At 38.1% G+C, this 144,179-nt stretch overlaps 4 protein-coding genes across 6 annotated transcripts; 3 read left to right on the top strand and 1 right to left on the bottom strand.

Annotated features, from left to right (window-relative positions):
* The first annotated feature begins 38,774 nt into the window (after positions 1-38,774).
* heatr3 (HEAT repeat containing 3) lies at positions 38,775-55,121 on the top strand. Its single transcript, XM_026267617.1, has 15 exons — positions 38,775-39,038; positions 39,414-39,586; positions 39,955-40,042; positions 40,705-40,808; positions 42,917-43,026; positions 43,515-43,655; positions 44,301-44,611; positions 45,271-45,361; positions 45,522-45,676; positions 46,633-46,715; positions 46,787-46,923; positions 53,223-53,311; positions 53,416-53,559; positions 53,970-54,146; positions 54,586-55,121. Exons 1-15 carry the CDS (start codon positions 38,907-38,909, stop codon positions 54,697-54,699), a joined length of 2,049 nt encoding a protein of 682 aa, XP_026123402.1. The 5' UTR covers positions 38,775-38,906; the 3' UTR covers positions 54,700-55,121.
* Positions 55,122-57,006: 1,885 nt separating this feature from the next.
* tent4b (terminal nucleotidyltransferase 4B) lies at positions 57,007-79,482 on the top strand. Its single transcript, XM_026267616.1, has 12 exons — positions 57,007-57,810; positions 71,300-71,423; positions 73,393-73,439; positions 74,199-74,319; positions 74,413-74,520; positions 74,765-74,893; positions 75,295-75,508; positions 75,614-75,740; positions 75,941-76,050; positions 76,131-76,324; positions 76,506-76,652; positions 76,980-79,482. Exons 1-12 carry the CDS (start codon positions 57,311-57,313, stop codon positions 77,118-77,120), a joined length of 1,962 nt encoding a protein of 653 aa, XP_026123401.1. The 5' UTR covers positions 57,007-57,310; the 3' UTR covers positions 77,121-79,482.
* Positions 79,483-80,302: 820 nt separating this feature from the next.
* adcy7 (adenylate cyclase 7) lies at positions 80,303-129,372 on the top strand. Of its 3 annotated transcripts, none has more exons than XM_026267611.1 (27): positions 80,303-80,506; positions 105,134-105,649; positions 107,619-107,825; positions 109,862-110,035; positions 110,180-110,329; positions 112,640-112,797; positions 113,676-113,787; positions 114,336-114,463; positions 114,600-114,758; positions 114,844-114,976; positions 115,091-115,273; positions 115,842-115,882; positions 116,040-116,099; positions 116,816-116,896; positions 117,020-117,089; positions 117,233-117,330; positions 117,441-117,525; positions 118,878-119,015; positions 119,120-119,212; positions 119,519-119,697; positions 120,040-120,151; positions 120,246-120,404; positions 123,248-123,394; positions 123,971-124,075; positions 125,093-125,207; positions 127,853-127,977; positions 128,086-129,372. In XM_026267611.1, the coding sequence occupies exons 2-27, from the start codon at positions 105,485-105,487 to the stop codon at positions 128,230-128,232; spliced, it is 3,324 nt and encodes a 1,107-aa protein (XP_026123396.1). In that variant the 5' UTR covers positions 80,303-80,506; positions 105,134-105,484; the 3' UTR covers positions 128,233-129,372. The 3 variants fall into 3 exon arrangements, with proteins under 3 accessions (XP_026123396.1, XP_026123398.1, XP_026123397.1); XM_026267612.1 differs by lacking the exon at positions 80,303-80,506 and adding an exon at positions 90,866-91,067; XM_026267613.1 differs by lacking the exon at positions 116,040-116,099 and having other exon boundaries at positions 80,304-80,506.
* Positions 129,373-129,818: 446 nt separating this feature from the next.
* LOC113106061 (bromodomain-containing protein 7-like) lies at positions 129,819-138,677 on the bottom strand. Its single transcript, XM_026267614.1, has 17 exons — positions 138,529-138,677; positions 137,570-137,757; positions 137,352-137,475; positions 137,177-137,234; positions 136,314-136,458; positions 136,015-136,125; positions 135,579-135,763; positions 134,312-134,423; positions 134,081-134,156; positions 133,892-133,999; positions 133,295-133,430; positions 133,005-133,116; positions 132,793-132,849; positions 131,461-131,557; positions 131,018-131,161; positions 130,620-130,763; positions 129,819-130,492 (listed from the first exon to the last, which is right to left on the bottom strand). Exons 1-17 carry the CDS (start codon positions 138,578-138,580, stop codon positions 130,455-130,457), a joined length of 1,887 nt encoding a protein of 628 aa, XP_026123399.1. The 5' UTR covers positions 138,581-138,677; the 3' UTR covers positions 129,819-130,454.
* Positions 138,678-144,179: the final 5,502 nt, after the last annotated feature.

Below are 144,179 nucleotides of genomic sequence, written 5' to 3'. Positions count from 1 at the left end.
TTTTGCACATCTGAAACTGGAAGCTTGTGCTGATTCTTCAAAATTGTTATATGGTTATACAACTTTGGTTTAATCAAATATAATGCAGTTTTTGTAAAAACAACTGCAAAAAAAGAATTAAAGTAATAAATATTCACATAAATTCTAAAATAAGTTCACATATGTTCAATGATCTTTTATTTTAGCTGAACTTGCTTATTTGATAGTATATACTATTTTATGCTATTTTCTATCTATAGCGTTAGTTCAGAATTATTGAATCTCAATGGCACCCAGTCACCTCATTAGTAAGAAATTTCATACCAATTTACACACATTTATAATATATGTGTGAGTATTTCAATAAAGGGTGTGCTATGAGAAGTACCTTCTTGACCTATGTATATTTGCTGCCACTTTAGTAAAAATAAAATATTACAATGTCATGTTCCCTTTCAGTCGGTCACTCTCGATGCCACGTCGGTGACCGACGAATATGGGATATCGTTCCTCTCAGAGGGCAGAGTGTTCGCATTCTCAACTACTTAGATGATTGGCTGATACTATCACAGTCTCGAGATCAGTTGTGCGAGCACAGGGATGTGGTGCTTCGGCACCTGAGCCTGTTGGGCCTTCAGGTCAGCTGGGAAAAGAGCAAACTCTCGCTGTGGCATAGGATCTCTTTTCTCGGTATGGAGTTGGATTCGGTCTAACAGACAGCACACCTCACAGAGGAACATGCGCGGTAGGTGCTAGCCTGCTTGAATACGTTCAAGAGCAGGACATCGGTCGCACTGAAATTCTTCCTGTCGCCAAACCCTCACTCTGTGGTCAGATGTTTCATTTCTCTGGGCAGGGGTTTACACGGATGCCTCCACCACCAGCTGGGGAGCTACATACAATAGGCATGCAGTCTCAGGGGTTTGGACGGCCCCGCAGCTGCAGTGGCACATCAATTGCCTAGAGTTGTTAGCAGCGCACCTTGCCTTGAACCGTCTCGAAGGTCTCTTACGAGGCAAGCATGTGCTGGTCCGAATGGACAACACTGCGATTGTTGCGTACATCAACCAACAAGGTGGTCTGCGCTCTCGTCGCATCTTGCAACTCGCCCGCCACCTCCTCCTTTGGAGGTTCTGAGGTCACTTCGTTCACATTCCTGGCCTGCTCAGTCGTACAGCCCACGAGCTGTCTCAAGCAATGCTCCCAGGAGAATGGTGACTCCATCCCCTGACGGTCCAGCTGAATTGGAGGTGGTTCAGAGCCGCTCAGGTAGACCTGTTTGCTGCTCCAGAAACCTCTCACTGCCAGTTTTTCTACTCCCTGCCCGAAGGAACTCTCGGCATGGACGTACTGGAACACAGCTGGCCGCGGGACCTACGCAAGTATACATTTCCCCCAGTGAGCCTTCTCGCACAGACACTGTGCAAAGTCCGTAAGGACGAGGAGCAGGTCTTGCTAGTAGTGCCATATTGGCCCACGCGGACCTGGTTCCCCGAACTGGTGCTCCTTGCGACAGCTCCTCCTTGGCCAATTCCTCTGACGAAGGATCTACTGACTCAGAGATGGGGCACCATTTGGCACCCGCGTCCAGACCTTTGGAAACTCCATGTCTGGCCCTGGACGGGACGCGGATGTTCTAGGTGACCTACCCCAAAAGGTTGCAAACACCATCACTTTGGCAAGAACACCGTCTACGAGACACGCTTACGCCTTGAAGTGGAACCTGTTCATCGAGTGGTGTTCTTCTCGCCGAGAAGACCCCCGAAGATGCCCGATTGCGGTCGTGCTGTCCTTTCTGCAGCAAGGGCTGGAGCGAAGGCTGTCTCCCTACACCTTCAAAGTCCAGGTTGCTGCTATTGCTGCGTACCATGACCCCGTGAATGGGAAGTCTTTGGGTAAGCATGACCTCATCGTCAGGTTCCTTAGAGGAACCTGTATACCCTCTTGGGACCTGTCTCTAGTGCTTAAATCACTACAGCAGGGCCCATTTGAGCCTTTGCATTCAGTTGAGCTAAATTTTCTATCATAGAAAACTCTGTTCCTGCTTGCACTGGCCTCCATCAAGAGGGTAGGGGACCTGCATGCTTTTTTTTGTCGACGATTCATGCCTAGAGTTCGGGCCGGCTGACTCCCAGGTAATCCTGAGGCCTCGGCCTGGCTACGTGCCTAAGGTTGCCACTAAACCCTTCAAAGACCAAGTGGTGAACCTGCAAGCGCTGCCCCTGGAGGAGGTAGACCCAGCCCTGGCTTTGCTTTGTCATGTTCGAGCATTAAGGTGCTACGGAGACCAGACACAAAGCTTCACGACCTCAGACCAGCTCTTTGTCTGTTACGGAGGCCGGCAGAAGGGGAGTGCCGTCTCTAAGCAGAGGATGGCCCACTGGATTGTGGATGCCATAACCCTGGCTTATCAGGCTCAGGATGTGCCCAGCCTGTTCAGATTGCGAGCTCACTCAACTAGAAGTGTTGCATCCTCCAGGGCGCTGGCTCGTGGCGCCTCGCTGACAGATATTTGTAGAGCTGCAGGCTGGGCGACCCCTAACACATTTGCTAGGTTCTATAGCCTTCGTGTAGAGCCGGTATCCTCCTGTGTTCTCACCTTAAACAGGTAGTGGCACTGAGAGGCCCCGGTTAGTGTCGGCTTGCTTAAACTACTCCAGATTGTCCGTACTGTAGACCCTGTTGAGATCCTCTATCACCCTAAGCAGCTGGACGCAGCGGAACGTCAGGCGCCAGGCCTTCATGATGTATCTGTGAGAACCATGGAAGGGTGGGTTCCATATTGAGACCTAAGCGGTACTCGTATGTGTATAGTCCATAAAAAATTAAAATGGGGAGAAATATCACTATGAAATAATTTTTTTCTCTAATACACATTGGCCACAATTAATGGCACCCTTTTATTCAATACTTTTTGAAACCGTAATTTGACAGTTTAATAGGTCTTCTTAATGTTCTCCTATAATGCCTGATGAGGTTAGAGAACACCTGACAAGAGATCAGAGACCATTCCTTCATCCAGAATCACTCCAGACACTTTAGATTCCCAGCTCCATGTTGGTGCTTCTCCTCTTTAGTTCACCCCACTCATTTACTGTTCAGGTCAGAGAACTGGAATGGCCATAGCAGAAGCTTGGTTTTGTGCCCAGTGACCCATTTTTGTATTGTTTTTGAGGTCAGGATTATTGTATGGTTGGAAGATCTAGACATAAGATTTCTAACGGAGTGAGTCACTTTTTTAATTTCTATCTGTTGGTATTTGATAGAATCAAAGATGCCATTTGTCTGAACAAGACGTTCAAGACCTCCAGTAGAAATAAAGGCCCACGACATAAAAAATACAGCTCTATATTTAATTGAACACATGGGGTACTTTTTATCCCTGTGTTCATCAAACCTATCTTGAGTGTTTTCTGCTAAAAAGTTTATTTTTAGTTTCATCTGACCATAGAAACCAGTCCCATTTGAAGTTCCAGTCATGTCTGATAACTGAATATGCTGGAGTTTGTTTTTGGACGAGCTAGAAGAATTTTTCTTGAAATCGTCCCAAACAACATGTGGTGATGTAGGTTCTTTTTGACCATTTTTTTAAGGTTCTCTGACCTCAAGACTTAACTATTTTCTACAGATCTTCAGCTGTGGTCTTTGAGAGTCTTTAGCCACTCAAACTGACCTCCTAGCCATGCATTAGGACGATATAGACATACATCATCTTCCAGGCAGTTTCGTAACATTTTCTGTTGATTGGAAATTCTTAATTATTATCCTGATGGTGGAAATGCAAATGTTCACTGCTGTAACTCTTTTCTTAAAGCCACTTCACTAATTTGTGAAGTTCAATTATATTTTGCTGCACATCAGAAATATATACTTTGGTTTTTCTCATTGTGATTAAGGGAATTTGGCCTTTGTTTTCCCTCCTATTTATATTTCTTTGAAACAGGAAGCCATGGCTGGATAATTTCATGTTCATAATCACCCTGGAGTGCTCAAAATTGTGAGTATGTATGGGAATTTCCTTCAGAAATATTTTACTCAAAAGAATTTCTAGTGGTGTCAATAATTGTGTCAAACGTGTATTTGAGAAAAACATTCATTTCATAATGATATTTCCCCCCATTTTAAATTCTTAATATAATAAAAAAAAAATATATATATATCAAAAGGATTATCAGTGCGGATTAACTGAGTCAGAAGCGCCAGACTGTCCTTGCGAAGAGTGAGGAATGGCCTGAGTGAGAGGCAGCCAGTGGCTACAGTGAGGAACTGCTGGCGGATTCGACAAATGAGCAGCTGGGGGCTTGTGGCAACCACATGTTACAACCCCTGGCTGGACTCCACTTTGTCCACGGTGAAAGCTGATCAGGTGATCCACATCATGAAGTTGATGTATTTCCTCAGCAAACAGCACAGATCAGCTCTAAGCATGATGAAGCAGATATTGTCCTTTTTTTGGAAAGCCAAACCAAGTAATTTTGCTTGCATAATGAAATAAACAGCACCTCCACAACATGGTGGCAACAGCAATATTATACAGCAAGTATAAAGGGAATGCATTATTTCTTTGCGTGAACATTTGGGTGGTGTTATGCAAAGCGTTTGGCGTTTTGGGAGGACATGGACAAGTCCAAACTTTTATAAAGAATATCTCTTTGGATTTGAGACTTAAGTCTTTGCAACTTTACAGATCTTCTTCATGCACCAAGAGCTTGTAACACTCCAAAGAGAAAGGAATAATTTTAATTGCATAATATGACCCTTTTAAAGCATAAATGTAGATATGAATTCATGCATCTGCTCAACATCTAGGGTGCCGTTCTTTATCCATGCTGGTGAAAGTTCCAATATTTATAGTAGAGGAACAATTAATTTTTGGAGAAGATGGTCAGTTGTCCATCTGTGATGAGTCAGAGCAGATTTGAGGCGGCGCCTGCAGTGCAGAGCCCAGTGCTGCCTCTCCCATCAGGCAGAAAAGGGAAGCGAAAAGGGCTGACGGCTGCTGCAGGCCTCCTTTCAGTCTTCCTGTTGGGTTTAATTTAAGGACAAGAGAGAGAATGTCTGTCCTTCTCTCCTCATCTCCAATCTCTCCATCCATCCACATATATCACATGGTCCTAATGCCTCAGCCACTCCGTGACCAACTTCTGTTTTTTTTTTTTTTTTGACATTTTGTATGTGTGCACATGTGTTTGTTTCTGTGTGCAGGCAAATACAGGGTTTTGGCTTCCATTTAGCTCAGCATATTTAGGAAAGCAAAAAGGTTACTAAGAAAACCTGTTAGACTTTCTCATGCACTAGTTTTATGGTGTAGTTTTACTTCATGTCACTGAAATAAAAAATGGTCCTATTATAGTTACATAGAACAATTATAAATATTTGTAGTGAAATTTGGAAAATAAAGGTGATTTAGCCTTTTTAATGTAAATTTTATTATGATATATTTGATGTAATGCAAAATTTACTTTCAGCCCATGGCCCTCAATCAAGTTCAGTAAACTATAGGTCACTTGATTTTTGGCCCTCCATACTAACTAAGTTTGGATATAGATATGTAATATAATTCAGTGTACCAGAATGATTCTATGAACCCGTTTAAGAGGAATTATGCATCTCCACATTTTTGCTTCCTCAGCAGAAATGTGCTTCTATCTTTAAAACTCAGGATGAACTTCTTTGCAAACATATACCACAGGTTTGTAGAAAACAAACAAACTAACAAACAAAAAACCTATCAGCTCTGCTTTTTATATCTGCTGGGGTACATCGAGATGCAGAATTCCTCAAAAATGGCTTCATAGAATCAGAAACACTTATTCTGGTGTACTACATTCTGAAATCTGACAGCTTCTCTCCCTGTGGGAGTTTTGTGCATGTGTAGATGCATGTTTACAAAAATAACATGTGTTTTGATGAGCATTTCTCTGGCAAAATGTCTTCACATGTTGAATCCAGGTTGGCATAAACCTCTTGCAGGACTCATAGGCAATTTTACTGATTGTTTTGGTATTCTTAGTGATGATGAAAGTCATGTCAAAACTTTCTTTCAGTATTTCGTAAGCAAAGTTGTGTAGAAACTGAAACATAGTTTGTGTTCATATGATATTACTTTTGCTTTCAGTTAGCATTACAGTAGCCTGAGGAGTCAACTGAGCTGAACCTCTAGAATCTTTGTGAAGTTAGATGTCTGAAACTTTTCACAATTTTGACTCTATGAGTCTATGATTGTGTTCAGACTGGGCAAGCTTAAATGTATTCTCTACAGCAGGCTATTCAGTTAGTTTCATTCCAGGGCCAGATTATCGAATTGAAAATTTGAAGGGGGCCCAATCTCTTTATGAGTGCTCTATAAAATAAGAAATTAAAATTAAATTGCATATTCAGCAGTAAAAATAATTATTATTACCAACAGCAACGTCTATGAAAGGTTAACATTTGTGTTCTGTCAGTCCAAAAAATTACAATTAAATAATCACACATTTTCTGTAATTAATAGTGACTAATTGATTATAAATCTATTGTCAAAATTTCACATTGTACCTCCAAATGAATGAAGAAACCACATAAAGATTGTATATTTTAAATATGTTTAATTCCATCTTTTTTACCAGGTCTCTTTATTATTAACACATTTTTGATAATACTGCTGATGATGTCTCTATTAAATGCATCTTTCTCTCAATTTTATTAATTATAGCCATTCAACATTACATTATAATTGAAAAGTATTATTTGTAACATTTATCTAGGTTCTGAAAAATATAAAAACTTTTAATTTAAGTGAATGTAAAACAATCTTCACATAAACTATAAATTGTACTGTATATGCATAAACTATATTGATAAATCTTTATTCAAGCTACAAAAGTTAATCAGCGACTAACTGGAGCGCTGTCTCTTTAAAATCTGACGTGCATGATGCATATCTGACAAAATCTCAGATTTTCTCACAACTTTTCTCCACTCATTTAAGGCCGTGTTTACAAAAACACTCAGAACCGTGCATTTTTACATAATTGTGTGTGTTTTTGTCATTTGAAGTGCTACTGGTGCACTTGTCTGAAGCGGCTAGCTAAGCCTGCATGTACATTTAGCAGAATGCACAGATTTTCTAATTATCACCTTCGTCCAGTCTACACTATTTCTTGCCAGACGTTATGACCGATAACACTGTCTTTATACTTATTTAAACTATAGTTGTGGATATCTAAAAACTCCCTCACACAACCGATATTGATGTTGTGGTCTCCGAGAGAGGTTCTGAGAGAACTGAGGATCCAGGAGTGGCATCAAGGTCAAGGCTATAGAGCCTGAAGGTGGACCATCAGGTGGACCATCCCGCAGCATTGGAAAAATTTGCTAATCTGATGAGAAGGCCTTGGAGGCAGCCATACCTCTAGTGGAATGAGCCCTCACCCCCAGTGGTGAGGGAGACGAGAAAAACTCGTATGAAGTAGTGATAGCATCCACTATCTACCTGCTGAGGATCTACTTGTTCACAGGAAGACCCTTCTTATAAGGACCATAGCAGACAAATAATGTAGATTTTCTCCACAGGGCAGCTGTGTGGATGTATGCTTTTTTTCTGGTCAAAGTCATGAAAGGGAGAAGGACAGAATGTCTGTATAATAACTGGACATGGAACAACATAGGGTACCTTTGGGACATACACTGGCCTGGGCTACAGAAAAGCTCTCACCATACCAGGCGATACATGATTGGGCCACTGAGAAGGCCTGCAGGTCACCAACTCTCTCCAAGGAAGATATGGCTAATAGAAATGCTTAACTGTAAGAAATATTAAAGAAACCGGTTCCAGGGGTTCAAATGGTGCTTTCGAAAGGGCTTCTAAAACCACAGCCAAATCCCAAGAAAGCATACTTGTGTGCAGCCGGAGGCCTCAGCCTCTTGGTACCCTGGAGGAAACGTGTCATTAATGGGTTCCTCCTCAGAGACCGCTTGCCTACATGAGCGTGATGAGCAGCAATAGCAGCCATGTAGACATTTAAAGTGGAGGGAGATATCCACAACTGGAGAGCATGTTGAATATTCTGCCCAAAATGTTGTTTTGTGGTTGTGATTTTACATCATTACATCACTTCCTGTTTGTTGCTGCTGTGTGTTTTGAGTTTGAGCTCCATCAAGTTAATTCTTTATTGTCTATTTTTTTATCTTAAAATACATTTTATACACCCTCATTTTAGTTTATATAACGTGTAAATATATCCTCTATCGTATTCTACAACAAAAGCAATCAGAGTGTCTTGTTATCACAAGTTTTATTTTGATTCCCCGAGTCCTTTATTATCTTATAATCCATTAGCATCACAAGAGTGGTTGCCGCTAATCTTGTGTACATTGCTAATACTCTATTCAGACACATCACAGTTCGTCTTGTGCCATAGAGACAGTTACTGACTTGCTGCTCTATATTATGGTCTTGCTCTGTTACTGTGTTGTAGTTTTTGCTCTTGATTTTCTAGTTTCTGATTTGGGTTTAGTTTTTTAGTAATCTTGTTTATATTTAATTGTAATATCATATTTAGTTATTCATCATCTTGTTTCTACTCCTGAACTATTTTCATTTTATACTTTAGATGACTTTCAGTCTAAACTTGGATATATGTATTTCTTTTTCCCACTTTTTACATAAAGTTGTTTCTCTGTGTGTTGCACTGAGCAGTGTTGTGTGGTCTTGAGTGGTGCCTTGTGTATTTGTTTGTGCTGTGTGTTCCCTCCAGTCCTGCTCGGTCAGCCTTAGACTCCTTGCCTATTGGTTCCCCAAGGCGGCCTGCCAACCAAGGCTGATGCTGAGAACCATATTTCTGAAACTGCCTGCTTTGAGCTCCTTCCTACTTGCATGCTCTGCTGTTCTCTGCTCTGGTTTTCTACCCATTCTTCCGCCCAGATTTGATCAACGATTTAGACTGTACTCCAGACTGTCCACCTCTCAGGGCATTTATCTCTCCCTGCTGGTTGGAGCTGTCCCAAGATTGTCCACCCATGTGCTGTGAACTTGTGTGTTTTCAATAAATCTTGTTTCACTCACTCTGCATTTGGGTCCCTTCCTGTTGTCCATAACAGAACGAACCAGCCAAGTTAGGACCCAAGTGAGTCTCAAGATCCTGCACCCTGCAGATGCTCAGGAGAGACTGACCCGCCAGCAAGCCCTGGTTGCACTTTGTCAGCAGGGGCGGGAGGTGAGGACTTTTTTGGACTATGTCCAGGGGCCTTGGGTACCAGGATGCAACCCCTCAAAGATGTCTTCATCCTCTGTCTGGACAATCCGCTGCCTCAGTGGGAGATGGAGCAATTGAGGATCTTGGACTTTTGGAACTTTTCCAATTATTTGCAACAGCACAAGGATTGGCAGCCCCTTTCACCTACTGAATCTGTCTGTAGCCACCAACCTGCCCACCCTCCCTCATCGAGTCAAGTCCCTGATCTTCTTCCGACTCCTTGAAACGTAGGTTAAGAAGGAGGAGGGTGGCGCAGAACGTTGCACCTCCAGGTCAGCACCAGTAAACCTAGAGTCAGCGGAGACTGTCCTATTCATCCCAAAACTAGTCAAGATGTGTGAAACTGCCACTGTCTCCACCGCACATGCTTTAATACTTCTTGGTTGCTCCATCCCCACCAGTGATGTCATCCGGTATTCCCCAGGATGGATGTGGATGGGAACACAAGGACATTGCCAAAGTGTTCTCCAATGCAGTGCGAGTTCCTAAAGGGGAACAAAGTATATGTGAATATGTGAAGTGATATGTGAGTCCCTACTGGAATTAAAATAGAGTGATAAGGGGGTTCAAATGGAAATGCAGCAGTATGAATATACATATTAAATTTACTGCATTTTAATATGAATGAATGTAAGAGTTCAAAAGGTTTTCTTTTTTTTGAGCCTGCCTTGTGGATACAGCTTCAGCTATATCTCTCAGTATTGCCTCCTTTATTATTTATTTATTTTTTTATTTATTCTCAAAATCCTTGGGTTTAAATAAAGATATTTTTTAACATCTTAATTGAGAAAGTTCAAAACAACCCCCTTAAAGGGATAATTCACCCAAAATTGAAAATTCTGTCATTAATTACCCACCTTCATGTCGTTTCAAACCCGTATGACCTTTGTTCATCTTCAGAGCAACAATTTGTCTCTTCTGCATCACCCTGGTGCCATTTTGGAGAATATATGCTGGAACTATTGCTTTTCTATGACACGTGACTCAGCTGATAGAGGAGACAAATTTTTTAATAAAGTTTTTTTTTTTTTTTTTTTTTTGCACACAAAAAGTATCCTCGTAGCTTTCTATAATTGCGGATGAACCACTGATGTCACATGAATTCATTCAAAGATCTCCTTGCTATGTTTTTGGACTTTTTTTAACATTTCAGTTGTGTTGCTCTATATGCAGAGTCAGAAAGCTCTCAGTTTCCATCAAAAATATCTTAATTTGTGTTCTGAAGAGGTCATACAGGTTTGAAACGACATGAGGGTGAGTAATTATTGAAATAATTTACATTTTGGGGTGAACTAACCCTTTAATATTAACAGGAAGGTGAAATGAGCACTTTTACATTTCAAATGAGAATTACCAATCTCAAATAAGAGTTAAACGCCAGAGTTGCAACAAATGTAAGAAAAATAAAATACATGCAAAAAGAGAACTTCATCTAAAGAAACGGATAAAAGGAACATAATACATAAAAAATAACAGAAAAACTACAATACTAAAATAATTATGAAAAATTAAAGCAGCATGCATTCATCAGTGCTTCACATATTGTGAATGCATTTATATTTTTAACATTTTAGAAAGATTTTACCAGCATGGTTTTATTTAGCATCCTATTCATAAAAAGGGGAACATGCATGTACTATGGCCCAGACAAGAATACTTTGCTGTAGAATTGTTTGTGCATTATGTATGTGTGCTTATGTGAATAATTGAGGGGAAGGTTTGTAACCTGCTCGGTTATGTTAGATATGTAGCTACTTCACATATGGACTCTCTCTGCCTTTAAGATGTCCTCCTTTCTCAGAAACAGCAACATATTCCAGTACCTGTGGAAGAACAAACAGATACTGAATCATGAATTAAACATGAAACTGTGAACACAGATCTGGCTATATACTTCTGGGCCTCATCCATCTATATTGGTGACTTTTCACCTTCTGAGGCTCCTTGTGTAAACATCAGGGAAAATGCCCTCTCTTTACAACTCTCTTCATTATGAACTTTGGACTGGGTGAGTACTGCAGGTCAGGAGTTGTGTGCATATGAATGTGTGTGTGTATTTGTATGTGTTTAAGTATACATGTGAGGTGTATTTTTGTCTATACTATTCTTATTAATATAGTGAAACTTGTTGGAGACCAGCTAGTGAGCTGGACCACATTAGTTAAAAAAGTATTACAAATCGACCAAGTCATATTTCCATTTAAAGGGTTTTGCCCAGGTTTATGTGAACATTAGTTTATGGGCTAGGTTAAGACAGAAAATTTCATTAACCTGATTTAAAAACAATCAAAGTCTATGAGATGTCCTCATTATAGTGCAACAAACACTGTATGTGTGTGTGTGTGTGTGTGTGTGTGTGTGTGTGTGAGTGTTTGTTTTGGCAGGTTGTTTAAAACCTAATAAAAACACATCTTCCATCTCTATTTGACCCTCTAGCACTCACTATTCTAATTCTATTCTTTAAAAAAAGAAATCTAACTACCTTTCTAATCTTTTTGTATTCTATTTTCTTTTCATTTATTATACAATAAAAAAAGACCTCTAACACTATTGCTCTATTCTTTTTCTATTCTATGTGTTTTCTTTTTATTTATTATATTATTTAAAAGCCCTTGCTATGTATACTGCATTTAAGCTAACTGAGACTTGTTATAGCACTCATGTATTGTTGCTTTTTTTTTTTTTTTATTGCTTCCAATGTCCTCATTTGTAAGTTACTTTGGATAAAAACGTCTGCTATATGACTAAATGTAAATGTAAAATGTACACTGTATATATACGGTCACATACAGGTATACACATACACACACATACTGTATATTGACAAGTATGATATGTGTGTGTGTGTGTGTGTGTGTGTGTGTGTGTGAGAGACAGAGAGAAAGAAAGAGAGAGATTGTAGAGCTCACTTTATAATTTGGAAAATTACATAATTATTAACCTGTGTTGGTGATGTCCTTGCGTTGGTGTGAGTCACTGTGTGTCTGTGTGTGTGTGTGTGTGTTTGAATGAGATAAATACATGCATGCATTGAGTAAGTCAGTGTGTGAGTGTCCATGTGTGTCTTTATGAGTGCAATGCTTTCATGCTGCAGTTCAAATATTCTGGTTTATGGGACATATCTGAAGTAATCAACATTGTAAAGTTGCTTCTTTAGTATTGCTACATTGTAGAAGTATCTTTAATGTCTTTACTCATGAGTGAAATCAGCTCATATGCATCTGCATACTTTTCTATAAGACAAATATAAGCAGTAAAAGAATTTATCAGCAACATGATACCATTTTAACAGTTTCATCTTACCGTAAGAGCGTATTTTGAGCAAACTGATCTGCTGTTTCTATAAATATTGATGGTGACAATAAATATTTTCTGCTCATGACACCAGTGGAGGTTTTGATGATAGCATGAACCTAAATAAATAAGTAAATAATGATCATATATAAAAGAATACAATAAAAGAACATACACAAAACAGAAGTCCTTAATTACTTTTAAACTGTCCGAAAAGTTGAGGCTCAGTGGTGACTCACACCCAGCTCAGTTATGATTTTATGGTTAACTTAATTAAGAAAATGTGTGTAATTATGTAAGTGTTATTTTCCTCCGTCTGTTTATACAGTATAGGGTGAGGTTCATGTCATGTGACTGTAACAGCAGGCCCATTTAGACCTAACCTGGTGCTTAGCCACTCTCTCAGAGAACTTTCTCTGCCCAGCTTTCAGACTGGTGACAGATCAGAACACAAACGACACCCAGTATTAAGTTGCTCAGGCAATGAATACATTTGAAGCGTTTTGCATGAAAAGAAAGAAAAAAGAAGACCAGCTCAACGTTCAGGTTGGCTGAATTATTTGCACTAATGATTTACCAAACTGACTCACCCTGTTCACTAAAAGTAAAAAATGGAAAATACGAGTCTTGACCTTTTCATAGAGGTCACTTCACAAGCGCAGGAGCAAAGGTTAAACTTTGAGTAGCACAAAGAAGCCACCCGTCTTATGGTGAGTTTAAAAGATGACGGATATGACAGGACAGATTAGAGAGAGAGAACTAGAGCAGGGTGGGGATGGGTGGGGGAGAGAGAGTGTGAGTAGACAAAGAAAAGGGGAAAGAGAGACATATGCATTATCACTCAAAGAATTCAACAAAGATCTTAGCATTATTTGGCAACTGACAGCATGCCAAAAAAACATAAAACACGGAATGCAAGACAGTTCTTATTATATTTAATTGAGTCTTTCATATTGCACACCTGCAGAAAAACATTCAGCGTTATCATCATATCTGTTTTGCACCGTAATGTAGCATATGTTGTCCTATTTACTGATTCTGAAAAAGTAGATAACGTTAGGACCCGTTATTTGTTATTGTGTTGAGTGGGATTGTTGACACACTGTGTTTCTGTAGGTTTGGGAGTGTTCTGCTATCTCATGCTCGGTCATGTTTGTGTGAGAGCTTCTTTCCCTCAGAGATCTGATAGATTAAACTCGTCATTGCCGCAGGCTGCCGTCCTCTGGCTTGAAATTCACTGTCATAACATTTTTAAAGAGATTCTGCAATTAAATGTGCCTCTAATTTACATCTTGGGCACATCAGTTAACTCATATTAGTGAGAATTATGTCAGTTTGTATAATCTAGAATCTGAAATACTGTTTAGTATATGTTACCTTCTGTTTGTCTTTGTATCATTTCTTGCTACATGTTAATGCTATTTGAACCATGTTATGCTATGTGTTTGTTCGGTTGCTTTCAAAAATGTCCATTTTAGTTTGATTTTAAATAAGAATGATGCAATACTGGTAGAGTATTTGTTTCCATTCCTTAAAGGGATATTTCACCCAAAAATGAATATTCTGTCATCATTTACTCATCCTCCTGTTGTTAAAAAAAAACCTCTTTGACTTTCTTTCTTCTATGGATATTTTAAAATGTGTTTGTCCATGCAATGAAATTAACTTGAAAGTCAAACTTACTTTTACTATATGAAAAAAGTTTTTCTAAATATCTTTGTGTGTGAAAAAATGGCAGCATGGCAGAATTCATATTTAAGGTAAATAATCCCTTAAATTTTTCTAGGTCAAAATGTTTGTATACATTGGTTAAATGTTGTATAAGTTCTTATAGTCTAGCCTCAATAATTAAACTGGCCTGACTGAGTCACCTGTGTGTACTGATATAATTATTTCAGTATAAGCTAAACAGTTCACAAGCTAACCCTACCTGTTAATTATTGAAGCCTCTGTGTGTGTGTGTGTGTGTGTGTATGTGTGTGTGTGTGTGTGTGTGTGTGTGTGTGTGTGTGTGTGTGTGTGTGTGTGTGTGTGTGTGTGACCTTACCAATCAATATGGGTCTTTATGTGTATGACCCGACTTATCAAAGTGTGTGTGTGCTCTGGGCTTATCAAAATGCCCTCTGTCTGCCAAATAGTATCTCATCTGCATGTTAAGAGCAGGTCTTATCTTACTAAGCTCTACCTTTGCACCTAGTGTCACTGCGTCCTGTTTGTTGAAGCCCATATCTGCCTTCACAGTCATCTCTCTCTCTCTCTCTCTCTCTCCACACACAAACACACTCGCTATCTCTCTCTGTCTTTCTCGGTTCTGGATTGAAGTGATACTGGCAGCTTGCTATTGATCTGGAGCTTATTTTTGAATTGATTATGTGGATTGTGAATTGGTTAGTGCACATGCAAGTAAAAAAAAAAAAATCAATCTAGAGAATTGCATGTGTTTATTTTTATGTAATTTGTAAAGAATCGCAGATGTATGATTGGCTACCTTGTTGCATTGTTTGCTGCTTACTACAGGGAATTTATACAATGTTATTTATTGACATCATTTTCTTTCAAAATGCAGACTTTAAATGCACAAATATATAGAGCCATTGAGGTGTGCCAGCATTGTGCTTTAGGGGGAGCAAAAGGTCCAATGTGTGGATGTCTGGAACACAGTGATTTCTTTCTAAAAAAGCCTGAGTGTCTGTTGGTATGGGCATGACATAAACACACTGTATTTATGAAAAAGCAGGTTAAAAAACATGGTAGAGAGAATAAAGCTAATAGTGTGTAAACTAAAATAAATGAATAAATAAATAAAATGTTAAAATGTAAAAATTACTTTAAACTTGACAGATTTGTTTATTAGCCATGATCTCCTTTTTCATTAAAAATCATTTAATTAACCAACAAATTATGTGATATTTTAATTCAAACTATATGGCTGGATCACATCTGTTCAAAATGAACATTTATGCACTTATGCTTTGTAAATATGTGTGAGTCTGAGGTGGTGGGCTTTTCCAGCAGTCTCGGTTCCTCAAAGTTCTTCCTTATCTACATCCTCACGTTTTTCCTTGCTACTGTCACATGAAAGAAAAACGCATTGTAAAGCTCTATTCTTGTCTCTTGGACTAATATGAATTGAAAAGTGCAATATGTATATATATATATGGTTAGGAATATTTTTGGGACTGGATAATCCAAACAGTTTAAATACGGCTCATATTCTGTTCATTTAAAACAGGATATTGCACGAATCTGTTTACATTATAAATACTTGATAATATTGTGTGTTTAGATACAGGGTCATTATAGACTTGAAACTGAATTGTTAAATTTGTCTTCAAGAGGGAATGCTATGTGTTGTTCATTTTGCTGTGAGGAAGACAGAGAGATGTGCAGTACACAGCACCCTGCCAACACCAATATTTAATCTCCCTCTCTCCTCTGTCTTTACCTGTCAGCACAGATCTTTCAGATCTATCTTTAATTTCACACACACACTCAATTCTATCAGTTAAATGTCTAATTTACGTGTAGTATAGCCAGCTGAGCCAACAACCTTCTCCAGGTTTTATTCTGTTTCCACCTGTGGAGACATGCTCAGAATTTAGGACTAGATATCTTTATCATTCGGTTGTAGCAGAGAATGTACTGTTTGATTTTAGTCATTGTATGCTTTGGCAAAATATGATTACAAATATTGAAATATTGGACGAATAAGCATGAAACCTCAAAATGGTAGTTTTATCACTCTATTTTCATTGTGAATAAAATAATAGACCTATGCATAACTTGCCATCAGTTGTTAAAGAGGGGTACTTTAATTCTTCAATGATAGATTCAAATAATAAAAAATGAGAGTAAAGATATTAATAATGTCACAAAAGATAAATAAATACTGTTATTTAAACATTATGTTAATCCGATAATCCTGACAAAAACGGTTTCCACAAAACTAATAAGCCTTTATAATAATAAGAAATGTTTCTTTAGCATATTAGATGATTTCAGACACTGTGATGATGTGATACTAAAGAATGAGTAATGGCTGCTGAAAATTTTTTTTTTCCCCCTAATATTACTCTTTTTAGTTTTTACTGTAATTTTGATCAAACAAAATCTGATAATAAGAGACTAATAATAAATAAATAAATAAATAAAAATTACAGACCCCAATTTTTGAAACGGTAGTGTATATACTGTTTGTGTATTTTAGTGGTTTTAGTCCATGAACAGTCATTTGCAGCCTAGCAAAACAACTACTTTCAACTGTAACCATTTCTCTTTTTAATGCATTTTTCAGTCTTAAAAACACTTTCCCCTGTTTATTCTTGTGGTAAAGGAGAGCAACAGCTGATTCCAAGACAAATGTTCCTTGAGGAATGTAATGGATAAAATTACACAAGCAGAGATTTTTTTAACATCGTTAAAAAAATACTGTTATTGAGTTTTTTATTTTTTATTTTTAGAAGGATTTATGGAATTTAATGAGTCAGATGATGGATTTAAGTGTGTGATCAGTGATGTAAACTGGTGTGGATGAGTGTGTGGTTTCGTCTGGGAAGTGTTTATCAACTGTGAGTAGAGAGGGTTCAGTGGAACACTAATGGATTATACTAGAGAGGCTATGTAATAGGACAAACAAGTCAGAGCAGCTTTTTTTTTTTTTTTTCTTGAAGTCAGAATGGTGAAATAGGAGCCATTACTCTCCTCACTGTTATTCTCCCACCAAAGTGATGACATGAAAACTGAACACCCTCATACACCCCAAACATCTGCCAACCTCCTACATCAATTCATGCTCTTTTCATTCTTAACCAGTCTAACAGGTCTGATGACATCAAACGATGTTGCTAAAAAGAACATTATTTTGTGTATTTGGTGTAATGAAATGTGTTTATGCAGTTTAAGGTTGAAAAAACACATTATTTTCCACATACTGTACATTATTGTTTCTCCTCTATGCCCTGCCTTCTGAAAAGCATCGATTTTTACAAATTTCATCGGTCTGAAAAGCGAGGTGTGCTCTGATTGGTCAGCTATCCAGTGTGTTGTGATTGGCTGAATGCCTCAAGCATGTGATGGAAATGTTATGCCCCTAACATATTACTGTGATGCATTCTCCCAGCAGCACGAGACTCGGTCCAGCTGCTCTGATCGTGCACATCCCATCATCAGTTCTCTTTTAGCAAATCAGTCAATGTACTGTTAGAAGTAACTGAATAACTCAGGATATTGGTTTATTTCATGTCAGAGGGAGTGTCAGGCACGTTTATAAACCAAATAACTTAAGTAATTTGTGGATAAGTGCATACTGGAGACGCGTACCATTTCAAACAATTCAGTTCGATTTGGTGAACTGGTTCGACCGGTTCATTAAGAAGACCCGGATAAATAGAATGATTCGTTCGCGATTTGGACACCACTAGACGAGACAAAACCAATAAACCCATTTCAAACATTTGTTGCATCCAGTAGGGACATCATTTCTGATTACAATGACTTATACTGTCTTTTTATGCATTGCATTGCATATCGCGTCACGTAAACATAAAACCATTTCTGCATTTGTGATTGGAGAAACAACAAACTGCTCAAAACTAGTGTTTGAATCGACAGTGGAAGATTCTTTAAATATATAAAAAAAACATACTTTAGACTGTGAGTCAGAAGCGTCAGACTGTCCTTAAAGAGCCACACAGATGGGAAATCAAAAATTACCTGTATTACAGTGTATGATGTAGCTGTCCATCTGTGTAAACAATTTGCAAATAATTAAACCAAAAAGTACACGATTTATAAAGTTATTGGCTTCTTAAGTAAGGAGTCGACTCTGAATCGCTGAAACGAGTCGTTATAGATTTCAAATCTTTTGCCCATCTCTATGTACGTCACTAGGAACACTTTGCATAATAATCTCCGCCTACCAACTTGTGAGAAACGGAACTCTGACCTGCCCCACCCCCCACACACAGACGCTCTGTTTGGTGTGAGAGCATCATGTCGAGGAGACCGTTTGTTTTATTTTCACTGCCAAAGAATGAAGATCAGAAGAACAAATGGCTAAAATTCATTTTCACCACAATACCAGAGCAGTACAACAAATCCCTTTTGTTGTGTTCACAACATTTCAGTGATGACTGCTTTTCTAATCTCGGTGAGTACAAGGCGGGATTTTCAAAGCGTTTGGCCATAAAAGATGGTTCATTACCAACTTTATTTAGAACAACGAGCATCTCCGAATCACAACGCGAAGTATGATTATGAAGTTATGTGTCTGTTTTCTCCCGAGTGTCTTATCAGTATGTGTGCTGTCTGCAGCCTTTGTTTGTGCTGATCGTCATGTACAAACACGTAATTAAAATGAAGTGTAACTCCGTGAATACTCAACAAAGAGACATGAGTGAGATATCTATAGAAAGCTTGACATGTCTACTTTAATACTAAACAAGTGCTGCCGAAAACAGATATTCTGTGATAAAGTAATCCATATGAAAACAACGCTTTATCTGTTTTTCATGTCTCCCTTCGTGACCACGCCCCCGCGCTGAACGCGCTATTCAGATTCAAACTGAAGCGCGCGGCTTGAATACACACACACAGAAGAAAAAGCAGCGAGACTGTTCAAGTTTTTTATTTTACTGTTTGCTTCGCGATGAGAGGAATAAGACATAATTCACCCCAAACAGATGCTAACGCATAGTTTACCGTGGAGGTGTGTGTGGAACAACCAATCAAACCTGACTATGTTAGTTGACCAATCAGAACACAGTATGCTACCGAAAGGTGGGGTTTAAGGAAACTGAATCTTTTGAACAGCTTCGCGCGAACCGTTTGGGGATCTCTGAGAATTGAGGTAATTTTAAAATGATATTTTGACAAAATGACAATGTTTTTTAACCCTGGATGGATTTAAACCTAATGTACAGGACTTATAAACAGTGATAGGAAGCTTAGAATTTTCATCTTACTGGCTCTTTAAAAAGTTGAAACTGCCTCACTTTACAGAAACAGCCTTTGTGCCACAGATGCATTGTAGGCTACTCTCCCTGGAAACAGTCCTCATCCTCCTGTTCTGGAACAGTGTTTTAAATACAACTTAACCACTGGTTTCTAGTTGTCTCTTCTTTTGGAAGACCAAACGAAGTTGTTTTGATTTCACAATGAAACAAAGTGTCTTCACAACATGGCACTGGCAGCAACAGAAGATTAAAAGGTACCCCTTCTTTCTTTGCGTGAACATTTGGCCTGTGTTAAGCAGATTTTCCCGCATAGTGATGTAGACATGTGGGGGCGTGTTTAAACAAGGCGTTTTAGGGGCGTGGACAAGTCTTGACTTTTATAAAGAATATCTCTTTGGATTTGAGAGTTTAGTCTTTGCAACTTTACAGATCTCTTTTATTTACCAAGAGCTTGTAACACTCCAAAGGAAAGGATACATTTTAATTGCCTCATATGACCCCTTTAAAATACAGCATAAACCTAATAAGAAATATTTTAAATAAATTTCAGTTCAGTTCAATTCAATTTAATTTGAGTTCTTTGTTTATTTATTTTTTTACTTTTCTCAATAAATGTTTCAGTAGTTGTACGGAATATATGTATGTATGTTTGAATGTATTTATTTTGGCAGTGTATGATAGCTAGATTTAATACAGTAACACAGTTTTAATCTATATTTAAAACTGAAATGGTAAACTTAACTGTATGAGGAGAAGTTTCTAGAAGCCAGAATGTCATACCACATGTGGCAGTGACCCTTTAACAAACTTAGCAATTGATAGCACAGCTTCGCAACTCAAATGCGCGAGTTTTAAAGGTACAGAAGTCAAAAAGCGTGTTTTATTCTAATGGTGTGAAAATTTGTTAAAAAAAAAAACTAATGACTGATGAAAAAAAATTAAGTAGATGATGATAATAATAATAATAAACATCATTTTCCTCAAGGGGAACTGTACTTTAGTCTCTATTGCCACAAATTCAGGCCTTTTCACATTTAATCCAACTTATTCCGGCATAAACCTTAACCATAATTGTAACTTATTCATTTTGTCCAAATGTGCACATCTATTTTAATCAGACTGGCCTGTTTTTCATATAAAATATTATTTAGTATACAGTATTCTGCATATAGTGGAGATTTCACAAATATTTTTTGTAAGCCCTAAACAAATATACACAGTCCCCGAAGAAAGCTAAACATATGTGTGCATACACACACACACACACACACACGTACACATATACATGGGTCCAGTACTGAACTCACTCAATAAATCTTCTGAAAGAGTCCAGAGAGAAAAGAATGAACTTTTTGCACTATACATCACTGACAGCTGTGAAATCTCTTAATGGGTTGCACTAATTTGATTGCTACCAGCGCATTCCCCAGAGGCACATGGGGAACAGAATAGTCCCTGTGTGATTTGTTGCTTTTCTGCATTCTGGAGCTCAGATAATAATTCTGTCCAAAAAATCATAACTCAAAACTATAAGTTGGGAGGGGGCATAAAGAGGTAAAGAGAAAGAGGGAGAAAAAGATAGAAGTGGAGTGAAAAATATGTACATAGAGAGAAACAGAAGTGGGGATGTGGATGAGTGTGTTAACCAAAGGGAGTTTTCTTTCAACACTGTTTCTTAATGTTGAGTTTTGAAGAGTTTGAGTTGTCAACAATGAACTTCATTCGGCCCCCAGCAATTCTCTACCAGCACTTTTTTTATTGCACTGTCTTTTAGAAAGCAATAAAACTGAATTCAACATAATTTATTTCATTAATGTCCATAGTTTAGAACCATGAGCACTTTATACATTAGATAACGTAATTTGTATTAGCAAGGCAGAAACTGCATAAAGACTCAAATTATAACTGATTAATTTTTTTTTCTCAAAGATTTTTTAATTTAAAATGGTTATTTAATTATTTGGTTATAGTCACTTTTTCATGTTGTCATTTTGCTTGTCAAGACCATAGTTTGATCAATATTTTAATCAGCTTTAATGTAGAATTAATGAAGAACTTGAAATGGAATGGAAGTGTTCAGTGCAGTTTCACAATCTGTTTATGCTATCATGAGGTGATTTCAATCAGAATTGATTATTTGTGCTTGTAGTTTTAATTGCAACAGCAGATTCTCCAGTTCTTCTTATTCTCTGTGCACTTCAGTCTGCCAATAGCAGCACCTGTCCATTGGTATTCTGGAACCAAGTGACTGCAGGTTCAGCGGATTGCTACATGAGTAATTATTCTTTTGGAGTGACAACATAATTCAATCATCCAAATGATTCAGTATGGCAACAAATTTAGCACATTTGACTTGGGGGATTCAGTTTTCATCCGGTGTACCAATATGTTTACTTGAATAGGCTAAACTGTTTTTGTTTGCACTGAAACAAAGAGTTTAATTTCATGAAACTGTACTTGCAACACAATTTCAATTGTTGTTGTATTGAGAAACAGGGGGTTTGGCACCTGTGAATCCCTCTTGATTTTTAGTCACTGAATTGCCCAACTGAGTTTAAAGATTTATAGAGTTCCGATCATTTATCAGACCTGTGTCCGAATTTCATTTTATGATGGTCTCTCAAAAGAAAAACCTTAATAACACAATATATGTGTATGTCATACTGCAGAACAGTATGATACAAAAAAAGTTCACAAGCACTGGAGATTTTTTCCCTTTTTTGGACAATTTTAAATGTCATGTCATTTTGAGAAACATTTTTTCCATTTAGTAGAGATATTATCTGTATTATCTCACTTTGAACCATTCATTGTATTGAATGTAAAGTTAGTTTGGAGAATTTGTGTGTGTCACTCTTACTTTCTATGAAAGTAATGAGAAGAAATTTCCTGTTCTGCTGAAATACATCCGTTCTGATCATTAAGCTATAGGGTTAGGGTTAGGGTTAACTATTACACTAATTCAGGCTGAACTCAAGAAGTAATTTTTTGATCAATTAAGTATTAATTCATCTACTAAAGTGTTCATTCATTTCTATATTGAAATTTAGCAGGCTGCAGCTAAACAAAAAGGAGTTTTCATCATTTAAAGTTTTATTGTGCTGACATCATTGCTTTTAGAGCGTTAACACAGTGCATCACAGAGTGACACATCCAGCTGTTTTTTATTGTGTGTAATTTTATAAACATATTGTCTCATAATCAGGGCAGTATGTGGGGGGGTGTTAGAGTAAGCAGTGTGTTCTACTCTGTGTCTGAGATGTAACTGTGTGTGCGTGTGTTCTGATGCCTGCTGTGAGCATGGACAGGCTTTATGTGTTGGGCAATGTTTGTGTACTGTGTGTTGATGCTGAACACTATGAGTGTTTGTAGATTTGTAAGGAATGATTTAGAGCTGTAATCATTGGCTGACATTGCAGGATGTCAGTGAAATGCTGTGAGGAAGGTTGGCATTGAGTATAAAAGCTTTCCATAGTGGTAGTGCATTTGTGTTTAGACACTTTCCTCGACACTATTGTCATACACACACACACACACACACAAACAAATAGTCAAAATTAACCAGCACTTCGCTTTAATCACACCAGCTGTAATTCCACTAGGGCCATTTTCTCTGAGGAGAGGAAGGAAACAAGTCCTCCTTTTAAAAATTGGATGAAAAAATGATCAACAGTGCAAAATACTGCAAAACTAATATTCGGAAATATGAGATTGTATGCTAACCACTAATTTTTCCAAATTAACACTGTCCAGCTGTGGATAGAGGTTCAGAAGGACACTAATGTTTTTCTTGAATGTGAGCTCATTATGTTCTCATTGAGCTCCTAAATTGTCGAGAAAATGTATCTGGCCAACATAGCACTTTATAGATGATATTGTGCAAACAATTCGGTCCTTTAATCCAGGAACTGTGTAAATGTCAAATACAACTGGAATTTACTAGACTGAAATAAACCTCCAGAGTACAGCCTTAGCTTCCTCATTTCAGAGGGCCACTTGTAGACCCCTTATTCATCTGCACGCTGTAAACTAAAGGATATTCCAGCATCTTGTGGAAACCATTTACAGTGCAATCACATTCATCAAGTGATGTCATGTTTTAGAAAATGGGGGCTTCCAATCTGGAGTCCCGAGTGAGTCTGATACCCGAGTTGGAACATGCTGTGTCACATTGGAAACAAACAAAGGATTCACGGCGTGTGGGTATGACCAAACACCATATGGCTAATATGAAGTCATCTGATACCAAAATATCCTCTGACACAGATACTCATGTGGTCATCACACCCCCTCTTCCTTACAGTGTTTGCCCGTAATACAGATGTCAGAGTGAATATGTAGATTCTTAATGTTTGACAGCTCTGGAATTGATTTGGGATCTGGGATTTCACAGCATCGGTGTGATTTCATTATGCTTCAAATATTCAGAAACAAGCTGAAGACAAAATCTCAAAATTCAGTAATGGACATTTCTTCAATTATAGGCACCTTTGAAAGTAAGACCTTTCACACTTTCACTAGTTCTGTTTCTCCACTAATAGTGTCCATCAGTCTATATACCTCCATCACTGATGAATCTTATAGTCATTTTTACAACACCACCAATTTCAGTATGTGTTTTAATAGCATTCTAATGGGAAATAATGTTTAATATTTTTCTATTAAAAATGGCTGACACATTCGTCTTCATGAAGGTGATTAATAGCTAAAATTTATGGACAAAAAAATTAAATTTTACATTTCTTTACACATCACGCATCTCACACAAAGCCCACATTATTATTGTTGAAATTATGTCAAAACGAATTAATAATAACAACAACAACAACAACAATAATAATAATATTTATTATTATTATTATTATTATCTATTTATTTTTATTATTATAAATACAAAGGAAATATTAAAAGTTTTTTTTTATTATGATTTTTATTCATTTAATATATTTAATCACACACTGGGCAACCTATATCCAATTTTATGAATGGATGTACATACAGTAAGTGTTAAGGCTTCAGGTAAGTGTATATTTTTTATTCTAGCCTGAGGATTAGGTTCAGCATAGGATGAGCATATAACACATATGATGACCCCACAATATAATAATCAAATATTGAACTTGAGTATGTGAACAGTGGAGCTTTGGTGAGGAGTGACCTGCTGATGTCATCAGTACAGAATGTGTCATGGTCATGAGGCTGTCATCAACAGCAGAGTTTGTTTTATAGCTGCTTGACTGCTGCTTGTTCTACAAATGAACTGTAACTCTTCTTTAATCACTTAATCACATTCTGAGTGAACAAACCTAATCCCCAGCCTCATACATCTTATTTTTCTGTTTCTCTCTGATGAATGTTGCTGGTTAAGATATAGATAGCTCTAAACTCCTTCCTTATGGTTCTGGACTTCCTCTTCCATGAAAACATTACAAAGAAAAGAGAGTTATTTACAGTTATTATTAGATAAAGTAGAGAGGAACGATGTTTGAAACATGTTTGCAAACACAAAAACATATATTTAGACATATCATAACTTTGTAAAAGAGACACAGGAAAGGAGTAGCAGGAACAGGAGGTCATCGATGGTTGTTTGTTGGACCTGTGAGACATCTAAGAGGAAATCTCGGCGTGAGATCAGCAGTCTTGCACTGCTCACACTGAATCAGAAACACACACAGGAGCATGGATGGATACCTCTGGCCTACGCACGTGACACAAGCACACAGAGAACGGGCAGAAAACAAAGCATTTATGATTCTAGATTCATATAGAAACACAACGTGCTAAAATATCTATGTCTGTGTTCCACAAGAAATAAAGTCTTTTTAAAGGATTTTTTTTTTTTTTTTTTAACTATCCCTGTACTTGTTTATGGAACCCTCTGGGGTCTGCACTAAGAAGTATGCACTGTGTGTTTTTGTGTGTCAGCATTTCTGATGAACTGCTCTATAATCAAGTGCTTGTCTGTACAGATGCCACTGCTTTCTAACAAGGACAAAGAAAGCGCTGAAGTGTTTTCTCTGGATATGCTGGCTCAATCATTTTTTTAGTGCTCATTATATGTGCTTCACTTTATTTGAATTAAAGAGTTAATCAAAGTTAGACAAAGGCATGTTAACAATCTGCCTTAATCACGTCTGCATTACTATACACACACACACACGCACACACACTTTAGTGGATATATGACTACTATAAAATTAATGGCAGCCGTTTGCTGCCAAGTTTGCCATTGTATCAGCCTGTCAGAACACATTCTCTTTTTCTCATGTCATTTGTCCTCAAGGAAAGCTTGTGAACTTCATTCCATGACAGCGGCTTTTGATCACTGCAAACAATTGGATTTGGATTGCTCTGGATTTTTCCATCGGTTGAGGAGAAAGGGAGGGGAAGGGCAAAGTTCTTTCTTCGGCTGCGCCTCGACCCGCTTACAAGTAAGTGCTGATCCAATCCAGTGCCAGGCATTCCTGTGCCTGCGCATGGCACAAAGTAGGTGTTGTACAGTGGGTACGCACAGATGCTAAGAGTCTTATGGACTTGGTGATACTCTGATGAAGATTTGAAGGGCAGGTCGGTGCACTACAACACAGTGACATAACACACCCTAGTTCACTGGATAGTCTAATTGAACACAATTTGCCATTTGTTCAGGGTTTGAAGTTTCAACATGGAAAAAAGGCAAGTGTAGAAAGAAAATAAACTTTTTTTTTTTTAAATAAAAAGTTAAAATTTCAACTGGTTGCTGGTTTCATTTAGTTAATCTTGAGTTTTAACTAAAATAACAAACTACATCTGAAAAAAGAATTAATCAAAAACTTTCAAATTAAAATGAAAACTGAAATTATTTAAACAAAAACTATAGTATCTTTATGATACAGTAATAACACTGGTTCCTGTTGGTGTTTATGATTTTTGTAAATGATAAATGCCCTAAAACTAATATCGATAATTTAATGACAGTTTCTTCGCTTTCAAAATCACTTTTCACAGGCTGAGTGACAACATGCCAATGTTTCAAAACCCAAGACAGTTGTATATGTTCCTGGACTTAATGTTGCAAGGCGTTATTGCTTAGGTTTGGCAGTTAACCAAGATAATTGCTAACATATATTCCATGCATTTATCACTTTAGAAGAGATCATATTTTTAAGTCAATGAAAGAGTGAATTAAAGTGTAACATAAGGTCCAAAAAAGTTCAGGAAACCATTCAAATACACCTTAAAATAAAAAATCAAAATACAAAAATCTGAACTTCGTGTGGAATCAAAATAATCCACTTAATTACTTTTAATCGGAAAGCATGTTATGTGCCTGTGTTTTTTGTTCATCTGTCCATAAAAACACAAGCATATGACAACATGCCTAGTGATGCCACAGTTTCTGTAAGAAGGGTTTGCTTTCGTGTAAAGGGTGCATAAACTTTGATACCTCAGTCTGCGTACTCAGACCAAGCTTTTAATTAATACAGCAATGCATCACCCATTAACTACCAATCATCCTTATGTCTTGACAGCGTAATAAGAGGACATGGCCTTTGTGTCTAACATCAGTGTGCCAGAAGTTTCTTTATAAGTGTGGTAGAACATACTCTATGTTCTTATTTTATTGATTATGTCACTCCAAAAGAGATTAAACATTTTGATTGGAGCACTGAGGCGCGCTCTGGAGTTATTTGTTTTCAAACAGACTCAAACAGATAATTATGGTTCAACCAAAGTATTTTTGTTATGCACATCATGTAAACCGAGAGATTATTACAAACCAAACCACAGATCTGTAATGTGATCTGATGGTTTATCCACTGTAACATGTATAGCAGTAGGAAAACATGTTCGCAATGATGTGTGAAGAAAAGACACCAGAGGAATGTTAGGCCTCTATTGACAGCCTTCATATACATTTCAAAGCAAAACCTTTAACATATTTGGGAAGCTGTAATTATTGTCAAAGAGTTACAGCAACAGCTTTTGACGCATGCATACTGTATGCTTCAGGTTGTGAGCACTTTGGGGATTTTACTGTATTTCATGTCAGTCTCACAGCAGAATTGATGCAAAGTACAACACTGGACTCCATCAGGGCCAAGTTGGTGAAATGGTGCTATCAGCTTTTAAACTCATGGGAATACACACAAACTCACTGCCATCCATTAAACTTCTTATCAGAGGTTGAAAACCAGAGGCTAGTCATGATGGCTAACACTAGAAGATTTCACACTGGTTTTGCAATACTGTAAATATCGTCTTTAGCTCGTTTACACCTTGTCGAAAAGTAACACAAGAATTTGCTTGTCGTTTTCGATGTAAAAACAAAACAGTAGAAGCATGAGCTGTACTGCATCAAATCGAGTCATTTCCACACTGTAAGCATCACTAAAGCAAAGTTTCCAGAAGATTCTCTCTGTCTGCCATTGGTTGACAAAATTGTTAATCCTGCCCCCAAACTCAAACCCTTGGTTGACCCAATTCCTGTTTTCAAAATTAAAACAAGCATGTAAAGCATTCATTTACTGTTGGTGACATCTGCCTCTTTATTTAAAGTCATCTTAAAATTACAGTTCACCCTGTTTATTTTTTATTTTTTCTAAATACACGTTGTAAGTTTTATTATGAAAGATAATAAGCCCCGCTTCTGCAAGCTTGTGTCCATCTCCACTTTTGAATGCAATGCTCACATTTCAACATCCAATCAACAATCAAAGTCCCTACACATTTTATTATTTTAATTATATTTATATTTATAAATATATAAATATATAAATATATTACTATTATTAATATATATATATATATATATATATATATATATATATATATATATATATATATATATATATATATATATATATATATTTTTTTTTTTTTTTTTTTTTTTTTTTTTACTTATATGTAACTTTGTAATTATGATGACATAATGATAACTGTCCAGTCAAATCAAATCAGTATTATCATTCTGGGAAGACAGAATGACAATTATACTACGTTTTATTTAATGGGAGCAGTACAGGACCTGGATATACAGTATAGGGAGGCGGAGAACTTCTGTTGTACACTAACATATATTATTCACAGTGTTTGTTTTTTTTGTTTGTTTGTTTTTTTAAACGCTTTGTTTTTTTATTTGAATAATTTGGATGTGTCGTCACAGTTTGTGGATGGAAAGTTTTTGGTTGCTTAGTGGACTCGTGAATCAGCACAACCCTGCATGCTACACTGGGAAGTGGTCTGCACTTCCTCTTTCAGTCAGAGAAAGACAGGAGAGAACGAAAGAGACAGACAGCACAGCTAGTCTCATGATTCGGGGGTAGGGGGACTGTCTCCATTATTGTACAGACATACACATAAACACAAGACTTATTCCACACGCCACTGAACATTATAGTGCATGTGTTTATTCGTCTTTACAGGAAGTAGATCCTCTTATGGAGCATGTGCTCCTGCATCATCACAGCGGTGTGTGCACCATTTGGTGCTGATCTTATTACAGTCACAGTTATATAAACCCTGAGAGAACAGCTCCATATAGCCTAATCACTTCTTTGGTCTGAGTGTGGCATTTCTGCTGATTCTGTCTGGGTGCATGGGGCAGCTGCTCATCAGGGTGAAAGGTGACATGAGAAACATTAAGAATGCTGTGCAAAGGTTAGCTCACTCATATTTATAAACCACTGTAGACTTGATTCAAAACTGCTTTAAATGGCTTTCAGTTCTCTGAGACAAAATAATCCTTACTGCATTTTACAGCTGGTACAAGACGATTAAAACATTTTACTGTTAATGCAAGTGTTCAAAAGCCTGATTTTCAATGACATATTCATTTTGCATTCAAATTTACTAACGGAAACATTCAAATGTAATTTCCAAAATGCACATATAAATATTTGTTTTGACATTAGATACTTATTTTTTTGCATATATTATTTCTGCATTAATTTTTTTGTTGTTATTATATATTTAAATGTAATTATATACATACGATTTTAAAATGTAAAAATAATTACTAATATAGCATTTTATTACAAATGATATTTTATATACATTTTTTATTTATAAATATGTTTATATTAGTTGAAACTTTAATTATAAAATTCATCCCAATTATCCCAAATCCACTCCATCCCATTCCTCAGCAGGCAGCTGTGACCGCTGCTACTACCACAGCAATGAAAGGAGGATGCCATATCCCTGACCCCTCTTCACAGTCCTGCATCGGAGAAGAGATAAGATCCATTAGGGACTTATGATGGGATCCTCCTACAATAGCGAGCTCTGTGTGGGACGTGCAGAATGGCCTTATGAACCAGAGCATGTGAGAACCAGGCTCTGCTTTTGGCAGGGGACGTTAACACACAGAGCGCTGATTCAGCGAACATGCCATGCACTCAAGCTCATTACATATAGCTGCACGCATTTATTGATAATAAGTACATTCTGGACTGGACCCTTACTGATCTACAGGAAGCTCTGTTCTACTTGATTTATTTGAGTAACCTTTATGATCAGCTCTGTGAACAACAGAGAATTTTTTGGATTTGTGACATTCTTTTTTGTGTTTTAAATTTTGGAATGACGATGTCATCGACTTGTTTATCCCCTCAGAATACTAAAACCAGAGCTTGAAATGTTTTGTATCTGTTCAGTGTTAAGTTTTTTTTTGTCGATTTAAAAAAGGAGAAAATAATTATTGATGAAAGTACTTCAAAAGTCTCTGGCCATGATGTTGGTTTATCTCCTCACCACATATCCAGAATAGCCATCAGGGCCAATACGGGTCATCTGGCTTTGTTTGCTCATGTTAATATTTATCCTTTGAAGTTCATTGAAGGATCAGTCCAGAGAACATTAGTAATTATTGTAATGAATTCCCTACATCCCCACTTTAAAGAACAAAAAGACAAATGAATTGTAACAACATCCTTCAAAATAATAATTAATGACAAATGAATATGTTTAATAACAATGTGTTCTCACAAGACTTTCCATGAGATGTTAGCACTAATGCTAGTAACCTGATTTTGCCCTTCAGAAGACGTGAAGATTTTTGCCTTAATTCAGCAGGGGTCAGTGAACTCTCATGTTTCTTTGCTGCAGTAAGAGGAAATAAATCAGTGTCATCTGCAGACTGATTTTGGAAAGCAGCGTTTGGAATATTCCGCTAACAACCCAAACTGGCGCTCAGAAAACAAAGGGGCCTGTAAAAATGTCTCCCTCTGAATTACTGCGTGTTTTAGTTGTTCAAGAGAGTGAAGCATTGAGGGTTTAGGAATCCTAATAAAAATCATTGAGACCATAATGTGTATAGATGCAGACTTTTATAAGTGATAATATTTAGAATGATGCTTTGAATACTGCCAATAGCCTAAGCTGTAAGAAACTGGACGCGGTCAGAAAGTGCTTTAATGAATATATGATGAAATCTGATTCAGATCAGATCTGGTCCAAAGTACTGTACTCTGTTGGCACTAACTAAGGAAAAATGTGCTTCATGTGGTAACATTTAAATGAACTGATTTAATTCAAATCCAAAATATTCTATTAGCATCACTGAATTCTGAACCTGAATAGGCTTTTCCCAAACAAAAGTAAATTTAGAATTTGGATCAGGTAGAAATAGCATCCTAGGGATACAGAGTGTCATTTACAGTGCATTTATTCATATCCCACCAAGGATTTACATTATAAGGACCAACAGCTATAACATTGTGCTCAGGTCTAAGTCCTGTGCACCAACTCTGAGAGTTTAAAGTCCAGCTGAGCTTCTGCCAGAGAATGTCAAGCCCACACCCTCTGGACCAAACACTGGAGAACCGCCCGGAGAGCTCACATGATAGGCTAGATGACTGCCGCCCTTTCAGCCAATCATTACACTTGTGAGGCTGACACCCCACCCTCTCTTAACCCCCCACTCACTGGGCACCCGGGAAGAGATCAGGAGGTCTCTGGGTTGCAAGGTCTAACATAGTCTTTTGCTGTGGCATTGACGTTCACTCTGACACATCATTGTTCTGCATCGGGGAAAGTGATTAATAGTAGGACATAGATGTATCTTTTGGGAGTTAAATATGGGACAACACTTTTTGCCCTGGTGGGATTAATGCCTCATGTTACAGCCTTTCACCCAATCAGTTTCAACTCTCTATGTGCAGGAGTATTCATTAACATGGGCCTACTCATAACCCCAAAAAAATACAGAGACCAAAATGCGATATTCCACATACTTGTGTGCAAATACAGTATCTTGGATGTGACATCAAAGGCACAGTGTGGGTAATTCACGGCACATAAATATTCGCTAGGGTGCCACTGACTAAAATTCAATACACTGATTTGATTTCAGTCATGTTACACTTCCGCTCATTATTCATAATTATGACTATAATCGGAGGAAAATGTATGGTAGTGAATACAAAAACATATCATTCGTAAGCAGCATGATTTCCGTGTGAAGTCATTGGAGTAGTTATTGTCATAGTTCAAGCTGGCAGAACCCGAGAGCAACATGAACAAGACATTGCATTAAATATGTTGCCATTCTCAGGTGTGGGTTCAACAGGTTCATTGGGTGGTACAAGAATAAATAGTTTTCCCCTTTTTTCTCTTCATATATATATATATATATATATATATATATATATATATATATATATATATATATATATATATATATATATATATATATATATATACATACATATGAAGAGTTCAGATGCAAAAGCCATCTAAAATTTTCATCTAAAATTAGGATTTTTATCAAGCTTCTATGCTTAAGTTGAGTCATTTTACTTTAATTGCAATGTGCAGGTCCTTTTCCAGGCTATTAAAGTGCAATAACTGAACATAAATATAGGAGCCTGATAAAAATCCTAATTTTAGATGAAAATTTCAGATGGAACTCTTCATATATATATATATATCAATATATATTTTCTACACATAACTTTATTGCACATCATTAAATGATAATTCTTGATATAATATTAAGCATAAGCAATAAGAAGCCCAGCAGCACAATTGTCATTATAGAGGGATTAACACTTCCTAGTGATCATTCTACTGACTGATCCCAGGATTTGGTACAAAGCCAGCATTATGTGTCTGTCATCAGAGTGTTACTGTTGGAGCAGCATGCAAGTGTTTCATATCTCATGCTCACTGAAGCATATGCTCTCAGACCGTGACTCACTACACCTCTGCTGCAAGTTATATTAAAGATTTGTTTTGATTCTAAAGCTGCAAGAACGTAAATACATTTTAGATGCTGTCAAGTCCTTGTTGTAAGTTTCAGCTTCCAGTATCGTTAGAAAATATGTATATTTGAACACACAACGAGATGAGTTTTGAGTCTGTTATAGTGGTCATGTGGGCTTAATGGTGAAGATGTCAGAACATTAAGCAGTTCAAAGTTATGAATGTAAGAAATATGGTTGCATGAAATCAGCTGAACTAGTTTTAGCCAGCTGAAATGTGTCAACTGGACTCAGACCACAGAAAAAGACGTCAGGATTAGCTAACCAGAAACTGAGTTCCATGTTCTCTTGATTCAATGACTTAAAACTTTCTCAGCGATGCATACAAACGTGAAATTACTGCAGTCACTAAACTTCCCTTTCTCAGACACACTGCACTGCACGCTGTTGTACATCTTTGTAAACTATTGGGTGTAGGTCAAAAGTGTAACAGATTTCAAAAGGCTACGGCATACTACACATACAAATACAAATTCATTGTGAATTTACATAACACCATTCCTCAGGGGCTTATCATGCTCTCCACATGTGAAATTACTTTATGAAGCTGCCTGTAATGTACAGGTCTCACTCTTAGTGCTAATGCTAACACCTTTGGCACATTTAGGACTTTAGGTTTTTTTAAATCGCCTTACAATGAAAAACACAGCTAATGCTAATCTGGTTGAAGGTGTTGCTATCATGTGGCCAGAGTCAGAAATCCTCTCAATCATGCACTGACGGGTTCAGTATTGTCTTCTCACAGAGACACAGAGACCGATGCCTGATAAAAGTTCTTGATGGCACCACAGCAATGCTACATGTTTATATTCATTACAATTAAATTTAGTTATATATATATATGTTAAGGTTCATGCAGCATTACTATCAGGCCTCTGATACAAGCACAGACACTTCTCAAGAATCATTTGTGTCCAGATGTGTCACACAGCTGTAGGTGTTTTGCTAATGGCTGGAATCTAGTTGAATAACAATGTATTTACACTCAAGCACTTCATTTACGTAAATAATGGAGAACTGGGTGTTTACATAAAGGCAAAGTACCTTACAATTAGGAGAGGTTTTTATTAACTCTATCTGGGAAATATTGTTTCCTTCTAGTAATACTCTATTTTACAATTAGTTCAGCAAAATGATTCACTTAATCATGCCGAGATTTTATTGGCTCCTTTTATTGAATGCTTTTTCTCTGGAAAGCCACATTTGAATCAAGGCAGTCATTTTCCGTAAACCACGAGTTGACCTGTCTGATCAAGTTGTTCTTGCATGCATGAGTGATCCACATTTTAGCATGACATCACAGTTCCCTCCTACACTGAGGGCCATGATCAGGCCTGATTCAGAGAGAAGAGAGGTGAAGAAAAGTATTTGGACCCGCTGCCTCTGTCCAGATTTGTGCTGTAGTTATTCTTCTCTCATTGTTTCTGCAGCTGGAGTGTGTGTGTGTGTGTGTTTTGCTTTGCTTATGAGGTCAGATTGAAGCCTTCAGGGCAACAGATGGATAAAGATCACACGAAAAATTATAACAATTAAACCTCATCTGCTCATATGGACGCTCTTTCTCCTTCTCATTATTCCCTGGAAAATAAATGCACTTATTCTCTTTTACATGCGTTTGCTAAATGAGTTTGTCTGTAGTAAGAAAATGGTTGGTGTTCCTGTTGTTCCTCAGTCTCACCCAGCGGAGAAGGGCTGCGGGGGGCAGATACTGTAATTAAATTTCATTATGTGGTTTTCCTGACATCAGGGCCAAATTCACCCACTTATTTTGACCTAAAGAGCTTCCTTCCCCCATTTTACACAACGCCAATCACTTCATTCATCCTTCTGCCTTTCTCATTCTCTATCTTGGATCGAAATGCTCTATTGTAGCTCTTTATGACAGCATGGGACTAATTCTGTGTTCTGACTCTGTTTGAGAGCTTATGTGGGTGAAGATGTGGCTTTAGAGAGGTTACTGTCTCAAGGCCGTGAGCTGATAAGTTTGTCATGAGGTATAAACATGCAGACACGTCCAGAAGAGAACTCAGAACAGAGGCATTGAGGATAGATAAATATTTAAACAAACCATGAATAAATAATAATAAAAAGCGAAACATGGCTGTAAAAATATGAAAATTATAAACATATGATTCGGATGATCTTGTATACAGAAAGCAAAGAGATTTTCTTGGATATATTGAACTGAATTACTGAACTGCTATATACTGAACTGAAATCAGTTGAAAGGGACTCCTTGACCAGAACCAGTAAACAAGAAATCACATGAAGTCAAGAGTTTTTTATAGGGTTCCTCACTTCGTTTTGCTCTGTGAGATTGTGAACATCCGTTAGAAAAAGCAGAAATAATCTTCTGCTGTCTTGTGTTTGCTATTCTCACATGGTGAGGATTTGTAGATACCATCTAACACAACAACAAACAAAGCTCTGCGATAGATTCAAATGTCTTCTGGCATTCATATTCTGAAATTAAAATAAATGTAAAAACTTTTGCAATGCTTGAATCTAACATTAAAGAGTGAGTTTAACTTCCTGCTGAAATGGCTTGTGTTTTAAGGCTGGGTGAACAATGGTAAACCATATAACAATGTGTGCTTGCTGAAGGAATGTGTGTTCTATTTGTTTTACTCTAAAGAAAAACTATGCTAATAGATCATTCACTTCAAAATGGCAATGCCTACAGCCTCTCACTACGGTCCAGCTCTCCTCTGGCCCAGGCGCTGATGGATATTTCACCCAGCAGATGTATTTCATCATTATGCTGCACTGTTTATTCAAACAAACATGATGTGAAAAAGTGTGAAATTGCTGTGGAGAGATTTGAGACGAGGCTGGCGTAGAAACATAGAACAACACTTCCATCTAGAGGTGGAGCCCAGGAGCTTGCGTTCATCTGGATCTTCTTTGAGGAGTTCTTGAGGTTCTTCAGCACTGCAATGAGACTGAGTGTGAATGTATGGTCTGTGTTTTGGTCGAATAAAAGAAATATATTTTGGTTGAATAATTAAAAAAAAAGCATTTTAGAACATATAAAACCTTTGGATGTGTATGTGTGGTAGATAAAGAGTTTATGAGTTCCTTAGTTCTTTGTAGATAGGAGCCGCTATCTGTGAAATGATACAAGGACAGCAGATGCTGTGCTAGAGGAAAACTGTTGGAACAGGAATTAACCTTTACACATTCGATTCATTGTAATTGTAGACAGAAAGATAAATGTGTATGTGTGTGTGTTTTTTTGTTTCAGGCCCATAATGTTGAAATCCTCTCTGATCTGCTAGCTGTGTGTGATTTTGAAACATGCTGAATTGGGATGAATTATGTGCTCTCGGGACAGTTGTTGGGGAGGGTTGCCACGCGCTGACTTGCAGTAGGGATTTGGAAAGGAAGACCCAGGGTCTCTAGCTTTCATTCGACACATGCACTGCACAGGGTTAGGGCAGGTCAAAGAAGCTCAACAGCCAAACGCTTACTCTATTGAGAAAGAAAGAAAGAAAGACAGACAGACAGAAAGAAAGAAAGAAAGAAAGAAAGAAAGAAAGAAAGAAAGAAAGAAAGAAAGAAAGAAAGAAGTGTTCAAACTGACAGCTTCTAAAGGCTGTACAGATTAATTTGCTATTTTTCTTAAGCTAAACTACTTGATTGCTAACACTACAGTAATAAAGTATTAGGTCCTTCGGTTTTATCTCAGATAAAATGAATAACCTTTCATGCAGTGTGTAACACAGCTCTATGTGAATGAAAACACCCTGCAAAGTTTTAAATCAGAAAGTGCACCGTGTATAAAGTTATTGCCTCACAATATAAAGAGTCGAGTCTGAATCATTGAAACGAGTCGTTTTTAAAACGAATCCCAAGCCGTTTCATGTTGACGTCAACATGAAACATTAGCATATTGCCCGCCCACTTGTTTGTCTTGTTCTGAAGGAAAATGCAAACTCATTCTTTGTCACTAGGTGCCGCTTCTGGAGCGGTAAAATAGCTGTTTCCCCGGTAACTCTCATTGCTCTGCTGGCAAAATGGGTGCCCTAAGCAGGATTGTATTGATGTGCACCCATTCCTCAAATATGATGATGCAAAATAATAATAATAATAATAATAATAATAATAATAATAATAATAATAATAATAATAATAATAAAATAAATAATAATAATAATAATAATAATACTATAGGGGTGAAATAGAACTAAAGGAAATTAATGAATAAGTTGTATTATTTTCAAATTCCAAATGTAGCTGTCGACATTTACCTAAGGCTATAACTTTATTATGACTCAAATTTATTTTATAGTTTCAAGCATTCAGAAATCTTGAAAAAGAAAATTAAGTCGTTTTACTATGATGCTTTATTTTTGTAAGGGTTGTGATAGGCCTATATACATGTTTTTTTTTTTTTTTGTTTTTTTTTGTGTGTGTGTTTTTTTTGTTGTTGTTGTTGTTGTTGTTTTATAATGAAGAAATTATAAAGGCTGTGTCATTTATAACAGAAAGCTGGCCAATAATGCAAGATTAAGTGAATATTTTAATTAAATATTTGGCCAATAACCTAAACAAGGATTTGATACTCCTGTACGTGTTACAGCAACAATTACCAGGCCTTTGGCTCCTTTTGCAGGCATTTGTAATAACATTTTATGTACATAAATTGTTTATTTTGTATTAGCCTATGTATTTTAACAGTGTTATTAACCAATCATTATTGCCTCATTTTTTATGTAATGAATTTTAAGTCATTTTAAAGGCTATTGATGGCTTAGGTCTGTTCTTATCGCAACAATGACAACAAAAAATATTACAGTATATTAAAACTTCTTTGTAAATTATTATTTGAATTAACAAAACCATGGTTAATTTCCAATTACCATGGCTACAAGAACGATTCTTTTTGGTGTTATTGTTAAAACCATGGCTAATTTTCGTAAAGGAACCTGGAAAGTCAGAGAAAATATTAGATGCGTTGGTGGTGGTGAAATATTTCTGACATTAAAACTCATTATTAACATTAACGAAAAAAAAAAAAAAAAAAAAAAAAGATTGCACAGGAATGTGTCTGAAAGTGATACACAGACCTCGTTTTTACCAAAATGTTTTACAATTTATTTGAATAAATATAAAAAATGTATAAGGTGTGCATTGTAGTGGACATCTAAATGAAAACATTACAGTTGTTTGTTATGACTGTAAGTCTTTCTCCTCAAATGCTACTGAGCTTCAAATTTGCATTTGAGCCCATTCGGTTGTGAAAAAGTAGCATGATTTACATATGATTTACAGTTTATTTGAATAAATATAAAAAATCTAAAAGGTGTACATTAGTTGACACCTATATGAACAATTTACAGGTGTTTGTATAACTGTAAAAAAAAGAGAAGAAACACATTGAGTGTTACTGTTGTTTTTAAGTATTGCTGCTGGTCTTCCTCACCATGCACGTGCCAACATCTGAATCACAATAATGTGCATGCTCCTACCTCCAAACCAAGCCAATTTGCATTCGCAAATCTAGTAAACAGTTTAAGCCAAGTTGGTCCCACAATCTTTAAACCAATTTATTTGCAATAGTTAAGTTTTTAGAGCTTTTTAATGTTTGACTGTCCAGTTGACAAACAATTACAAGGTGATTAATTAAATGGCCTCTATTTTAGGTTCTGCATAGGCAGTAAATGAGAAAATGATGCCAAAAAAAAAAAAAAAAAAGATGAAACCCCCTCCTCCATTCCCAGGATCCCGAGAGAAGATGCAGAAGAGGGAGTACAGACTGATCTCAAACACCATATGGGAAGATTCACTCTTAATACTATTAAAGATTAGACATGGGCTCCCCTGAAGGAGTTTATCTGTAACAAGATCAAATACGCTTGGTTTTGATTTATGGCTTATTTTATGGTGGAACTTCAGATAGAGAAAACAGATGACTGGATGCTGACCATTTGGCATCCCATATCTCCCGTGCAGAGTAATGGGATTTCTATCAGACCAGCTTTCAAATGCAGTGCGTTTTTGGACCCACAGGGTGGCACCATAGACAGTCAAAGAAACTCCCATCTTTTCGACGGCACTTTAATCACGGCTGTCTGTTACGCTTTACGGCAGTGGCTAAGACATCCACATGGTCGCTCTTGTTGTGAGTCTACTGGAGTTTTAAAACAGCTCGGAATTGGTATTTAACTTCAAGTGCAGTCGAAACACATTAAAACATGGGAAAGACTAAAAACAACAAGTTCAAACGGCCATCGTTTTCTCCCGATGGTCTTTCAGCTACCCCTGTTAAACAGACTGTTGAAGAATCAGAAGATGAAGACTCTCCGGCGGCGGAGCTGCTCGAGAAAGTAAGCGCCCCTTTCTCTGACAACTCCGCAGACTTGCAGTAAATTATCTTTATGAACCTGAGTATCTGAAAATACTGACATAAAACCGATATTTGCGAAACCGCTAAATATGTAGTGTGGAAAACCTGTGTCAGCCCTTTCACTGATGGCGTTTTGAATAAATGAAGCGAGGCAGCAGACCTTTACGGCTGAACAGACTTGTGCAGCTGTCAAGCAAGTGGGATTCGGAAGAACAAGCCAGTTTTCAAATTTTCAAATCCATGTCCATTAACACGTGACTCTCCTCTCTCTCTCTCTCTCTCTCTCTCTCTCTCTCTCTCTCTCTCTCTCTCTCTCTCTCTGTGTGTGTGTGTGTGTGTGTGTGTGTGTGTTTAGCTGCAGAGTCCCTCAGCTGATGTTCGCGAGTATGCGTGTGCCAGTATCTCTCGTGTTGTGCAGCAGACTCAGACGATCCCAGGATTCCTCCAGAGAGATGCAGTCAGGAAAATAGGACCTTTACTGCTGGACCGCAGCCTGGCCGTGAGAGAGACTGCTGCTGGAGCACTCAGGTACACACACACACACACACACACACACACACACACACACACACACACACACACACACACTTCCAGGTGAGTCTGACATGGTAAACCTGAGCTGTAGTAGATATCCAGCTAACTTACCAAGGCAATGACAGACACACAAAAACTCTGTCACACAGACTTCGCATTTATTCCATAGATAAGACAAGCAGTAATTCTATATATTTCAGTTTCATTATTTCCCTCTTGAGTAGTTTGGCTTTTTAACAGCTTAATGTTTTACATTATTGCTGTCATTATTTTGCTGACACAGCTCTCTGATATAACACTCCTCTGCTTTGGGGTTTGTTTGGTAAAATTACCCTTCATTTTGATCTCTGTGTGTGCTACAGGAATCTTAGTGCCTGTGGAGGTCCTGAAGTGTGTGAGGACATGGTGAGAGAGGATGTGCTGACGCCTCTGTCTGCTCTCCTGAGGGAGGTACGGATGCTGGATCAGTTCATTTAAAAAGCTTTATTGCCATGAATGTCTTTAACTAGATTTTTCAACATGATGTTTAAAATGTTTAAAGGGGAGGTCACGCTAGACATTGATTGAACACAACATTTCTTGTCATGTTCTTGTCATTTTTTTGAAACATAAATTCAACTTATAACTAGTTATAATAAATCCAAAATGTACAAATATACAATCCACTTTTCTGTAACGCTGCAAACCTGTTGCTTTAAAGTTTGTGTTTTTAATTTCATCTCGTGCTGTGATGCATTAATCTTTTATTGGTCTTAATTGGTATTCATTGATATGAATTTGTAGGGTAGAGTTCTGTTTGGAATGAAGTGAAATGTGAAACAGTTTGCACCTCTGGACTCCTCCAGTACTTAAATGCATATTAATGGAAGTCAGTGGAATGAGTGTAGTGTGACCACCCTTTACAACAGATATTATTGCATTGATGGAGATTTTAGCCAGTCCAATTAAATGATGATGGTTGCACTTCTTCTCATTCACTTTCAAAGAGTCTTAAAAAAACAAAAGGAACAGGATTGTGTATCATGATCCTGCCTGAAAAAAAAATCATATGCGATCTGGTGTTTTTGCCATATTACCCACCCAAGTCTCTTGTGTGTTTTTGTGGAGAGCAGTGCTGTGCTGGTTTTGACGTGAGCTCCTCTTCTACTGTGAAAGGACATAAACACACGGTGGAAGACGTCGCCAATGAGGCTGTGAATTTGCTTTGGAACCTCTGGTAAGATTGAACTCAAACTGACTTCATGGTCACTGGGAAAACCAATTATCGTAGCCAAATTGATCAAATTAACACATTTACGTTTAGGGGTGGTTAATCTGTCTGATTTCCCGATTCGATTCGATTACGATTATTGAAGTCCCGATTCGATTACAGTCGATTTTGATTATTAACGATTCTCGATTAGAGATTATTGATTTTCCATTTCACAACAGTAAACGAAAATACACTACAAAGTGATTGCAGTATTTAAAAAAAAGTCAGCTACTGAATTACTTAACTCTTTTATTGAGTAACAACAACTCAAAGCACTTTCTGTGTCATGTAGTTATAACTTCAGAATTATTTGTATGCAGCTTATGTTCTGTAAAACACAGAAATGAATACATCACTATTCCACCTTGTTGGAGTATCTGTCTTAAGTTTGTGTTTAAGCAGTTCTGGTAAAATTAAAAAAGAAGAAGAAGAAGCTAATTACTAGTAGCCTATATAAGGAATTATATTTTTAAATAGCCTACTAGTAATTTAGAAACTGATAAAAAGCTTGCTATGAATGCAATCGTTAAAGTAGATTCACTTCTATTACAAAGGTAAATATTTTAAATTAATTTTAAATTGCTAGAGGTACTCTCCACCTTGCCTCCTAACTGTCGTATGAATACTTCCACCTCGTCTAACATACCCAGAGGCATTAGACAAAGTCTCCACTACTGTCCCCGCGATTGCGTAGAGGTGCAGTCAGAAGACAATATACATGACTAGCGCGGAAAAAATACTCCCGCCTCATCCCCGCAACAATAACACGCCTGCTAATTTCGCAATGAACACTCCGACGCCTGCAAACATTGTTCACACCTCTGACATCTTGCAAAGGACCATTTACAATGGGCAAAGGATTCCTCGTTTGTGCTTGGTGTAGGGCTATACTTTCACTTTCAGTATCACCGTCATCTTCTGAATACAGATATTCCCCTTCAGAATCAGTGTCCACGAATAGAAGTCCCAACACTTCATTGCGGGTTTATTGAAGCTTTATTGATTCCATTAGATAATTATAATAATAATGATGATAATCATAATAATAATGACAATACTTGCTGACGTTGACAATATTGGTCAGATAAAATGGCTCACTCTCACACTAGCTCTGCTTTTTTTCGCACTGATTCAATGCGCTCTAGCTCGAAGATTTTGTATAGGAGCATGACGTTTTTTTGAGTCGGAGATGAAGTATTACATGTCTGCTATCTGGTGCAGGGGAGGTCACGTGAAATTTGACACCCTATTAGACAAAATCGGCCGTTTTATTCAGTGCCGCATCTTGTCGAGTAAACTCGACCATGGCGCCAAGAGGGTTAGAGCTCCTGCCATGAAAATCAAAATGAATCCACATGCGTGCTTTGAGCCCAGATGGAACTGGGTGGATCGGTTGGTTGCTCGTTCCTGGTTTTTCCATTTTACACACCTGCTCTGGCTGCTTGCTAACTGGAACTGGGTGCGTTCGTGACGTTCAACTCCCGGTATACATTTTTTTACAAAATAAAATGCAAAAAAAATATATATATATCTATTTTTGAACATTTAATAATCGATTCATACTTGTCCATAACATACTCGCGATTAATCAATAATCGATTTTTTCACCACCCCTATTTACGTTTACACTTAAGTGTATTTACAAATGTCCCAAATGCCTGTAAGTGTCTTAAGTGTTTCCTGTGAAGCCTTGATAGCACATCATCATGCTTTATATATAGTCACTAGTTTGCAGGCTGAAGTTTATGAGACTAATCTCATTAAAAGTCATTAAGCACAACATTTAATGATCCCATTTTTAAATACCACATGTAATATACTTACAATTTACATTTATGCATTTAGAAGATGCTTCTATCCAATGCGACTTACAGTGCATTCAGGCTATAATTTTATTTATTTTTTTACCAGTATGTGTGTTCCCTGGGAATCGAACCCACAACCTTTTTGCGCTGCTAACACAATGCTCTAAAAATAAGGGTTGAAGAGTTGCGTCTTAAACAGTCAAAATGTGTTGAATCAGATGATACAGTTGTTTGTCGTGTATGATCTGTTTTTCTGTGGTTGTGTAGTGAGAGCAGCAGCAGAGCTGTGTCAGTGTTTAACAAGACTGGACTTCTAGATGTTTTTCTACACTGTCTGCAGAGACACTCTCAGAACATGGAGCTGGCAATATCAGCAGGTGCCACTCATTCTAGATCAACACACACACACACACACACACACACACACACACACACACACACACACACACACACACACACACATATATATATATATATATATATATATATATCAGAAACGCACCAAGAAGTGACTCTGAAGACTGGAGTAATGATGCTGAAAATTCAGCTTTATCTTCACTGGAATAAATTGCATTTGAAGTTTTTTTTTTTTTTTTTAATTGTTATGATATTTTGCATCATAATTTTTTTTTTATCCAATAAATGAATGTAAAAGAATGCAAGAGTATACTTGCTTCAAAAAAAAAAAAAAAAAAACACATTATATTCCCAAGCTTTCAAACAGTAGTGTGTATACTGTATATACACTAATTTTTTTTTATTCCTCCGAAATAGACAAATGGATATTTCTTTACAGATTTCCATACTCCATATTTTTTATTCTCACACTCCTTTATTTGGGTAATTGTTGTTGTTTTCTGTGTAGCCCACTGCTTGCACACAGCAACAGAAGAGAACGCAGAGCTCATGCGCAGTGTGAATGCAGCGGTGTTTGGGGTCTTGGAAAACATTCTGTTCTCCACACACACCAGTCTGGAATACACTCTCCTGCGAACGCTGGCTGCAGGTAAAAGAACGCATGACACTGATCATGTAGTAAAAACATTGACTAAAGGCCCTGGTAAAAAGAACATCATTGATCATAAATCAACATATTGGAATGATTTCTGAAGGATTATGTGACACTGAAGACTGGCGGAAAGGGTGATGAAAAATAAAATGTATATATACTCACACATACATTACATAAATCTTATCTATATATCATATAGATAAAATAGAACTATAGATAAAAATAGACTATAGATATACAGTATGTGATCCAAAGCAACTAGTAACTAACTACTTGAGTACTTTTTTTTTTTTTTTTACTGTTCAGAGTATTACTTTTAGTTTTACTGATATTGCTGTCATTGCTGGTGTGATATGCTTATCATATGATAGAAATAAAAGACAAAAATGTCTTTTGCCCCAGTGTCTTGAATTTTAGGGCATTACTGCATTTATAGAGTTGTTGCAATGCATCATATTTGTCAACAGTCAACTGTATGAATTGTAAGATTACATACATGTTTGGGGGCAGGGCCAGTGTGTTAACTGAATTAACATATTTTAATTGCGTTATTGTGTGTAACTGACAGTCCTAACTTATATATTTATATATGTGTGTGTGTGTTTCGTCATATGTGTTTGGTTTTCCTCCATCTTTCAGGCTCTTTATGGAATCTGAAGAGCAGTCTGTCTCCAGCCCAGCAGTCTCAGACGTTGACCGCGCTGGCCACCACTCTCTCACACAGCCTCAGTCTGGACGCGGGACAGCTCATCCCAGAGCTGTGGCGTGCAGAGTCTGCCCGTCTGTCCAAAGAGACCACATCTGCAGCAGAGTCCGGTCGTACAGACGAACGGCTCGCATGTCCCGAGGTCGAAGAGATGGAGGAGGATGTGAGAGATGAGAAGATGAATGGAAGAAAGCCTAATGGACGAATATCAAAAACAAGAAATGACATCTACGATCTGTTGCCTGTAAGTTTAAAGCTATTGTTTTAAGTGGACATTTTTTTTAAACATTTAGTGAAAATTAGTTTTAAAACTGAATATTCTGTGACCATTTACTCACTCTTGTGTGATTCCAGAACAAAGTGATGGTGATTAAGCTTTTTTTGGGGTGCTTTATCTAAAAACATTAACAACTAAACAAATGAGCCACTTCTATTATTATGATAGGTTAGTGTGTGTGTGAATGGAGATCACAGATGCATCTTAAAGACTGTCTCCACTATGCTACTTGATGTGAAGGCTATTCCCCTTCAACCCATGTCCACCCAAGTGATGGCACATCTGTCCCTCAGAGCCTTCCTCTAAACACAGAGTGACTCCCCACTTACACTTGAGTGTAAAGCCCCTGTCCAACCAACCCATAGGGTGTCCTGAACATTGTCCTCTTTTGAGAGTTCAGGGTCAAATTTGATCCAGAGCCTCAAATGTGTGGCCCAGTTTACATCTGGAACCAAAGCAAACTATGTTTCAAATCTGTGTTGTGAATGCTCTTAATTATTTCAATGTTTCCTATTCAAGTCTGTTATTGGTACTCAGTTAAAGTATCAGTTTAACCATCACTGTATGTGCACAAATGACCCAAACAATTACTTCTGTGGTTTTGCTGTGTGTCTCTGGGTTTTAAGAGAGACAGACTGGAGTTGAGAGAGGCCAAAGCACTACTGTCAGCACAGCAGACATCGCTGGAAATCATCGTCAACATGTACTGTTCTGATGGTGAGTGTGTGTGTGTGTGTGTTTATAGGCCAGCAGGGAAGACGAGACTGGTTTTCCTTCTAATGTGCGAAATTAGAGGAATGATTTCTGTGTTTGTGTCAGAGAAGACAAGACAGAGGTAATGTGACAAGATATCGACTGTGTGTGTGTTTGTCTGTAGAGCCCTCAGATGATGAGTGGGAGGAGATGTCCAGCAGCGATGAGAGCGAGATGTGTGCTGATGGGAGGTCAGACACTAATTCCAGTTTGTTCTCTCCTCTCTGTCTGTCTGCTGAACTTCACACAATCCTGCTCAACCACAACATACCTCAACAGGTAACACACATTATTACACTGTCAGCAAAACATACAGTGCCACAGATATTCATTTTATTCTCTTCTGGTTCACTGGGGAGAACACAATTCTCACATGCTGTACTTCAGGTCATGTAGGGATCTGGGTAAAACCGTCTAAAATGAGAGTGTTCTGGGCATATTTTGGCAGTTAAATGAGGACACTGGCTAGGCCTTGTGAAGGATTTGTCTCATGTTTGCAGATAGAGAGGGGCACTGAAGTAGTCCATGACAAAAATGTGCTTGCTGATGTAATAATCTTGAGTTAGTAGACTACCGTTCTGGATTCTGGGGTCAGTTTTTTCCTAAAGGATCTCATACTTTCATTTAGCAAGGGCACATCAGATTCATCAAAAGTGACAGTCAAAATGTAAAAATGTTCCAGTTACGTTGATAGAGTTTACGTTATAAAATATTCTTATTTCAAATAAATGCTGTTGTTTTGAACTTTCGATTAATCAAATAATTCTGCAAATTGTGCAGAAGTGCATCATGGTTTCCACAAAAATATTAACTTGCACAAGTGTGTGTGTGTGTTTTAAAAGCATGATTTTACCAAAGGAAAGCACATGTGTTGTGATATAATGACAGCGTTAACATGATCAAGGAATCAAGTGGATTATTATGAAATGGTAATAAATAATGGTGGAGTCTTTAGAATAAGTAGGAAAAACAGGCAATTTAGTTCTTAGAGTAAAAGACAAGATGAAAAATTGTCATACACGGCTGAATTACATTATGAATGCTTTCGCTGAAAAAGATAGATGGCCTCTGAGAAAATTCATAAGAAATGTATCCTATGACCCCTTGAAATACACAAATTTGTGTCAAAGGCACACTATTGGCATGATATACTATATATTTGTAATAGATACTTTACACCTGTGTCATAGTGAAGTGTGTGTACTGAATTCACTTCACTGATTGATTTCTTACAGGTCTTGAAGAAGGCAGAGTTCCCCAGCGCTGCTGCCCTTGAGATCTGTAGCAAGGACCTTACCTGGAAATACCTCTTGAAAAAGTATTCATGACCTTCGTAGTGTTTCTACAGAGCAGTGAAAACCCAAATCTTATAGTCTTTGATTCTTCTAGGATGCAGCGGGTGCAGTGTCGGGCATTGACGTGTCTCCATAATATCCTTTCCTCTATGGATACAGAATTTCTTGGTGGTGCTTCAGGGCTGCAGGCAGTTGCTCAGCACCTCTCTTCATTGGTCTTTAGTTCAGAAGGTAGATCTTTTGCTATTACATAGGGCTGAATGATTTAATAGAATTTATTTTCACTTAAGATAATCAAGATAAATTGCTTATTGTGCCAGTTTCAATTTTGCTGTGATACTTCCACTTCATTTTCTCTCTTTCTTATATCAGCAGGCATTTTCCCATGTTAATTAAATATAGAAAAATATTACCACAATAAATTAAATACCAATATAAAAAATTAATAGCAAAATAAGCTAGATCAAATATGTTGTAGTGCACTGTGAAAGAGCAATACTATATAATTGATCTTAATTATTTTAATTTATATATTTCTTCTGTGTATGTATATATTAGGGCTGGGCAAGTTAACACATTATTATCCCATTAACACATTAATTGATATATACACACACGCACACCAAATGTTGATTTATTTAAGTTAATTCATAAAATGGCATTATTTTTGACTGCATCCTCACTTTACAGCATTTTTACACAAGTGCCTAAATCTTTGCACAGTGCTGTAGCTTTGCAGGTTTCTTGAAGCATTTTGGAGACGTTGCCACAGTTCTTCTGGATTGAGTCTGTCTCAGTTTGTTATCTTTCTTCGTGTTATTCCAGACAGACTGATGATGATGAGATCAGATCTCTGTGTGGCGCACTGGCTGTTATCAGACTCCTTGTGCATACAGTACAAAAGCTCACTGGATTATTACAAAAGCAAAAATAACGTTTGGAAATGTAAATTGATATTTCCTACTGATACACTACAGCAAGATTGTCATAACTGACTTAAAACCATTTTATATATATTTTTCGTTTCAAATAAAATTACATTTATGTAAATCCATTGATTAAAAAAAACGTCCCTAGGTTACGTATGTAACCCTAGTTCCTCGAGGGAACGAGACGCTGCGTCGATCGCATTTGGGGAACGCCTTTGGCAAGAACAACTCTGAATATCGTGTGCAATCAGTTCAATGGAAGAGCGTGACGTCACGGACGGGGTGACGTAGCGACCAGGAAGCTATAAAGGCACGTGCCACGCAGCTGGCTTCAGCTTCGAGTAGGGAAGCAAGCGCAGGCAGGGGTGCCGGGAGTATGGCTCGGCGACGCAGCGTCTCGTTCCCTCGAGGAACTAGGGTTACATACGTAACCTAGGGACGTTCCTCTTCGGGAACTCGAGCTGCGTCGATCGCATTTGGGGAACGATGTGCCAACGCTGCCAGACTACCAAACCCCTGCCTAGTGTGTATCCGTAGAGCACAGCTTAGGACGAGAGGACAGAAGAGCCAGGAGCGGCTCGCATATCGAGATTGTAAAATCTGGCAAATGTAGAGGGCGTGGACCACCCCGCAGCGTTGCAGATGTCCAAGAGGGACACACCTGCCAGGAAGGCCTTAGAGGCAGCCATACTCCGCGTAGAGTGAGCCTTGGCTCCCAAAGGAAGGGGAAGACCAGAGGACTCATATGACTCGTTGATAGCCTCGACTATCCAACGGCTAAGGGTCTGCTTAGAGGCAGGAGAACCCCTGTTAGTAGGACCGTAGCATACAAGCAATTGGTCGGATTTTCTCCACAGGGCAGCTCTGTGGACGTATGCGTCCAGTGCTCGCACTGGACACATACAATTTAGCTTCACCTGGTCTGGCTCCCGAAAGGGAGGAGGACAGAAGGCCTGCAGTACGACAGGTTGTGGTGTGACAGAGGGAACTTTAGGAATATAACCCGCTCGAGGGTAAAGAAATGCTTTGGCCATACCAGGGGCAAAGTCTAGATAATTAGGGGCCACCGAGAGGGCCTGGAGATCTCCAACTCTCTTTAGAGAAGTAATAGCCAATAATAGGGCAGTCTTAAGTGTCAGATGTCTGTCTGATATTTCTTGAATTGGCTCGAATGGAGCTTTGCAGAGAGCCTCTAACACCACAACCAGATCCCATGGGGGAATACGGGACCGTACTGGAGGTCTCAGCCTCAGTGCACCTCGGAGGAAACGTGTAACTAGGGGGTGTCTACCCAGTGACTGGTCACTGAAAGGGACGTGGTAAGCAGCTATGGCCGCCACGTACACCTTTAAGGTGGAGTGGGTCAACCCCGCAGAGAGCCTAGCTTGTAAAAACTCCAGAACTGTACCAACTGGGCAGTTAACAGGGTCAAGGTGGCGATCTCTGCACCATGAAGTGAAGAGTTTCCACTTCAGGGCGTACAGTTTCCTCGTAGAGGGAGCTCTGGATTGGAGTAGGGTCTCAACAACCTCGGTTGAGAGACCAGCTGCTAACAGATGTGCCCCCTCAGGGGCCACACCCACAGCTTCCACAACTCCGGGCGAGGGTGAATTATTTTGCCCTGCGCCTGAGAGAGTAGATCTGTCCTGATCGGAATCTGCCATGGAGAGCCGTCGAGGAGAGAAATCAGATCTGCGAACCATACTCGGCCCGGCCAGAACGGGGCTACTAACAACAGACAGACCCCGTCCCGGCGTACTCTCGCCAGAACTCCCGGGAGCAGAGCGATGGGGGGAAAAGCATACAGACGAAGCCTCGGCCAAGTCTGTGCCATGGCATCTAGTCCCAGTGGAGCTGGGTGAACTAGAGAGAACCAGAGGGGACATTGCGATGTCTCTCGAGTCGCGAAGAGGTCCACCTGAGCTTTGCCAAATATCTGCCATATCTGCTTCACCACCTCGGGATGGAGCATCCATTCCCCGGGCCTCGGCCCCTGTCTCGACAGCATGTCTGCTCCCACATTCAATCGGCCAGGAATATACACTGCTCTTAACGAGAGGAGTTTGCCCTGGGACCACAGGAGGATCTGGTACACCAGCTTGTACAAGGGGCGTGAACGCAGACCCCCCGGTGATTGATATAAGAGACTACCGCTGTGTTGTCGGTGCGCACTAACACATGACAGCCTCTCAGGTCTGGGAGGAAATATTTTAAAGCTCGATACACTGCTAGCATTTCTAGACAATTGATGTGCCATGTCAGATGGCGACCGCTCCACAGACCGCGGGCAGGGTGGCCACTCATGACCGCACCCCAACCGGTGAGGGACGCATCTGTCGCTAGCGTTACACGGCGACCAAGAGCTCCCAGCACCGGGCCCTGATTCAAGAACCAAGGTTTCTTCCATATGTCTAAGGCACGAAGGCATCGCCGCGTGACCTGAATAGTTCGGAAAGGATTTCCCCTCGGGGAAAACCCCTTGGTCTTGAGCCACCACTGAAGGGGCCTCATGTGCAGGAGACCAAAAGGTATCACGTTGGACGCAGCTGCCATGAGCCCTAACAGTCTCTGAAACTGCTTCACAGTGAGTGACTGGCCTTCTCTGACTCTCTTGACTGATGTGAGGATCGACTCGATCCGAGCAGGAGACATACGTGCCTGCATCGTGGTCGAATCCCATACTACGCCTAGATAGGTGGTTCTCTGAACTGGAGAAAGTACACTCTTCTTGGCATTCAGTCTCAAACCCAGCTCCCCCATGTGTGCGAGAACGACATCTCGATGTCGAACCGCCATCTGCTCTGATTGAGCTAAGATCAACCAATCGTCGATATAATTTAGAATGCGGATGCCCTGCATACGGAGGGGTACCAGAGCCGCATCTACACACTTCGTGAACGTGCGGGGTGAGAGTGCAAGGCCGAATGGAAGTACTCGATATTGATAAGCTTTGCCCCCGAAAGCGAACCTCAGAAACTTCCTGTGTTGTGGAAGGATGGATATGTGGAAGTATGCGTCTTTGAGATCTATCGTGACAAACCAGTCCTCGGATCTGATTTGAGCTACAACCTGTTTGACAGTAAGCATTTTGAACTTCAGTGACGTAACTGAGAGGTTTAACTGACGTAGGTCTAAGATCGGACGCAACCCCCCATCCTTCTTTGGAACTATGAAATACCGGCTGTAGAACCCGGATTCCCTGTCTAGAGGAGGGACCACCTCGATGGCCTCCTTCCTTAATAGGGTATTCACTTCTTGTTCCATAACCAGAGCCTGCTGGGGGCCGACGACTGTCGGTGTAACCCCATTGAATTTCGGCGGTGGACGGCCGAATTGAATAGCGTAGCCTCTTTCTACTGTGTGCAGGACCCATTGAGAAACATTTGGCAGAAGTTTCCACGCTGCTCGAAAATGTACTAAGGGAATCAGCCTCTCGAGACTGATCTCTGGTGTAAGAGGCCCCCGAAGGGGAGGCGAGCTTCCCAGCTCCGCTACGCTCACGGGCGGAAATAACTGGGAGGGACGCTCGCGGGAGACCGCTGCGCCCTGAAACACTGGCAGGGTTGGCAGACCGGCCTCCGGAGGGTACCGGGGAGAGGCGGGCACCGTATACTGAGGTGGGAACCGCTCTGACCCCGTAGGGGCTACCCTCGAGGTCACTGGTAGCATGGCGTCAGGACCTCTTTGTCGAGGACTTCCTAGCTTCGATAATAGTACGAAGATCTGATTTTAATCTAGGAGCCCCCGACTCAGAGCGTCGCTTAGACCCTCGGTCCCGGCGTGGGGGAGCACGAGTGGCGACGCTCTGCTTTTGAGCCTCGCGGTATGAGGAGCCTGCTAGTGGCGTGGGTATCTCCCGTCCAGATAACCCACAAGAGCGACGAGGGAGGAAACTCTGGAACGCCGCCGCCTGTTTACGGGCCTCCTGGAACCTGTCGACGACAGTATTGACTGTGTCGCCGAACAGGCCCGAGGCTTGGAGCGGGGCGTCCAGGAGGCAGAACCTGTCACGGTCTTTAATTTGGGACAGGTTCAGCCATAAATGCCTCTCCGCGGCCACCAAGGCTGCCATAGACCGCCCAATTGCGCGAGCGGTCTCTTTGGTGGCGCGGAGGGAGAGATCAGCGGTCCGTCTAAGCTCTGCAATATCGTCGGACTTGATCCCCTCTCCCTCGTCTACATCTCTCAACAGGTCGGCCTGATATGCTTGAAGGACGGCCATGGTGTGAAGGCACGCCCCTGCCTGACCTGCTGCCACATAGCCCTTGCCCACTAACCCTGATGTCGTTCTCAATGCTTTAGTAGGCAAGGCCGGAGCCTTCAGAGACGACGCCGAACCGGGTGACAGATAGCCCGCAAGCGTCTGTTCAACCCGTGGCATCGCTCTGTAACCACGCTCATCGAGCCCTGTCACATTCCCATAGTACTGCGAATCAGGGCCGAAAAGACGGGTGGAATATGGGTGTTTCCACGACCTCGCTATCTCATCATGGAGGTCGGGAAAAAAGGGAAGGCTCCGGGCTGGAGGTGGTTGTCTGGGCCTGAGATACCGCTCATCTAATTTACTTCTCTGCGGTTCATGTGATTTTTGTGGGGGCCAGTCTATTTTTAACTTCTCGACTGCGCGAGTAACCACCTCCAGCAGCTCCTCATACTGGGGCGAAAGGGGTGGCGAATCCCTGCCAACTGTCTCCACATCCACCTCATCAGACGAAGAGAGGTGGAGTGTCGACCCCTCGCCCTGGGCGGAAGAAACCGACGAGTGTGCTTCCGATCCCAGGGTTTGGGCGCCAGATCTAGCAGATGAGGAAGGAGATAAGGACGTGCCCGTCTCCATTCCCTCTGCCAGATCTACCTGCGAACCCCACGAGTGCAGCAGCCGCTCTGCCTCAGCAGAAGCGGGGCCAGAACCGCGGGGAACGCTGGCGAAGGCTCCCTCCTCGAAGAGAGCCCTCCGGGATCGAAGCGTCCGCATTGGCAATCGTTCACAATGCGGACAGTCAGCTCCCTCGAGAGCTGACTCAGCGTGCTTCGACCCCAGGCAAACCACGCATAAATCATGTGTGTCTCCAGCCGTGATGTAGCGCTGGCATGGAGGAACACACAGTTTATAGCGCGATTTGGTTTCGCCCTTCAAATGTCTAGTCTTTGCTTTGGACTTAGGCATTTTAGTCTACTGAACTGGACAGACAACAGTAAATAAGACTTACAAGACAGACTTATGAACATGCACACACAGAGCGCTTGCTGAAAGACGCGAAGCTGAAGCCAGCTGCGTGGCACGTGTCTTTATAGCTTCCTGGTCGCTACGTCACCCCGTCCGTGACGTCACGCTCTTCCATTGAACTGATTGCACACGATATTCAGAGTTGTTCTTGCCAAAGGCGTTCCCCAAATGCGATCGACGCAGCTCGAGTTCCCGAAGAGGAACAAACATTTCTTTATCTTTGATTTGTTTTTTCATCTTTAAAGACAGTGAGTAATGTTTTTTTTTTTTTTTTTTTTTTTTTATGTTAGGTACATCTTGTATTTTTTTGTGGTTTTTCCACTTCCATTGTGTCAAAAATGTAATCTCTTCTATGATTGTTCATTAATTTCTAGAGGCATTAAAGGATGAGGAGTTCCTGGAGGCTGTGACCAGCGCTCTTCGTTCTTTACTACAGATCATGGCTAGCAAAAACATCCCTCAGGTGAGAACCACATTCATTCATTGTTTTTATGCTTTAGCGTCACATTATTTCAAGCTCTATTTGGTATTTTTAACTGTATGTGTGTTATGGGTTTTATCCTGCAGTGTATGACTCCACACCAGCTTATGAGTTTTTGTGAGACTGCCTCCAGCTGTGAGCTGCTCAGCGTGAGAGTTAATGCTCTGGCCATTCTCGGTATCACAGGAAGCTCTCTTGCCAAAGAGAAAAACACTACAGACTCTCTACAGGTAATACTGACTGTGGCACAATTGTTAGAATAATGTTCATAGTGCCTTTTCTTTATGCCCACAAAAAAATATAACATTCAAAAATTACTGTATTTTGTTATAGAAAAGGGATAAAAAAAAATATTTGATGTTATGTTAGACCCTATTAAATCTTTCTATTCTTAAGAATTATTAGATTATTCTTAGAATATATCTTTATTTTACTTAATTATAAGTGGCAATATTTATTTTTATCAAATGCTGTAGTATTTTATGACTTAGTACTTTAAAACAGATATTTGGATTTACAAATTAATTGTGTAATATAATGTATTTTATATTAACTTTTATTAATAGCTTTATTTTTACAGTATATTTGTCATTGCATAGCTTTGGTCAGTTGTTCAGCTAACTTTATTCTCTTTTTGCAGTTGATTGGAAATGCATTACTGAATATCGCAATGAAGGACTCAAACCTGGTAGTGTGCGGGGAAGCGCTGGATGCCCTCTTCGATGTGTTTGCAGATGGCGATGAAGCAGAGAGCGCTGGAAAAAATATTAACCTGCTTTCGTCTCTTAAAGCACTTCAGCCAGGGTTTAGGGCTAAGGTTTGTTTAAAGCCAACAAGAGAGATCACCACAGATACGAACACACTCATGCACCACATTCACACACCCGAACAGTAACATTACATCAGACACTCAAATGCAACATCTCACACCTCCAAATGCATGTTCAGGCTTGAGCTCAAGGTTCAAGCAAAAAAAAAAAGTTGACTTCTGAGACTGAGATCTGTTGCTTAAGCACTGTCTCAGTCTCGCACAAAGACCGTCTACAGAAAAGCACCCTCAAATCCAGCTGAACAGATCTGTCCTGGCTGATCTAAAATGTTCCACTTTAAAACTGTGAAGTACTTTTTCAACTGCTTTTATAAGTTCACAGTCTGAACATTCGCAGCACAGCCATTGCCAGATCTCTGTATTCTAGTATGTTCCTAGGCCTTTAGATGGCAGGCTTTTCACAGTTTGGCCTTTTGTTCCCTCACAGCTGCGAAAAGAAGGCAAAGGAAAATACAGCCCTGATCAGCTTTGTGTTCTGGACAACATGAGGATCAACCTGAAGAGATTCATCAGCTACTTGGAAAACCTGCAGAGAAAATGAGATTTCAGAGATCAGTAGCACATATTCTTTTTAAACATCTCCCCTTGTTTTGTTTAGCATTTTCTGTCCATATTCCTCTCTGGTTTTATTATGGTTTTATTGTAATGTGAGAGTTTGGAAATTAAGATTTTAAAAAAAGTTTGTTAAACCAAACATTATATAAGTGCTTTAATTAAAGCATTAACTATCGTAATGGTCTCTTGTTGTTGTTAAGTATTAGGATAATCAGTAGTGTCTGTGTTTTTATGTATCCATCAGAGTGAAACAATATCATCCAGTCTCATAACAGATTGCCCTTTACCCCTCTTAATATTCTGTTCTTTGGGTTTCTGGTAAGAATCGTCCTTGTCCTCAGTGAGATCATCTGTAAAATGATGATGGATCAGTGCCCAGGGATTACTTAATAAACACTGTTATGTTGCTATGTTTTCCCTCTCATCCAGTCCATAATAATGCAACAACAACAAAACCCTTTTATGGCCCACAGCAACAGTAGATTATCAGATGTGTATGAGTTGCATTAGATCCTTCATAAACCTGTCTTGTAGATCTTACATTATCTTTAACTTTTTGATAACTTAATGTCATAGGCATTCTTAGATTAAAATTTTCCCCAACTGAATAAAAGAAAAAGCATATAAGATTAAATATATCTTGACGTTTAGATCAAATTAACCTAAAAGAGCTGTTCACCATAAAACAATACAAGTCATTTAGTCATCACTTACCAATAATCACATCGTTAGATTTTTTGTGGAACACTATAGAATTCAGTTTCAGTCACCATTCACGTCAGTTGCTAATATATATACATATTTTTTGAATATTAGGATATTTTTAATCTTATTCCTAACATCTTTTGAGTTTCATTAAAGAAAAAAGTAATTCAGATTTGAAATGGCATAAATTATGACAATTGTAATTTATTTTCTCTTTTAAGTGGTAAAAAAGAAATCGAAATTTAGTTTTTTTTAAAAGATGTTTCTTTCATCAAGGCTGAAAAAATTAAACAATTGATCAAAAATAAATATGGCATTTTGTGAAATATTATTGCAATTTAAAATAGTTTAAAATATTCCTGTGAAACAAAGCTGAATTTTCAGCATTATCTGTCCTGTCTTCCTTCAGAAATCAATCTAATATGCTGATTTATAATCAGTGTTGGAAACATTTTTGCTTCTTCATATTATATTTTATTTTTTGGGACCTATGGTACTTTTTCAGCGTTCAGTGAAATAAAAAGTGTTTCATCTAAACCATTAGATGGCACAAAAACGTGGCCTAGCACTTTCCAAAACATTCGCTTATCAAGATGCACGTGTATATTTATCTGATCGCGCACAGTAGTGCAAAGATGCCTTTTGCCCCATGTGTAAAGTAAAAGCCCCCCCCCCCCCCCTGCCACGTCATATAAGTTTTTTAAAACAAAATAAACAACTTGAATGAGTTATTTTCACACAAAATCTGTTGCTCCATTAATGTTCATTACAACGTAGATATTTTTTTCTGCAATTATACATTTTAGGAGCAGTGAATAGCACATTTTCCCTTAAAGTGGGCCTTTAGCCAAGTTGTACTATTTTGAATAAATGCTATTATTTTTATCCTTTTATTCATCAAAGAATAAAAAGAAGAATTATCAAAGTCCCCCCCCCCCCAAAAAAAAAACACAGAATGATTTCTGAAGGAGCACGTGACACTGAAGACTGGAGTAATGATGCTGAACATTTAGCGCTGCGCCACAGAAATTAATTATATTTACTATATTAAAATAGGAAACCAATATTTAACATTAAAAAAGCTTTGATACTGGATCGCTGAATTATATAACTCAGCAATGAAGAAGTAACTAAACTCACAGCTTCATTTTTGTAGAAAGAGAACAAATGCAACTTTCATCTCTCTTTCTCTCTCTCTCTCAAAATTGCCATATAAAAAAAAAAAAAAAAACGTAAAAAGTTGACTCATATTAAATGATTCTTTTACTTGTCCCCCTCAATGTCTATGGTGGTCGCGGCCCTGACTGTCTCACATTAATAATACTGTTGTTTATATTCTATTCGCGGACTCCTGCTCTCGGTAATCTAATTTTTGTCGTTACATTACAAAATAATTAGAAGATAACACTGAGACCCCATAAACTAGATATACGACTCATTGGATTAGCGCCACCATTTACAGGGTATGTCTGAAACATAACAAACGAGAGAGGTTCATATTACTACAATGTTTCAAACACACTGTTGTTGTTACGTAACGGTCACTGTAACGTGCGCTCTTGCGTAACACTCGCGCATGCGCAGTCGCAGTCGCGCTGTGCTCTGTCCGCCATTGAGTAACACGATCTCGGATAGAAACGGGTCAGAGGCAGTGACACAGACGACACTCATGTTTCTCCATTCCTCGTGCTCTGAAGTTTGACGGTTACCGTTTTTTAACAACGTATTTTTACAGTCCGTTTACACTGCTGTTTTCTTTTTTTGTCCCGAGATACGTTTGATGGACTCGCACGGGATATTTTAGCAGCGTTTAGTGTTCCCGTTAGCGGGTTAAGCGAACCGAGCCTGGCTCTGCTTTGGGGGCAAGTGCGCCTGCAGCAGTTCAGCGTTTGATGGATCCTAGAATCGCCTGGTTTCAGCCAGAACAGCGGGGACCTGCCAACAACCTGTGGATGCACATCTGGGATACGACGCAGACGCTGGGAAACCTCTACTTCAACAGCAACTGCAACACAGCCAGCGCCAAACTGACGAGCGGCGGAGGCGACGGTGCGTCGAGCAACGCGGCCGACAGCAGCGGAAAGCCCAGAGACCACCAGGGGATGTCTAGATCCAAACCTGACAGTGAAGTCTCCGAACAGCTAGACTTCATCCCTCTGGAAGCCAATAACAACAATAACAGCAGCAGGACAGGCAGGGGTGTCGGCGGAGGAGGGCAGGTGGGTGGCAGCAGGGTCGCGGGAGTGGGAACCGAGTTGCCAAGCAAGAGGAAAAGAGACAACAAGGCGAGCACCTTTGGCTTTAACAGGAGTCTGCTGCTGACGGATGGGGCGGAGGACATTTACACGGGCACACCGTGGAAAAGCAGAAACTACTCGGAAGGCGTTGTGGGGTGAGTGCAGAGACCAAGTCTGTATGTGTGGGTGTATGATGATAACCTCGGCGCAGGGCCCGGTGTGTTTGCTCGGATTCAGGAGCTGGCCTACGCGTAGACACTAAACTAAGGGTGCTTCAGTACATATTAAACATGTCGTGACCTGAATAGGCAGCACGGTGTTGGACCTGCGACCGTCCATTCACTAAAATAACTATTAGGTTCTCGAGGTGTAACATTCGAGACGTTTCTTCACCATATTTGGCATGTCTACAGGATCCGCGCAATCCTTCCATTTAAATGACCTGTCAGCTGTTCCCCAGACATCTCTAGTTCAAGAATCCCTCAGATCACAAGTAACAAGAACTCTCTCGAAGTCCGTTTAGTCTTAAAGGGATAGCTCAAGCCAAAACGAAATTCCGTCTTCATTTACTGAACCTTCTTGTCGTTTCAAACCTGTGCAGCGTTCTTCTTCTGTGGAACTGGTAATAAATTGTTCTGAAGAATGTTGGTTACTTTTGACTTTGTGTGGACGTAAAGTAACTTTTGCTTTTTTGTTCTGTAAAAGAAAGTCATACAGGTTTGAAATGACATGAGGAATAGTAAATTACTTATTTGAGGTAAGTTATCTTTAGATGCTGCTGCTATTTACGGGTTAATTAATAATCTAAAAGTTGAAGGTTTATTAATTGCCCATTATGATTACATATCTCAGTGGATCTTTTCCCTTGTGTGCATTGATTTATTCAATGAGACCAATCCCAGATACTACTGTATGAATTACTGTAAGGGTAATGCATTACACGGAGTTGCTCTACTGTAGTTACCGCCTCTATTAATCATTATCTTCCATCCAGTCAGTAATCTACACCTTGCACTTCAAACTCAGGTTACTTAATGATCATAAGTCATGATGACATTGAATTCTTTCCTGACTTTCAGTTTTATTGCTATTCTGATCTGAATAAATCTGCTTGAAAGTGATTGTTCACTCAGAAATGAAAGTTGTCATCATTTACTTACCCCAAAGTCGCTCTGAAGTTATAAGACTCAGTGGATTTTTGTTCTAAAGCTCGACAAAATTAACTGACAGAAATCTCTTTATTTGCTGATCTCTTTCGGTGTGTAATGTGTGAAATGAAAACAAAGCAGCAACTTACTTTCAAAGTCAAACCACCAATTTCCTTTACCAAGAGAGGTTCAATTAGATTTTAATGGGTGTACTTTATTAAGGGCATTAAATGTCTATAAGCACATCTTTCAGTGTGGAACAGAGGTCGATTGTGAAAGTAGTGCTGGATTTGTGAAGTGGGGTGATTTTAGAATTAGGTGTAATTGTTGTGGTGGTGGTTGTGTGTTAGGTTTGTGAAGGTTCAGATTGCTCTACTTTGTGCAGCAGCTTGTGGAGCCCAGAGCAAAGTACAGCTAGCAAGCCTTGTCCTCATTTTGTAGTAATGTTAGCAGAGGGTTTGCATAAGAGCATTCCTCTAGTCCTCACCTTACTGACCTTCTTACCTGACCACCCTTTCTGTTTGTCCTGTTTGTGGAACGAATGACTCCTGTCAGCTTCATCTTGTAGACATATGGCGAAATGAATATAGATTAAGCGCAGACTGGCTCACCTTTAGCTTTGAATTCAGAGCACGTGTCTGAGATGCCTTAGAGATTTTAATCTGGTTCTGGGATCATTTGCTGTGGATTTTAGTCTTTGTCATGCCTGCAAGCCTAAAACGAGGATGTGAAATGTGCTGGCTTCCCACAGAACTAAATATTTCCAACCTACATTACAGAAATATTTTGTGGATTTGTTAGTTGGCGGCTAATTTCACTCTATAATCATTTTTGCTATTCTGTTTGGAGGTGTGAGAAAAGGTACAGATGGTTTTATGTGTTTGCCTGAGTGTGTAGAGATTTTTCTGTTTATGTTCTCTGTGTGTTGAGTAAGTTTCTTCCCTGTTCTACCCAAAACAAATGCTTCCCTTCCCAGCTGACATACGATCCCTGTCTCTCTGATGTCACGGTGCTTCCAGCCAATCAGAGTGAGTTTAGATCCTTTCGTCTCCCCTGACAACTATGCTGCAGTGAGAGGAGAGGGGAAATCCTCTCCACGCTTTGTTGTGCTGCTCCTGAATTTTTTATGTTAGGTCTTCTCAATGTTTTTTTAAGTGTAGGATGAGATGAGTTCAGTGCACTCGTCCTCTTTTTGAAAATGCACTGAATCGATTCGAAGGCTATATTTTTGGGCACAAGGAAGCTTTCATTCATTTGTATTCAGAAAGCATTGCTGAACAGATGGTGTCCTGAGTTAATGTCTTTGAATAGTCTGTGGTCTTGCTGAAATTTTAAAGAATTGTAAATTAGTGTGTCTTCACCTAAAGATGATCAACGCATGCAGCTCTTTGTTATAGTAGTTTTATATTATTACAAAACATTAAGCAAGGTTCCTTGTGGCTGCTGTTTTTCCCATTATAGCTCTGCTTTCTGCAATAGAGTTCAGCTTATATTCATCAATCACTGACATTAGGTTAACAAGTTGCTATGAGACATGAGGGAGGCATTGCAAGTTGGTGGAAAGGGTTTAATTGTAATAGAAAAGCAGCCTTCGGTGCAAGCACATGGGGTTTCCCTGAGAGGCTCCCAGAAGCTACAAGAGAAATGGGGTTTTCAAATTGAATTTTACTGATTCTGTCACTAGCAGCAGGATTTGGAGATGTGAGAGTGTGCTCTGAGACACGTATGAGAGCTCTGGGTCTGTCTCAGACACCCCCATGCACATTACAGCACTCAGCAAGAGCTCATTCTCATCACATGGACACTTTCCCAGGGTGGTCGCGATGAACAGGATGATGTCAGAATGTGTTACTCATGTTGCTCTTGTTTTTAGACCAGTGGCAGAATGTTTGTGATCTGCATTGACGTTTGAAACCAAGAAACGGTTGGCTGTTGGTGGACGGTTATTTATTTTAATTATGTTAGATCGAATGCTGTCATGCTTCGGTGGTCTTAAAGGGACAGTTCACCTAACAATGAAATGTTTGTTGTCATATACTTCGCCTTATTTTTTCTTATTTAGATATTTAAAGAGAAGTGTTTTCTGTCCATGCAAATGAAACCAAAACTGTTTGGTCGCCAGTATTTGTCATACAATCATCTTCTGTGTTCTGCAGAAGAAAAAAATTGATGGGAGTTGTGAATGCATGATGACAGTATTCATATTTATGAATAACTGCACTTCTGCTGCATGGCAAGACATGATCAATGAATATGTCAGTTTGTACACAACAAATAATTTACAAGCCAGTGACTAACATAAATTATGTAAAATTTTGTTAGAAACCGAAGAACAGCTACAATGAAATGTGCCTTACAGCGCTCAGTATCTTTAAATCTATAATTTAAAAAAAAAATGGATTGTACTAGGCAAACTTTCTGTTCTGGCCTAATTTGATTTAATATGGCAGCACATATAGAACACATAACTCTGAGTTTAAAGCAGATACAAGGTTTTTATGGAAGGTTGTAGAAACCATGTTCATAATAAAAGCTGTCCACGCCACATGTTCATACTTCTGCATCTTTCCCTTATAAGAAAGCTGTTATACACCGTTATAAAGCCATTATATTGTACATGGCATTTTTTTGCTGGAAAGTGGCCTCTGTGTATAATGCTGTAGTCTGAAAGATTCCACTTTATCTCTTTCACAATATTTATGTGTACTAATTTGTTAAAACCTTTTGTCACTGAGTGAAGACTCTAATCAACATTGTCTCCTTTTGATTACATATGTGGTCTGTTTATACCAGATGTAGACCAGGAGAATGTGAGATGGACTGAGCTATTAGCACATATCAAATGACTGATTGTGTTTAGCCGGTGTGATAGTATAGTTTGAATGTGGTTTGTCATGGTCTTTTGAGTAATTAGGCTGAAAGCAACAGACTGACTCCACATGCTCAGCTGACAGCAGATCATGCTGTGCCTAGCAACATGAAATGGTCATTTGTTTATGCTTTGCCTCATTGAATGTACCATGGAGCTTTTGGTCAGACTTGACTGAGTCAGAGTTGGGTGGGTGCACTTTGAACTTATGTAATAGCTTGAATGTTAGTGATTCATCACAGAAGATTGTCCAATATACATATAGATGAGAGTTCAACATGGACCTTCAGTCAACACAAGAGAATGTTTTGGCATATGCACCATTAGAAAACCCATTGCCCATCTGTAAGTTTTGTACACAAGTCAGCACTGTTTGTTTGGCTCTTAAATCCAAATCGTTCAAGTTAACATGGCATTGACATGAAATGTGAATTAACTTATTTTGGTGAGGTGTTTTCCAGTGTAATACTAATGCACGATATTGACTTGTGGGGTTATTTCAGGGCCATACGAACAGTCTGGAATGGATTGAAGACTTTATAAATCTCATTAGCTTCTCTTTATAAGCTTGAGTTTGTAATGCCTAGGCCTATAGCTAGCATTGAAGTACTTATGGGATGCTTTGCTCACAGTGGCTCAGTTCACAAACTCTGCCATGGATATTAATTATGTAAAGTAATTTTGGCCCTGAATGATTGACATTTGGTAGGTGAGCACAGCTGGCTGCTTCAACGTTTGTTTAGTGACAAAGCTCTCGTTGGCAAAGGATTCTACTTGCTATTACATGACAAGTAAAATTTTCCGTCGTAGAGCAATACAGCAAAATAAAACTGTTCAAAGGTTAATTTAAATGGTGGGTGAATTCAGTCATCTCTAAAAGTAGCTCAGGTATGTCATGAGTGCTACCTTAAACGTTTGCTGAACTTCTGTTAAAGACGGACTGCTAAATGAAAAATAAACTTGTTGGTAAAAATATCTCCTTGGTTCAAAATAATGAGCAGGTCTTTTGGTCTAGTTTGCAAAATGTACAGTAGTCTGTATTTAACCATTAAGGGTTCAAATTGTGTCTATTCTGTTAAAGCTAGAATGCTTTCTTTAGGGTCACAAACATGGGAAGTTGCTTATTAGCACCGATTGGACTGACACGTGGATTTGTGCAGCTTGTCAGTTAACAATGGCTCCGTGTCGTGTAGTAACCGTTGCCCTGTTAAATCACGCACCTGATGGTATTTACTGCTGATTAGAGAACCGGCTTTACTGACAAGATGCACATTAATCATCGGCCTATATATATTGTGCACCCCTAGTTTAAATATTTCTTTTTTTGTGTATATTCGAACAAATTATAAATGTATAATCTATTATGGTTGAATTGTACAATTAATCTGCGGATCAGATGCGTGCCGAACCGTGCGGCTTGGTCCGTATGTATCAAGGATCAACTAAAATCCATTTAACCACTAGAATTTTCTGTCTTTTGTCAGTTTTGATCAATTTAATGCTAAATAAGGGTTAAACTGCTTTCCCAATCTTTTGAACCATAATATATCTGAAAACCTGTGCCCTTAACTAGGCTATCTGATTAAGTAATTGTAAAATGTCAGTTTTGTGATAGTTTTTGCTAAAAGTAATAGTATTGCATCTGATTGTCATCCATAAATGTGCATTTGTATCTTGAGTACTACCACCCACCCTAAAGGAGGAATTCCCCCTATTATCAGACTTCAATTTCAGGCCCTATGAGCTGCTGCTGTATGTGACGTCTAAAAAGGAAAGACTAGTAACAGCAGTCCTGATCTCAGCCAACAGATGACCAAACTAGTGATTACACTCATAACCAACATGATACTGACAAGTCATACTAATGTAGCACAGAGGCTCATTGTCAGAGAGGCTTACAGGTACAACTTCCTGTCCCACTGAAATATGTGTGAATTAACACTGTGCATTGTTTAAGTCACAATGAAATGGAAGTAGAGACAGATTTTCTCTTAAGGGATGAAGATCAGTATTGTGACATATCAGTGTGTAACGTATTAATGGAAAATGGTATAGAATGGGGACTTGATTCTATATATCAGTTGATGGTTAGATGTTGAGATGTGAGGGATGTACCCAAAACTGCAGGCAGTTGAACGTGAGGTTTAAATCAATGGTGCATAATAAAAGATCTATAGCATTCATTTAGAAAATAGATGCCTTTCATGTCAACTTTAAACCGATGTAATTAAAAACAACAAAGTGGGCTTTATACATCTAAATCAGGATGATTGTGTGATGTCAGTGTTAAGGGTAACTGTGCGTGTGTGGGGGGTGGGGGGTTTTGGTTGAGTCAGTCATTCCACAGCAGTAGCAGTGAAAATTGTGTTGGCCCTCATGGTGAAGGGTTTCCTAGCAACAGAGTCTGCTCTCTGATTGGCTGACACTGGGAGTAAACTGCACGCTGCTCCTGCTTGATTGGAGGACACAACAGGCTGTTCTGCAGAATTGAAACTGATCTCAATAGCTTATTCTGTGAAACGAAACTCAGCCTCTCTGTGTGTAATCATTTTCCCACAGCCAGGCTGGACGACACTGGGGAAATGTGCTCTTCAAACTGTGAGCTAGCCTGCTGGGATTGAATTAACTCTAGTTAGATTAAGTGTATTATTAAGGGTTGATAATAATCTCAGAAAATATCCCTGTTTCACAGTTTTCACGATAAATCAAAACTTTTTAGAAGTAACAATGACGACAATGAACAAATCCTTTATTATAACAAACTTAACCATTTCAATGAAAGTATTGAAAGTCTCCCTTCTGGAAAAAAATAAGTAAACAAGTAAAAATAAATAAATAAAACTTTACATTTTATGTATTTATATCACACTTTAACATTTTTAACATGTTTAACTTTTAACATTTTAATTTTTAAATGTTATCAAATTTTGCTTAAATTTTATTTTGCTTTGTAGGTATAATATCTGCTAGAATATTTAAACAAATGTTCAGTGTTAAGTAAATATTTTAAAATTGTAGTTTTGTATTTGTTTTTTTATTTATTAAATGTTTTATTTGAAAAGCAGAACAAAACGGTAAAAAGCACATTAAATTATAATTAATCATAATCTATGACAAAAAAATACTATTATAAACTAGGTTAGTAGATAATTCAGCAGCAAAAGATACTCTAGATTTTAAAAAAATCACGGGTGCACAATAATTGTATGAAATCTAGTGAAATAGATTTTAAATCTAGTGAAATCCAATACACTGGTATTGGTACCGAATACTGAAATTTGGTACTGTGATAACACTGTCATATCGGTATATTGTTACTTATTATTATTATTATTATTATTATTATTATTATTTTATTTTTTTGTGTGTGTGTTTGTTCATTTCTTGTTTTAGATTTCATTAGTCTAGTTTGTCTGCTTCTGCTCTCTCTTGTCCATTTGCATGTTTCGTGACAGTGTTCCTAAAGCAGATATGGAGAGATCAAGAGGCCATTCAGGCTTTGTGTTTCCACTTTTGCTCTCTTTCAGTTCCGTTTCTTGGACTAAACTTACTTTCTTAGGTTCCCAGAAGTGAAACACACACTTCTATGTAATCTTGATGAAACGCCACACACCTTGCAAATACACACCCAAATGCAAACATACTTTGAATAAACCTTTTGAATAAACCTTGTACCTGTTTAATAGAAAAATCTATTTTTTTCTATCAAACATATTAAAAGTATATTTATATATTTGGGCCAATAAAAAAACAATATTTACTGCCAATACTTTAGTTCCATAGGACATTGTCAGTATTGGCAGAGCTGCTCTATAAATAAGTTATGTTTTGGTTGCATAAAAAATGATTTAACTGGCTTGTTGGTGTGTATTGATGATTTTTGTCTTGGTAATGTGAAACATCCTCTGTCCCTGAACACACAAACCCAGTGACCTGTGTCTGTGGATTCGGGAGCATGCATCTGCAGTAGGTGTGTTCACGTTGCAGTGGTGGTCAGCTCTGATGAATGCTGTCAGACTGCCTCTACAGAACACCATGTACAATTGCCCATGGCAGAAATTTCTCCCATTCTATATAATTTTATCAACCGACAAATAAATGTTCTTAGACATTGATCAGATCCCCAGAAGAGATTTGTGCATTCGTGTGTCTGTGTTGGTATTTATGCTCAGAGCTTTGCATGACTTGTTTGTTTGTTGAACCTGAGTGACCGGCGGTACTGAGACCTTCCTTGAAATAGAAAATATGAGTTTCCATTCAGAGTTTCCACTCGGATAACCAAATGCCAGTTAAGTGGACCTTGAACTTTATGTAACCAATTCTTTCTCACTGCATTATAAGGTGGATAAGGTGGATTTTAAATAATTCTGAGCATTTTTAGGAAGTGAGTCTCATTCTTAAGTAATAAGATGCTTAGAATTCCCAGAGTGCAAATTGTTCTTCAGGGTGTGATTGTTACTCACCTGTCCAAAATTACTAAAATGTCTCTACAGGTGATGTAGGAAAGCGTTTTATTTCTCACACTCTTATTTTTACTTTTAGGTTAGTTGAAGTTAAAATGAGAACTTCAGTTTGTCTGTTCTGGTCAGATGCTGGGAGGGAACACGTTGTTCTGCACAAGTTAAAGATCCACTTGCTGTCAAATGTGGAGGAGGGACCAGATTGTGAAAGAACAGTAAATTTTATGTTAGGCCACTCTAGCAATTTGCAAATATAGAAATAACTAAAGAAGAATGTTCATTTGGTGTAGGCGTAATTGCAGTGTCCATGCAGATTTTGTGTTCAACCTCAGGACAAAAGAGCAAGCCAATCCACTCTGAGATCTTAACGGTCTTGTTGGTTAACTCCTACATGCTACTTTTTGTTAAAATCTGGTAAACACCAAAATCTACAAAATCACCTTTCCTACTAGCATATCAAATCAGCAGTTAAATCTGACAATGTGGCATCATAAATAAATTGATTGGTTCAGCTAATGTGCATGTACGTTTTAGACTAAGAAAGGTGATTGTCTCTCTTAATTGGAAGTTGAGATTATCTGAAATTCATAACATTGAGATTTTCATTGTTCCAAAACGGGTTTAAATGGTCACAGTGTTCCATTTTTTTACAACATTGTTTAGTGAATCTTTTATTGTGGAGTTGATTAAAGCATGATTGCCGAGTTTACTTTACGGGATAAAATGCACCAGGTTCAAAAAACAAATGCTCCAAATGCTCCAATATATATAAATATTTTTTTCTTATTTACATTTATATATTTTGCCACACTTTTATCCAAAGCACCTTACATTGCATTTATTGTGTACGTTATATTAGTTCTTGCAATCAATCAAACCCATGACCTTGCCATTGTTAATGCCATGTTTGAGCTATAGGAAATCTATTGGAGTCATTACCTAAGTCATGGGCAGACTCAGCACAATTACAGAATGATGGAACCACCTGCAGCAGCAGCTATATGTGCATGAGTAATGATGGCGGCCAGTTTGGCAGGCATGTGCGGATACAACCCGAGATATGGGATTGGCACCTGGCACCAGAATACTAGTGTTAATAAAAGCTGGAAGAGAATGGGAGGTGATACTAGGTCCCCTGTCATAGTCGTCTACTGAACATACTGAACTTTCATGACACTAAGAGATTATTTCAATAAATTAATTCCTCTCTAAGCAGCTTGCATGTATAGTATTTCTGCAGGTTTGCCCCATGCAGTGTTTGATACTGCTACCATTGCTTGAACTTAGTGTTCAGGTAACAGGTTGGAATAGACTGCTGGGTCGGGTTGGGTTGGGTTGAGTTAAATGGTGTGCTGCTTTCTAGGGTCAAATTATTAGAGATGTGTAATAATGAGGTGTCACCTAGCTGCACTTTCCCTATCCTGACTCAGACGCATCTCTAGCTCTCCCAGCTGTAGTAACCTGCCTTTTGAATGGTTACTTTCCTGAAAGTAGGGTGTGAATTTGTTTCTTTTTTCTTCTCTTACCCTGAGTCATGTTAATCAGTGTTCACATCACCTACATGTAGTGTTGTTTTTGGCAGCCTGTTTTACTTTTAGTTTTAGTCTAGTCTTTGCATGAAGACATTTTAGTTTTTATTAGTTTGTCACATTCATACTCTTTTTAGTCTAGTCTAGTTTTAGTCGAAGAAAACTGATGACATTTAGTCATGAAAATGGTATTTTAGTCTTTTTAGCAAAGCCATTCTATTTAATCTTGTCAATATAGTACAAGTACCTAGTAGTATAGATGAAACCAAAATTTTATTTTAGCCAAACCCATTTCAAACAAGGTTATATTATTGTTACCCTATAGACTCAAGAATACATCCATTCCAGACACAAAGACTCTCTGATAAGGGCTGTGATGGTGGCAGATTTTTACTACCACGTATGAAAAAAAATTGTGTGTATATCATTATTACAAACACAAATAATAATAAATGAGGCTCAATCATCTATTAAGAACCATGCGTTTATTTTAGCACATCCGTCAGTGAATACGCAGCCTGCAAAACACTAATAAATATCAAATAAATAATGGTTAAACAAGAAAGTAGACTAAATAAGAAGGTTAAATACACCATTTCTCCAGGACACGAGTCGCACGGAGCAACAATGGGCGCAACATGGCAAAATACTATAGAATTCATTATAATCAATTGGTGATGCTACACTGGATGCAGCATGACAAATCTCTGACAGTAAACTGCCTCGTCCTATTTATGAGGTACTGAGGCAGTGTTCAAATGTCCTGGGTAGACACTAGACAACCCTGTTGCAACGTGGTGTCGTGTCCAGTGTAGACACGGAAAAAAGCCTTGTCCGTTTGGGAAGGTCTTCACTCACCCAGTTTGAAATAGGAATCATTGCCACATTTATTGTCAACATCTTTCATTTATCACCGTCTCGTTTGTATTTGACCAGTTTGGAGAAACTATGCCTCACCAAACCTGACCAACCAAGACAATTGTACAAACGTGGATGGGTGACATAAATGGAGATGGCACCAGATCGGCGATGTAGTATTTGGATTCCAAACAAGGTCCATTGCCCAACACAAAATCTACACTTAAACCTGCCAATCTAAAGGAAATGCTGTGTATGGCATTTGAGGTAATTTGTAAATTACTATAGACTTAAAGTCTAAATAAAGCAATTTGCAACTGTTATTAAATTACTTTTAAATTACTGTTATTTCACTTGTATACAAAACAAGTGTGCATGACGTCACGTGCACTACTGCCAGTGGCAGTAGACCAATGGTTCCTAGCCTCGTTCCTGGAGGCCCCCCAACACTGCACACTTTGCATCTGTCCTTTGTCTGACTCACCCATTTGAGGTCTTGGAGTCTCTACTAATGAGCTGATGAGCTGATGATCTGAATCAGGTGTGTTTCATTAAGGAGACATGGAAAACCTGTCATGTTGTGGGGCCTCCAGGAACGTGGTTGAGAACCACTGCTGAGTAGACAACCGCGGACTCATTTTTGTCCCAAAGGCGAACCCCGGCTGGCCGGCTATTGGGCCTCTTGCATCCACAAGTTCACTTGGGTGAGCGTGGAAAATATGACGTCATTGCGGTGTTGCCGGAAGTTTGCTTTGAGTGCGTGCAAACTAATTTTGCATGGTGGAGTACATGTCATTTTTTGGAACTTTCCGTACAGAATCCGAACATGCACATCTGTCCTGCCGTTTTTTTGAAACAGAAGCAGTTTAATGTGAAGTTCAAACTCCATCAGGTGCTTTTTGATGGAAAATGTTTTTTGGAAAATGTTTTTGGCATATTTGTCCAAGGCTTCTTATTTTAAGTACTATTTATTTTTACTGTATAAAACAGATTTATAATTAATTTAGATATTAATTATATACTATTTGCTTAAAGTTGTCCTGTGTTTGATGCGAAATACAGCCAATAGTTTAAGATTGTTTTAAGCTTGTACATTATTAATTCATCAACTCATTCATCACAAGACTTGTACTGGCCATACTGGCAAATGACAACTTCTCACCAGTGATTCCATGCAGTTTTAGAGTACAATTGCTCCTTGTCGCTACCCTATCGTTTCAAAGAATAGTACAACAGTGAACGCGATAAGTATAAAAGCCCTATCCGTTTGGGAAGGTGTGCTCGCAGTGAGCTGAAGCTCACGAAGCGGAGCCAGGCCAAAGTATAAATCCCGCTTTGTTTGTTATCATCTGCGCAGTGCGACCTGATGCCAACCCTGAAGTGAGACACAGGAAACAGAAATACTACAAAATAATAATAACTTGACAAAATAATGTTATAACATGTAGTTTGGTATTTTTTTGGTCAACAAAAATGAAGAGACGTTTTAGCATAGTTTTTATTTTGTAAACCACATTTAGTCTTGTTTTTATTCATCAACAGAATTGCATTATACATTAAATTATAGTCGTCATCACATCTCATCTCGTTTTCTTCACGTAATAAAGGTTTGTTGACAACGATATTTTATCTTAATTTTCATTGACAAAAGCAACACTACTTACATGACAGCAATGTCATTCAATAGTTTGGTTTAGATTTTTTAAAAGAAATTTATATTTTTATTTCTAAGGGGAGTATTGAATTAATAAAAAGTGGTTCTCCCTTAAAGTCCCGATGACTTTAGCTTTTAGTATTAATGTTATGCCTTTAATATGTAACACCATATGCCTTAAGATTATGAATAAGCTGATGTGTTCCAAAACAATGCAAAAATTCATATTTAAATAAAAAAAATTAAATGTATGCATTTAGCAGACGCTTTTATCCAAAGCGACTTAAAGTGCATTCAGGCTATCAATTTTTACCAATCATGTGTTCCCGGGGATTTGGGAGATATAAGCATTCAAAACTTAGTCCCTCACTTCCACTAAAATGGATCATGGATTTTCATGACATCACATCACACTTCATCTTCTCATCAAATCTTTTGTCCAATCAAATGCTCTCTAGAATCCAAAGTGCCCGCTCCCTTCACTATAAATAGATGTAATCGATCACTTGTTTACATGATTAATATTTTCTGTGTGGTGAATGGCACGTAATGCGCTATATAGGGGACAGGGAACGATTCAGACTGTGTAAATATGCTTTCCATTGAGGAAAAAGAAGTCAGGTTTCGCACTGTGCCACGCTAACCACTGCAACGCACACACTAAGCTCCAGTCAAGAGACACGATAGCACATAGCAGATTACATGCGCGTGTCGGCGCAGACAACAAAACGTATCGGACCTATTTGAATTCTACAAAGAATGCTATATTTTACACTATGGATGTGATTATGGCTGACACACCCTGCCAAATGCGGCTTTACGGAGCTCAACGGCTCTGAACTTTCAAGCCAATCTGAAGTAAAAATGAACACTATTGGCTATTAAAAAAAGGGGAGGGGCTGCATGATATGTGCCGTCCTGTCTTTCCATTTCAGTTAAAATGATATTAACACACAGAATAACACTGCGTGTTTCAAAGCATTTCAGGGGACCTTTAAGGATCGGTGGCACTGTGCCACCATATCACTTTGTAGTATTTGTGTTAAATATTAAGGAGCTTTATTACCAATAATGTGGCCACTCTTTGATTATGTATTACTTAATTTTTCTCTGTTTCTCTATCCAGCCTGCATGAGGAGATAAAGGACTTTTATGAGTATATTTCTCCTCGTCCAGAGGAGGAGCAGATGAGGCTAGAGGTGGTGGCCAGGATCCAAGGAGTCATCAAGGACTTGTGGCCCAATGCCAAGGTTAGATACTCACACACACCATTTCAATTAAATTGATTGTTTTCTTGAGGTTTATGTCATTATGTATTCTTGAATATTTGGATGATCGGGAACAATCAATAAGGTACCTGCCAAAGATGAATAAATGCAGACATGCATTGGTCTAAATACAGAGCCCTGAGGAACCCCATTTCTAAGTGGTCACTGGAACCCATTAGAAATTAAATAAACACTCTTCTCAGTTCACCTTTACATCTAAAAGGATATGTTTATTGATTTAAAAATTAACTTAATTAATATTTATTTATTTATTTATTCAGTTTGCATTGCTCAGTCCAGCTATTTTGTAATTGTTAATCTAGGGTTGGGTTGATAGACATCACGATGTTGGGCCTTTTTTGAATGCACATTTGCTTTTTATTTTTTCTATCACTTTTGAGATTCGCAATCAAGCATACTCTGTTTTTACTATGGAGCGGCAGTACTTACCACACATTTACAAGATTATATGTTTGTCAGTGGTACTGAGGATCACCAAATCATTTGCCATCATCCTCAGTAATCTCTCCTTACACATTGTCTACTAGTGCTGGTCTGAATACCATTTTTTGAGCTTAGAAGCTTGTTGTAGTAGTATGTAGTTAGTAGATATTTATGATATACTAACACAAATTTCAAATGCTTTTCAACGGTGTCGCTTCCAGTGTAGACAGAATTTGGCTGTTGCTAGGCAAACTGCTTACAGAACTCTCACTTGGTCACAACTTTTCAAACTTGATGTGGTGTTGTGGTAGGCCGTTTCAAATCGCATATTTGGCACACTGCCTTTGTCTTGTCCTCACTCAAATTAAAGTGCTCCCACACAGCTGAGGTCTTTGGCATTTTTGTCTTCTCTTCCAGATGAGCTGAATCATGACGTTCACTCATGGGCAATTCATATTCAAGGACAAATGAGAACTGTTTCATGGGAGATACCAGGTGTATGAAAAAAATGAATAAATAGAAAGGAATATTTGAATCTCAAAATTGAAAATTTAATGGCAACCCACCGATGTTTGAATAATCGAATATTCTCGTCCAGCCCTAGTGTATACACCAGACGGGACAGTTGTCGTGTCGCTGAAGACTGTCTACACTGGATGCCACAAAGAGACCTTTGAAAATCATTAGAAATATGTGTCAGCTCATCATAAATAGAACGCGGCAGCGGTTTACTGTCAGGGATTAGTGGTGTGCCACGTCACATCCAGTGTAGACAGCATCATGGATTATACAGAGTTCTGTCGACTGATCTATATGTAATGAATCTTTATTATAGATCAGTGGTTTTATAGTATTTTGTCGCGCTGCTCACATCCGATGTAGACACGTGTTAGGAATCGTTAGTTGTTTTCCCTTATATGGATTTTACGCTTCGGGGCACACCTCCCCCAATACCAGTCTGAGTATGTAACTGTGCAAAGAGAGGCTTTACTCTACTATTTAGGACATTTAGAATGAATACTTCCTGTATACTACTTATTTATTTAATTATTTATATATGCTTAGCTCAGATGTATATTTATTTTTTATTTAAATTTATTTTGCACTTTTTAAATTATGGAGTACATTGCCCCATAAGCTTGCATAGCATGTAAGAATCACCATATGTTATGTTAGATGTGATATTATGTGATGTTGGGGTGTTGTATTATTTTGCGTGTTAACTGACAGAGTAATATACTTTAATTTACAGCTCTGTTTCCAGAAATGTTCATGTGCCTTATGAGGTCACATCTTTCTCACCAGTTTCAGTCCAAGTGTGTTTTTGCAAGTAATTACACTCATGTACTCAAACATCAGAGTGGCTCGTGGGAATACCTGTGTCTGATTTGCATGTTGCAGATCTTTCCTGTTTTAAATATGAACACAGGATGGGAGTTTGGACTAATGGTTTCATGGGTAGATTCTTATAAGGGCAGATTTAATGTTTTTCTGTTTTCTGTTTCAGGTTGAAGTGTTTGGCAGCTTTAGCACAGGCTTGTATTTACCTACAAGGTAATATGTTTTTGATTTTGATTTTTCTTGCTGCATTTTCTCCATTCAGCACAAAATTCATATGTTCTACAATGGTCTTTTTGTAATTGTGTAATGAAAGTATTATGACATGTAGACGTGTTTGTGTGTGTATGTGTACTTTTTGTGTGCTTGCAAAGAGGGGATTAAGATTTGTAATTTTAGCTCTTTAGCGTATCCTGTGATCCCGAGTGTGTGCTATTTATTTATTTATTATTTTTTTTTTTTACTCCAGTCTCACGTCACTCACACCAGTCGTACTGTGTGTATACACCACCTGGATTACTGAAGTGTGGCTTAGTGGAATACATCTGTCTGTGCCAGTACACAACTATGCCAGTTGTTGAAACAGTTTAGTTTAATACTCCATATATTAAGTAACGTCCATAAATTAATGTGTCCCATACTCTTTCATAATTTTTTGGTTTATTCAAAGTCATCAAACTTGTTCCAAAACATAATACACATCATTCAGTGTATTGCTCATTTATTAAAGGGTTAGTTCACCCAAAAATGAAAATTGTCATCATTTATTCACCCCCAAGACATTCCAAACCTGTATGAGTTTCTCTCTTATGTGGAACATAAAAGAAGTTATTTTGAAGATTGCTGGTAATCAAACAGTTGGTGGTTGCCATTGACTTCCATAGTATTTATTTTACTACTATGGAAGTCAATGGCAACCACCAACTGTGTTGTTTGCTTACATTTACCACTTTCTCTTCTCCCTCTTTATTTCAGTGATATAGACTTGGTGGTATTTGGTCACTGGGAGACTTTACCTCTCTGGACTCTGGAAGAGGCGCTGCGCAAGAGAAAAATTGCAGATGAGAACTCTGTCAAAGTCCTGGACAAAGCAACGGTACGAGTAGTGCTGTGTCATAAACATGCGTTGGCTGTTTTTGTTGTCTGCCAGACATCCCTGCTTGTGCATTAACACGCTGTGTGTTTGTAGGTTCCCATCATTAAACTGACAGACTTGCACACAGAGGTAAAAGTGGACATCAGCTTTAACGTACAGAATGGTGTTAAAGCCGCGAAACTTATCAGGGACTTCAAACAGGTAAGTGTGGAGGTTCTTTCAAGTCCTCTTTTTAACTCCAGCGATAAATTAAGAGGGAAATAGATATGCTGATGTCAGATGAAGCTGTTTAGGTTTTAGAAACTCATTTGAACTTGATTTTCAACATGAAAAGCACCTAATTCTGTGCAAATCAGCATAAAAAATGAGTTTGTGTGAGAATGTTTTCCAGGAATGTAGGTTTTAAGTCTTGTTGCAGATTTATTTTCTGACTTGTGTGTTTCAGCAATTTCCTGTATTACCGTACCTGGTGCTGGTTTTGAAGCAGTTTTTACTGCAGAGAGACCTGAATGAGGTTTTTACGGGAGGAATCGGATCATACAGTCTGTTCCTCATGGTTGTCAGCTTCTTACAGGTAACACACTTCTTTCTACACATTCCATCGAATCCACACACTGTCTCACAGTACCCAAAGATAAATCCTACTGAAAACTGGTGACAGTAAAGAGTTTTACATTGTTACAAAAGATTTCTATTTCACAAGCTTTAATTTCTACTCATCATAGAGTAGGATTATAGTTCATATTAAATTATTAATCTGCACAGCTGCACAACATTGACAATAATAAATGGTTTTTGAGCACCAAATCAGCATATTTGAATGATTTCTGTTGGTGATGTGACACTGTAATGTAAGCCTCGATTTGACTAGATCTGCCTCAAGAGTGAAAATCACCCATTTAATGATAATTGCTCAAAGGATTTTTATTAATACAACAGTTTAATTACAATTATAATTGCGGTTTTATTTCCCAGCTGCACTATAGAGAAGACGCGTGTAGTTCAAACCCAAACCTGGGTGTACTGTTGATTGAGTTTTTCGAGCTATACGGACGGCATTTTAACTACCTGAAGACGGGGATCAGGATCAAAGATGGTGGCTCATACTTGGCCAAGGATGAAGTGCAGAAAGGCATGCTGGATGGGTACAGACCCTCTATGCTTTACATTGAGGATCCTTTGCAGCCAGGTACAAACACAAACCCTAATGCACACACTGACACTTTTTAAACCGCTCAACTGACCCAAACATGTCACCAAAGATGGTATGGAAGATGTTTTGTTTTTGTCCTAGGAAATGATGTGGGGCGAAGTTCATATGGGGCGATGCAGGTGAAAGAGGCTTTTGATTATGCTTACGTTGTCTTAAATCACGCTGTGTCCCCAATTGCCAAGCACTACCCCAACAACAAGTCAGAGAGGTGAGACAAAGAGAACTGTAATAGACACGTGTGTTTTCAATTTTCTGAATTGTAATTTCTTAAGTAAAAAATAAAAACCCTGCAAACTGACAGACAAGTCAGCTGAGAGAAGTCAAAAGTGAAAAAAATCAGTAAATACTGATTGAACTCTAGACCTACTCAGGATGGGATTCATGATAGGTCTTATCTTTTCCCCACAGTATTCTCGGTCGAATAATCCGTGTCACACAGGAAGTAGCAGAGTACCGTGACTGGATCAGTGTGCAGTGGGGCCAGCGGAGCAACAATGAGCCGGTCCTCAGTTGTAATGGTAAGACATTATCCCTGAGCTAATTTTGATATGTCTTCAACTTTAGATAGCTGAAAATCCCTTGTTTTATTTCTCCATAGTAAATGATGTCACGCGGAGAGTTGAGTCTGAGGAGCTTGATGAGTGTAATAATAACTTCCCAGAAGATAGTGCAGTGCTTCCTGCTGTTCCCCGGAGCAAAGTGTCATCAGACTCTTCCTCTCCTTCCCCCTCTTCCCCTTCATCGCCATCATTATCATCGCCATCTTCAGCAGCCTCTAGCTCAAGTGAAGCGGTAAGTTTATATATATAAATTGGTTTTTACCATGAACATTTTCTTACACTAAAAATAGCATTAGAGGTTGTTTTAGCATAAACTGAATACATTTTATATACATTTGGTAAAATATTATTTTCATTTCAAAAATTAAAAAATATATATTTTTGTATTTTTATTTTTGACTGGCTTTCCACAGGACTCTGATGGAACGCCCTGTAAGACTTCAAAAGCTTTGGGTCGGGCCTCTAACACTTACAATGAGAATACAGAAAGGAATCTGTCCAATCACAGATCACAAAACCATTCAACAACAGTGCCCACCCCCACTAATAAGGGCAACAAGGTAAGAACCTGATGGAAGTCACTATGATTCCATTTATGATGGAGACAGACAAATTGGTTCAAATATCTCTGTTATACATAACACTTTACTATAACATTCAGTTTGTTAGCATTAGTTAACAAATTGACTTGGTATTAGTCAACAAATTTAGGGTATCATGAATTAATCTGTGCTAATACAGAATGTATTAATGTTGTTTATTGTTACTGTCTGCTAATACATTTTAAGCATTTTAAGTACATTTTTTACTATTTAGTTTTATTCATTTAATTTGGTTGTTTAACGTTGTTAGAGTTTTATACAAATCATCTATGTTTTTTAATTCAGAGCCGACAGCTTGCTAACAAAAGTGCTCAAGGGCCACACAACAACCCCAACAAGATCCAGCAAAACAGCAAGTCCCAAAAACCTAGCATGAAGAAGAGGAAACCTCAGCGTGAGGTAGCGCGTGAGGACTTGTGCAGATAGGGGGAGCTGTTCTTGCAGACTCACACCTGCTCTTAATGTGTCTGACCACAGAAGGGTGCTGCTGGTATCATTAATCTCTCCTGTCCCACTGTTAAAGGGATGCGTGTGACTTTGTAGCTGGAAAAGGAAAAGAGGAAAAAAAAAAAGATTTATTAAAGTGGGGCGTAGGCCATGGGATTTAAATCATGTGGGAGAGGCTAGGCCTGATCTGTATTGGCTTCTGTACAATTTGGGAGCTGCACTGCTCTCCTGGAGATGTGGAGGACCAGAGAATGTAGGAGAGAGAATTCAACTCGAGCAATACCTGAAACCCTGGACTTTTGCCTCACTGAGGACAGCTGAAGGAAAATAAAAAGGACTCGAATTACAAAAAAAAAAGGGTTATATTGAAAGTGTAAAGATTTTTAAATGTTTAAAAAAAATTGTAAAATGTAATTAGTACAAGAGAAATTATGCATGTTTTTTCTTTTCTTTCTTTTTTTTTTTCTTTTTTTTGAAGAGTGGTTCTTTTTTGTCATGAATGCAGATTATACAACTATTTGTACAAGAAAAAAAAAAGACACAAAAAAAAACACCAAATATCCCAAAAATATTATCCAACATGGAAATGGTTTCATAATAGTTTTATAGTATTGTTTATTTTTTGCCATGCTGCAGACATACACACATTAACCAGAAAAGAGCTCTTCATGGCTATGTACGGGTTTAGGTTCAATTGCCAACACTTATCATCAGCCTCTTCTGCTGTTCTTGTAATGATGTGGTTGGGCTGTGTGAGAGGGGTGTTAGTAGTTGACTGCACATCCGAAAACACACAACTCTGCACACTGTATGAATGTGTGTGTGTGTGTGTGTTTTGAGTGTATGTGTGAACAGTCTGTCAGCAAGAGGCGTAAAGTGTGTAGATCTGGAAATTTGAAGAACACTACAGCTGTGGTTTTCAGTCTGCTTCTCAGAATGATCAGCCCATTACAAAATAAATTGTATTTGTTAATGTATTTATTTTTATCAAAGACAGTTGATTTCTATATGCTGACCGCAGAGGCCAGACATGTTCTGTGTTCTGTCTTATGGCTGAGTGGCAAAACATTGTTGCTTTTCATGTAGTGTGTTATATATATATATATTATTTTTTTTATTTTATTTTTTTTCTGAATGTCAAATACCCTTTTTCCGATAACAGTTGAGTGACCAAGTTTATTTCTGAAAGTACATTTTAACAGATATAAGAAAAAAAATGGTTTAAACATTTTAATTTGTGGCTGGTCTACTTAAAAGGAGATGAGGTGAATTATTTTGTGTGATTTTTATTTTTTGTTTAATTAATTTTCTCCTCCATTCCACTGGATCTTGATGTATTTGTAAGAATGCCCGTTCTCTCCAAATTAATATTAATGCATTTCTTCAGATAAACAGTAGGTGGTGGTGTAACATAAGGTTATTTCATACACTGTATTTCCCCAGTGACTTTGTTTTAAGATTTGCTTAATAGTTTTCACAGATCTCTGTAAATGTAAGATATGATGGCTTTTGATGAGGTAATATTAGTTACTCCACCTGTGTTGAGTGTATGGAGTATCAAAGCCAGTAGTATGTCTAAAACCGAATCGATGCCACTGAAATAGAGCTGAGAGAAATGCAGCAATAGAACAATTGGAGGATCATTAGTGCCATAGCCAGTGCTCCAGACAGGTTTACTTCACATGTATCCATGATCATCCATGCAATAAAAGTTACAGCACAACTATCCAACATCAAGCTGGTACATTTCCTATTCTACAAAGTCTCTGTTAAATGCCTTTTCTTTGTTTTGAAAAGTTGCTATACATTTTGTACTTTCCTAATGTTAAGTGTACTAAATGTTGTTTGGACATTTTTTTTTTTTTCTATATGGTTTAATGTCTTGGTATAGTGCATTTAACTTAACGCCAGTGACTGAGCCGAGCAAATGAATGATGTTCTATAGTCAGCTGGTACAGCAGAACGAAACTTAATGAACACCATTATTAAACCGGATATTATTTACTCCAAGACCAAGGGATGCTTTGTGAAAAAAGTTCCAATAATAATAATAATACTGGCGTAATACTGTTACTTTGTATTTTTGGATTTAGGACGATTGGAGGATTTTTGACAAATATTTTGTTGGTTGCAGCTGCATTCTACACACTACAGAACATCTGATCATTTTGCAAGTGTTCCTGGTTTAACTTGACACTGAAAGAGTTAATAATCTTAAACCTGCAACTGTACTCTTTGACCGTGAGAGATGCATCAGGCAGAAGAACTGAGCTGATTGTGACATTTACCTGATCCTCATCTCTATTGTCTTTGACATGCCAATATAATACTTTGCTATTTATATGGTCTGTGATTTATTTGTATGTATGTATGTGTGTGTGAATACACACTTTCCAAAACCGGTCACCTAAATGGACACCCCCGCCCCCGAGAGAGAGAGAGAGAGAGAGAGAGAGAAGGCAGAGTTGCTGTTTAATTATAGTTTTTGTATATTGTTTGTAGTGGCTGTCTGTGAAGTGTAGGCTACTGCAGCTGCTTCACTGATATGCACCAAGCACAGAACTGCAGCTTTTTACAATGTTACAATTTACAATTTTGTTCTCAATAGTCACGTCTGTTAAAACTGGTAGTCCCAAGACTGAGCAAATATTGAATATGCATAAACAATTATATATTTGTATTATTTTTTTTATATATAATATTTAATGGTTGGTCTTTATTTAAAAAAAAAAAGGTTTTGAGGCTGTGTCACTCGTATTTTAGCTCTTAAAGGCTAGGCTACTAAAACATCAATATGTTTTGTATATTTTTGTGAGAATTGAAAGGGGATAAAGCTCAACTTTGGACTCAATCATAAGGGCGATCTGTATTCTAAAAATAATAAAATGCACTTTAAAATCGGCAGTGTAGCTGTGGTATATCTACAGTTTACATTATTATTATTATTTATTTTTTTTGATCTTGCAGACGCCTTCCCATGCTTTTAACGCAAAAAAAACGGAATTGTTCATAGTTCCCTTTTATTTAAAAGAAAATGGATATTTCCATTGTGTGGACACATCTGTTTTTAAAATATAACTTTGTTACAGAATGAACTGAAGGGATGCACTGTTTCTGTGGCGTCTGAACAGTTCTGACAGAAACGGCGCATCCCTTCAGTGTTGTTGCTGCACACGGGGAGGCGCGCGCAGAGCAGAACTGATCCGCGCGCTACTTACCGTTTGTGATCGAGTCGCTTGAGCTCGAGTCTCTGGGAGAGAAACAGTTAGTCAAGATTTTATACAACCAAACACGGAACTGAGGACCTAAATAAAAAGATATCTTACCGCTGTGGGTTTCGGCAGCAAATAACATTTAGCAGCCAGGTGAGTGAAGTTTCTCACTTCAGCGGATTTAATACCTACAGAGTTCAGTTACCGACTCTCGAAGGAAACTGAGCCAACAGTGATGTTCTTGGTCTTTCGTATAATATTGTAATATAAAGAAAGTTATGTAGTGTTTCTGTTGTCTGGGTTCATCTACAGGGCTCTGTCGTGTCTGTAGCGCATCAGTTGTGCTCAGAGAGAAAACATTCCTGACTGTAAATCTGTATTATTCTTGTATTATTGATAGGCTATATGAGGAAGGATTGTGGTCCGGTTTTATAAAAAGAGTTGAAAATGTCCTGGAAAAGACATAATCTGTTTTTGTCTCGTTTGTTTGAAGAATCATATGTAGCTCAAAGCATCTTCATGAGCCCTGTCCTGCGAAACTGGGGTTACAGTTTCTAACACGCGTTACTGTCAATTGTGTCCAAAATCTTTTTAAACACAGGTAATATGGTGTACTGTTAGTTCATAATGATTTATTTCAAATACAATCAGTACAACTGACGCAGCAATCATCAGGCTATGACTGCTAGATGTGGAAGTTACTGGGTTTCTTCTTGATATAAATGGTCTCTGTACAGGAAATGAATATGTCAGCGTGTATGAATCTAAGTGCACTGGAGGCTTATCATATGCAGTGTACTCTGAGCAAACAAAACCACTGGGCTTACCATCTGAAAGTGAACAAGAGGAGAGGGACAGGGTAAAACAGATGCCCTCAAGGCAATCGATTCAACTCGTATGGATTAACCAAAAAGTATAGTAGAATTCAGTGGAGATTTTTACTAGTAGCCTACTTCTAGAATGATGTAGAGACTGAAGAGCAGAGTGAGACCTGTAGAAGCTTACTGGAGCAATGTCTGGATTTATGACTTTTGTTTTTGGGTAAACGTTATCAGGCGTTGTCTCTTTACCGTTGTTGCTGTACCTTTCACATGATGTTAAATGCAAAGCCTTCCAAGAAATGCTTACTAGTTACAAAGGTTTAACTGATGTATGCTGAACAATGGGGTGCTTTGTTTTGTAATGTTGTTGTCATTGATTTCAAGAGTAGAGTATAGAGTATATAGGAAGCAGGTTCCTCCTTTGTCATTGAAGACATGGACATATCAGGTAATTCTAGAATTGGTTTTGCTTGAAAAAATATGGAATAGTGAATTTAAATGTTCGTGGTCATGATCAGCTCCGAAATACATAGAGAGCGAATTTCTACAGCGAGCGAATACATTTGCGCGGATATTTATTTATTTTTGGATACTTTTGTACATTTGTTGAGATCCACTCCAAGTCAGCAAAATAGTAAAGGGATAGTTCACCCAAAAATTAAAATTTGATGTTTATCTGCTTAACCCCAGGGCATCCAAGATGAAGGTGACTTTGTTTCTTCAGCAGAACTCAAACTGAGATTTTTAAAAACTGACACCATTGAAGTTTATCAGCCTTATAATGTAAGTGGATGGGAATCATGGCTAAAACATGCAAAAAAGCTAAAAAAAAAGAAAACACAAACAAAAACAGTTGATCAGTCTGTGCAAAAAACTGAACATTATTTATATTGGTTTTTTTTTACATCTGATTCACACAATGTCTTAACTGTTTGAACTCTCCTGAGTGTGTCCTCTTGAGTGTGTTCTCAGAAGCAGGCACACGAGGCATCTTCTTCTTCTTGCTTTACAGCAGATGCAGACTTACAAGTGCATTAAAATAAATTAAAAGAGGCTTAGAGGTAGAGGAATTTGCCTCGATCATTTTTTTGTAATCGATTTACTCGAGGAATCATTTCAGCCCTAATACGTAATGAGTTCTGATTGTGCCAGCAGTTCCTATGTTGTGATACGACAGCAGCTTAGCGCACGCTGTCCTCTTGGAAATGTGATTGGGCTTATCTTGTGGCTCCAGTTTTTCACAGTCAACTTTACACAACCAGTTAGTATAAAAGAAGAGTTTAAATTAGTCATTGCTTAATTTATGCAGAAACAGGTTGTAAACTAAACATGTTGGATGTTTATTAGGGATGTAATGATATAAAAATTTCTTATCACGATTATAGTGACCACTATTATCACGCTCTTCAGTGTTATTACGGTATTGTTAAAATAAGCTGGAGATGTTAAAAAAGTACAGACACATAAAGAGTCTAGATAACTTATCTCAATTGTTTAAATGTGTAGAATAGCTTGTTTTCTGCATACAGGCTGAATGTAAATATAAGTCTCTGTAAATCCACTCGCTGACAACAGGTGGCTATGGGAAGCCAAACAACCCAAAAGTGGGACGAAACAGCATGGTATTTAAGTGTTCGGGCAGCGCTGACCTGTCATCGGCGCGGCTCAAAGGACTCACTTGGCAGCTCAGAGAGGATGTGTTTACCAGCGCCACCGAACTAATCAGTTACAACAGCGCAGGGCGGACATTACTCTTCTTCTTCTTCTAATAATGTTTTATGGCGGATGGCAAACCAACTTTTGGTGCATTTACAGCTAACTGGACTGAAGTGAGAAGCACTAATAAGCAAATATATATTTGGTTTGCCATCTGCCATATAATGTTATTAGAAGAAGAAGAGTAATGTTTGCGCCCTTTTAAAACCTCCCAGCTTTTCCGCCCTGTTTTCACCTATAACGTATTGGACAGTATTTATTAATTGGAAATATAATATGATTTTAATTATAATTAAAAGATGAAATGGTAATTCTAGCCATGGGGAATTTTATCACGATTTATCATCAAAGCGGTAATCGTTACATCCCTAATGTTTATGTATCTTTGATGATGAATGATGTTTCATAGGTCACACATCTGCTCTTACCTAACCTTGTCATTGTGGTACAGAGTCTGGCTTGGCTGCCATTGTCAGCACTGTATACAGATGAACTCTTCCACTCATAACAGTTCATGGTCGATGAAAGGGTTTAGGCAACAGGAAGTGATTCTGAAAGTTTGCTATGACAAAAATCTTTGACAGTCACCTAGAACAGAACATTAATGTTGTCAACTGCTTACCAGTGTTTAAAAATAATATTTTTGCATTGGAACAAGTCAAAACAGTTTGTTTCTTTGGTTGATCCCTATCGACAAAAGTAAAGTACATTTTGAAAACTAAACTTGAAAACTCACAATTGTTTCATACTATGTCGTGTTCTGTCAACACTTCAACTGTCTGTTGAATGGGTTTTTTTGGGCTTCTTGACAGCAGCCTCATATTTTTGCAAGAAATATGCTAGGATGTGCTAAATTAGCTGCTAATGTCAATTTATATGGACTAATGAAATAATTGTCCTGGTGGATGACAGACTGGAGGGTGCTATCATTTTGAGAGTGAGTGATCTATAAAAATCTTTGAGAGTGAGATATATAGGTTTCAGTTTGACATGAGATGCTTGATGCAGGATACTTTCATAAGCTGTCACTTCTGAGAAATGCCCATTATGAGCCTTAAAATGTTCATCTTTCTTAATCTCTTTTTACCTCTTATGTAGCATAATTGAGTTTAGATAATTTTTTCTACAATGCAATGTTTTAAGTATAATTTATTTGTTTGATTTTGTAGCTTGTGTTTTTGTTATGTTTGAAATTGTAGGTCCTGTTTATGAGCAGAGAAATGCACAGGTGTACGTCATGGTACTCTCGTGTCGAAGACTAACATGAAATAGAAAAAAAAAATGTTAAAATTGTCATTTTTGTTTTCTTTGTGCACAAAAACTATTCTCATAGCTTCATAAAATTCTGGTTAAACCACTGATGTCACATTGCTACCTTCCCCTTGCTGTCTATGCAGTGTCAGAAAGCTCTCAGATTTAATAAAAAATGTCTTAATTTGTGTTCTGAAGACGAATTAAGGTATTTAAGGGTTTGGAATGACGTGAGTCATTTTTTTTTGTTTAGGGTGACGTTTAACATTCTGTTACAGTACCCATACTGTATGTAGCATTTACACAATGCAAGTAGATTTTTACACTACCCAAAGGACTGTTGTGTTGTTTTTCACTGCAGGAGTTGTTTGTTCTGGTCATCTGTGCGGTGTTGAACAAAGAGTTTGCTGAGTTCACTGATAGCAGTGTCAGACTCTTGCCTGAACGTGGTGGCAAGCATTTCTTACAGACAGACATGAGGTTAAATTCTCTCGCTCTCTCTCTCTCTCTGTCTGTCTATCTGCATGCCTTCCTTGCCTGTCTGTCTTTCTGTTTGCCTGTCTCACTCTCTCTGTCTGTCTGTCTGTCTTACTGTCTGTCTTTCTGTTTGCCTGCCTGTCTCACCCTCTGTCTGTCTGTCTGTCTGTCTGTCTGTCTGTCTGTCTGTCTGTCTCTCTCTCTCTGTCTGTCTCTCTCTCTGCCTGCCTGTCTCTCTCTCTCTCTGTCTGTCTGTCTGTCTCTCTCTCTCTCTCTCTCTCTCTGTCTGTCTGTCTGTCTGTCTCTCTCTCTCTCTGTCTGTCTGTCTGTCTCTCTCTCTCTCTCTCTCTCTCTGTCTGTCTGTCTGTCTGTCTCTCTCTCTCTCTCTCTCTCTCTGTCTGTCTGTCTGTCTGTCTGTCTGTCTATCTATCTATCTATCTTTCTTTCTTTCTTTCTTTCTTTCTAACTATTTAACTTTGGACACTGATGACAGCCAAGATTACTTTCTTCTCTCTTACTTTAAAAGACATATACAATCACTCTCCAAGACAATGGAGATTTCTTATCTTTAATTTGAGAAGCACATGGACCCCCTCTGACCTTTGACGAGTTCTCCACCCTTCTCTCTTGCTATCTATAAATGGTAGAGAGGTTAAACATTCAAGTGTGTGTGTGTGTGTGTCTTGGATGTTCTTTTTCTGATATCCCCTGAGTTTGTTCCACCCCTGCTCCATGTGTAGTACACACTCCCTTCCTCCTGTGGAGATTTTCTGGAGTTGACCATCCACATATCCAATCAGGCGATGTCTCTTCCACTGAATGGAATGCGTTGTTTTATAAGGGAGTGACTTCCTCAACTTACTTTGTGTTATTTTCTTTTGCATATGCAAAAATGCCTGCAAATTTTATCTAATTGATACGAAATTAATAAGTTAATAAAAAATGTTTACTATTAAGGGAATTCTACAGTTTTCTTTTCATAATGTGTTCTACATGTTAAAAGTTATGGCTGGGCCAAATGGCAAAAAAATTATATATATATATATATATATATATATATATATATATATAGGTCCTTCTAAAAAAATTAGCATATTGTGATAAAGTTCATTATTTTCCATAATGTAATGATAAAAATTAAACTTTCATATATTTTAGATTCATTGCACACCAACTGAAATATTTCAGGTCTTTTATTGTTTTAATAATGATGATTTTGGCATACAGCTCATGAAAACCCAAAATTCCTATCTAAAAGAATTAGCATATTTCATCCGACCAATAAAAGAAAAGAGTTTTTAATACAAAAAAAGTAAACCTTCAAATAATTACGTTCAGTTATGCACTCAATACTTGGTCGGGAATCCTTTTGCAGAAATGACTGCTTCAATGCGGCGTGGCATGGAGGCAATCAGCCTGTGGCACTGCTGAGGTGTTATGGAGGCCCAGGATGCTTCGATAGCGGCCTTAAGCTCATCCAGAGTGTGGGGTCTTGCATCTCTCAACTTTCTCATCACAATATCCCACAGATTCTCTATGGGGTTCAGGTCAGGAGAGTTGGCAGGCCAATTGAGCACAGTAATACCATGGTCAGTAAACCATTTACCAGTGGTTTTGGCACTGTGAGCAGGTGCTAGGTCATGCTGAAAAACGAAATCTTCATCTCCATAAAGCTTTTCAGCAGATGGAAGCATGAAGTGCTCCAAAATCTCCTTATAGCTAGCTGCATTGACCCTGACCTTGATAAAACACAGTGGACCAACACCAGCAGCTGACATGGCACCCCAGACCATCACTGACTGTGGGTACTTGACACTGGACTTCAGGCATTTTGGTATTTCCTTCTCCCCAGTCTTCCTCCAGACTCTGGCACCTTGATTTCCGAATGACATGCAAAATTTGCTTTCATCCGAAAAAAGTACTTTGGACCACTGAGCAACAGTCCAGTGCTGCTTCTCTGTAGCCCATTTCCTGCACACGCACGGTGGCTCTGGATGTTTCTACTCCAGACTCAGTCCACTGCTTCCGCAGGTCCCCCAAGGTCTGGAGTCGGTCCTTCTCCACAATCTTCCTCAAGGTCCGGTCACCTCTTCTCGTTGTGCAGCGTTTTTTGCCACACTTTTTCCTTCCCACAGACTTCCAATTGAGGTGCCTTGATACAGCACTCTGGGAACAGCCTATTTGTTCAGAAATTTCTTTCTGTGTCTTACCCTCTCGCTTGAGGGTGTCAATGATGGCCTTCTGGACAGCAGTCAGGTCGGCAGTCTTACCCATGATTGCGGTTTTGAGTAATGAACCAGGCTGGGAGTTTTTAAAAGCCTCAGGAATCTTTTGCAGGTGTTTAGAGTTAATTAGTTGATACAGATGATTAGGTTAAGGGGGGGGGGGGGGTGAAACAGGAAATCTCCTGTTAATCTTGAGTACCTATAGAGTAGTACTGCATCCTTCATATCTCCAAAAAGTCTTTAGTTTTATTATATTTATAGGAGAAAAATAGTCTGTGCCCATTTTTTTTCGGAAAAACACGAGCGACTGGAGGCGTGACGTGTGGGCAGAGCTAAAGAATCACGAGCGCGAGTAGGCTTTTGCGTTGAGAGCGTTTGGAAGTTGTGACATTATCGTGAGAATAAAAAAAACATCATCCAAAACAAACCATGGCTAACAGTCAGATTCAGCCGTTTATTTATGATCCAGAATCAGATCCCGAGGCTGAAACTGAACGAGAGCAGCAGCAGCAACAATGACTACAGCAGGACGTCTCTATGTGGTATGTTTTGAAACTGTATATATTTGCTTAGCGGTTTTGGAAAATGACTAAGTTCCACTTTATGTCATCTTTTTTTTTCTTTAAAGGTGTACAAGGTTTACCTGATGTGCTTATGAGCCGATAGCTAAGTTAACAACACAGAGATATTTGAAGCAATTTTACTCACCGCCTGCGGTTCCAACACACGATCGTGACCCTTTTTCGTTAGGACTGCATCATCCTTAAGAAATAAACGATACGCAAATCTGGCGTCAAACTGGGACTTGTTTGTAAAACAAGCATCTTCGAAATGCAGGGAACAAACAAAAACACTTGCACAACTCCTTTGATGTTCTGTAAAAATAAACTCCATCCACTGGTCCCTTAATGTTTTTTTTTTTTGGTAATCTGTGCAGGGTTGTCTTGCCCTGGCAACCAAAAACACACTTCTTTTGTGACATTTCGGTCTCTCGCTCTGATCAGTGAATGTCTGTTGTGCTCTCAGTGCTCTGCTACACGGGAGCGCGCGCTCTTCCGGGAGAAGTGCCCTCATGACCCATATAAGGAAATTCCGCTCCATCTAACGTCACACAGAGCCATACTCGAAAAAAAAATTCCGAAACTTGTGACAAACCGGAAAGAGTATTTTTGGAATAGAAATACTCCTTCAAACGTACAACTTAATTTTTTAAACTTTGTCCATGTTTAGCATGGGAATCCAACTCTTTAACAGTGTAAAAAACTCAGTATGCATGAAATAGCATTTCACCCCCCCTTTAATAGCTCGTTTAGAGAACCTTTTCATAGGCTAATATGCTAATTTTTTGAGATAGGAATTTTGGGTTTTCATGAGCTGTATGCCAAAATCATCATTATTAAAACAATAAAAGACCTGAAATATTTCAGTTGGTGTGCAATCAATCTAAAATATATGAAAGTTTAATTTTTATCATTACATTATGGAAAATAATGAACTTTATCACAATATGCTAATTTTTTGAGAAGGACCTGTGTGTGTGTGTGTGTGTATATATATATATATATATATATATATATATATATATATATATATATATATATATATATATAATTATTTTCAAGGAAAACAACTACAGAACTACCTCTGCTATGAAGATGTTTTATACATTATGAGTTGATGACCACTGAATCCCTTTATTTCATCCCTTTAGCCAATTACACAAAATCAATCCATCCAGTAATGTAATCACCTAACCAATAACAGACGGAGTGGTGCCGAGCTGCTCTTTATAGGCTTTGGTGAGATATTTGATATGGCAGTTCATTATTGTGTTTTGGTTTTTGAGTGCTGTGGTTTGCTGTGCTGTTTGACTGACAGGCTGATCCATCTGCAGCAATCCACCCTTACCACACATAGGACAAACACAGAGCACATAGAGTACGAGAGGGAGCGATCGGTCAACTGAGATATAGTGACAGCATCGCAGACATATGTTGAATTAAATCTTAAGCAAACAGTCCATGTAGTGTGATTACAGCTACCACAAAAGGTTACTGACTGTCACTCAGTAGGTCAAATCTGCTCCCCCTCAGTTCAGTCTGTTGCTGAACTGGCTTTGTGGGCAGTGAAGTATGTGCTGGATGATCTATTTTAGATTTGGTCTATTTGAGTTACTTCACAGCTCTGTGTTAAAACAAGATCTCACACCTGTGTGCTCAAAATATGAGGAGGAGATGTTTTCTCTTGAAAAGGCGTTCAGCTTAGCAAAAGTCAAAATTCTAAACACTTCAGTCAGTGTCATCAGATGACTCATAGGGTCTCCTGTGTGTGTTCTTGTGTGTCTGTTGCCACTAGAATCTTTCTCCAAATTTAGCGAACCTCCTTATGGACACATATTCAAAAATTAAATATATATCATATTTTGTACACACATTTTTGTACTATAAAACTATAAAATAAATTCTTAAAAATATGAATTGTTACACAGTAGTATTTTTAATTGGACAAAAATGCATACTTTTAGGGGTTGTTTTAGATTACGTTTAGTCTGCAGTAATTATAATTGGCATTATTTAAAGTAGAAGTCTTGATAGCTTAAGACACATATATACTACCATTGAAATATATATTTTAAATGTTTTTAAAAGTCTCTTGCTCACCAATTCTTCATTAATTTGATTAAAAAAAGTAATATAGTGAAATAGGCTTCAGTTGTTTTTTGGCAGTAATAATAACTTTTTACTATTTGAATATGCTAAAATGCATTTTTTTTTTTTGTGATGGCAAAGCCAAATTTTCAGCAGCCATTACAGTCTTTAGAAACCATTCTAATATGCTGATTTAGTGCTCACAAAATATTAATTATTATCAGTCACATTGTTAAAAATAGTTGTAATGCTTCATATTTTAAACTGTGAAAAGCAAGATACTTTTTTCCCAAGATTTTTTGATGTTTTTTTTAGATCAAAAGAACGCCATTTATTTGAAATAGATTTTCTTAGTCTTTTTTCCTACTACTTTTGATAAATTTGATTTACCTTGCTGAATAAGAGCATTATTTTTTTTATTTTATTATTATTTTATTTATTTATTTATTAAAATCTTACTGATCCTAAACTTTTGAATGGTATTTTATGTGTGTGTGTTGTTTTGATGTCTTCTGCGCATTTTAGGATAACCTTCAGAAATGTTTGACGAAGAAAGAGGACTGGAGAGGAGAGAAAGGGTTGGATCATGTATCATTCTCCTGTTTGTTCATCTGTACTTCAAACAAGTGTGCTGTGTTAGATTTACCAAACCAGAATTGTCATTGTGGAATTTGTGTTGTTTTGATAAACCTTCTCTAGAAGAGACAATGCAAGATGTGTTGCATACTACTCTGTTGTCTCAAACGTAACGGCCACATGTAAGTGCAGTTTTTTTCCTAGAAGCCTGAAAATCTCTGTAGCCGTTTACCATGTAAAAGGTCTATGGCATTTACGTAATACTATCCTCTTGAAAATCCACATCTGAGGTCATGATGCACTCTGTAAGAGACTTTATTATGAAGCCGAATACTTCAAAGAGTTCATCAGTTTTTGAGATCATACAAGTCATGTCAGATCTTTGGCCTGTGAGAGATGAAGAGGTGATTTCATTTGCCACGTCTTACCATCTGATCCTCTCATATAAAGCACACTTGAGTTGACAGAAAAAAGCATATCTGTTGTCTTTGTTATGGTGTCTTTCCTGTAATCCCTCTCTTATTCTCTCATTTTGTTTTTCTTCCCTCCCTCTTTACCCTCATCTACTGGACCGCACCGGTCTGTTTAATTGATGCATATCCTCTGCCCATCCCTTCCTGCAACCCCTCTTTTTCTCCCACAGGCACAAAGGCTTGCATATAAACAAACAGTACTTGATAATGTCAAAAATATTATGATTATAGTATATAGTGGAGGAGTGGTATCTGTGTTTCATATGCATTCTGAACATTCTTTCGCGAAGTGTGTTTGCTCGTAGCACTGATGTAATGTTTTGTCTAGCCTTGTCTTCTCAGTTTTTCACTGTCTCTCCTTCACATGCGCTCTCGTTCTGAGACGCAGAGGTGTGGACGTTATCCCTGTGCACTGTGGACTGCGTGGAAGTTCTCCCGCTCTTGACCCTTTTGACGCTCTTTTCTCTTTGTCCTAAAAGTGGATGTGACACTTGAAGCTCTTTCTGAAGATCATTTGCCATTGAAAGGTATTTCAGGTGCTTATATGAAGCATTGTATAGAGGGTGTGTCGCCGCGGTGGTGTTTTTATCGATTGCGGTTTTCTTCAGTCCACGTTGAACACCAATTGTTGCATGCTCTTGCAATGTTTTTCATTTGTTATTATGCATATGTAATATTGGGGTTGGCAGATTTGGGTGTATTTGTAACAGTGAGTATTTGTGAATGGGGGATTCTCTTTCCTGAATGGTGTGGATTATGAAGAGACATTGAAAAACCTATCCTGCTGTCCACAATGCGTTTTTACACATTTTTATTAATGTAAGGAGATTTTTGTTCACTCGAAAATGAAAATAGTTTCATTATTTATTTACTTCTTGTTTTGGAAAACAATTGACGTGCATTGTATGGACAAAATGGTTCAAACGTCCTTCAGATATCATCTTGTGCGCCACAGAAGAAAGAAAATTAGATACTTCTGGGATTGACATCAGATTGCGTAATTAATTAAATATATGCTAAGTGGCTCCTACATATTGTGACTCTTGATGTGAGGGATAGAAATAAAGTGCGTTTAATGGATTGTACCTTTGTTTAACAACATACCGATTGTTGGGCCGACAAAACATCTTTCCAAAAACTTTCAGTTGACAAAAACCATATAAAACAGTTTTGAAAATGATGCAATCTAGTACCTTTAAAACGTATATGCATTTAGCAGACGCTTTTATCCAAACTAACATTGCATTCAGGCTAAAAAATTTTTCCTAAAATGTGTTCCCTGGGATTCGAACCCCCAACCTTGCGCTTACTAACACAATGCTCTGCCATTTGAGCTGCAGGAACAATAAGAACACATTTTAAACAGTACGTACCATCGTAAAGTCAACACAACAGCAGCGTTTTAATCCATATAAGCCTCAATATAGTGTCTGCCATGTCCGTTTTCAATTTTTGGGTGAATAATCCCTTTAAATCATCCTTTTTCAAGTTTGTCGTGTTTATTCTGTTGATGTTTTTCTATTTAAAAGAAGGTTTCTGGAACCATAGGAAGCCTATTTATGTGTGAACGCACCTGACGGCCAGAAGAAGTGATATAGTCTGTGTGTTTGTGCTCTGTAGGAGTCCAGGTGGCTCCGGTATTTTGTCACATGACACGTCTGAGACACACTTATCTTTGCACTGTGACAAGTGACTTGCAGAGCCTGAGAAAACAACAGTCCTTCTCCAGTGAAATCTCTCAGAAAAGGTTCATTGTTGTTCGAAGCGATGTACCTCACAGATCTGACGCCTGTACTGCACTGCCTTCAGCCCTGTAGTTAGGGAAATGGTTCACGGTTGCTAAGGAAATGGGTTGGTGTGTGGTTAGATTGAGTCGACATCTAAGGTTGTCCTTGATGAGTTTCTCAGCTCAGAAAATGGTGGATTCTGTCTTCTGCATTTGCGCGTGATGTGTATTTCATCGACTTATTATTCTTGTGCCCACTCACTCCGACAGCCTTTATCAGCACAACAATACAAAAATCTGCTTCATGTTGACGCCACGTCGTTCACATCATCACCTAGCATGCATGTGTGTGGCTAATGGTTAAAACGTTGAAGTGGATTTGTTTGCGAAAGCATGAGGTCTGAACACGTCTTGTTCGTTTTTTGTAACGTGAGCTTGGAGATGATGTCATGCTCTCACTTTTCTGCGGTTTTACAGCAATTGTCATTAAGGATTCTTTGCCTTTAAGGGAAGAAATTGTATTTTTAATTTGTAAAACGTATGTTTTAGTGCATTTATCTGTTTTTGTGGGAATTAGAGAGTGACCAGAAAAAGGGTGTTAAAGGAGGTGATTAATGTACAAGATTGCCATTTTTACTTAGCTAATAATCAACCTTTCAGCCCCCCCCCCCCTCTCTCTCTCACACACACACACACACATAACTGGCTAAACTGATACAGCAAGTTAGTGAATAAACTACTTATTCCTAGTTATAATCTTACTTTTGTGTGGGTTGTAGTATCTATCCACCACAGAAAAAGGGAGTGAATCATGATATTGTGCAGGGGAAACACACAGACATACACTTTCTGCTTGAATGTTCCTGCATAGCTCCACACAGTTGCACACACCTGCAAAAACACTGTTGATTTTGCGCACGCACATGCACACTTATTTGAAACAGCGTAATGCAACACCAGGGCACCACTTTCTGACACAACGGCTGCTTTCATTGACTGGAAGAGAAAAGGGAGAGAATGAAAACAGTTGATGCATGGAGTATATCAGAGAATGAGCTTCATTCTGAACAGACTTGAGTTCATGCTAAAACAGAATATCCAGTCATTTCTTTTCTACAGAACAGTCAGTATTAAGTAGGGAGAAGTCACAATAGTAAACTAATGGGTTAGCTGAACAACAGCCAGGATGCATTTATTTGATACAATGTTATGCCTCAAAATGTTTTTAAAAGCATTTTAAGTTAAAAGTGTCCAACTTTTAAAAATGAGTTTTGAGACCCCTGAATTCGACTTTAAAAGAAATAATGTATTTTAAACCAAATAAATTATATTAATTGACCAGTCATTCAGGCAACCCACTGACTGCTTGATTTGAATAATAATATTTTTGCACATCCCTAGTATTATGAACCCTGTTATCAAAGAAAAACATTAGGCTCAGACCTTGAGAAACTATCTGGGGATACTTAGGAGACAGAAATGAAAATCAGTGAACACGCAGAAAGACAGACAGTGAGATGAGTCAGCCATTTAGTCCTGATGGTGGCTCCTAATGAAAGAGAAAGACCAGATCGCCGGTAGTTACATCACATATAATTACACGCACAGTAATCAGATATTGGAGGTGTGGAATGGCTGGGTGCCCTGACTCTAACCTCAGATGGAGGATAATAATGCCCTCCTGTGCAACACTTACCTGAACTACACATCACATCGCCCCAGCTAATGATATTCTGCAGAGAGTGTGAATGTTTATTTGTAATTTACTAGTCTGACCCGGTTGGGTGTGCAGATACTTTCAGCAGTCTGTCATAATGGTGCCTTTCATTGTGCGTTCATTATTATAACATGTCATGCATTCAGAGTCGGAGACATAACATGGAAGTAGTCTAAACAAAACAAAATAATTATATTCTGAGCAGTAAACCAAAATAACTACAGCTGAATTCACAATTATAAATATATATATATATATATATTTAACTTATTTGTAAATGGTATCACAACTAAATGTTAAGCAAACGGTGAATTTGATCAACACCATTTGCTACAGACTTGCTTTCTGCTCTGATCTCTACATAGATTAGATGATATGAGATTAACTTGTATAACAGTGTTTCCGCCATGTTTCACATTGACACAGCCCTTCCAATGTCACAGCTTGGCGAATTGTGTATTATTATAAAATGGAATGATAAAAATAGATAGTTTTAAATGCAATAAGTAAATTTAGGCATTACAGCACTGTAATGCGCATCATGAAAAAAAGATATAAGCACCATTTATATGTACATCAGTTACAAAGATGTATCTTTTAGCTTTGCACCTTACAGGATAACAGCTTTGTACCCTTTTTCTGATAGTGTAAATGTAGAAATAGGGGAAATGAGCAGCACAAATAAATATATAATATTTACCAATATATATATATATTTTTGAGAAAGACGATATATGTTGTGTGGCACAGGATTAATCTGGCTAAAAGCAGATTTGTGTGAATCCTACAGCAGAATGGACAGATTTGCTTTAGGAAGCTGTTTTGGGTGGAGCCATATGAGGTCATTATAATCGTTACAGTCTGTTTCCCTTTTATGTTCTATTTCATATGTTTCTATGGTTATAGTGTTTATGGCTGCACTACTGTGTCTGTATTGCAAAACTAATTTAACTCGTGGGATGAAATGTGATGCTGTGAACAGATTGGCAACACTTAATGTGAGAGTTATAACACTCCATCCTGATAAGGCAATATGCTGAAATCGACTGCGTGCCACCCACTGCAAAATCAAACATTGTACTCATCCTAGTGTGCTTCCAGGAAATGCAGTCGTACCGCTGGAGATGGATTAGGTAGAAATTCAAGTTTAAAACAAGATGGGACTAATTTGCTTTTCTATGCTCTAAGGTAGTAGTTCTCAAACTTTTTTACTCCAAGACCCTCCTCCTCTCTGAATTAATATCGTCTTTTCTATTTACAACCTTTGTATTCTTATGTTAATACTTTACAATTCCATTTAAAGCTGCAGTCCGTGACATTTTTTGTTTGGTTAAAAACAATCTGAAATCAATATTTGAGCAAGCACATAACCAGCCAGTGTTCAAAACTACCGTCTTACTTTAGCCCGATTCACAATGGTTAGTTTATAATGATGTTTTCTAATTTGCGTGGTATGGGTAGGTTTTAGCGGGAAATTCAAGCATGCTGCCGCGTCATTAAGTCACGTCTGTAAACATAAAGAAGTTGTCCTGTGTAATAGGCTATCACATGTGAGGATCCTGCAGGTAGCAGATCGTTTATAGCCTTTTCATACAGCAGCTAGAATAAATAAATGTATCATTTCGATGTCAAATTGTAATCCAGAAAAGATTATGTGTTTATGAAACACATGTGAATGAAATAAAATACAGAGGCAAAACTTTTCGGACAGCAGCTTTAATTATTTTTTAACAAAACAAATTAACTAAACTAAACAGTCAGGGCCCTATTTTAACGATCTAAACGCAAAGTGTTGAGCGCACGGCGCAGGTGCACTCAGGGCGTGTCAAAATCCACTTTTGGGATTTTAACGACGGAAAAAACGTTTGGCGCACCCGGGCGCATGGTCTAAACGGGTTGTTCCTATTCTCTTTATGAGTAATGGGTGTTTTTTTGGGCGTAACATGCAATAAACCAACCAGAGTCCATGTCCATGTGGCATCAGAGGGTCAGTTAGAATTTTTTGAAGCATCGAAAATACATTTTGGTCCAAAAATAGCAAAAACTACGACTTTATTCAGCATTGTCTTCTCTTCCGTGTCTTTTATGAGAGAGAGTTCAAAACGAGGCAGTTTGTGATATCCGGTTCATGAACGAATCATTCGATGTAACTGGATCTTTTTGAACCAGTTCACCAAATCGAACTGAATCGTTTTAAACGGTTCGCGTCTCCAATACGCATTAATCCACAAATGACTTAAGCTGTTAACTTTTTTAATGTGTCTGACACTCCCTCGGAGTTAAAACAAACCAATATCCCGGAGTAATTCATTTACTAAAACAGTACACTGACTGAACTGCTGTGAAGAGAGAACTGAAGATGAACACCGAGCCAAGCCAGATAATGACTCGTTCACGAGTCAAGAACCGGTTGCATCGGTTTTCGGATCACCAGTAGTTCTTTCGGACAGTTCGATTCAATAAATCGGTTGAAGAAAACGGTTCACCGGTTCTTTTGCACTTGACGTAATGGCGTCATTGGCATGAATAAGTACATGAATAAACATACAGTATAACCATTAATTTCTTCTCAATACACATTAAACTAATATATGAATCTCCCATATATATATATATATATATATATATATATATATATATATATATATATATATATATATATATATATAGTGTACCTCTATCGCCTTGTAGTCCCCTGTAACAGCATCCAGAATAGATTATTTTTTTATATAAATAATAAAATTGCTATATAGGCTCATTTCAGGAGTTTGGGAGAATTGTCACATTTACTGTATTACATGGATCAGTCCATTATTTCCTGTGGAAAGATCTTAATATAAAAGTGCGACAACACAGTTCTTTTGCATTATTTCCCCAATGTAGGCCTATTTTGCCATTTCTTTTTTCACCATTGCATAAGTTTAAGTTGCCAAAATTAGCTTTTTACTGTCTTGTCCTCCTTTTCAAAAAAAAAAAAATTATAATTACAAAACAACAATTTAAAAATATTAACTTATAATATAATATTATTTACATTCTAGATGACATTATTCCAACAAAGCATTATTTTACTTAAAAATAAAAAGTTAGTAAAATGTTATTTTTGGGCCATTTTTGAGACTTGAAACAAGCATGTATTTTTTACTGTACAAATTAAGGCAGCCTTTTTGAGCAGAAGAGACTTTAAAAACATTAGTATATTACAGATCCCAATTGGAACACTATGTGGGAATGTTATAATACATGTATTAATAGTGCTGTTGTAGGGTAATTATTATTATCATTATTATTGTCTTACTTTTCATTCTATTTTACAGAAAAACAGTACAATTACAATACTATAATTTCTGAATGTTGATGGAGTTGTTGATTTTTCTCTGCTTTTATTTTGGCAGAAACTTGCAGGAAGATCTCATGCTTATTTTTGTTAACAACTCTCATTACAAATTTGGGAAGATGTTTGTTGCACATATCACATTGTCACATGTATTTAAAAAAAAATCACCAAGAAATGTTACTGAGGAACCGACGAATAAAAGTTTCAGCGCAGATTTTCCTTGTGCTTTGGACTGTAAGCCCTGGCACCGTGATCTTGTGCAGCGCTGTCAGAATACATGCAATTTGTGCATGCATTACAACATATAACATTCTGCAGTTTATTTACTAATTGTTTTTAATTTGTGATTTCAATCATCATATAGTATCCTAACTACCAGCATCAGTGCACTAAACAGTCTCTCGCTGTCGGTGCTTCGTTTTAAATACTTTCACACTGCCGACGTTTTACTGCATTAGTGCGTAGCTCTATTTGATCGCACAGATCGCTATTACATCTTATTTCTGCTTGAACAGAGTTTGGTATATTCATAGTAAAAAAAAATATTAATGTACAGCAAGTATTTTTTAGTGGATGCTAGCCAAAGAAGTCGGTTTTGGAGGAGTTTCTAAGGATCAATTTGCTTATTCTTACAGAGGAACTATTCACTGATGACACTGATCGGCCTTATGATCACTGATTCTACACACATTCTGAATGGTTTAATTTTTCTTTTGTACTTTGTTGTGTTTAGTTATTCTGCATGGATCTGTGAATGCAGTCCTTTGGTGTCCTTCTGTGGTCTTGTTTGGTATGAAAGATTGACTTTTGCAAATTTTTTAAAATTACATACTTTTAGGTACTGACTTAGACAAATGTTTCTAAGTATAAAAACCATAAATGTTTAAGAATCACTTAGGCTACCTCTGGATGATTCATGATCATGTAGATTTTTAACCCCACGCTCACGCCGGAAAACTACTAATTGGCTAAAATGCTTAATTTGTCTTTTCAGAGATCATCTATTCTTCCCTGTGGATTACCTCTGACCTACTTTCTGTACGATCTTAATTTCTGCGTTTGGAATTTTAGAATATTGTATTTGATGTTCCGAATTTCCTTTCAACTTGAAAACTTGAAGCTGTATTTAAAAAAACTGGATATTTGCAGTCTGAGATAAAAAAAATAAAATAAAAAAAATAGCTGTTTAAAAATACATGTCTATAAAACTCATAAAAATTGAAAACATAAAAATGTTCAGTTATTGCACTTTTGCTCAATGATACTTGTCAGTAATTCAAATTTACATTTACATAAATTAAATTAGTTCTGTCATATTATAAGCTCATACAGCACTGCACTCTTGACCGGCCATTGCATTCCAGACATCAACATTGTTCAAACGCAGCAAACACGTGTTATAGACAGTTTCAACGGCAACAACATAAACAAACGTTACTGCGCATGCTCGCTTTTGTGGACCTAACTTAACATCCGGTAGACTTCCAAATAGAATCAATAACAACAGCCAAGTCCCTCTAGAGTAGATATTTTTTGCTAAAAAAAAAAATTGTTTGCTGTGTAAATCAGGTGGACTTAAAGAAAATGCTAATTATTTGACAGCAGGAGATGCTTTTAAGCGCGAGAAATAGCAGTTTTAAACAAAGCAGAGCTACCCTCACAAATGCTGCATTATCAGGCATATAACACGCAAGTCTTCCTTCAGAAATAGTGATATAAAACGCCTGTGTCTCGTTTTGATATTTAAACATATAAATGTAAGGAATAATTATTTTTTGTTTATTCAACGAAGCCTTTTTGAAAATCAATCAGTTTTAAAATCGTGGCGAGTCTCCACAAATAAATAAATCTATGGGAAACACATCCCACAGCACACCCGCCTGAGCCCAACTTCAGTCCACTCATTACCTTGACTTTAACTGCGTTTGTAGATGGCACCGCAGCCAGACCGATATACAGAACACAGACCGGAAGTTAACTTAGGGCCAGGCGCGTGCGCCCGATGAAACCGCCTATAGTCTAAATAGAATCTCTGCCTACGCTTGGCCGTGTTAATCATTTTTATTTTATATTAGTTCAATGTGCAATAGATGAATAACAATTTACTTGTTTAAGATATTTTAATATGTTACGCGGCAATAGCATATAGAGACCTCGTCTTGTAACTATACTCTAATTACTATTTTGAACGCATTAAATTACTCCATTTCTAATAAAAGTAATCAAATTACTGTAACACGTTACTAAGTAATGCGTTACTGCCCAACACTGGTCTACATTCTGTGAAGTCACCATAAAATTACGTAGGCCCATCTGCTCTTCGTGTGGTTCATGTGACGCACTTTTGTTATTGTGTAAACAGTAATAAAAGAACCTGAAGTACAGTGTTACTTTCCAGAATATGCTCTACATATTTCACAGAGCGTTTATGTTTTTATAATGTTTATGTGTCAGACCAGTGCATTTATGTGAGTTAGGACTGTCATAAGCTGAATATTGCTTGGCATTCGCGATGTTATAGACAGACACAGTCTGCTGAAACAAATAAAACATAAACAATGGTACATTTTCATGTCTTTATTGAACACACTGTGTAAACATTCACATTTTAGGGTGGAAAAATTGTGTGAACGCTTGAATGTAATAACTAGCTGACCGTCTGGTTATATAACCCACACCAGACATTCACTTTGACTGAAGTCAAGAGGAATACTGGCTTTAGTTTTGAAAGTGTTGGTATAGCAAAATCCATACTGATTTTTTTTTGTTTGTTTTTTGTTTTTTCGTATTGTCACACAGTGAATATAGCCATACCTGGTCCTGGTATGACTTTTTTAGTAAGTCAAATGATTGTTTCAGTAATCCTGGGAATTAACTAGTCTGCATGCAATTAGTTCATTCTTAACATATGCACAGATAAATTTAAACTGAATATCTTATCCTGAATCTCATTTGAAACTATATCTTACAAAGTTGATGCCATTCAGCCCTTCATTGTAGCAGAAGACTTTCAACAACAGATTAGGACAGGATTAATTTACTGTTCCCAAGTCGGGCATGTGCCTTTGACAGTCTCCACTTCCTGTGTAAACTGCAAACAGCAGCGCTGATTAGCCAAACCAGCCTCGGATAGCATCTGATATAATCTAATCAGTCTTGTCATCCTAGTCTTCTTCATCAGTGCTAATTTAATATCCTTCATATGGGGGATTTATTCACTTTCAGGGGTAGTAGTACCTGTCACACAAAGACACAGTTGTTTGTGTTTAATGATTTACATTTCCCAATATAAAACTCAATACTTTTTTATTATATGCTATACTCTTATTGTCCTCGTTTTAGTCACTCGTTTGCCAGTTTGACTGATAGTCTGACCTACATTTATATTGTTGTTCTAAACATTTATTTACTTACAAAATAGATTAAATAATGACTTTAGCAGGTAGTAAAAGATAAAGGTCAGTAGTTCCACAGCTATGACAATTAGATTGCCATTGTAAACATGAAATCCTGAGGGAGGTGTCTGGCTGCTAAATCAGTTATCATGTGTAATCATGGCAGGGTATAATCTATGAGGATATAGTCAAAATAATATGCTGCAAATAGTAGACACAGTGTATGATTTCTCTCATCAGCACTAGACTGTTCAGATTGGCAGCCTTGTTGAATACTAGAATGAGAGTGATCTAGTAAGCATTCTATGATTACTCTTCTGTTTATACACATACATGTACAAAATTCAGCTTTGGCTTCACAGGAGTAAAAGACCTGTCAAAAATATTTTAAATAGAAAACAGATATTTTTTTAACAGGAAACCTTTTTTTGTGTATTTAAATTCATGACACATCCAGTACCTTTCTCACTCCAGTTATTCATAGTGAACATTTATGGTAACACTTTAGTATAGGGTCCAATTCACACCAATAACTAGTTGCTTATTAGCATGTCTATTATTAACATATTGGCTGTTTATTAGTGCTTATAAAGTACACATAATGCATGACATCCCTAATCCTAACCAATACCCTAAACTTAACAACTACCTTATAAACTATTAATAAGCAGCAAATAAGAAGTTAATTGAGGCAAAAGTCATAGTAAATGGTTAGTTAATAGTGAGAATTGGACCCTAAAATAAAGTGTGACCACATTAATTTTATTTAAGTGAATAAAACTGTATTTTCCCGAATCAATGGAAATGAAATGGAAATTTAAACAGGGACCTTGTCTTGCTTGCTTGCTTATCTTATGATGTCATTAGTGCACATACCCTACCGGAAGATATATGTGCACGTCTGTGGTCTCTGCATTGCTATAAACTTCACAGATGAATGAATAAAATCATATCACAATCATATTAAAACCTTAATGATTAGCCTATAATTCAGCATTTTTAAAACTTCAATGGATTGTGCAGCTCTGAATGATGGAATGGACAACAAAAGAGAGATGAAAAGCAGATAGATAACGAGTGTAAATCATTCGTTTTCTAATAGTTTTTTGCTGGCTTAAAGCAGAGAATGGGGCTTTTATGTGATGAAAGGCCACTGTCCTGGGTTTGACCAATGGCAATACCAGCTCTCACATCACATGCAGCTCTTGAAAATTCACATTCAGACTTCTGAGATTTGGACACGCATGCACTTCCATCTTCTCTTTTCTCCATCACATGTTTTTCCACAGAAGTGCAGATGAAAGATGAGTGTGAGAGAGGGGCATTTCGTATTTTATGATGTTTTGGAATAAGAAAGTGGGAAATAATATCAATTGAAAAATGTGTTGTTACTGTTTCTAAAGATAATCAAAAAATAGAGGGCTTAAAGGGATAGTTTACCCTAGAGTAAAAATTCTCATATCATTCCTATCGTTCCCAACTTTTTTCTGTTGGACACAAATATATAAACACAACATTTGACCCATCAACTTTTATTATATGAACAAAATAAAAACATAATTCAAAATATATTTTTGTGCATATGTTACAGAAAAAAGCAATGTCATTGGAACAACATGAGGAGGGAGTATGATGACGTGAGAGAACACAGTATTATAATGTTGATTTTTGCTTTAAAACTTTGGATTCAGAAGTTTGAAAGGTGAAGTCACCTTTATTTCTATAATGCTTCGTACAGTTGATAATGCAGGAGAACAATAGTAAACATAAGTGATTCTCAGTACACTATAGGTTACTAATGCCACATTTGAGTAACAATATAAGCATTTCTATTGTATTTATTAGTATTTTTATATAAATTGTAATCTATTTATGACATAATGGACCTGTACAAAATGTATATTATGCATAATGGGTTAAAGATGTAAAAATGATTGCTTCCTTGAAAAGCAAATTCCTCTATTGTTAGTGTGGAGCCTTAGTGATGTGTGGCACTCCCTGGTCTGTGCTGCAGTCTGCTGTGCTGTTTATGTGCAGCTGCATAGAGTTGGACCCTGAGGAGGCGGCCTGATTATAGTGCTGTGCTTGTTTCATGTTAAGCGTCAGATCATCGTGTAGGTTCAGAGCTTCAGCACTCTTCTGCAGTGCACTTCCAGGAACTCCAGCAGCAGCCAGGAGGATTTTACCCTCCCTGTTTCCGCATGGATAGACTATTCACTCTCAGTCTTTCTTTCCCTCCCAGCCTTGTCTCTTTCTTTCTTTCGGTTATTGCCCTGTTGGATTGTTCCTTTGCCATGGTAACTTTAGTTTGGGAATATAAAGGCCGCTTGTTGACTTGGGTGCATTTGTCTGGGAGAGTGAGAGAGTGACACGGTGCTGTCATTCAGTCTTTAATGACCCTCAACAAAGAGAAAATCACGGAGCATCACTTCACCCCCCCTCTCTCTCTCTCTCTCTCTCTCTCTACTGTTTTCTATGCTTCTTTTTAGGGGCACTTCAGTGGAGCTTTGGAGCTTATTTCTCTCCATGTTGTAGTTTGCAGTCCTTCACTGTCTCTGTTCCTTTCTGTCTTTCACCTTAAATCGTGTCCTTTAGCATTAAGCTTTTGTAATCATATTAGAGGATATTTCTAATACTTATTTAGTAATCCAATGAGTTTACAGGAAATGAAAACACAGTCAAAATGTTATTATAATATTTACTTTTGAGTTCGAGTCATGTTGTCAGCAATGCGTCAGCAGCATAGCCAGGTTTAGCATCACTTGAATACTCTGGATGGTTACTCATACAGTAGGTGCGTTTCATGGTGTGTGTGCATTCAGATATGAAGCTGGTCCTTACGCTTCCACGATCATCTGGTTGCGCTGCTCAAACATTAATAACCTTGAGAAATCATGACCTTTGGACACAGCTTATTTACAGAGACTCTTCTGCTCTTTTTCCTCTGTGGACTGCTTCCTCCAGCAGAGAATGTGTTTGTAGCACATTTCGATCAGGAACAGGTCATGATGATGAAAATGACGATGAACTGATCAATTTGTTAAAAAAGGAGGTCAACTAGTATATTTAAATTTTTAGATTTAGTCTTTGAAAGTATGTTCACCAAGGCTGCATTTATTTGATCAAAAATACATTAAAGGGGTCATGAACTTTGATCTTTTGACATATAAGAGGTCATTGTACTATAAAAAATAGTAGTCTAAGATTTCTGTGCATTCTTGTGTTCCCCATGAAGAGAAGATGTATTGACACTCAAACCCACGATCAGCATTGCAGCAATTGGCTGGCAGCAAAACAGCAACATAATGACATCATATAATTAAAAAAAGACACCTGACGAAAAGCTTCACAAATTAGCCATAATAGCTGTCAGCACTCAATTTAATTTAATTGAATCAAATTAATTGAATGCATGTTTTAGATTAACTGTGCAGCATGTGTGTAAGACTCTAATACTAAGTTATTATTTTATCACAAATAAATCTTTCAATGAGTAAAACTGGCTGTCTATAGTATTATATGTAGATTACACAACATTATAATATTAGGTAAGACACAAGTCCAGTCTATGCTGAAACGCTGCTGTCAATCAAACAGTCGGTGGGAGGGGCCTCCGACCGTGTGACGTCACACGGTCAGACGGCTCGATTTGAGAAAGGGGAAAACATTTAAAGAGATTAAAGAAAAAAACACTTGGTGGATTTTTATCAGTATAGGGTGGTTGTGTACACACACTGTCAACACACATTTCAGTTCAAACAACTTGTAAAAGTGCATGTAGCATTATATGACCCCTTTAATGCCTCCGTGCTGAAGTGAATAATAATTTCTTTAAAAATCTAACACACCCCAACTTTTTAAACTGTTTTCCTTTCCTGTACAGTCTGCATGTTTGCAGTGTGACTACATCAAGCACAGTAATACCATTAAGCACTCTCTGCATCGAGGTCTCTATGTGTCCAGCCAGGCAGAGTTCACATACTCTGTGTCCAGTGTTCACTCAGGTTTTTCTTTGGAGAGCTCTGCTGGTCTCTGTGTGAGTTGTAGTTGAGGTTTGGCTGAAGATGCCATGGACAGCAGCCATCAGCATTAGGCTCTGTAATGAAGAGAGGACTGAATCCACACAAATCTTGAACTCTGCCCAAAAGCCTTTTTACAGACACAGAGAGCTTCCAGTGTGGGAATGACTGAACAGAGCAGTGTTTATAGAGATCAAGGAGTTGACCTGAAAATATGCTCTCTAAATGTGCATGATTCAACAGGTTTTGAATCAAACCGAGTTAGTTTCTAAATGAAAAGTTCCTGGTTGTAGTTACTTGGCTCTTCAGTGGGTCAGAATGACTATAGAGGTGTTGGATTAGTCTAATCATTGTAGCATATCTAATAATTAACTCTCTCTATTTTTTTTTGTGTGACAGGAATTTTTGGATGGTGGAAGAATCAGTAATAACAGTGCATTCCCTCTATGTGGTATCCTGAAGCCCTCTGCAACAGGACCAGGAGGCACCAGACTGACGACGAAAAGTGCTGAAAGAGCGAATACAGAAAGAAGAAGGATCGTAAAGGACATGCACAGAATGGTGCTCTGGAGGGGAGAGCAGAAGTGTTCTACACTGGAATGACCTCCCACACACACTCTCACGTGGTTTCTATGGGGATTTCAGCATAGCTGCACTCTGCTGGATGGGAGGTGCTGTGTTTCCGTGCCATCTGATCGCTCTGCTCTGATTGGCCAGTATTATTCAGTCGCCGCACTGCCGTTGGTCAGGATGCCAGCAAAAGGGAAGTACTTGCTGAATGAGCAGATGTTAAAACAGGAAGCACTGTACAGGAAATTTTCTGGCATTAGCCAATACCAGCCATTCGTTCTGTTGCTGGGACTGAGCATGCTCACCTGTGCCACACTGCTAGTGCTCTTCTTCAGTCTGAAACTGGTGAGATGCCACACTCCTACAAATGCACTACATGCTTACACATGCCCACAATCCAAAGCCAGCCCAAGGTCAGACACCCACCCAGAGCAAGTGTGCACTGTTGAACAAGTCATTTAAAATTAGGAGAGACGTTAATTGCCACAGCAAAGACGGTATACAACATGTACTGGATCAGTTTTGTCTTTTGCCGTTCACATGGTTTCTGATGACTGAAGCAGCCTTTCTTACGTAATCCTGCGGTGACTGAGGTGCTGATCCTCTGCAGTTGCCTAATCTGACTGAAGTCTGATGATCACAATGCTCATGTGAACTGGCTTTATCCATGTCAGGGAATTGAGTGTTTTAATTGTAATAATTGGCAGTTTATGCCAGGTCCATCAGATAGTTTTTTTCCTCACTCTCCCGGTCACATTTTCACATAAACTCACACATAAACGTTCTCTGGAGTTCGCTGGATGTGAAGAGGGAGCTGGGAACGCTCCTTCCATACCACTGTTGTTCATCTCTTTAGCAGATAAGCACTATACCATCTGTGCGAACTTCTGTAACCTCCTCTTCTCGGTACCAACCGGCCGTGGGAGGAACAGAATTACAATCAGTGTGCCTCTCTTTGTGTGGGCATGTGTGTGTGTTTTACTATTTATTTGATCTTTCACAAAGCCCATAGGGTGATGGGAGTATGTAGGTGTGTGTGTGTGTGTGTGTGTGCCTGTGGATTGAGGGATGTATTTGAAAGTTAAGTCAGTGATATAGCTCAGTGGTAATTAAGAGTGGCTGCCATAACATGAGTGGAGGACTCACTGTGGTGAGTGTGTATATTGGTGCGTGGGTGAGTGGTGGGGTCGACCTAGTGCTGTGATTTGCCAACATAGTTAGGGGCTTGTAGTCTGATCGTCATTTAATCGTTTTGCTTTGTCCTTTATTAACTCTGACTTTTTATAGATTATCTATGACTAGTGTAGAGATTGTGCTACTGTTCAAAAGTTTGAGGTTAGTAAGATGCATGCAATATTTATGTTTTTGAAAGTCTCTTTCGTTCACCAAAGCTTAATTTTTCATTGACCAAGATATAGTAATACATTTAAATATTATTCAAATAAAATAAAATTTTTGACATATTGTTAGTCTTTTAGAACTATTCTGCATATGAAAATGATGATTGGTGTTTCTGAATGTATCTGCTAACATGAATATATATATATATATATATATATATATATATATATATATATATATATATATATATATATATACAATATCAGACTACAAGCCCCTAACTATGTTGGCAAATCACAGCACTAGGTCGACCCCACCACTCACCCACGCACCAATATACACACTCACCACAGTTGTTATCACTCATGTTATGTCAGCCACTCTTAATTAACTTAATATTCAAATACCTCCCTCAGTCCGCAGGCACACAAGAACACACAAGAAACATACACACCTTCACACACACACACACACACACACACACACACCTATATATATATATATATATATATATATATATATATATATATATAAACAAAAAAAAGCTCACTCAGATGGTGTGTAGTTTTCTTTGTGACAGATGGAATCAAGTAATCTCTCGAGCCTTTTAACGATTTTTGGCTTCTGTTTTTTATGTTTGTGTTTTTCTGCTTTAAGCGGGAAAATTGAAGAAATAGTGTGGGAAGCAAAGTCCCTTAATGGCTCTATGACAACTAATGTGCAAAACTAATGTTTCCATGCTTACACAAACATGTAGACACACGAACATTCACAGTGTTTTTCCAGAGTGAGCATTAACAAATTTCTTTTGAACAGGTTTCTTTTTTTTCCCTCGAAGCTTATGCACTCTAGCACATACACCCGCTTCCACACACACTGCTTTTTCCAAACCCCTTGAATGAGCTGGCTTATATGTGATATGCATGTTTGTCCCTAACACCTTGCTCTCTCCATGTGTGTGTGTGTTTTTCAGGATGCAAAGATCCATGGCGTATTTGTGGGAGTTGTGGGAGGAGCGTTGTGTTTGTTTCTGGCTGTGTTTATACTAATGTGTACAGAGACCCTCTCTCAGAGATGGAGAACTTTACTTGGCCTTGCCGTGTGGGCCACACACCTCACAATGGGATTCACCTTTATTTTCAGCACAGGATCCGAAATACCAATACAACCATGGGACCAGGTAACACACACTACTTATAATATTTTATTAATTTAAATATGTTATGATTTCACATGACAAGGTAGTTTTTACTTAAGCAGCATTATTATGTGTTCTCTGTCATGCATTGAAACATGCAATATTTGCAGCAGTAATTGATAGTATGGGTGGGTGATATGAGCTAAAATTCATATCACAATATTTTACAGTCCTGACGATATCGATATTATATTACGATATAAGATTTTTTTTAACCTTACATAACTAGAAAAAGTGCGGGATTGGACATAGACCTGAAAAGTTTTTATTTTTATTTTTATTGTGCCATTGTTTTTTTTTTTTAACTGTTTGTGTGTTTGAGTTGGCCAGTGGTTCCCAAATTTTTCTGCCGGGCCCCCTTTTTGTAGAGAAAAATATTATTGGAGAAAAATAATGTTATAAACAGCATGTTATAAACATTTGTGCTGCTTGATATTCTTGAGGAAACAATTTTTTCACAATTCTCTTATGAATATTTGAAATGGTCCTTTGTGTCAGAGCGCTGGGGTACATCAGAAATAGAACGTGGCATCAGTTTCCTGTCATGGATTTGTCGTACCACATCCACAGCAGGAGAACATCACTGGCTTCTATCTGCTTTTGTCAAATCGCGCTGCTCGCATCTGGTGTAGACACGTTGTTTTGGTATTTGTGAATCTTACGTTTATTCATTATCTGCTTTTACGTTTACCTGGCACTGGAAGACCATTCACAAAGTTGTAACTTTTATGCGTAGAGCAGAACCACGCCGGTTCATTTATTTTTCTACATGGCTCCCTGCAATACAACGCTCATTCTTCAATCGTGGTATCTAGTGGTCTGTTATTGATACAACCACAAGTGCTACAACTAATAACAAAGAGCTCAAGCAGGTACTGTGAGTCATGTTGAGGTACCGTATTTTTCGGACTATAAGTCGCACCTGAATATAAGTCGCGTCAGTCCAAAAATACATCATGATGAGGAAAAAAACATATATAAATCCCACTGGACTATAAGTCGCATTTATTTAGAACCAAGAACCGAGAAAAAACATTACCGTCAACACCCGTGAGAGGGCGCTCTACGCTGCTCAGTTTAGACTACAGGAGCCACGAGCAGCAGCGCCCTCTCGCGGCTGGAGACGGTAATATTTTCTCTTGGTTCTAAATAAATGCGACTTCTCTTGGTTCATGTCAAATTAATTTTGATAAATAAGTCGCACCTGACTGTAAGTCACAGGACCAGCCAAACTATGAAAAAAAGTGTGACTTATAGTCCAGAAAATATGATAATTATAATGTCAAATTAATATTTTGCTTCCAGTTAATTACTTACCAGTCAATTAACCGCATGATAAGCAGGAAAATTACGCAGTGTAGTCTTTATCACTACGCAGAGGTTTCTTTTACTAAATAATCTGCTGACTGTACAATTTCCCTCAGCCTTGCCGTACCCCACTAGTTTGGGAACCACTGGAGTAGGCAATTTGTGCTGTATTAATTTGGTCTGTTACGAAGATCTATGTGTTTGATTACTAATGCCTGTGTAGTACAGCGTGGCACACAGAGGACAAAAACTTTCAACCTCTACTCTATATATTCCATTTGACATCAGAGGGTCAGTTAGAATTTGTTGAAGCATCGAAAATACATTTTGGTCCAAACTTTATTCAGCATTGTCTTCCCTTCCGGGTCTGTTGTGAGCGCGTTCACGGCGCTGTTGACGTATGATGCTGCTCACGTGTTTCAGGCGCGGTCATAACAAAAATTACACGTCAGCAGCATCGTACGTCAGCAGTCACAGCAGTCGCACTCACAGCAGTCCCAGAAGAGAAGACATTGCTGAATAAAGTCGTCTTTTTTTTCCTTTTTTTTTACATGAGGGTCATTAATGAGTCATTAATGACATAATTTTAATATTTGGGTGAACTAACCTTTTAAGGGTTGTAAAATTAATCACATGCTTTAACACGTTAACGGTGACAGCCCTATCTTAAATAAATGTTAATGTTGCACTCTTCGTCTTACTCTCTCCAGGTGCCCTTCTTCCTCTTCATCATCATTACAGTCTACACAATGCTGCCATTCCAGATGAGCTATGCTGTGGCCCTGAGTATCATCTCCTCTCTGTCTCACATCATTGTTCTTTCAGTGTACATCAAAGTGGGTGGGATACCCCGCAATCTCACCAGTCACCACATCACCAATCAGGTAAAAGAAAATATGCTCTCTGATTGGTTGAAAAGAAAGCAGGTTTTCAGCTTCAGCAAACCTGTATGTAAAGAAGCTGAAAAGGATATAACACCTGAGTGTTGATGTTAAAAGCCATTTTCCCTCTCCCCCATCTCTCTCTAGTTGCTGTCAAATGCTGTGGTGTTTGTTTGTGGAAGTATGGTTGGTGCATTTCATAAGGTTCTGATGGAGAAAGCGCTCATGCAGACATTTCAGGATACTCTTCGCTGCCTTGGCATTCGCATGAAACTGGAGATTGAGAAGAGACAGCAGGTGCTCATACAACTTCACTCCAACACAGAAAACATATAGGACGAAACTAATGCAAATAATCCTCCGTGTAAATATATATGCTCAATTAGTTTTATCTTGACTGTCATGCAAGAGTATTAAACTGTTAAAATTTCTATTAAAATTTTCCTGATTACAAATTTGTTATTGTACAAACATGGGTTAAGTTTTTTCTTTTCAAAATTGAGAGCACATTATTCAGTTGTAACCCTACAAAAGCCCAAGTGTGAATATTTGACCTGAATGTCTAACACATAGCATTTTAAAATTTCCTCCTTTTGATAGTGTGTGGTAACCAGAGGTGTAAAAAGTACTCGACATTTTTACTCAAGTGAAAGTAGAAGTACTCAGTGAAAATTTTACTCAAATTAAAAAAACAAGTGTCTGGTCAAAATCACACTTGAGTAAAAAAGTACATCTTTAAATTGTACAGGGAAAGGGATTAAAAGGAAACTCCATCATTTCCACTCTCATGCCATCATATGTGACTTTCATTTATTAGATGAGCACAAACTAAAAAGAAAAAAAATATCTTTATGTAATGCAAGTGTATGTGACTTCCAAAAATGAAACTTCAAAAACTATACACAAAGAGAATATGACAGTAACTCATGCAACCCTTGTTAATGAATCACTGTATTCTTCAGTGAAATAATAGGCAGACATAAGAAAACCACTTTGTGTGGTTTCTGAAGTGGTCCTGTCCCCTTGCATTATTTGGACTAAAAATCTTTGCTTGTGTTCATGTGAAGAAAGAAAGTCATAAACATCTGGGATGATTGAGGTTCAGTAAATAATGAGAGAATTTAAACTTTTGGGTGAACTATCCCTTTGAAGAGCAAGATGTGATGGAGAGGCTAGAAATATATTCCAGACAGATTACAAGAATGTGCTGAATTAATGAGGAGAGTCATAGAATTAAAACATAAAACGGTAACGTTTTTAAAGGCCACTTTATTTGTGTTGTCTATTTTTATAAGTATATAAGTTTATAAGTATAAGTATATTTTTTTCTTAAGAAATGTAATCAAGTAAAAGTATAAGTAGTCAGTTTAAATTGTAGTTGAGTAAAGTTCAAACCCCCCAAAATAATACTTAAGTACAGTAATCAAGTAAAACGACTCAAGTATTTTAGCACTAGATAGTTTAATCTTTGTTGTGTGTCTGCGCTGTTTCTCTCCAGAAGTTCTGACTGAACTTTTACTTTTACTTTTACTTTTACTTTTACTTTTACTTTTACCATACTTTTTTTTGTACTTTTTTAAACTAGAGGTGCTTGTTAACATATGGTTGCTGTCATGTCCAGGAATTGTTTGTTTTCCATCTCATGTTTATTTTTCGAGTGTGAAACAGTGTCCCGGGCCAGTGTCTTCACCTTTGGACACAATAATTAGTGAAAAAATATTAAAGGCGCATATGTGAGCTAAACATGTACACATGGTTAGAAAAATGTAAAAAAAAATTAAAGTTTGTACATACTATGCACTAATTGAAATTTGTTTGTTACAATTACCTTATGCTTTTAAACTTTAGTAAACTTTAGTCTTAAGTCCATATAACTTTGCACAGTCCTACAGCCTTTTCTTTTATATGTTTTTGATTGACTGGACTGACAAACACTTTAGCACACCTCTAGCAGCCACATAGCTTTCAATCAAATCTCTCTTCAAACAAAAGACTGAGATCCTTCAAACTTTGAATTTCTCTCCATTTACTGAGGTATTCAAACTACATAAGGCTTACACAACGTTTACTTCAAATTAACTTTGAATATTGGCTTTTTTATGGTTTTGTATAATAGCTCATTTATCTTCAGATCTGTCAGCTGATGGCTATAGTAGACGCTGAAAAGTGAATCTAAGATGGTTTCTACTGAAATGAGCTAAACTTCTTGTGTTCTTTTTAAACTTTTGTTTCTCGGTTTGTGTTGAGTGTTGTTGAGGAAGTGAAATCATGAAGGGAGAACAGTGAAAAGCAGAGTAAAGTTTAATGACTGGTTGTTAACCTCCCTGACGGTATATGTTCAGTAAAGTATATCTCAGAAACAGTGTGATAATGTTGAACGTTAGAGACAAACATTTTCACACACAGGCCAAAAGTGTTCTTACAAGACACAGCGAACACATTCTTTTCTTCTGAATAATATAGTATAATCTGTAAGTTTTCCATTACCCTCTCATAGTCCAGATCTCTTAGCCTGTTGACACTTAAGCTGTTACAGTCAAACAATAACTGGATATATGATATCACGGGTATTATCTTTAAATATGTGCATGTGTGTGTGTGTTGAAGGAAAACCTTTTACAGTCAGTGCTTCCTGTGTACATCTCCATGAAGATGAAGTTGGCCATAATGGAGCGCTGCAAGTGTAAAGATAGAGAGGAACAGCAGCGTATGGTCCGTGACAACAACTTCCACAGTCTTTATGTGAAGAGACATGAGAACGTCAGGTAAGACGTCATGTGCAAACACACATGTACACCGTCATACATATCTGGAGCTGTTTGTGTGCTGTTCCATGCTCTAATTATTTCCTCATTAATCAAGTCCTGATCGTTAATGAATGGTCAGTCTGTTAGTCCTGACTCTCAGAGTGCTCATCATGAGGCCTCTCATTTAATTTGTTTTATTTCCCATCAACCCCAGAGTTGCAATGGGGGGTGGGATGCATCTGTTAATATTCTTTGTCCCATACTCGGTTCTCAGGCAGCTGTTTATATTTAGATAGACCCACAGCTTGTTTGCCTCTCTTTACAGCTGCTCAGATAGATCACAGATTCACTCACCTGTATGTGTGAGCAAACAATACAGAGCTGTTCACCTGCCGAAATTCATGGGATCTGCTCTCTTTGAGAGCTCGTTCATTAGGAGTGTGATGACATGGAGTGTGTGTGTGTGTGTGTGTGTGTGTGTCTGGTCCTGTAGTCAGCATTGAGAACAGCTGGGTCTTAAAGGTTAACCTCTATGAGCCGTGTTTATGAAGTTTTTATTCGTTCCTGGGCGTTTAGACAGCTGACACTGATCTGCTGCTGTTCTCTTCATTAAGAACGACTCAGCAAAGTCATATCAACTCACTGCTATGGTTTCTGGGCCCCCTGGACAGCATACCCCTGCATTCTGGGGGGTGTCCCCGTCTGTAGGCTCCCCTTCATGAACGGGTCCTAACCGCCACCCCCTCCACCAACTGTCCTCCTAAATGTCTCCTCTTCCTATTTGACCTGACCTGAGATTCAAACTTGCTTGCAGGCATGCTTTTCACATTTGTTTTACTTCTAAAATTTCCTACAGAAACACATAACTGTGTCTCTATTTGTCTGCTTTCTGCTAGCATCCTATATGCTGACATCGTGGGTTTCACACGTTTGGCCAGTGACTGTTCTCCTAAGGAGCTTGTGATTATGCTGAATGAACTTTTTGGGAAATTTGACCAGATTGCAAAAGTAAGTGTAATTATTGATTAGAAATGTGTTCACAAAATTATGAAATGTATTTCTGTGATGCAAAACTGAATTTTCACCAGTCATTACTCCAGCCTTTTGTGTCACATGATCCTACAGAAATCATTCTAATATGCTGGATCTGATTTGGTGCTCAAGAAACATTTCTGATTTTTATCAATGATGAAAACAGTTGTGCTGCTTAATATGGTTGTGGAAACTGTTGTACAGTATGTTCATGATTTCTTGATGAACAGATGGTCTAAAATAACAGCATTTATTTGAAATCTTTTGTAACATTAGAATAATCTTCACACTAACTTTCTACACATTAATGTAATGCATCCTTGCTGAATGAAAGTATTTCTTTAAAAAAGAAGACTCCAAACTTTTGAATGGCACAGTGTGTGATTAAATGATTATTATAAAGTATAATTCAGTTTGTTATAATTCAATCTTATCATCAGTCAGTTTGGTTCTTAAACAAAAATATCATTGATGAGTTTGAAGATGACTAGTGTTTATTGTGTGTTGTGTGTGTTCCCCTGTAGGAGAATGAGTGTATGCGGATCAAAATTCTTGGTGACTGTTATTACTGTGTGTCTGGCCTCCCTGTTTCCCTGCCAAATCATGCCAAAAACTGTGTTAAGATGGGCCTGGATATGTGCGAAGCCATCAAGTAAGTCTATATATGTTTCTAAAACATGTAAATCATTATTAGCGCAGCATTTGTCCATATAGAGTTTTTTTTTCTAGCTCTGGCCAAGATATGAGGCAGATGACAGGCTGAATATTTTTCTAATCATCACTTGCAGGCAGGTGCGTGAGGCCACGGGTGTGGATATAAACATGCGAGTAGGTGTGCACTCTGGAAACGTCCTCTGTGGTGTGATTGGCCTACGGAAATGGCAGTTTGATGTGTGGTCACATGATGTCACCCTAGCCAATCATATGGAGTCAGGTGGATTACCAGGGTATGAACAATAAATTAAACTGCTTAAGTTTCACATAGAAAACTGTTTGTATGTTGAGATGCTAAATTTAAGTTTTCTCCATTAGACGAGTTCACATCACAGAGGCGACTCTGAAGCACTTGAACAGAGCGTATGAGGTGGAGGAGGGGAATGGTCACCTGAGAGACCCCTACCTTAAAGAGCTTAACGTCAAGACGTACCTGGTCATAGACCCGCGGGTAGAACATTTTAATCATGCATTAGCAGTGTGTGCCTGCCACACACAGTATATATTTATGTCACTGTATGTGAATCTGATCATGTTGATGTGTTGTTTATATTTGTGTGTTTAGTCAAAAGACTCATCACTGATGGCTCCCAATGTCACCAAGCCTCGTGATGGTTTGAAGATGCGAGCATCTGTGCGTATGACACGCTTCCTGGAGTCGTGGGGGGCTGTCAAACCTTTTGCCCATCTGCAGAGCCGCGAGGAATTCAGCACAGATGCGATGGTCAATGGAAAGGGTCGCTGCAAGGTCAGAGTCACACACATTTAAGGAATAAACACTCAGAATCAGACCTCATGACAGACCGCACAAATAGTCAATACAATTTCCTTATCAAGTTATGTCTGACATACAAAGCTCCTGTTTTGGCTAATTAGGCAAATGATAGTAAAAAAAAGGTTTCTGAAACCATCCAGTAATTGTGAAAAATGCGGATCAGACTTTGTGGTAGACCGTGTGAACAACTTCAAAACCAAAATTATACAATATATAGTATTTTTTTTTATTGTGACCATGAATGTCAAGCTTCATAAAGAGACCAAAAGCATGAAAGCAGTCCATTTGGTTTGTTTGCAATATTCAAAGTCTTATGAAATACCCTTTGTGTGATGGATTGAACAGTTCAAAATGCCAGTTTTATTTAGTCTATTTGTTCTGTTCTTCACACAAATCTGTCAAATGTTATCAAAAGACGTAATTGTTTGGACTGTTCATATGCCTTGTATGATCTCATCAATAAGATGATCTTTGTATGCAGAACATGTTTTTATGATGAAAGCAACTCTGTGCCAATTCTCATGTTTGTCTCTGTCTTTAGGATATCCCTCTTAGACCAGTACAGACCAAAATTACTGAAAGGTGAGTTGTGTTTGTATCATCAATCTGTCTGTTTTGTCTGTGTCTCAGTGGAACAAAAACAACAACAAAAACAAACACGGTGTATGGCCTCTGGTTCTGTCTTGCTGACTAAAGCAGTGATGCTGAAGATGTCTTTCTCACTGTTGCTCTCTGACAGCTTTGATGAGTCTCTTGAGGAGCCCTTCAGTTTACCCGCTCCTTCCTTGAGCACATATAAGTGAGTGTAGCCATACTGGCTCAGCCAGCTCTATGGGGCCTGTAGTTTCCACACTAACTACGCAAACGCTTAGTGAGACACTGCTAACCGGTCACACGGTTAGCATGACCATAGCTGCACTCCCGCAGTACACCTGTGATGTGTTTCCAGATTACAGCATACTTTTGGCTTAGACAAGCGTATGGGTTTCTGCTTGCAGAGAGAGAGAGAGAGAGAGAGAGAGAGAGAGAGAGAGAAAGGAAACTGCATTTTCCTTCCTGAGCCATGTTGAGGCACATTGCAAGGGGACTCTTGCAATCTCTCTCAGGGGTTTAAACTAACACACGGCATCCTGCCTGCCACAATCCAAATACACATTCTCAATTCTCAAAAAAAAAAAAAAAATACATTTACATTTTCTATCTTATGGTCTATTTAGATCCCTTAACTACACAAAGCATTAACAACAAAATTAGTCAAGTCATGTATAACTACAAACTTCACACATATACACCCAAGCTTCCCCTCTACTGGCTGCAGTCAAATATAACTCAATAACAGCATGACAACAGCTATGAACATCTTTCCTATCCCACAGTGCTCATATATAGATGTGCATTGTGTGTGTGTGTGTGTGTGTGTGTGTGTGTGTGAGTGTGTGTGTGTGTGTCTGTGTGTTACGTAATGAGTAAAAAGTGTGTTTCTGTGTCTATGATCTGTGTCTGCTGTCTCTGTAGGAATAAATCACAGAAGACTAAGTTTGACGAGGAACTTCATGACAAGATGACCACCACCATCAATGATTTGAGCTCCAGCAAGTTAGTCTTAACAAGCATGCTAAATCATTTAGGATGGAATTAAGTCAAGCTTGGTTAAAGTTGCACATTAAGTATGCATAAAACCCATGAAGAGAGTTTTTGTGTGTGTCTTTGTGTGTGCAGGCACTGGGTGAAGTCTGAAGAGACCTCCGGCCTCACAATGTGGTTTACTAAAAGAGACCTGGAAAAGCAGGTAGGGAATTTAATGTGGCATTAACTTAATGTGGCAGTAACACTTTTGTTGTTCTGTTGGATATTTTTGTTGTTTCATACACTGTGTTGTCCACATGTAAAAAAAATAAAGAAATAAATAGCATGTGTGTGTGATTCTCTCAGTACAGGACTATAGAGATGCCAAGTTTTAAATACTACATTGGCTGTGCCACCTTAATCTTTTTATGCATCTTCATCATCCAGATGTTTGTTACCCAGCAGTAAGTGTCAAGAATAAAGTTGAACACCATAGGCAGACTTGTTTTAATACTGAATGTGTATTTATATTTCACAACCATATTTTCTTTCTCTCTCTCTCTTTCTCTCACAGGCGTAAAAATCTGGGGCTGGCGTTTGCGGTGTTGGCGTGTGTTCTGCTTTTGATTCTGTGCATCTGTTTTGCAGGTCATATACAGGTTAGACCACCACTGCCTTCCTTTGCCTTAGCAAAGACATTTATGCCGCGTTTCCACCGAAATTACCCGGAACATTTGTACCAGGAACTTTTCTCAATACAAAGTATGTGACGACGCAAGACCGGTAAATCTGCAAACAGCAGCGTACTTGATAACTTCAGTCAGCCGACCATGGCTACTGCAATTTTCCTCTCTGTATGTTTACAATAAAACAAAAAAGGATATAAAATACAACTGCCTTCTTTCGTTTTCATTTAAACATAATAACAGCTGCAGAAATGTTAGTTCAGGGATATGTGTATATATACAGCCATTACAGTGAAACGAAATATTATATAAATTAGCTTTTTTATTTTCATTTTAACATAAATTGAATACAGACCAAAGATAACCTGTTAGATTTACCCTGCAGCTGAATTATATTTTATGTTTAACCACTAAAGAGACATCAGAGCCAGCGGAACATATCAGAAGGTCTATCCGAGGAGAGGCTGCTTCTCGTCAGATAGATGATCACTGAGCTCTCGCTGATTGCGTGGAGCTGACCGTCTCTCAGATCGGCAAAACACATTTTTAAATAGGCGCCGTCTTTATAAACAAACCACAGATTTGTGTTTTAAACAACTACATTCTCGCCTGAAATACTTTTAAAATGACATTTCATGACACAATAAAAGTAATATTTTGAAAATGTTGATCCGAATAAATGGTGGTTGAACTCAACCAATGCAGCGTGAACTCAACCAATCAGGATGTTTAGCGCCAAAGTCCCGACCCCGTAAGTTCCGGAACTTTGAAAAAGTACCACCTCGCCAGCAGGGACTTTCTGAGGGGCATTTTTTTTACCCGGAACTTTATTTAGTTCCTGGTTCCTGCGATGGAAACACACCGAGTACCAGGCCAAAGTCCCTAGGTCCTGGGTAAAGTTCGGTGGAATGTGGTGGAAAGGCGGCATTAGTTGGTCTAACGGGTTCTGGGGTAGTTTTGTGTGCCTAACACAATAAAGGTTCACCCCCCTGTGGTTTTATAGATGTTGGAGCATGTAGAGCCTCTGTGTTGCTGTGTACAGTGCTGTAATGTGGAGAATGTCATATGCTGTGTCCATTGTTGGCACTGACTTATACTGGAATGTGAAATAACTAAAAACAGACTGACATTTGTTAAAGTGTCACAAACATAAATACATATACATACTGCGACATACACACAGTGTCCCTCCCAGTGTCCTCTCTGCCCCACTGTTGCTTTTTCCAACACATTCTGGCTTCCGTAACCTTGAGCTTTTGCTCAGGTCAAATCCAGCTCTGCCTTTTTTTTAACAGCTGTTTTTTCTTTCTTTCTCTATTTTTCAGAGGATGTTTCCAGAGAAGTTAAAATCATGTACGTGGCTCTCGGCTCTTTCAGAAGCAGTGGTTAAGAGACCTTTTATGCGCCTCCCATTGGCAACCGTGGCCACCGCAGTCATAGTCATCATCGCCATGTTCAACTTTGTAATGCTTTTTTTAATGCTAAGACAATATTGTTGATATATGTTGTAGGTTGGCCTCTTAACATCTTTGCCCATCAAACTTTCTTTTTTTTTCTTTCTCCACAGTATTTTAAAAACACAGAGAATGTATGCCACACTCTGCAACAAAATATCAGCATCAATCCTAATTCTACTGTACATGACCTTTCATATTTGCCTGTGAGTAGCAACCACATAAATAACACACATGCTAAATTGGATAGCTACATGGAGACATACTTATATATATATAGCTAATTATGAATACTATAAATCCACATTACAAAGTCTAACATTATTTAATTATTCAATTATTTATTATATTATTTATATATATATATATACATATATATATCTGTGTACATGAGGATGAGACATATCCCTGATTTGAGATTGTGTGAGTATTATAGCTATCTTGTTGAGGGGGGGGGGGGGGGACTGTACAAAAATGACTCATTTGGACCCTGTATGATTTTATCTTTCCAGTATTCTGTATATAATTGTATATTGGCATTGATTGCCTGTGGCGTGTTCTTGAGGGTGAGTTTTGAGCTGAAGGTGGCCTACCTCTTCATCGTCTCTACCATTTCCTACATCATCATCTTCTACTCTCGGGAAAATCTCTTCAGCAGCTACAACTGGCTGCTGTACAGTAACCACAGCTGGTAAACTCTCATAAGCACACATGCAGTCGATTGTCATATCATTTTTATTATTGCATATTTAATAGTAGATGTTTATGTAGATCAGCCATTATTTAACACTTACTTAAAATTAATCTATTAACATTTGAATAACACTCTTAAAGGCAATCTTTAGAAAATGTTTCATATTGGACTTCTAAAACAGTTGATTTCAGTGTTTTTTTTAAACATTTATTTAGACTTAATAGAATGTGAATACCATCAATGTATTGGCCCTAACATGGAAATAATGATCAGTATTAGCCAGAATTGTAATATTGGTGCATCTCTAGTATAATCATTCCCAGCGTTTGTCTGTTGTAGTGTGGATGTCAGTTTGATGCTGGGCAATGCAGGACTTATGAAGCACCCACAGCTCATGAGCTGCATCTACATCACACTGTTCTTCTTTACCATGCTGCTCATATCCCGCCAGGTACACACCTCATACCACACACACATACAGTGCCATACTGTCAGGACAGAGAATTACACCACTCTTTGCTCTGTCCTCTCTCTCTTCCTCTCAGAATGAGTACTGCTGTCGTCAGGACTTCCTGTTGAAGAACAAGAACCTGGCCGATAAGGAAGAAGTCGAGCTGTGCGAAAACCTGAACCGTCTCCTTCTGGAGAATGTTCTCCCTGCACACGTGGCCGCTCTCTTCGTGGGCGAGAACAAAAAGAATGAGGTGGGGCTGCTGTCCACTATCTCTTTACTAAACCGGAAATACAAGGTAGGAACCGGCTTCAAATGAGTGGGATGAGCCTGTATATCACGTCTCATGTCATAATCTCATGCCTCCCATACAAGACTAGACATATACCAGTGATTCCCAACCAGGGGTACCTAAGCCGGTTCCAGAGGGCACTTGGGCAAATGTTAATTCTTTCCAATTAGTAACTTTGAATAATTTCATGGTTCTGCAGATCTTTTCATAATATGCATAAGATGAATGTTTGTAAGAGGGCTGTGGCAGTGCATTAGATTAAAAAGGTTGGGAAACATTGCCATAAACCACACAAGATAATATCATGCAATACCATTCCAAGATCATACTGTACACTATACTGAAAATACCAGACCTCCCACACTGTGTTTTATAGTAACCCTCTCAACCATTTTCTACCACAGTCCATACTGAACCAAACCATAATAAAGAAAGATTTTTAAAAATGAGGTTAGAAAATAGGCCTGAAGTAATAATTGTGATTTGTGAGTTTTTATTCACAAAGATTTTTGTTCCTCCCTGATCTGCATTTTTCAAGAAATGTTAGTATACAGGTGCTGGTCATATAATTGGAATATCATCAAAAAGTTAATTTATTTCATTAATTCCATTCAAAAAGTGAAACTTGTATATTATATCCACTCATTACACACAGACTGATATATTTCAAATGTTTATTTCTTTTAATTTTGATGATTATATTGGACAACTAAGGAAAATCCCAAATTCAGTATCTCAGAAAATTAGAATATAAATTAAGACCAATACAAAGAAAGGATTTTTAGAAGTCTTGGCCATCTAAAAAGTATAAAAATGAAAAGTATGTACATGTACAGTATGTATGTACAGCACTCAATACTTGGATGGGGCTCCTTTTGCCTGAATTACTGCAGCAATGCGGCATGGCAGATCAGTCTGTGGCACTGCTCAAGTGTTATGAGAGCCCAGGTTGCTCTTATAGTGGCCTTCAGCTCTTCTGCATTGTTGGGTCTGGCATATTGCATCTTCCTCTTCGCAAAACCCCATCGATTTTCTATGGGGTTAAGGTCAGGCGAGTTTGCTGGCCAATTAAGAACAGGTATACCATGGTCCTTAAACCAGGGACTGGAAGCTTTGTCATTGTGTGCAGATGCCAAGTCCTGTTAGAAAATAAAATCTGCATCTCCATAAAGTTGGTCAGCAGCAGGAAGCATGAAGTGCTCTAAAACTTCCTAGTATATGGCTGCGTTGACCTTGGACCTCAGAAAACACAGTGGACCAACACCAGCAGATGACATGGCACCCCAAACCATCACTGACTGTAGAAACTTTACACTGGATCTCAAGAAACATGGATTGTGTGCCTCTCCTCTCATCCTCCAGACGCTGGGACTCTGATATCCAAAGGAAATGCAAAATTTACTTTCATCAGAGCACATAACTTTGGACCATCAGAAGCAGTCAAGTCCTTTTTGAAGCGAGACGCTTCTGACGATGTCTGTTGTTCAAGACTGACTTCACACAAGGAATGTGACAGCTGAAACCCATGTCTTGCATACGTCTTTGTGTAGTGGTTCTTGAAGCACTGACTCCAGCTGCAGTCCACTCTTTGTGAATCTCCCCCACATTTTTGAATGGGTTTTGTTTCACAATCCTCTGCTGGGTGCGGTTATAACTATTGCTTGTACACTTTTTTTTTTATCACATCTTTTCCTTCCCTTCTCCTCTCTATTAATGTGCTTGGACACAGAGCTCTGTGAACAGCCAGCATCTTTTGCAGTGACCTTTTGTGTCTTGCCCTCCTTGTGCAAGGTGTCAGTGGTGGTCTTTTGGACAACTGTCAAGTCAGCAGTCTTTCCCATGATTGTGTAGCCTACAGAACAAGACTGAGAGCCCATTTAAAGGCTTTGCATGTGTTTTGAGTTAAATAACTGATTATAGTGTGGCACCAGGTGTCTTCAATATTGAACCTTTTCACAATATTCTAATTCTCTGAGATACTGGATTTGGGATTCTCCTTAGTTGTCAGTTATAAACATCAAAATTAAAAGAAATAAACATTGGAAATATATAAGTATGTGTGTAATGAATAAATATAATATACAAGTTTCACGTTTTGAATGGAATTAGTGAAATAAATCAACTTGTTGATTATATTCTAATTATATGACCAGCACCTGTAGTATTATCTAGAAGAGCAATGGTTTTGTCTTATTTCCTTTTTTTTCATGCTCTAGAAATAATTGTATGTTAATTTAACACACTGCTGGTTCCATTTGCCAGGGTATTTTTGTCAATAATTATTCTATTATGCAGATTTGGTGCCCCCCCCCCCCAAAAAAGTATGATTATTAATATTGAAAAAAATATTTGTAGATAAACAGATCATTTATTTTTAGAATTTGTATTTTTTTTTTTTAAGAATGCAAGTCTTTACTGTCAGCTTTGATATAAATTTAATGTCCTTCTTTTAATTTCTTTAAAAAATATTACTGACCCTTTAAACAATAGCCCAATATGTATAGACTTTGATTATTATTTCCCTTTCTTACTGTTATAATATGCAGATTTTATTTGTGAAACAACTCATCAGGTGTCTCGGTACATTCAGTCTTGTGCCTCTCTGATTTCTGAGTTTTGTCCTGTTACTCAAAACACCCATGTCATGTATCTGTGGTTCCTCATACCTATACACATATACTCAAATAGTCTGTGAATGTCCTGTCATAAACCATTTTTTGTTGTTTCTGTTGTATCATGTGAATTATTGAGACACAGAAGCACTGAGCTCTTGCTGCATGTGTCTCTCTGATCCTCTTCTCCAGGACCTGTACTATAAGTCATATGACTGTGTATGTGTGATGTTTGCCTCGGTGCCAGACTTCAAAGAGTTCTACACTGAGTGTGACATAAATAAAGAAGGACTGGAGTGTTTGAGGCTCCTCAATGAGATCATCGCCGACTTTGATGAGGTCAGAGTGATGTCATGTCTCATGTCTCCAAGTACATGCATCTGTGCCGCTTTTTCGCTGATTTCCTTATTCCACTGTCTTTATTCTCCTGTCATTCCCTGAATGAATGATTCATTGTATATGAATAGACTCTAAGGGCGTCACCTCAGCTATCACTGGGGTAGTTTAATGAAATAATGCAGCTGTTGTGTAAATGCACACTCATATCACTTCAACTGCTTCTTTGTGTGAGCTGATTTTGGATTGAGGAGTCAGCAGGGAAAGGGCCAGGACTTCACCCTTTGTTATTGTGATCACCACAACAACAAGGCCCTGGGTTGACTGACTATAAAAATGTTTAGGCCAACAGTTCCGGCAGCCACTTGTTTCACCCAGTGGGATCTAAATACAGGCTTCACATATTGCTAGTACTGAGATTCAGTGTGGTATGGCTGCTTTCCCCCTTTCTTTCACTCCTTATTATTCTCTCATTCTATCTCTGTCTTTTAATGTAAGAAGATAACACCATGGCATGTATTTCTACTGCTCAGAAACACTGATATCCACTTGGCCGTTCCCTCCTCTCTTTACCTGCAGTTGCTGTCTAAGCCCAAGTTCAGTGGTGTGGAGAAGATTAAAACCATCGGGAGCACGTACATGTCTGCTGCAGGACTGAGTGGACCTCCAGAACAAAGCAGCCAGGTTCTGCACTACCACATACCACTATGTAAACATGCAGAGCAAAGGGAATTTAAACTCAAGAATCCGTAAAATTAATAAACAATTACACTGCATTCATTTCTCAACTATCTTCACCTCTCATGTATTTAATATTCAAGAAAAACTGAAAGGGTATGCTCTCTCATGCTAATTGTAGTTTTAGAAACCAGTTCATTTTGTTAAATGGTAAGCTTTTGCTGTCATAGTTCTGACATTTGGTAGCTATTAAAATGGAAAGCAGGCAGTTTGAGTATGCCGTCTGTCATTGTACACCAATCAGTGACAGTATTTGCATATCCTGAGACTTAGCTCAAGGATTACTAAAACAGAAGGTTTACTTAATGAATGGCAAAAACTTTTGTGAATAAAATACATAAATTCATTCAATCCACAATAAATGTAAATGTAAAGCATGCTGGAAATCTCCAATCAAATTACAGTTAAGTATCTGATTAGAATGGTTACTTATTAATTAAAAAAATATATATATTTTATACTTTATTAATAAATGTATTGCATCATGATTGCTGACTGGTACATAGCAACAATTATTAAAATATTTAAACCTCAAAATAAGTAGCAAAAAAATCTTATATGACTGTGCATTTCAAAAGCTTGATATTAACCAATCTACCACAATTTAACGCAAAATAGACAGATTCATTTCTTCTTATTTCACTCTAAGTATACACTTCTGCATCTAATTACAATGCCACGTTCTTGATTTAACAGAAATTATAGTGAATTTCTTTTTTTTAATATTATTTACATAAGAGCATGTGAAGCAAACATAGCTGAGAAGTTAACATGCTGAAAGAATTTATGAATTTAAATAACACATTTGTGCTTTAAGATTTGAATTCACCTTGACTGTATTGTTATGAAAAATGAAAAGAGTGAACAGCTCTTGTGACTTAGTCACCCAGCATTTTTCAAAAGTTTCCTTCAACCTACATAATTTACATAGTTTTGGTTGACTGAGCTTTGTTGTGTCCTCAGGACCGTGAGAGGCAAAATGCTCAGATAGGAAACATGGTGGAATTCGCCATTGCTCTGATCGGCAAGCTGGACGGCATCAACAGACACTCCTTCAACACGTTCAGGCTTCGTGTTGGTAAGTCTGATCATAGAAACCTCAATACCACTTTATTGTTAATTGCTCAGTTATTGCTTGGAGTCTGAATAAGGAGCCAATAACCAAAAGTGCTTTGGCACATATTGTATACGTTAGTTGTCTTCTTCTTCTTCTCTTTCATTGTCTTCTCCGTCTTCACCTCCTCCTTTTCCACTCTGGAAGTCTATGGCAGCCCATAAAACCGTTTGTGGGAAAGTTATGAAATTTGCCACACAGACAGAAGACACTCTCATTATTAACCAAAGCAAATTTTGAAAGAGTATGCAAATAGTTGAATGCATACTTAAACTTAAATTAATGTTAAGATTTTTCGCAATTTGGAATTTTTAGAAAAATCTAGTTTTCATTCTTATTCTAGACAGTGTGATCATTTTCAGACAATTCTGGCAAAAAGTTATCAAAATATTTCCAATAGACCAAACTGTTCTAGCAAAGTGCGTTAACAAATTTGACGAAATTCATGCAAAAACAGAAATGACACTATAGCAATGCAATAAATCGGCGGATTTTGACGAAACTTAGTACATGTTATACCAAGTATGACCTGAGAGCACATGAGTAGTTTTGGCACAGTGCCACCAACTGTTGTTACAGTTTGACCAAAAATCACAAGATTGATTTTGTTAGATTCAGAGTGGCATACCCAATCAAACAATATTCTATGTCAGCCATTTTGAGCATGGACCATTTAGAATTTTGTAGTAAAATGCTGTAGGCTATTTTACAAACAAATTAACGTATTGTTATGAATCTTATCTTATAGAACTGCATACAGTAAAGTTCTGAAATTTGGTACACAGATGGAGGACAGTCTCATCATTAACCACATAAAATTTGAGATTCTAACAAACTCTTGCACCATCAACAGGACACATTTACACTCATGTTTCAGCTAATAACTTTTGAACCGTACGGTCTAAAAGCAAAATCTCTTGTTTGGAATGCATAACAAAATGTACATTTCTACGAATAAAACTTTTTCGCAGTTTAGAATATAGAATATAGAACCATCCTGGATGGTTTGTCCAATTTTTCACCAAATTCAGATCATCTTCAGATCATCAAAAGCTTTTTGATATACCACACCGTTTTCATAAAGCCTGTTAACCAATTTGAGAAAAGTTTGCGCAAAAATGGATATGAGACTATACCTTTGGAACACTTCAGCAGATTCTGACCAAACTTGGTATGTGTTATAACAAGCATGACCTGAGGGCACATGAGTAGGTTTGGCACAGTGCTACATACTGGTCAAAAGAAATTAAAAAAATACCTTTTTGCTTATAACTTCTGACTGGTTTGGCCAAAAATACAAGTTACAAGTTTAGTTAGATCTTCAACGGCATACTGAATCGAATTATACCTAATTTTCCTATGTCCTATATGCCTTTTTCTTTGTTGGTCAAAAGCTTTTTAGTAAAATGCAAAAATCTCTTTAACAGGGTCTCCAACCCCCGCTCCTGGAGAGCTACCATACTGCATAGTTCAGCTTCAACCCTGAACAAACACACCTGAACCAGCTAATTAAGGTGTTCAGGATTACTTAATTAGAGACAGTTGTGTTGAAGCAAGGTTGGACGTGATGTCTGCAGTAAAGGAGCTCTCGGAGAACCCTGGTCTTTACTGCTTAATTAAAGACCGTTCATGAGCTCTTCATTTTACCTCTGTTGTGTGCTTGGCACTTTAATTGCTGCTTTAATTAATACTTGCATTTAGTCAGACTCAAGATGAAAAACACTTTACCTCCAGGTATTGCGTAGATATTTCTATTTTTACTTCTGCATTAAGGGTCAAAAATGAAACCAGTATGAACAGGATGTAGCTAAAAATCTCACTGAAAACAGAGGCAGCTCATAAGAGAGATCTTGGGCATCTTGAGCAGCTCAGGGTAACAGATGCACTCGGGAACTGGCATGAAATACTTCATAAACGCTCCATTTAAGAGTCTGAGTGCATATCGCCCATCTGTGGCAGAGATCTGATAAAAATTATAATAACAGACACAAATCCCATCTAAAAGACTTGATTTGAAAAAGGGAAAAGCACATTCCAGCAGCCGCTTGTGGATCAAACTCACTGCCTCACTAGATCTACTGGTAACACTAGTTTAGGCTCTTTCAACTAGTTGTTTATTAGCATGAGTATTAGCCATTTACTAGTACTAATTAAGCACATATTAATACCTTTCTCTACATCCCTAATCTTGCCCAATACCTAAACTTAACAAATACCTTACTAACTATTAATAAGCAACAAAATATTAATTTATTGAGGGAAAAGTTGTAGTAAATAGTGAATGTGTTCCCTTTTCTTTAGCTTCAAGTTAGTGGATCTATGCAAATTATGTCTGTGAGCCACAATTTTGATGTTTTAAGAGTGATGTCACTGGCACTAAACACAGAACCGTCTAGGGCTAACTGGAATAAAACCAAAATGTTTTAGTGAGATTTATCAAGTAAACTGAAATGAATAAAGACTGCAGAAAACGCTGAACTCAGTTTGGCTCATTCGTGAAGTGCAAGTGGGAACGCAATATTCTGCACGAGTAGTACTATTTTTAAACATCATATAAATGTCATGTTTGCAGAGTTTGTTCACTGATCTGTGCATGTTTGTTTGTGCAGGTATAAACCATGGCCCAGTGATTGCAGGGGTGATTGGAGCCAGGAAACCACAGTATGATATCTGGGGAAACACTGTGAATGTTGCCAGCCGGATGGAAAGCACCGGAGAGCTGGGTAAAATACAGGTATCCACTGAATCACTCTTACAGTACTCACCTCATGATCATGATTCTCTTCTCATTTTAAATAAATCATTAAAACAAAATAAAAAGGTGATCATGTTTGTGTTGCAGGTGACAGAGGAGACGTCTGATGTCCTGCAGAAGCTGGGCTATTCATGTGAGTGTCGTGGCCTGATCAATGTGAAGGGCAAAGGAGAGCTCAAAACCTTCTTTGTGTGCACAGATTCCAGCAAACAGCAGGGCATCGGTCTGAGCTGAGACTGAAGCCTCTGCCGCTGACAGCTTCAAACACACATGCGCACACACACACAGACTCCGGAACCTATATGTGATCTCTTTGTTTTCATTTAAGAATGTTTTATTGCTACTGGATTTGTTTCTTTAGAGCATGTCTAAAGAACTGACATTCTTTCAAACTCGAACATGTTGGAGTTTGTTTTGGCAGCATTTGGAGAACTGAAACCCTCCGACATACAGCAGCATATGCATACACACATCTCACATGAACACAAGCTGAACTTTGCGATACTCTTATGGGAAACTGAGCTCGGTGAAGGAAAATACTGGTTCTCGGTATTGCTCTCAGACTTTCTGGGTACTGCTGTCATAGTGGCCTTGATCCTGTTGGATTTAGACTGATTTGGGATGACTGAGCTGGTCGGACGGTTTTGGCTTGCAGGCAGAGGGAACACGTGACTCACACAAACTCATCACCGCAGACGTTAAGATATCTAGAATTTCTTTACTCATTTAAAATAGTATGTATCTTATTATAAACCTTTCTGTCAACTTTTGGACCAACAAAATGGTGGATGATTTGATTTTTTGGTTTGTTTTCTTAAGAAAAAAAAAAAACATCTTCTAAGTGTTCTGAATGTCAAATCTTGACAAGCAGTGTTGATTTGCTGTTGCCTTTGAGTTGAAATTGTGAATGTTGGAGATGAGCCTTCCTTAGCTTCATAACGTGCTACAAACGAAAACTATTAAGAGATGTTTACATATACCGGGAAAAAATATCAATAATGGAAATTCAATTTACTTTAAGTGAATGTGTGCTTTCATCTTTTTTAGTCTTAGACCTTGACCAAATGGCTCTGTGGCTTCCCTCATCTGAAGTTGGATGTATTCATGCATCTACGCTTACATTGCAGTAGACGGTCTCTGCTTCTGTTCTGTGAGAATGCTTGGTGAAAGTGGGAAGTGTCTGTCTGATGAAGCCATAGGCATACATGTTCAATTGAGATTGAAAATCTTATGCGCCTCTCTGGGTTTTCAGAGTGTTACAGTGACTGAATTTACATGATTTGGTGATTCTACGCTGCCTTTCTGTACCGCAGTGTTTGTGAGGAATGCTCTGTTTTGTATGCATTGCTACAGAATAAATCATTTTACACTTTATATGTTTATAGCAAGTTCATTTTTCATAGATTTAGGATTTGTTGCTTTACCACAGTAGCAAATCTCCAGAGGTCATCGTGAAATACGAATCAGCGTGATTTCCCAGTGCTGCGAGGATAATAATCTTACTGAAGATCTCAGACTTGGAATATTACTTTTAATTTAAAATGTGTAATTGCAAAAGTTTCTCATTTGAGGTTATATAAATCTGGCATTGTCAAACATGAAGGCGATTAAAATTTCCCATGATTCCTTATAAACAACAACAAAAAACCTTTAGTTTGGCTTTAAATCAAAGCATAGGGGCCGACATGTAACAACATTCAGAGGTCTTGGTTTCATTTCCTTTAAGGTTTACACATAATTCTCCCAAAGCATGATAGGATTTGTGAATCTAGACGAGAGAACAAGCCGCTGTCAACTGCTCTCATGTTAAATCAAGAATCTTCAAACCATTTCGTATTTTATTCTAAAGTTTACAAACACTACCCGTGCTGCTACGGTTCATTTACTCACCCTCATCTCATTACAAGCCCGTAAGACCGACATTAGTCTTCAAAAACAAAGTACAAACATTGATAATCGCACATACATACAGCACATCAAATATGGTTTATGTAAACTCTAAACGTGTTGACGTACGAGAACGAATGAGGTTTGTGCTCGCAAGCACATGTGAGCTTCCATCTGCTAGATTTGAAAAGCTTTATGATGTGCTTCTTCAAATCCTTAACTAAATGTGCTCTTGTGAAGTCTTGAGTGAATTCAGTGAATTCAGAAGTGGTTAAGTTTTGGTTGTGTGGACTTTCAGTGGAAAGACAAAAATGATGAGAAAAAAAAAACTTAATTTGTGTGCCAAAACATGAGGATTAGTAAATTATTTACATTTTCAGTTTTGAGTGAACTATCCCTTTAAATTAACTGTTTATTGCTATATTACTCGCTTTTTAAACTTAAGAATAAAACACAAAATGCTCAAAAAAAGATGCTTATTTAATGAAACAGAAAAGTAAATTAGAAACAGCACCATTGAGGGATGACATGGAAGAAGCAGAACTGATCGACTGCAGCGATGGAGGATCTCAACACACTCCCTCCATGGGTTCAGTCATATCTCCCACTGAAACGCAAAACACACATTCCTTTAGATAAATATTTCCTAAGCACCGTCATAACAGTTATTTCACCAACAAAACTCATAAAAAACCATGCCGAATGTCCAAAATATTTCTTGTGCTTAGTGTTACCTGTGGTCAGGTGTATGAACGAGTCCTGTGCAGTATGGTTAGGTAGCGAGATCCCCATGGCCTTTCTGATACCGTACACACTGCACACATCACCAGGGGTCACCTGACTGGTCAGCTGCGCCAGGTTACCTGTAACTTTCTCCGCTGCAAGAAGGATGGTGGGAGTTAGAAGCTATTGAAAGTGTACAAAATCTGCTTTTAAACTGCTGCTGAAACCCTGATGTGTTAATGTGCCACAATACTGACTCACTAAAACTTCTTGAGTAAGGATAAAATACAAACTCATGAGGCAGGAAAAAAACATCACTTCCAATAAGTGTTTGTCTGGTCTCTGAAAGCGAGAGAGCAGCGGACCAGTCATCACAGGTCATCTTTTGTGTGTGTGTGTGTGTACGTACCAAGCTGCAGCTCTTTAGCAGTAGGCGCCAGTAGGCAGATGATGTTTGGTGGCTGTTTAGCGCTCAATCTTTCTTTCTGAACCTTCTGCAGCTCCCTCAGCAACACTGTCGTCTCATCCAGCTTCTGCTGGAAATGCTCTGGTCCTAATGGAGGAAGAGGAATTTTCACTGTGATAACTCAGTCTGTTTAATAGGTGGGAAAGGGGTTCATATGTGTTATTGATGTGCCGTGTTCCACTCCACTGCTGAGAGAGGAGGATCATTATGAATTCATTCAGTATAATACACATGAAAGATGTGTCTCCAGAAAAGAGTTCATTAATAAATTGAAGGAAAAAAAAAACTTTGAGCCTTGATTTCCAGAGTTTGATCACACATAAAAATGTCTAAAAGAATTATGATCCATATTTCAAACAACAAAAAATGTAATAATAAGATTTTACCTTCCGAGTCGGAGTTCTCAGGAAGCAGGTCAGGATTCAAACCCAAAGAACCAAGAGCCGTCACACTGTCACCACTGCTGGGCTCTGACACAACAACCTACACACACAAGCGTGAAGAGGTGGGCATGGATTGAACATCAGAAATACTATTAGTGTCTTTTCGACCAAAGTTCCAGTTTCTTTTCTTTTGAACTTTTGAATGTTATTGTATCTGTATTTGAACTACTGCACAGAGAAGTCCAAGTGCATGGAAGCTGTTTTTACTATTGTGGGTTAGATCACAGTGAATTTGCATTCAGTTCACTGTTCGCACCGGTTACACACAGGATTTATTATTGTTCATTTGACAAATACAAAGTAAATAAAATGGCTATATTCACAAATCATTATTTTAATATTCTGTCTGCCATATTATTTTTAATTTCCACTCTGTAGATTTTACGAAGCACAATAATATTTTGAAACTGAGATGTATACATCTGAATGAAAAAAGCTTTCCATTGATGTATGGTTTGTTAGGATCGGACAATATTTATCCAAAATATAACCATTTGAATATCTGGAATCTGAGGGGTGCAAAAATAATAATCAAAATATTGAAGAAATTGCCTTTAATGTTGTCCAAATGAAGTCCTTAGCTTCATATTACTAATCAAAAATTAAGTTTTGATATATTTACAGTAGGACATTTACAAAATATCTTCATGTAACATGATCTTTACTTTATATCCTAATGATTTTTGACCCACACAATGAATTGTTGGCTACTGCTACAAATATACCCCAGCGACTTAAGCCTGGTTTTGTGCTCCAGGGTCACATATAGAACGTAAAATCCCCTCTTGTTCTTTCTTTAACCCAGCTGTCTTGGCTCGTGTATAATACATAGTTTTAACCTATGCTATTTGTGAAGTTTGGACGGCTAAAAACAGTGTTGAACGGTAGCACCACCCTGCTAAGGTATGCTAGCAGAACCGCTGTCAAAGACGGCCTTCCACACACAGACTAATGCTACAGTATGTTCATAGACGACTCATGATTACCTTTCCCTCTACGTCTACGGCACCCTCACACACAGATTAGTGTGAGTGAAGGAGGAAGTCAAAACCGACAGGGGAGTGTGTTTGTGTGCGTCTAGGCAAATATTCTTTCCATTAGTGTGAAAGTTGGTTGGTGTTGTTGACACAGCTGCTGCAGAGCAGAGCAGAGAGGTTCTGACGCTGCTTTTAAATAGCAGGTTTGTGCCTTTACTTCCACTCATGTGAGCTATACACTAGTATGTACTTCTAGACATCTGAAATCTTACTTTCTGAGGACATGAGAGCGTTTTACCTCAGCATCATCTGTTGCGTCTACTTTCTCTGCAGTCTCCTCCGTGGGCACATTATCCTGAGGAGAACAAAAATCATCCTATCAAGACCAGAATTGATCCAGAGTAAGCCGTCCAGTTGAAAGGATAGATATTACACAGTATATAATTTAAGTGGTATATCGTGTGTTCTTTTCGCCGTGCAGATGAATGAGTGTGTAGTGAGGTTTCTTACGGTTTCTGTCTCTTTCAGCTGTCTTGAGTGCTCTCCACTGGTCAAAGCGTCCAATACATTATCTGCCAACCTGCTCATGTGTTCCTCCGATTTAGCCAGGTAATCTGCAATGCTACACATAAACACATCCAAACTACATTTGTGGAACACAAGGGGAACGGTGGAAGGGTGTGAATCAGGGCTTCATTGTTTGAGAGGCTCACAAAATAACCCAAACGCATGTGGCTTAGTCATCTAAAAACCGACCGATGGATATATTTCATTATCTGGCTGATTGTATACACACACACCTTTCAGATTCTGGCTGACTGCTGTCCTCTCCATAGAAGGAGTAAATGAGATCAGAGTCCTCTTTGCTGATATTGGCAAAACTGGAGTCATATGTAGGAGCATATGAGCTGAATGGGCAGTAATTCATATAGGCAACTGCAAAGACAGAGAGAGAGATGGGCATGTGGGGACTTTTACAGATTCAGTGAACTTCAGTAGCGTGGTGTGGAACAAATGGCACTCAGAAGTCTAATACTCAGGGTAAAAATATGTAAAAAGAAATTACAAGCACCACAGATAGCCAACAGATAAAAATACAGATGAGTAAGAACTTAAGTCCACTGATTCAGCAGTGATTTTTTCCTATTGAAAGCAGGAAAAATTAGATTTTTCTGGCACACAGTATTACATTTCTCTGGCAGTTGAACTATGGGTTTTCAAACAGAGATTATAAGGCAGCGCTCCCATGATCTTCTCCACATGACTGAAGGTAAGGCCACAGAAGAGCGAGACACTTTTTCCATGAAGTTGTTTTTCCAGGAAAATGAATATGAGTACTGAGCGCTGAGACTGATACACAGAAGTGAGAAAATGAACGGAGAGTTATTATATATTACCTGGAGTGACCATGTTTCTCTTGTCCTCTTTGAAACCCTGAAGGGTGTTGATTCCAGTCTGCAGTCTCCCTCCCATCATGCCCAATTTGACTGGGCAGTATCCTGGATCTAACATGGAGACATGATGAACTGTACACTTGTATTGAACGTATGTCAAACTTGTTTTCTTGAACTCTCATTGGGACAAACCTCCAGCGCTCAGGTCGGCGGGGTTCACAATGCCCAGAGTGGTTGAACCATCAGACTTCCTCCTCTCAAACTCCAGCTGCTCATAAAAAAATAAGATAAATACAAAAAAAAAACAACCCCAAAGAAAAGTGACCCTTCATCAACGGCTATCTGACATCCTCAGTGAATGAGCTCACATTTGAGGGATGTACAATAACACATGCTTCATCTGATCTGGTCTTGTACTCTTACCTCACACTGCAGGCTTCTGTTTGAGAGTTTCCCTTCAGAATCCTCAACCATCTTCTTGATCTCCTCCAGCTCTTTCTCTGCTTGGCTCTTAGCATCATCTTTACTGTCCCTGCTACACAAACAATTCAAACACTGATGCAATTCTGGATATATATATACCCCTTCAAAGTGAATAAACCCCGCACATATGAGCCACATCATTTCTTCAATGAATTATAAGTCTATAATTAACTCTGCAGTCAGAGCGGCGATTGGATAAATTATAATATGTTATGTCATAATAGATCAATGTGTGGTCTGTTGTCAAGCTGCTACCCGGCCCGGTGGAGTGGTGTGCAGGAAGAGGAGTCATCCTCCCTGAAAAGCTACAGAGTGTGTGTGTTTAAAGAGCGTGCAGCTCGTGCGCTACAGATGGCCTACAAGTCACAACATGTTTAAGCATTCCAAGACTCTTGGTCACTGCAGCAGCCAAGCCGATTTACGTAGGCACTGGCAAGCAACAAAAAGAGAGAGTAAAACAGAGAACGCCAACAAACACCCCGGCAACATCCTGGAATGTCTCACTGGCTTCAATACAGCAGCAGAAGCCCTGAATGCAGATCCAAAGCCATTGTGAATTGCTGCACAGTTAGAAAACAAAACAACAAAAGCTGAAAGGAAGCATTTTACTGACTGTATCACTCATGTATGTACAGTCATGCTCCTTGTTCCATGCAGGCTACCATGATAAATAACCACTGGAATCAATTCTCTGTCATGGCAGCCATTTAATATCCAAGATAAGGGTCCGAAATTAACTTTAACATTATCTTCTTTTTTTTTTTCCTTTATTTTAATTTTTTTGTAATTTGTTAAACAATCACATATTTTTCACCACTGCCGAATTTAATTGGTTAAAACATAATAAAATAGTAATATTGTGAAATAATGTAATAACTTTTCTGTTTGAATATATTTGTTTTGATGTCCACACCTTGAGACAGACATAAAAGACAAAATAAATTTTCTCCAAACTCTCAACCTTTGATGATAAGGCAGGATTAAGGCCTGTTTACACCAGTTATGAAATAAAACTATTAATGTGAAATGGCCTGGAAGTTTCTAGAGAATCAGAAGGTCTTGATTAGCTGGTTCAGGTGTGTTCAACTAGGCTTGGAGCTGAACTTTCCAGGTCAGAGGCCCTCAATGAACAAGTTTGGCCACCACGGTTCTAGACAAACTAGTCCTAGATAATAAGCAGAAAAAAACGGAAGCACACTATTCATACCTTGGCGTATCTTTGTTCCCGACACGGGGTGATTGGGAGTTGTCACTTGTGTCCATAACAGAGGAGTTCTCTTTGGCAGCGTCTGATGTCCCGCCCTCATCCTCTCCATCTTCTGCTGAATGCCTGCTGGATGTCTGCAGGCCAGCCATGAACTCGATGCTCTGTTTCAAACTGTCCAGTCTCTCCTAAGAGCACACACACAGTTCACTTCCATATGTGCAAGATTTCCAACTTTGTCAGTTTGATGGATTTGAATATGTATAACTGAAGAGGTACAACTTTCTTCCAACCACACTAGCGATAAGATCAAACTGTACGCAGCACACCAGTGCCCTCTGCTGTGAAAACACATCTGGTTTCACAAACCATACCAACTTAATACTTTCTAAATCCAATACAAGTTCTGACACAATTGTTCAGGTTTTTTCCAACTCACCGTGCTCAAGATCTTCATTCCGGAGTGAAGGAGTTTCTTTGCAGCTTTGTAGTAAATGGTCTCTGGTTTGTTGTAGATCATAGCATTCTCACACATCACTTTGAAATCCAGCTGTGGGAGGAACAGTACAGAATAGTCAACTATTTTGTCAAAATGAACAAGATATATTTTCCTCTAAATGACCTTCATCCATATTCAAATGTTCTATGACTGATTCAAATCTTCTAGTCTCTGCAAATGAAAGCAGCTGGCATATTCAATCATCTGTGTCCTGGGAACAGCTGTGATCATCATATTACCTTGAGCTCCTCAAGTGACTGGTATTGCTCCTTCTTCACTTTCTCCTTCATAGTGCTGAAGTCCATGGGTCTCTTTATAATGAGAGAGTACGCTGGAGCGATCAGGTCTGTCACAGGAAATGAGAAGAACGCACTTGGGTCCTTCCTGCAGTAAACAGCAGCCAACAGCTTTCATAATTATAGACAGGATTATGATCATAAGCCGCAGTATAAGACCCACAACACATGTCCGATAAGGTACTCAGATAAAGACTAATTTTGCAGGTAATTTGTGTTAGAGAACGATTTCAAAGTTGTAGGATATAGACTGCCTTTCAAAGGTTTGGATCAATAACTGACTGTATGTTGTTTTGTTTTTTTAATAATACTTCTATTCATCAAGGATCAATTGATCAAAAGTAACAGTAAATGTGTGTATAATGTTACAAATGATTTATATTTTAAATAAAAATGCTGTTCTTTTAAACTTTTTATTCACCAAAGAATTTAAAAAAAATGTATTTATGTTTTCCACAAAAGAATATTAAGCAGAATAACAGTTTCCCACACTGACAATACTAATAAATGTTTTATAAACAGCAAATTAGATTCATTTCTGAAGGATCGTGTGACACTGGAGACTGGAGAAATGGCTGCTGAAGATTTAGCCATCACAAAAATAAATTATATTTAAAAATATATTCATATAGAAGAGTTCCTTTTTTTTTTTTTACAATATTACTGTTTTTACAGTGTTCTTGATATAAGAGACAAAAAAAATCCTACTAGATTCAAAATCTTTGAATATCAGTGCACTTTAGTAACATATGAATCTACACCCAGTCTAAATAGATTGTGGACGGGTTATCCAGGTTCAGTCCTACCTCTGGAGCTGTCGAATGAGCTGACTCAGAGCTTCCTGTAGAGGCGTCTGCTCTTTTTCTGAGGAATTACAAAAAGCCATAATAACCACAGATAATCAGCACAAGCACACAGACCTTCAAAACAACATCATTAGAACAGATCAGCTCTAAACCATGAAAGGGTGCACAGCTCTACCTTCCATTCTGGCAAGTGAGGGAGTGAGGGGCTTGTCCTGGGACACGTCGGAGCGAGCAGGAGTTCTGCTCTGCTCATCCCAGTCTGGATGCACAGAGTCTGGGCCCTTCCTTTTTTTGGTCATCTATAAAACATAACAAATCACATAGATGAGGATGTCATTAGCAAGTAAACAAAACAAGTAAAGCACTAAAACACAGTATTCATTCATGTCTGACCTTTTTCTTTTTGTCAGCCGGTGACACTGGAGGACTGGCTCTGTCCTTCTCGTCCTTCTTTTTCTTCTTCTTTTTCTTGTCTTTGTGTTTGTCGTAATCTACAGAGTCGTCGTAAACGCTCTCGAGGCTAGGGCTGCCGGTGGTGACCTCATTCCCAGCCACTTTCAACACCAGCTTCAGAGGACGCTCTGAAAGACCAGACACACAAGTGAGTTGCCTAAAGTTAATATTGTTATTTAATACAACAATATTGCAATGCTGTCCCATTCATTATCAAAATGTATAAACTGAATCTGATTTGAAGTCCTGGTATGTCCTGTGTCTCTTTAACTGGCTTCTGTTACAAAACCCAACTAGGGAAACCTTTTATCATATTAAGATATATTATTTTGTTGCCGATTTTAGCATTAACAAATAATTGTCTCTTTTGAGAGGAGCTACTCTTCTCTCAGACTACTGTATGTATCAGAGTTTGAAATATACTATCTTTTAAACACACATAACAAATCAAAATAATTGTTTGATTATTATTGTTCATTACAACGCGTGATGCTCAATGTATTTTCAACTGGTTCTAGTTGGAATTACATTTAAGACATTTATGGAAAACAGTCTAAAACTGATTCTGGTGCTGACTTTACTAATCTTATGTTTTTAGCAAAAGCTGCTGTTTTCCGGAGCAAAACAAATGTTAGCCAGCGTGTTAGCCTTTAAATAAATCTAATGAGAAATCACACATTATATTAGTCTTTATAAACCGTCTCAAATCGGTACATTTACTGTATTAATATCACGTTGTAAACATGTAATATCAGACTGTTACTTATTCCCTGACAGCATCAGTCCGATTAGTGCTTCACAAGCTCATCTGAGGTTATAATGTACCTTACAGCAGGCTTTCAGTCTATAACGTTAGTCAAATATTCTCCAGCTTGGTGAATGAATCTTGAGTGACCTACCATCGTGTGTGTGCTTCTCTGATTTGTGTTTCTTGTGCTTTTTGCCCATCATTTAAAGTAAAGCTGGCGGTTCAGTCAGGTCAGTGCTTGAGCAGTCTGCTTCTTTGTTTCGTGTCGGAGCGCCTTCTACGGAGCTCCAGGATTCAAACAGCGGCGCCTAGCGCTCGGCGGCGTGAACTACAGGCTACACGCCATTCGATTTGTTTGTCTTCGTTTGTCTCCGACTGCAGCTCAATAAATAGTTAAATATAGTACGACAACGACAGAGTTAAAATATAAATGTTTAACTACTCGGACTGATGCTGTCAATGAATGAGTAGCAGACTGGTAGCCTATTACATGTAATGTTAATATATTAAATGCATATAAAGCATACATACATATAAACAAAGGAAAATATCTACTGAAATACTACTTAATACCACTAAGAGGCACCATGGTTAAGCATTCAGAATATAAGCGTCCCATAATGCAAAACTCCAAGACTGGTAAAACCGTTTTTAATTCTGTGACAACTAATACAGTGACATTTTGATATCCATGACATGTGATATCCACATCCATGAGTCACTATGTGTGTTTGCTGTCTTTTTGTGGCAGATTATGCATGGATTTCTGGAATACCAAAACAATAAGACTCAAATAACTAAATCTTACTCAATTCTTTTCATCTGAACTGCATGCAGGAAATGCGGAGAACAAATGTAAATAAACTGCACTTCCCTATTTTACCAATTATAACACAATGTTTCAGCTTCTATTGTCGTACATTCATTGTGTGCATTCCTTGCATTTCCAAGCCAGTACTGGGTGCCGAAGTTTGAATTAAGTTTGTAGTTATAAGTAAGCAAAAAAGCATACAGGACAGCAAAATATAGCCTGCCTATTATGGTCTTTGTTAAGTACAAGTTTATGATAAAGTTTAGGCCTGTGTAATAAACTGAACAGTGCACACTGCAGAGTATGTATCTGGATTACTATGACATCATATATGATTAAAGAAATGCTCCATTTTTAATGGACTTAATGTAGCCATTTATATTCACTTGTAGCTGACATATTTGAACACTAACTTTATTCAGATCTGCATATTATGTATAAAATGACCCATGACCCTTCAATCTGTCCTTCTCTGCTATGGCATAGGCTTTCCAAAAGCTGCCATTATCTCTAAACTGGAACACCCTCAGGCTGTTCTTCAGGCAGTCTGTGATGTGATTTAACTCATCTCAAACCTTCTCATATACTTTGCTCTTATCTCTCATATAAAGCCACACACTCTCACTGACACACACACTGACTTAATGGCCATATAAGCTGTGCTGTATCTATTTGCAACAGGCCTTAAACCTGAGGAAAGCTATTCCTGTTTGAATAGACATGTTGGACTTTATCTTCTTTTCCATCACATACTTTTTGTAATGCCATTTCACACTGGCTCCATACTTGCTTTGCACCATTTAAATAACTATGAAGTAATATTACAGCAATCACTTTTAGAAATAAATCCTGTCATGTAATCAGACCTAAGTCATGGCACGTTTGATTCATTCGCTTGTCTTATAAAGTGTGCATTGTGTAACTAAAACAAAAGACTGTAAATATGCTTGTGAAGAAATTATCATTCTCTCCTTCCAGTGTTGTTATTGTAAACTAAAACTATAAAAAATTGTTTCAGTAAAAGTCGTCTTCATAGTTAAAATTTAAATATACATTCTTTCCTGAAAAAAATAATTAACATACAAAAATTTTGCATTGCCAGCTTACTGAAATAAATTAAGTTGAATTGCTATAATTAGTAACAATAAAACTGAAATCTAAATACAAATCATTCCTTCATATCTATAGATTGTTCTATAGAAACAGAAATGGTCTTAATTCCTTGAATTATATTCCAGGATTTATGAACATGTAGTGACACCATGGAGCCCTGCTCTCTCGTACTACATTTATGGCTCAAAAACAAATGGACTCTGGCCACCATATTGGCCCTACTCTGAAGAGTTCCAAAAGATCCAAAAGCAAAGGAGCATAATGAGGTTGATCAGTTTCATTTACTTCAAAAAGCCAAAGTCTTTTGAAAACCGTCCCTTGAATGCAGCCACAAGCCCATGGGGACAATCATCACATTTGTTCTGGTGAGTCATTTGACCATTAATATCTAACACAGAGCTGGTCTTGATTTCCACTCAACTCTGGATATGAAAGGGACCCAGAAGGATGACATGGCACAAATTATGTATCATTTACACTCACGCACCAGAATATACGCAATCATCTCTCAAAAATCCCTAAACTGTGAAACCCATTTGCTCTGTTTACTCAGCTGGTTTCTTAAGAACTGGTTCTGTGATCCATTTGACTTATTCAAATATATTTGCATGATTCAGCATTTGCTTTCTATTTTCCACGTATCTGTGTAATTTCCAAATATCTGCTAAAAGTTTTTTTGGGGGGGAATTACTCCTAATTTTGTATGTTGGACATGTTCCATAAGTGAACGGAATAAAATCTGGATTTGCCTCAGACGGATTTCTAGGATTGTTGGCCAGGTGTTCTTTGAAGTCTTGAAGTCCAGCCTGAGGTAATGTGGGTCTGCTCGCCTTGGCTTTAGATTTAGAGTGATTTGTTTTAGCGTGGCAGGTTAAAGCTAGGGTTCTGGTTCTGCTTAGGACGGTAACTGTCTGTGTCTGGTACTCTTAAGCCCGCAGAGAGACAGACTCCTTCATCAGGTGCACCCATTATCTGTCTCTGATGACGTGAAATCTTAGAGCTCTGCTCGGTGAAGACTTAGTTTACCTTGACTCTGCTCCAGCAGAAGCTATCTTTAACTTGTTCCCAATCAAATGATAGTGGATTAAACTTTCAGAGAGATTCATTACAGCAACACTATTCGGTACCCAAGCTGTGAACAAAAAATGTGATTTCCTCCCCTGCATCAGCCTTAGTGTTAATACAATATTAATATATTGCAATGCACTATACCATGCCAATTGCCTACATATTTCTACTAAAATATGCTTTGCAGGCTTCCATACAGTATTCTCCCATAGCAAACGTTTTCATTTTTTGAATGAAACTGTTGACCACTACAGAAAAAATCTATATACTAATATATTTTTGTACCTATTATTAGCTTATATTAGTAGCCAGAAAAACATATATTTTGTTAAACTGTTTTTTTTTTTTTTTTTTTTTTTTCTGTGGAACACAAAATGAGAATTTTTGCAGCAAAAAAAGGCATATTTTCCATTAAATGAAAGTAAATGTAACTTCAGTTAGTTTGACACATTTGGCATCATCAGTTAATCCATTAACTGGAAATCGAACCCATGACTTTGGCGTTGTTAGCACCAAGTTATATTGTTGGAGCTATAGGAAAGCCTTTTCAAGACACATGTGCTATAGTCTTCTTAAGCCAAACAATAATGTGTTACATTATTTAACGGCAAATGTCATTGGTTGTCATTGGCTTCAGTTCTAATAAAGTGCTTCCTTACCAAGACCCACTAGGTGGCCTCAGCAAACCTCCAAGGGGACTTCAAGATGACTTGAGCATATTTAAAATAAGAAAAAAAAAGCATTAAAAGTGCTTTTATTTCCCAGGTTCCCCGTGGTTCAGTCTCCTTTTAAAAAGTGTGATTTCTAGAACTGGAAAAATATCTTAAAACATTTTTCTAATGATTATATACTTCTCTAGTTATTCCAGACTCTGAAATAATGTAATCGGGCAAAAACTGTGATCCATGAAATAGCAAACACTCTTTTCAATATTGTAGGCAGTGGAATTCTGCAATTCATGTAATCAAACAGGTTGAGAGCCACTGGTCCGATGCATGCCATGCATCTACAGGAGTTTATTTGAGAGCTAGTGTGGGATAAAGTCAAAATGTTCATTGATTCAGTGAACATCACGCCGTTCTTCACATCATATGCAATCATATGACTACAGAAGAGATAAAACACAAGTCAGTTTTTCAGAGCTTGACAGCCTCTGCCCACAATCACTTTAATCCAATTCACACTTCCATAAGAAAGAAAATCATACAGATTTGAAACAACAATTTGGTAACTGCTGCATTAAAGGGCTGCATTGAAATATTTGGTCTCATCCCTTTCCCTGCTCAAAGGAAACGATTATCTTTCTATCTGGCCAGCACACAGTGAACTAAACCAGAGCGCCGAGGGTGGGTTCAAAGACTCGCTGCTGTAGCTGTGAAGGACAGTTGGACATGGCAGCCATGAAATACTATACTAGACTTTTCTCCTATTCATTTGTCAACTTGGAAACTGCAAGGAAACTTGAAAATAAATCTGTACTATCTGCATAATGTTTTAATGACAACCAAATCATTAGGGATGAAGGAGGCCACCTGACATTTTTTCGGTGTAAATGTTTGGGGACTCCCTCTCCCTGAATAATTTATTTTTAAATTTTCCTCCACAGGAGACACAGTGACGTGGTATGGTATTAAAACGTGTCTGGATCTGTATAAGTTCTGTGTTTGTAGTTCTGATATATGTGATTGCCGAATGGTTCTTTGTTAAACATAAAGATTTTTTTATGACTTCTAATCATATACGAGTTCATCTCATATATGATATGACCACCACTCCCCCCCACACACACACACCACATATAAAAACAGTGAAAGTAAATAGTAATCGAAACTGTGTAATGCATGTGTGTTCTTTTTAGTTTTACATTTTTATTTAAAATGATTGGTTTCACTTTATTTCCCTTTAACACATTGTCTTGACTATAAGTAATTTTGCACCTACATATTTACATAACTATCATTGGTGTTAGCAGAGTATTAGTAGACAGGTAGGGTTAGGGTTCGAATAAGTTGACATGTACTTGGAAAATTACTTATTGTTACCAGAATGCTCAAAAGGGAGCATCAAAATAAAGTGTTACCAATTTACTTTAAGGTTGCACTATATTTTAAGATGTCCTTGTTACAGTGTAATTATTTGAGTAATATTAATCAACTACATATACTTACTATATAGTTAGGGTTAGTGTTTGGCTTGGTTACATGCATGTGACTGTTCATAATTTATTGTTATTCTAATAATAAGTACATGTAAAGTAACAATTACACATAAAATAAAGTTTTTGGACACAATTATTATTTTTCCACAATTAAATAAAGATCACAACATCAAAGCTTTATTCTTCAATCTCAAATTTTATACTCCAGTAACAGTTTGCAGATTGGTGTAAATTGTTAGATCAGTGACGACCATAAATGCCTATAACTATCGCGTGTCCTCTGAAATTCCAGTGAAGTTTTTCCTCCTCCTTGAGCAGTAAACAGGCTTCGGCAGTCCAGGCATTAGACATGGAGGAAAAATGGAGGATGAAAGCTGAAATCAAATAGACTTCTAGGTTTGACTTGTCACATGGATCTGATACACTGTCATCGTCAACATCATCCATTTCCAGTAACTCTCTCACATGCCGCTGCTCTCTGATCCAATTACTCTAATGAATATTTCATTTGGCTTACTTATTGTTTTTGTAGCAGGCTATATCTGATGGTTAAGTTTCTTTCATGAATTATTCTGTTTTTTATAAATCTGTCTTTATAATGGAAGTAGTAGGCTTTTTAACAGCCTGTTCTGATGAGAGACACTGTGGGGGA

Source organism: Carassius auratus, chromosome 7, assembly GCF_003368295.1.
Source record: "Carassius auratus strain Wakin chromosome 7, ASM336829v1, whole genome shotgun sequence".
In the NCBI taxonomy this organism is placed as follows: Eukaryota; Metazoa; Chordata; class Actinopteri; order Cypriniformes; family Cyprinidae; genus Carassius; species Carassius auratus.
This window is presented reverse-complemented; position numbering and strand designations above follow the sequence as displayed.

Excerpts from the sequence above, each read along its gene's own strand:
- adcy7 (XM_026267611.1), top strand. The coding sequence starts at position 105,485 with ATGCCAGCAAAAGGGAAGTACTTGCTGAATGAGCAGATGTTAAAACAG. Across the intron at positions 107,826-109,861 it reads CAATACAACCATGGGACCAG|GTGCCCTTCTTCCTCTTCAT; the intron begins GTAACACACACT and ends TACTCTCTCCAG. Across the intron at positions 119,016-119,119 it reads TCATCGCCATGTTCAACTTT|TATTTTAAAAACACAGAGAA; the intron begins GTAATGCTTTTT and ends CTTTCTCCACAG.
- tent4b (XM_026267616.1), top strand. The coding sequence starts at position 57,311 with ATGGATCCTAGAATCGCCTGGTTTCAGCCAGAACAGCGGGGACCTGCC. Across the intron at positions 73,440-74,198 it reads GGCTTGTATTTACCTACAAG|TGATATAGACTTGGTGGTAT; the intron begins GTAATATGTTTT and ends TCTTTATTTCAG. Across the intron at positions 76,653-76,979 it reads CCACTAATAAGGGCAACAAG|AGCCGACAGCTTGCTAACAA; the intron begins GTAAGAACCTGA and ends TTTTTAATTCAG.
- LOC113106061 (XM_026267614.1), bottom strand. The coding sequence starts at position 138,580 with ATGATGGGCAAAAAGCACAAGAAACACAAATCAGAGAAGCACACACAC. Across the intron at positions 136,459-137,176 it reads CTCATTCGACAGCTCCAGAG|GAAGGACCCAAGTGCGTTCT; the intron begins GTAGGACTGAAC and ends TGTTTACTGCAG. Across the intron at positions 134,157-134,311 it reads ACAGAAGCCTGCAGTGTGAG|CTGGAGTTTGAGAGGAGGAA; the intron begins GTAAGAGTACAA and ends TTTTATGAGCAG.
- heatr3 (XM_026267617.1), top strand. The coding sequence starts at position 38,907 with ATGGGAAAGACTAAAAACAACAAGTTCAAACGGCCATCGTTTTCTCCC. Across the intron at positions 40,043-40,704 it reads TGTCTGCTCTCCTGAGGGAG|TGCTGTGCTGGTTTTGACGT; the intron begins GTACGGATGCTG and ends TGTGGAGAGCAG. Across the intron at positions 54,147-54,585 it reads AGCCAGGGTTTAGGGCTAAG|CTGCGAAAAGAAGGCAAAGG; the intron begins GTTTGTTTAAAG and ends GTTCCCTCACAG.